The following is a 144179-nucleotide window of genomic DNA, read 5'->3' on the forward strand; positions in this document are numbered from 1 at the left end:
AGTGCACAGGAGTGTCTTCTACTTATTGTCCAGGTCAATTCCTATCCCTCATCCAAACTATTAATACGAATTATCCATTTACTTAATTATCATGTTGCCTGAGTTGAAATAGTACGTACAATTCAACAATACTTTCATGGTTGTAAAGTACTTTGTATCATTCTGAAGACAGGCACAAATTATTTTATAGCTATCAAAAGGGTTAAAATCACAGTGTGCAATATTAATAACACATGTCTAAAATATTTGTGTGAAATTCCTGTGCCTAGTATTTCAAAGGAAGTATTAGAGGAATGAACCTTTAGAAAGGGCCAACAAAGAAAGAGGTCCATGTCTTTGAAAAGAACGGTCTCAAGAGAGATCAGAGAGACTTGTAACAGGATGGAGAAGATAAACCTGGAACACTTTCTGAAATAGCAAGGTATGCTTAAGTGTTGTGTGAAGTAAGGTTAGCACATATACTGGGAAATATTTCTTCATGCAATAGTTGAGCAGTAGTCAGAGGGATCCAGTCAAGCCAAGAGCACTTGTCATCTTGGGTGGATTACTGATTGGGTTGGTCATCTGGTTACATGAGATTAAACTGGGGCATTACCTCTAGAGGTTGTAGGTCAGGATTCAAGCCAGGTCATACCTCTCTGATATAACACAGTGATATTGGTCAGCAACACTCAATGCAACTCTCAACCGGAAAATGAAGATTAAATGAAAAATAAAAATACTTCCTTTGTTACCTGTTTGGATGATTCAAGATTACTTGTCACTTAACCAACATTGAAATGTTGATACAACCATGCTGATTCTTTTCAGCTCAGATCTCTCAAAACAGCATAATCCAACAGAGTTCTGAGCAAATTATTTTCTGCCCAGAACAAATAATCACCATCATTAACACTGAAACTTGGCAAAGCCAGCAAAGTGAATAATGTACCCAGAATGAATTAATCCTCTCCAATTTAACAACTTTGATTTGTTAGCATCTTTAACATGGTGTCTTTGAAGGAATAACTTAAAGACGAGACTGATGGCAGAAGCACACCATGTGAAGATCAGGATGATGACAAACTTGATCAAAGAGGTAAGTTTAGAGTCTGTCTGAAGGATGGAGGCAGATAAATTTATGGTTCAGCTCAAGTCGCAGCTCAGCTGTAGCTATAGCCTCTCTATAGGAAGGATGTTGAGGCCTTGGAGAGGGTGCAGAAGAGGTTTACTAGGATGCTGTCTGTTTTAGAAGGCATGTGCTATCACGAGAGGCTGGATAAACTTTGGTTGTTTCCTCTGGAGTGGTGGAGGCTGAGGGGAGGTCCGATAGATGTTATTAGATTATGAGAGGAATAGATGGTGTAAAGAGGGAAAATCTGTTTCCCTCTTGTCTAATACCAGAGTGCGTGTATTGAAGGTGAGAGGGGTAGGTTCAAAGGGGATGTGATGGGTAAATATTTTACTCAGAGATTGATGAACCAGATCCCCAGTATGGGAAAACAGTCCCACTGCCTTGTGTGCAGCCTCAAGAGGATTAACCCCAAACAGAAAATCCAGAGTGGAGCCCCCAAGGCAGATGGACATCACTGAACATCTTTCCAGCAGCTCTTTGTAGCTAAGCTAGTGCCAAACATATTGTTTTTCTTTCCTTTGGACTACACTGGTGAGGCTGATGGGGAGATCTTGACTACTGGGCATCCCTGGATCTTCATACCTTCTGTTCAGGCTTTTGTCCTGGTGAGAACACTAACTTCATTGTCCTTGGAGGCAGAGAGGTGCAATCATCATCATCATCATGTATGAATGCCTGCAATGCGCTGTCTGGTATGGTGGTAGAGGTACTTGAATAGACAAGTGGACGTAAGGAAGATGGAGCATTATGGACATGGTGTAGGTAAGAGAGATTATTGTTTGGCAGTTTATGATTTGCTTTTTATCTGGTTTGCCACAACAGTGTTGGCCAACTAGCCTGTTCTTCTGCTGTACTGTTCTATGTTTTATGTTTTAAGTACATGGTGCAACATCAGACAAGTGGCACAGGGCATCTAGTAAACTTGCTGCCTACAGATCTAATCCTGACCGTAAATGTTATTGGTGTGGAAATTGCACTTTCTCGCTGTAACTATTTGGATTTCCTCTGGGTGCTCTGGTTTCTTTCTATATCCCGAAGTCTTAAGGTTTGGTAGGCTAATTGGCCACTTCCTGTTGTCCCTAGTGTGCAGATGAGTGGTCAAATCAGGGGAGAGTTAATGGAAATTTGGGGAGAATATGGAGAAATTAGTGGGGGATAGAATTGTTCTGTGCATCGGCATAAACGTAATGGGTTGAAGGGCCTGTTCTATGTTGCAAGGAAATTTAGAAAAATACAGAAGGAACGAAAGCAAATAAAACTAGGCAGAAGAGATTCTGCAGGTGATGGAAATCTTACGCAACAAACACAAAATGCAGGAAGAAATCAGCAGGTCAGGCAGCATCTGTGGAGGGAAATGAATGGTCAGTATTTCGGGCTGAGATCCTTCTTCAGGATTCTTGAAGTGAGGGTGATGCATAGAATCTTGTGGGAAAAGTGACTGGAGAAGCAGTGAATGGAATACAGATAGCTGGGATCCTCATTGGGCCAAAACTGGGAGACCTGGAACTGCAGCCAGAAGCCATGTGGCACAAGATGATGATGGGAAGTTCCCAGGAATAACACATGGCTGCGTTAGTGAGTTTTCGTGAGCGCATGGTTGAAACGGCAGAGATAGCAGAGGGGGAGCATTGAGAGAGTGTCTCACTGAACTCCTGTCAAAGAGAGGATTAAAACTTCTTCAAAGTAGGTCGTGATGAAGGGCCTCAGCCAAAACTTCAGCTGTTTATTTCCCTCTATAAATGCTGCCTGACCAGCTAAGTTTCTTCAGCATTTTGTGTGTGTTACAAAGAAAACCAGGGTTGCTAAAGTGACCAGTATTAGGAAAGCACAGTGGAAGGTTACAGGAATATTTCAGAGCTGGGGAAGGATGAAGCCATGGAAGATTTGAAAATAGTAAGCAGAATCTTAAGAGTGAGGTATTGCCTGACCTGGTGTCAATTTAAGCCACTTAATATTTGTTTGGTTTAGAGAGAATTACAGCCAGGAATCCAGTGAAATCAAATTGAAACTCTACTGCAGCATGAAATATTAAAAATATCTTTTCTCTGAAAATGCTTTTTGTTTCTTAAGTGTTTAAAGTAGCTGTAAAGACATTGATATGCACTTTTAAAATTTTTTCAATCACTTAAAATAATAAATGTACAAAAACCAGCTCCCAAATGAAACATAAAAATCATTTTTCAGAGATTTTTGCCAATGTCGGTTATTTGCAATTGGGTTACTCCTATATGGTGTACTTATCACTGCTTTAAAATGGATCATAACTCATCTTACATTCTATTAATAAAGCAATCAATAATATACCAAATTATTGTTGTACCACAAATAAATAAGTCCAGCATTACCAATTACTCCTCGTGAAGTTGTGCAATTTCAATGGCTTGTAAAAAAATTTACACCTTATGAAATGCAAAGGTATTTCAGTAACAGTTTGAGCAAAGCATCTAATTCATAAAATATTTAAACACAATTTGTACCCAGATTCCTGATTTCACCCAGAGCTGAAGTTCACTCTGTTACTGTTAATGCTACTGTAAGTTTATTTCTCTAGACTTTTCTCACACTATTATTAAATCCTGGAGACTCAAGTCCAGGACAATCAAGGACACTTGCTTAGAATACAGCACATGGAAAGAAATCCATTCCTGTTGCCATTTTCTCAATCACAGGCCATCCCGGGCAGTGAAGTACTTTAAAGATGTAGTCACAGCTGCTACAATGGGAAATGCAGCTGCCGATCTGTGAACAGCTGTTTTGTTGATGATGCTTGAGGGGTAAGTGTGCATCACCTGGGAGAATATCACCACTCTTAAATGAAATAGAGACTAGAAACCTGGGGCAGCATGAGAACCTCAACTTCTCACCTGGAAGATATTCTTCCTGGCGGTTCCTCTCAAAGTCCTTTTCCAAAACTGATTTTGGAGTATTGGCATAAGTCTTTGGGCTGAAATCACCAGCCACCCATCAAGCTAAGCCAAACCTCTGATTTAATTTTAATTACAGAACACTAGGGCAAGAGGACAAATGATCAGAAGGTAACTGCTAACAATTTATTCTCTCAGAATATAGACCTTTATTTGTAGGATAAGAGAATGGTCTTAGTACAAACAGAGGCCTTTCTGCGCCTCCTGTCCATGCTAGTGTTCTACTAGGGCATCTCTCTAGTTCCACCCACTGGGCCTTTTTCTGTGGCTTTACCAATTTTTCCTCCTTCATACGTTGTCCAGTTCCCTCTTGGAAGGCCATAATCTGTTGAAAGATTGGAGCGACTGGGCTAGTATACTCTGGAATTTAGAAGGATGAGAGGGGATCTGATTGAAACATGTAAGATTATTAAGGGATTGGACACACTGGAGGCAGGAAGCATGTTCCCGCTGATGGGTGAGTCCAGAACTAGAGGCCACAGTTTAAGAACAAGGGGTAGGCCACTTAGAACAGAGATGCGGAAAAACTTTTTCACCCAGAGAGTGGTGGATATGTGGAATGCTCTGCCCCAGAAGGCAGTGGAGGCCAAGTCTCTGGATGCATTCAAGAGAGAGTTAGATAGAGCTCTTATAGATAGCGGGGTCAAGGGATATGGGGAGAGGGCAGGAACGGGGTACTGATTGTGTATGATCAGCCATGATCACAGTGAATAGCGGTGCTGGCTAGAAGGGCCGAATGGCCTACTCCTGCACCTACTGTCTATTGTCTATTGTCTATCAACCCTGTTCCCACCATATCTGCAGACACCACTGATGAACCATCAATAACTCTGAGACGGGAGGCGAGATATCGGCTTTTATTGACTGGAAGAAAGAACAAGCAGCAATTGACCACCATGCTACATCCTGGAGACTGAGAGGCAGGGCTCAGGCCTCAATTGCCTTTATACCGGGGTCTGTGGGAGGAGCCACAGGAGCAGTCAGCAGGGGGGCGTGTCCAGACAGGTATATGTAGTTCACCACATTCACCCCCCCTTTGTTTGAAAAGAGAGTCCCCATGGGGCGAAGTTTCTTACAAGTATATTTACAGGTTAAGTCTATCAGGTGGTCGAATCTGTCGCTGCGATCTACGTAGCACCGGCTGTGATTGCACAGGTGCCGGTGGTGATTGCACCGGAGACGGAGGTTGTGCTGGTTCCGGCCTAACTGGAGGTGTCAGCCCACTAGGCGTCAGTGATCCCTCATGCATGTGCGAGGCGCCTGGTATATGCGCGTGCAAGACGCCCGGTATAGGAATGTCGTGAGGAGTCTGTGTAGGGCTCGGTGTGCACGGTGTCACCTCGGGTACAGAGTTCATAGTTACCGTGGAGTGTTCGGGGTAGTGGTCTGCTGCTCCTGCGGGCGCCAGGTTGTGGATGGAGACCGTGTCCTCCCGCCCATCAGGTAAGACCACGTAGGCATACTGGGGGTTCGCATGTAGAAGGTGAACCCTCTCGACCAGCGGGGAGTATTTAATGCTCCTCGCATGTTTCCGGAGCAGCACTGGCCCTGGGGATGTCAGCCAAGCCGGTAGGGTGGTCCCAGTGGCAGACTTCCTGGGAAAAGAGAATAGGCGCTCGTGAGGGGTGGCATTGGTGGACGTACAGAACAGGGAGTGGATAGAGTGGAGTGCCTCGGGGAGGACCTCCTGCCATCGAGAGACCGGCAACCCTTTCGACTTAAGGGCTAAAAGTGTGGCCTTCCACACTGTGGCATTCTCCCTCTCCACCTGTCCATTTCCTCGGGGATTATAGCTCGTGGTCCTACTAGTAGCAATGCCCCTAGCCAGCAGGTACTGGCGCAGCTCGTCACTCATAAAGGAGGACCCTCTATCACTGTGGATATAGCAGGGATATCCGAACAGAGTGAAGAGCTGGCGCAGGGCTTTTATGATGGACGTAAAATACTTTCCATGTTTTAAAACTTACAGTCAATAAAATTGATGCACCATCAGTAACTCTGAGACGTGATGCGAGATATCGGCTTTTATTGACTGGAAGAAAGAACAAGCAGCAATTGACCACCATGCTACATCCTGGAGACTAAGAGGCAGGGCTCAGGCCCCAATCGCCTTTATACCGGGGTCTGTGGGAGGAGCCACAGTCAGTGGGAGGAGCCACAGGAGCAGTCAGTGGGGGGGGGGGGGGCGTGTCACCACAACCACATTCCAGATTCCAAAACCACATGCTGTGTTAAAAAGCTTCCCCCATGTCATTTTCCATTTTCTTGCCCTTTATTTTATACCAGTGACCTCTGTGCCTCAACTTCTGCACCAAAGGGAGCAGCCTCCCACAATCTAATTTGTCCATCTGTGAGCAGTCTCACACAATCCAATCTGTCCATACTTCTACCAAATCTATCCTAGGACTTCTCTTCAAAGAGTTCCAGCCTCTCTAATTTATATGAGGGGTGATTGATATGTTCATGGCCTAAGATAGAAGGAGTCAATTTTAGAAAACCTAGCACATTTATTTTTCAACATAGTCCCCTCCTACATTTACACACTTAGTCCAACGGTCGTGGAGCATACGGATCTTGGACGTCCAGAAAGTGTCCACAGATGGGTGATTGATAAATTTGTGGCCTAAGGTTAAAGGAGATGAGTTATACAGCTGTCATTACATGCACATGCAGGTCAGCTCTTCGAGTGATTATGCAGGAAGTTTAAATTTAATAACCCATCTCCTTCTACCTTAGGCCACAAACATATCAATCACCCCTGATGAGTTATTAACTTCAAACTTTCTGCATAATCAAAGAGTTGAACTGCATGTGCATGTAACAAGAGCTGTATAACTCATCTCCTTCTACCTTAGGCCACGAACTTATCAATCACCCATCTGTGGACACTTTCTGGACGTCCAAGATCCATATGCTCCATGACCGCTGGACTAAGTGTGTAAATGTAGGAGGGGACTATGTTTAAAAATAAATTGGCTGGCTTTTCTAAAATTGACTCCTTCTACCTTAGGCCACAAACTTATCAATCACCCTTCATACCTATAATCGCACTCTCTCATACCATTCTAATAAATCTTTTCTGGGCCCTCTCTAATTCCTTAACATCAGTCATACAATATACCAATCAGCATTGATTTCAGTACTCCAGATGAGGCCAGTTCAATAGTTTATAACATATATCTGTCTTCCCTTTATAATGTAAGCTTTCATTGATAAGACCTGGAATAGTGTCAGCCTTTAGAAACCACTTTCTCGATCTTCTCTGTCACTTTCAATAATTAGTGCACAACTACCCTGGGTCCCTCCCCCCTTTCCTGTACCTGCTTTAGTGCAGAACTCCACATTCTTCATAAATTCTTCAGTTCTTCCTTCCAAATGCATCACTCATGTTACTCTAAACTAAATCACATCCACTGTGCACCTGCCCACGTCACCTGCCTGTTTATATCCTGCTGCAATCTATCACTTCCCTCTTTTCAGCTGATAATAGAACCAAGTTTTGTGTCATCCATAAATTTAAGCTTGTACTTCAAGAATAGATCATTATCAAAGATAAAAGAAGTAATAGTCCTAACACTGAATCCTGTGGAACGATACTGTTCACCCTCCTCCGATCACCACAACCCTCTGTTGCCTGTTACTCATCCAACTTCACATTCATGCTATCAATATTCCTCATACATGATATGATTTATCTTTACCAATAAAGCTAATACATGGTATCTTATCAAAAGTCCATATACATTTCATCAACTCCATCTACAATATTACTTCATCAAAGAATTCTATTTGGTTTAGCATAATTTGTTCTTAAATCACTTTTGGCTTGCCTTAATACATTTTTCACCAGGGAACTATCAATACTAACCTAGATCAATGTTTCTTAATGTTTCCCACTATTGGGGTTAAAATGGCTGGCTTATGTATGCTGGGCATATTCTTTGATTCTTTTTCTGAACATGAAAGTAATGTTTCCTTCCTTAGTACTGTTCCTGTGCCCAAACCGACTTGGAAGAGTATGTTCAGTGCTTCTTAATTTCCTCCTGTACTTCCCTCAAAAACCAAGAATGCATTCCTTCCAGTTTGAAGGACTTAAACTACTTTAAGATTAGCAAATTTCTCTAATACCTCTGTGCTATCAATTTTTAACTCCAGAATTTCAATCATCTCTTCCTCAACTATAACTCTGAAAACACCCTCATCCTTTTTTTTTGTAATTTATTTTTTTATTGAAGTTCATTATCAAACAAACATTTCCATAAGATGTATTTCAGACATTGAACATATATATCATATAATCATATAAATCACAAATCTCCACAAAGTATTTATCTGAGGTACACACTTGTAGAAAAGAGTAGAAAGAAAAAACAAGCAAAAGGAAAGAACTATGTACAAGTAGGGAGTGATTTTTTTTTACCACAGATTCATTGATTGGTGAGAATAAAATCAGGCCTATAAGGCATTATGTAGTTAAACCATTTTTCCCAGTATGAATCAAATTATTTCAGCTTATGATTAACAGATGCTGTTACCTTCTCCATTTTGTAAATGTCCATTGTAATTTCCATCCATGTATTTAAAGTTGGGCTCTCCTGTGATAACCATTTCCTAGTAAGAGTCTTTTTACCAGCCACCAACAGTATATTCATTAAATATTTATCTCTTTTCAACCATTCTTGAAGTATATATCCAAAATATATAGTCTTACTCTCTAAAGGTATTTCACATTTAAAGATGTCTTGTAGGGCATTGTGTATCCCCCTCCAATAGTTTTTGATAACAGGGCAGTCCCAAAAAATATGATAATGATTTGCATTTTGATTTCCACAATTTCTCCAGCAAACAGGGAGGTTACTATCATAATGGGATTTCTGAGAGGGTGTAATAAAATATCTTATCAAGTTTTTCCATCCAAACTCCCTCCATTTCTGTGAACTGGTACACTTCCATTGGTATCTCCATATTGTTGTCCATCCTTCCTCAGATATAATTATCCCTCCTTCCTTCTCCCATTTTGTTTTAATGTATGAAGTCGAATGTGTTTTAAGATTTGACAACCCCTTATACATGCTTGAAATGATTCTAATACCATTATCTGAATTATATGCTTTTCTAAAGAGCTCTATCAAGCACCGATAAGGACATAAGCAAGACTTTCATTTAGTACCCTGACACTGCTTTGGACTTGTTTGCCCTTCTTATGCTTTTCTCGTGAATGTGCCTCAACTGTTCTTGAATCACCATACTTAAAAGGGCCCCATTGTTCTGAACAATTTAAATGTTAATATTTGGTTCCTTTACCTGCACCAGAGCCACTCTCATTCTGTTGGAAACTTACATTCTGTGGTATCATTGTTGTCTCTAAAATATTTCCCTACCAATATTTAGTGCTCCACTCCCTCATTGCCCAGAACTAGATCTCTGATGGGCTTGTTGAAGCAGATCAGAAAATTTATCCTAGACACATTTTAAAAACTATTGACTTTGGGACCATTAACACTATTCCAGTTTATATTTAGATAATTCAAGTCCGCTGTTATAATTATCTCTAGTTTTTGCACTTCTCTGTATTTTAATTACATATTACACACTTGTTGCTGACTTTTGGCAAACACCTGACAGCCTAATGTTTCCTCTACTGTTTTCCAGCACCAATAAAGCAGATTCTATCATTGACCCCTCTGGTCCATTCTCTCCACAGAACATAAAATCCTCCTTAATCAATACTGCTAGCCTCTTTCCTTCCCTAACCTTCCTGAACACAGTGCATCCAGTGATATTAAATGGACACTTTCTCCTTGGAGCAACAGAGGATGAGAAGTAACCTCACAGAGGTGTATAAGATGATGAGGGGCATTGATCGTGTGGATAGCCAGGGGCTTTTTCCCAGGGCTGAAATGGCTAACATGAGGGGGCATAGTTTAAAAGTGCTTGTAAATAGGTACCAAGGGGATGTCAGGGGTAAGTTTTTCAAACAGAGAGTGGTGGGTGCGTGGAATGCAGTGGTGGAAGCGGATACAATAGCGTCTTTTAAGAGCCTCTTAGATAGGTACATGGAACTTAGAAAAATAGAGGGTATGTGCTAGGGAAATTCTAGACAGTTTCTAGAGTGGGTTACATGGTCGGCACAACATTGTGGGCCGAAGGACCTGTAATGTGCTGTGGGTTTCTGTGTTCTATGTTCTATGTGCTTGGACATTTAGTTCCAATTAATTAAGTTCTACTTTGACTTTCCGTCTATCCCTAATAATATTTCTGTCCATAATTTTACCAAATTTTCTAAATAAAATCTTTTAAACACCACAATTGTATCTGCATCCAAAACCTGGCAATGGATATTTTCAGATCCCTTTATATGAAATATTTTTGCCTTCAGTACTTAATCAGCTTTGGTTTAATTTTAATATTGCCCATTGACGAGAAGAGATACATGTGAACTTGAAAGAAAAATGAAAGGCGTTCAGTAGCATCTCTTGAGCTCAAGACGTCCAAAAAACACATTAACTAATGAAGTGTACTCATTATTATAACAGAGGAAATGCATCAGGCAATTTATACACAGAAAGCTTCTGTAAAAGGCATCATGGTTATTTTTGATGATTGTTGTTTGAAAGTTATGCCCTTGCTCAGGATAGCTGGGGAAACCACCCTGCTCTCCTTTGAATTTGTGGCATGAGATCTTTCAGCTGAGGGAGTGGACAAGGCCTTGGTTTAGTCTGAAACACAGCATGCCCAACAGTGCAGCACTCCTTCAGCACTTGAGATTTACCCCAGATGAGTAGAATAGTCTAACTCATACCTGACCAGATTGTCATTGTGAGTCTGGTTCGTGTGGAAGGTGCCTTCTCTGCATTATCTCCAGAGGGAATTGGAGACGTTTTCTATAACAGGGTCAGTTTACATTGTTTAGAAGGTAAGTTGCCTTGTAGAGAACCTAGATCTACAGTATATGACCAGTTGAAATGTTTCTGATTTGCTAAGGTGATTAGAGAGGAATTTACCAGACATTCATAGTCACAGAGACATAAAATGATATAAGGAAACAGGTCCTTTACCCCATTGAATCCAGGCTAACCATCAACTACTCATTTTACACCATTATTTCATTAATCCCTTTTTGTATTCTCCACTCACACTCATCAAATCCCCCATTCGTATGTTCAAATGCTATTCATAGACTTCAGTTCAACATTCAACACAATCATTCCTCAGAAACTGATTGTAAAGATGAGCCTACTGGACCTGAACACCTCCCTCTGCAACTGGATACTGGATTTCCTGACTGGTAGACTTCAGCCAGTCCGGATCGGAGGCAGCATCTCCAACATCATCACACTGAGCACAGGGACTCCCAAGGGCTGTGTGCTCAGTCCACTGCTGTTTACTCTGCTGACCCATGACTGTGCTGCAACACACAGCTCAAACCATATCATCAAGTTCGCCAATGGCACAACCGTGGTGGGTCTCATCAGCAAGAATGATGAGTCAGCATGCAAAGAGGAGGTGCAGCAGCTAACAGACTGGTGCAGAGCCAACAACCTCTCTCTGAATGTGAACAAAACAAAAGAGATGGTTGTTGACTTCAGGAGAGCACGGAGCAACCATTCTCTGCTGAACATCGATGGCTCCTTGGTAGAGATAGTTAAGAACACCAAATTTCTTGGTGTTCACCTGGCAGAGAATCTCACCTGGTCCCACAACACCAGCTCCATAGCAAAGAAAGCCTAGCAGTGTCTCTACTTTCTGTGAAGGCTGAGGAAAGTCCATCTCCCACCCCCTCATCCTCATTACATTCTACATGGGTTGTATTGAGAGCATCCTGAGCAGCTGCATCACTGCCTGGTTCAGAAATTGCACCATCTCGGATCGCAAGACCTGCAGCAGATAGTGAGGTCAGCTTAGAAGATCATCGGGGTCTCTCTCCCCGCCATTACAGACGTTTACACCACACATTGCATCTGCAAAACAAACAGCATTATGAAGGACCCCACACACCCCTCATACAAACTCTTCTCCCTCCTGCCAAAGGAGGCACCAAAGCATTTGGGCTCTGACGACCAGACTATGTAACAGTTTCTTCCTCCAAGCCATCAGACTCCTCAATACCCAGAGCCTAGACTGACACCAAATTACTGTCCTCTACTGTGCCTATTGTCTTGTTTACTATTTATTGTAATGCCTGCACGGTTTTGTGCACATTATGCAGTCCTGGCTAGGGCTGTAGTCTAGTGTAGTTTTTTTCTGTGTTGTTTTTACGTAGTTCAGTGTAGTTTTTGTACTGTTTCATGTAGCACCATGGTCCTGAAAAACGTCGTCTCATTTTTACTGTGTCCTGTGCCAGTAGTTATGGCTGAAATGATAATAAAAAGTGACTTGACTTGACTTGACTTGAGATTCTACACTTGCCTCCACATGAGGGGAAAGTTACAGTGGTCAACTAATCTGCCAACCTGCACGTCCTTGCGATTTGGGAGGAAACCAGAACACCTAGAGAAAACCCACATGCTCACAGGGAGAGCATGAAAACTCCACACATACAGCACCTGGAGATAGGATTGAACCCAGATCTCCGCCACTGAGAGACAGCTGCTCCACTAGCTGTGCTGATATGCCTCCCTCACGGGCTCTCAGTTTTTTTCCGTATCTTTGTCTGCCTTGGGATGTGAATGTCTGTGTTGGGGGGTGTGGTGGGAGGAGGGAAGTGGAGATGGAGGCAGGGGAGATTTAGGTCATGGGTTGAAGAGGCTAAAACTGAGCTTCAATGTCCTGATCACTGTGGCATAAGGCAAGCTTGGTGGATCAGTTGACTCCCAGTCTTTAATATTCAGCATCACTACGGTATTGTTTCCCTTAATATAGATCCTGTAGTAATCCACAAAAGTAGACTATTTTGTACTGCGATTCACACTGATTCACCATCTTTTAAATGGCATCACATGAAAAAAGAATTAGTGTAGACATCAGCATTCGATACAGAATAGAAAGCTGTACCAAATGAAACAAATCACTAAGCAGGAAGCTGAACTTTATACTTCCTGTCTACTTAGTTGCTATTTTCCATCTCCACTTCTTAGCATTGCTGTCTCATGAGTAATGGTCTTCATACTCTACTCAACTGGAGTAACAGAAAGTCAATGGCACTTGTAGTAGATCAGGGTATTGCACAATGTTTGAAAACACATGTGCTGAAATTACAGGACCAACTAAAATATTAATGTAAGATTCTGTTGCCTATTCTACACATCACCAAGCATAGTCTCCATCCAGAATGTCAGTCAGCGTACCCAGTGGAACACAAATATAAACACAAGAGGTTTGGCAGATATTGGAAATCTGGATCAACACACACAAAATGCTGGAGGAAATCAGAAAGTCAGGTAGCTTCTATAAAAATGATTAAACAGTCACCATTTCAGGCTGAGGTTCTTCATCGGGACTGGAAAGGCAGGGGAAAGATGCCAGAATAAAATGTTGGGGAGAGGAGAAGGAGGACAAGCTAGAAGGTGACTGATGAAACTAGGTGGGTGGGAAAAGTAAAGGACTGGAGAAGAAGGAATCTATTAAGAGACAAGAGTGGACCAAGGGAGAAAGAAAGAAGGAGGGGCACCAGGGGAAGGTGATAGGCAGGTGTGGAAAAGAGGTAAAGGGCCATATTGAGAATCGAATAAGAGGGAAGGGGAGGGGTAAAGAAAAAAGGAGAATAAAAAATTACCAGAAAGAGACATTTATGTTCACGCCATCAGGTTGGAGGCTACCTGTGCGGAATATGAAGTGTTATTCTTCCATCCAACGGCATCATGGCAGAAGATGAGTTTTCAGGATAGTATGGCCGCAGGCAAACTGGATTGGGTCTGTACTCGCCGGAATTCAGAACGAGGAGGGGGATCTCATTGAAACCTTTTGAATATTGAAAGGCCTAGACAGAGTGGATGTGGAAAGGATGTTTCCCACGGTGGGAGAGTCTAGGGCAAGAGGGCATAGCCTTGGGATAGAGGAGTGCCCTGTCAAAACAGAGATATGGAGAAATTTCTTTAGCCAAACAGTGGTGAATATGTGGAATTTGTTGCCACAAGCAGCTGTGGAGGCCAGGTCATTGGGTGTGTTTAAGGCAGAGATTGATAGGTTCTTGACTGGACATGGCATCGAGGTTACAGGGTGAAGGCTGGGAAATGGAGGTGCAGAGGAGTAAAAAAAAAGAATCAGCCACGATTGAATGGTGGAGCAGACTCAATGGGCCAGACGGCCTAATTCTGTTCCTAAGTCTTATGGTCTTAAGATGAGGCCATGGACCGACATGTCGGAATATGAATGGGGAAAGGAACTAAAATGGTTGGCCACTAGGAAATTCTGCTTTTGGTGGCTGGAGCAGAGGTGCTCGACAAAGCAGTCCTCCAATTTACGCTGGGTCTCATCAATGTAAAGGAGGATGCATTGGGGAGATCAATATCAACATACCGTATTTCTGTTGCTGGATTGGAACTAGTGTTCAGAGATGAGTGGTGATATTACGCAGTGTTTCCCAATTAGCAGAAGTGTTGTTGCTTAACAAGCGATTACATAACCAGCAATATGCAAGAATATGAATTTTATGTAACATCTGTGATAGGGAACTACACTGCAAATATTAATCCATGTGGACTATATCAGTGACATATTGTATTTAATTTCATTGTACTGTAAGTGCTAGGGAAATTCTATGCAGTCTTGAGAGTGGGTTATATGGTCGGCACAACGTTGTGGGCTGAAGGTCCTGTAATGTGCTGTAAATTTCTATGTCCTATGTTCTATATGTTCTATGGACACCTGGCCCAGTTCCTTGATATAGCCACATTTTCACACAGTTATTTGTACCTGTATTTCACCAACTTTATGACCAGATTCTGCAAATCGAAGTTCAAGGTTAAAAGCACATTTATTATCTAATATGTACACATTATTCAGCCTTGAGCTTTGTCTCCTTACAGGCGACCACAAAACAAAGAAACCCTAAGAGGACCCATTAAAAAGATCACAGGCAAGTCCCCAATGTGCAGAAAGGAAACAAATCATGCATACAATAAAAGTAAGCAAATAGCATTCAGAACTGAAGTTTTACGGAAGATACGAAGCCAGGCATCACGGCAGCCTGATCAGGGCACAGCCTCAGTTCATCGCAGAGCTGGGTAAATGTCACAGAGCAGCGAGCAGAACTGGGCAGAACTGACCCTTGCCTCATTTCCGGTCCTGACATTGACCTTTTCAATCCTGTCCGGCGCTTAATTCATCCAAAAGTTGGATTGTTCTTCACCCTTGAACTACTCCGGGGCCTGTGCCCCAACATATACGTGCAAATTAAACAATAACTCTTTTGGGTTCTGCTGCCAACTGCTGTACTGCAGTTAAGCGTGTTGTTTGCAGCAGATATCCCCTTGAATAATACTTTAAGGATTACAATGCCATCAGATCCATTCAGCTGTGACACAGGCAGCCAGCTATTATTGTCAATGCAATTTGTTGATCTTGCTGTTTTGCTAAAATTATTTGATTTTGCCACTGTGAATTACATCTCTGAATGGTAACAGTTGATACCAAAGAGAAACCAGATTTAATGATAAACAAATTAATGTCAAATGAGGTAGGTTTAACTTGTTTATAAATGTCTGACACAACCAATTTAAAAATAACTCTTATCCTTAACGGCAACAGTAATTATTTACATACGACTGTTGATGTAAAACACCCAAAGGTCCCTCCCAGGAGCATTATCAAAGAAAGCATTGATGAGGAATCATGAAAAGAGGAATTAGTGGGGCTAGCCAAAGTCTTAGTCAAAGTTAAGTTTTATGGAGTCTTTAAAGGAAGAAAAGGAGTGGGTGGAATTCTGAGTTAAAACTGAGGAAGCTGATGATGCAGATCCCAGTGAAGTAATGAGAAGTCAAGGGGCACAGAGATCTCAGAAGATTTTAGGACTATGTGGTAAGAGCTGTGCAGCCGAGACACAGTCCCTTTGTTCTATCAGGCCTGCACTAGCCATCAAACACCCATTTTCACTAATCTCATCTTGTTCCCTCCACTTCCCTAATGACTTCCTCCCCACACACACACACACATTTTAGCACTCACCTGCACACAACCTACCAATCTACATGTTTTTGGAATCTGGGAAACCCAAATGGTCATGGGGGAAATGCAGACACGGCAACTCTGAAGGCTGGGATTGAACTAGGTCACCACAGCTGTGATGCCGAGACTTTACTGGCTGTGCCTCTATGAGCAGACAATGACCGGGAGAGGGACAGTCACCGGTACAATGGCTGCAGCATGAATAGAAAATTACAGCAATTACCCTTTTCTTCTGGTTACTTATTCTGCTCACACTGTAAACAGTCTTCTTGTGTAATCTTTCAAAATCATTCACAATTTTGAACATACCTACTAAATCGGACTTTATTCCCTGGAACATAGGCAAATGAGGGGAGTTTTGAGAATTATGAGTAGTACAGATAGGGTAAATGCCAGCAGACTTTGTCCACTGAGGTCTGGAGAGATTAGAACTAGAGGTCATGAGTTAAGGGTGAAAGGTGAAATTATTAAGGGGAACATGAGGGAGAATTTCTTCACTTAGGGGATGGTGAGAGTGTGTAACAAGCTGCCAGCGGAAGTGGTGGATGTAGGTTCGACTTCAACATTTAAGAGCAGTTTGGATAAGCACATGGATCGGAGGGACACAGAGGGCTATGGTCCTGGTGCAGGCCGATAGGACTATGGAGAATAATAGTTTGGCATGGACTAATGGGCTGAAGGGAATGTTTCTATGCTGTTGTGCTCTATGAGTCCAAATCATGTCCTAAATAAAACAATCTCAGATTCTCTCACTTAAACACCAGCAGCAGTCTATTAGATCTTCTATGTACCCTCTCCAAGAGTAACCGGGATGAGGCCTGCACTTGGGTCAGTGAGAAGATGAGATGCAAAGTCTCAGGTTCCAAAGCCGAGGCCAGTGCTGAGCTGGCTAATCTCATCTGCTATTTGTGGGGGTGCTATAAATAGCCTTTTTATTCATGAGTTATGGATTGGAAAATATGATGAAGTTCCCAAATGTTATTGCTAGGCAATATTTCTTGCTGGAAACGTGCCATGCTGATGGGTGACAGTAGGATCTAGTTAACCTACGATGTCCAATACACTTAAATAGCTTTACACTATTCTGGAGACATGGATCACAAAGGAGTCCAAATCATATTTCAATTGTATAAACTTCTGGTTAAATCATACTTATAGAATAAATTAGTTTGGTTTTTAGCATTACACTTCAGTAACTTATGTGGTGCCTCCTCTGAAACATTAGAACATAAGAAATAGAAGCAGCAGCTTTATGTATGCCCTACCATTTAATGTCTGACCTTTGACTTTCTAGTCCTAACCTCAATTCCCTTAATATCCATGAATCTGAACATTCACAGACTTCCAATAGAGAACAGCAAAGGCTCACTCATCTCTGGGCAAAGGAGTTTCTTCACCTCCCTATCCTGATTAGCCAACCTTTCACTTTGAAACTGCAGCCCCTGGATCAAGACACCTCTGCCTGGGGAAATATCATCATTGCACTTGACCTCTCAAATATGTTTCCCTGTCTGATCAATGCAATGAACCTTTACTGCACTCCATCTATTACAAATATATCTTTCCTTAGGTAGGGAGACCAGACCTGTACACAGTATTCCAAGTGAGGGTTCAGTGCAATATCTTCAGTCCTTTTGATTAAAAACCTTCTGCATTATATATCAGTACACTATTTGCCTTAATATCTGTTTTCTGTTCTTGCAGATTAATTTTTAGGGATTGCTGTACAAACCTCTTTGGAGACCTGCACCTTTCAATCCCTACCTATTGAAAAGATACTTTTCATTGTATCCACCAAGTGGACGATCTTATATTTTTCCACACTACATTCCATTTGCCATGTCCTTTCTCATTTATTTAGCCTCTCTATATTCACCTTTGGTCTCTACATCCTCTTCATGATACATGCTATCATCCATCCTTGCAACAACAGCAAACAATATTACACTTGATCCGTCATAAATTGCGAGTCCTCTTCATCGAACACCTCTGCTCCATCCACCAAAAGCGGAACATCCCAACATCCCAGTGGCCAAACATTTTAATTCTGATTTCTATTCCAACATAGCAATCCATTGCCTCCTCTTGTGCCACAATGAGGCCACCCTCAAGGTAGAGGAGCAACACCTTATATTCCATCTGGGTTGCCTCCAACCTGATGGCATGAATATCAATTTCTCCTTCCGGTGAAAAATAAATTCCCTCCACTTCCCCTCTTCTTCTATTGCCCTCTCTGGCCTCTTATTTCTTTTCATTTGTCTGTCAGCTCCCCCTTCCCTTTCTCCTATGGCCCACTTTATTCTTCTATCACATTCCTTCCTCTCCAGTCCTTTATCTTTCCTACTCTCCTGGCTTCACCCATCATCTTCTATTCTTCCTACCCCTTTACCTCACCTTTTCATTCTGGTATCTTCCCCCTTCCTTTCCAGTCTTTAACAAGGGTCTCAGCACAAAACAGTAACTGTTTATTCATTTCCGGAGATGCGGCCTGACTTGCTGAGTTTCTCCAGCTTTTTTGCTGGAATTTCCAGCATCTACAGAATTTCTGGTGTTTATAAAAAAAAATCTTAATCCCTTTAGACATGTTAAACCAAATAAAACATGAAGTTGCACAAGAGCTGGAAAGAAACCACCCTAAAGACCACAACAATGTGAAACCCGGATGTCTCTAGACTGGTTAGCCCCTCACCTTTCTCAAACTCCGTATGTCTATGGTCAATATGACTTGGGTCCCACGAGACTGGGGGAGCCAGGATGTTTCAGCCACCTGCACCCCAATCTGAGCAAATACTGTGTAAGTGCTGCCCACTTGCAATTACCTGTCAGCATGAAATAACAGATCGTACACCACATACAATTATAAAGAAAGCAGATTTATAAATTTCAGCTTTATTAAACAGTTAGTAGGAAAAAGAAAAGAAAAAATAAATAAAAAGGGCTCATTACAGTTAACCCAGTTCAAATGTGCACATAGGGAGCTCATCTTGAAGTTATCTTTAACTCACACACTGGACCCATGGTTTGCATGAAAGCACACACCACCTTCCGAAGGTCGCTCGAAATCCATCTCAAATAAACAGGCTCCTTCACGGGAGTATTGGTCCTTCCTTTCTTCCTTGAAGCCATTCATCTGCACAAAGCACCTTGTGCAACAGGGACAGCATCCTCATCTATCTTCTCTCCTGTCTTCTTGCAGTTCCTGCCAAAAAGACCTTGACCCACACCAGAGTCCGTCACCAAAACCTCTCCACCCAATATTCTCCCAATTTCGCCATTCTGATTGGCTGACACAACATTCCTAAGTTGAACTACATAGCCTCTTATCTTTAGCTCAAACCCAAGCATGCTAAAAACAGAACAGCCTGCTCTTACAGAAATGCTAAAATGAAATACCAAGAGCATAACTGTAAAAATCTTAACTAGGGCGTAACAAGAGATATACAAGAAAGTAATGAAGATGTCACCCCTGAAGCACTGATGAAAACAGAACATGTGTTCCTAATCTTATTTATGCCATAGATCAGTACCATTAAGCAAGGAGTCTGTTAACCCTAGGTTGGGAACCCATGAAATAGAATTAACTGCAACAAGTGCTACACAAACTGATGGTAATACCAATTACATAGATGGAGAGTCTCCACCAAATGCTAATCATGAAGCTGTGCTTACAGACAAAATTATCCTAACATTTAATATTCAACTAACAGAATATATGGGCACTGACCTAACAGAAAGACCCTACATACCAAAACAAAACACGTCATCAAAATTTGAAAAAATTGTTAAAAGGCTCAACAATTTTATATTACCACAACATATAGGAAAACTTGAAATATTTGAAGAACTACACACAATAACATACTGTGCAGCATTAACAGCAAAATAGAGGCACTCATTAATAGAAACTGAGTAATGACATGGGAACACCAAAATGGTAGAGGATATTAAAAAAAACAAAATTGAAATGTTAAGAGCAGAAGTAGCCCACTTAATGGAGCAGAAAATGGATAATCTGAGCAAGCAAGAAAGTTAAGAGAAAAGCTAAGGAAATATAAGGTCCATACAAGATATGATCAACCTAACAAACACATTGCAGAATTTAAAGATACACTAAAACAAAAGCTTGGTGCATACAAAGTCAGATTAAATAGATAAATGAAATGCAACAATGGAAAAAATGCTTATACAGGACAGTGAAACTAAACTTGATGCACCAGAATATCACAAACACTAGCACAGAATTACTGACAAACACAGAGACAACGAACCTTTGGTCTAATATCTGGCTAGAATGGGTGAAACATAATCAAGATGCAAGCTGTATTAAGGAGGAAATAGAGCACACTCATACAATTGAAGATATGCAAACAGCTGAAGCTACATTGGATATATTAAAAGTGGTTAAGAAACATACCCACAATTGGAAAAGTACTGGCAGTGATAATATTCATAATTATTGGTATAAAAAATTACGACTTTATCCATACTATTCATACGTATTAACAATTTTCTTAAAAATCCTGAAAAATCCTGAAAATCCTGAAGAATTTTTGACAGAAGGTAAAACATTGCTCTTACATAAAGGAGAAATCACAAATGACCCATCAAAATATCATCCTATAACTTGTTCACAAACTATATATAGAATTGTAACATCATGTATCTCACAACTAACATCAGTCACTTGGATAACCAAAATATACTTACAGAAGAGCAGAAATGGTGCTGTAAGGGTATGAAAGGATGTAAAGGACAACTGATAATAGATACAGTAATTCTAAATCAAGCCTGGTGGAAAAGTAGAAATCATTTAAGTTGCTATATTGACTACTAAAACGCATTTGATTCTGTCCCACACTTATGGTTATTAGAAATTCATACTATGTATACTACACCCAACACTGTGAAATTCCTACAGAATCTGATGAAGCATTAGCATACTATAATCACTCTATCTTTTAACAACCAAAAAAGAACCACCGTTATTAAGACAAACCGAGGCATTTTCCAGGACGACTCTCTAAGCTCACTGTGGTTCAGTCTAGCTCTAAACCCACTCTCTAATTTACTGAATCAGATGAAAATAGAGTATCAAATTAGAGACAACCAAATGAATTATACCTTGACAAATCTACACATGGGTGATTTGAAATTATACGCTCCTTCATCAATAAAGCTAAAGCAATTAATTCAAATAGTAGAAATATTTTCTAAAGATATAAACATGAACTTTGGACCAGATAGTGCAAAACATTAAATATAAAGAAAGGTCTATTAGAGCTAATAGAATATAAAACAGGACAGCAGGATACAATACAACTTAAGAATGAATATGAAACATATTAGTATCTGGGATATCAATAAGCAAAGAAAATGGATCATAGCATGATAAAGGGAAAACTTATGACAGAATTTACTTCAGGATTTAAGAAAATCTGGCAAACTGGGCTCAATAGTTAAAATATAATAAAGGCAATAAATATTTTCACTTTACCCATAATAATGTATTATTTTAGCATAATATCCTGGTCTGAAACCAATTTGAAAAATTTACAAAGAAAAATAAGAAATGAAATGACAAATTTTAGAAAACATTATGAACATTCGAAAGCACTTAGATTAACACTACCTAAGACTGAAGGAGGAAGGGGAATAACAGACATTTAAAAAACTTACACAACAAACAGATAAAACCACTAAGGATATGCTTTCATCAACAAAAACAGAATTCAGTACTCCATGTGAGCATATGCAAGTCTGATAAGAAATACACACCACCAAACTTAAACAAAAGCATAGCCCATAAAAGTGAAGAAATTATCACTATCGAAGAAAAAGTTAACCAATGACCTCACCCCCATGGAATACAGCCCCATGATCTGAGCAGACAGGACTTTGACAAGGAAACATCGAACACCTGTCTCAGATTTGGACACCTCTTCCCAGAAACAGAGAGGTTCCCTGTGCCAATGCAGGACCAGGTGTTTAACACAAAAAAATTATCAAAAATACATGATAAAAGAACAATGTATTCAAGATGATAAATGCAGATGATGCCAAGAGAAATCAGAAACAATCCAACACACTACAGGATCCTGCAGCAGTTTAACTCAGTGCGATTACTTACACAGGTTCAATCAAGTAGTAAACATCATTCACCAACATCTTGCTTTAAATACAAACTCATAAAAGAAATCAGACCTTATTATAAATACAAGTTTGATCCAGTTTTAGAGTCAGAGTCCTACAAATTATATTACATCTGATCTATTATTACAGATAGAACAATCCATAATAACCATCCAGATATATCATTACAGGAAAAACTAACAAGAACAACTTACTTAATAGATATAGCCATTCCAAACACACATAAAACACGGAAATCATTAAGGGGAAAACATTAGAAATATGCTGAATTAAAAGAGAAAATTAGAAGACAATGGAACACGAACAGAGTATATATTGCTCCAAAGGTAATATCATATAACTGGTATCATCCTAAAGTCACTACACAATAACATTAAACAATTAGGCCAGCACAGCAATAATTATTTAAATCTTCAGACAGCCAAAATACTAAACAGCACTAGAATAATCCTAAAGTTCCTTGCAATTGAGAAATAAGTGTGCTTGGCTATGTTCATTCCTCAGGTTTTACCAGTTTAAGCTGAGAAATAAAATAAAAATAATAGTAATAACAAATAAACAAGCCATAGATATTGAGAGCATGAGATGAAGGGTCATTGTAAGTGAGTCCATAGGTTGTGGGAACAATGCAATGATGGGGCAAGTGAAGGTGAGTGATATTATCCCCTCTAGTTCAAGAGCCTGATGGTTCAGGTATAATAACTGTTCCTGAACTTGGTGGTGTGAGTCCTGGGACTCCTGTACCTTCTTTCTGAAGGCAGCAGCAAGAATAGGTCATGACCTGTGTGATGGGATTCCCTGCAGATGGATGCTGCTTCTCTCTGTGTTGATGTGCCAACGTTGTAGAGGGCTTTACCCATGATAGACTGGGCTGTATTCACTACTTTTTGTAGGATTTTCTGTTCAAATGCATTAGTATTTCTATACCAGGCTGTAGTGTAACCAGACAATATACTCTGCACCACACACCTATAGCGGTTTGTCAAAGTTTTTGATGTCATACCAAATCTCCACAAACTTCAAAAGAAGTAGAGGCACTTCTGCACTTGCTTCATAATTACACTTACATGCTGGGCTCAGGACAGGTCCACTGAAATTATATTAGTGAGGAATTTTGAATTGTAGACCCTCTCCACCACTGACCTCCCAATGAAGAGTAGCTGATGGACCTCCGGTTTCTTCCCCCTGAGGTCAATAATCAACTCATTGGTCATTGGCAGGAGGTTGTTGTCGTAGCAGCACTATGCAGCCTGATTTTCAATCCCCGCCTCCTATTTGCTGATTCATCACCACATCGGATCCGGCCAATGGCAGGCATGTCACCAGCAAACATAAATATGGCACTGGAGCTGTGCTTAGCCACACAACCATAAGTGTAAAGTGAGTTGAACAGGGAGCTACGCATACAGCCTTGTGGTGCAACTGTATTGATGGAGATTGTTGAGGAGATTTTGTTGCCAATCCAAACCGACTGGGGTCTGCAAGTGAGGAAATCAAGGACCTAATTGCACAAGGAGGTATTGAAACCAAGATCTTGAAGCTTATTGATTAGTTTTGAGAGGATGATAGTATTGAATGCCGAGCTGTATTCCTGATGTATGTATCTTTGCTGTCCAGATGTTCCAGGTTTGTATGAAGAGCCAATAAAATGACATCTACTATGGATCTGCTAAAGATAGAGCCAGAAGTTTTTGTGGACCTGTGTAACTTCTTCTAGTATGTCCATGAAACAGTTTAATTTCTACTCTAGTAATGTTTCTTTTTTCCTTTTCAAGGTGACTGGGGTCCATTTGGAGTTCATGATCTACATCTGCTCTCAAACCACAGTTCCTGATGGTGTGGGTTCTTGTTCTTGGAACTCACAGAGCAGTGTGCATCTCAGGATCTCCGAGTGAAACCTGGATGACATTCTCCTTCATGGTGCAGCCTTGTGGATGACCCAGTTCCTCGCCAGGGTCGCCGACTGTAGTGTCACGTTAGATTGCAGTGTACACTGTTGTCAAAAGAAGGCCTTTGAGTCATAGGAACTCAAATAAGCGACGCTACAGATTGTAACACCAAAACAGTGAACTGTTGGTCTCCCTCTCGTCTGTTGCAGGAGTGATACCTCTTTCTCTCCCTCATTAGTGAGAGACAGCCTGTTTGAGATGTCAAAGTGTTGGAATGGACTGTAGTTTTTGATGGACTCTAGATCATGGTCTTTGGGGGCTTTGCTATTGCTTGCATGGCAGGTAGTGGGAGTTGATGCTTTTGCTGGAGCAGGAGGGAGGGGGAGGGGGCTTTGAGATTCCAACATTTTCTGTCATTCATTCTTTGAGGTTTTTTCCCTTCTGTTTTGGAGATGTCTGTGAAGTGTAAGAATTTCACGTTGTATACTGTATACATTCTCTGATATCAAATTGACCAATTGAACCATTGTGCTGGTAGGCAAATGGGAGCAGATCCAACTTGCTTCTTAGGCTGGAGTTGATATGTTTCACCACCAACCTCTCAAAACCCTTCATCACAGTGGATGTAAGTACAATTGGACGGTAACCTTTGAGGCAGGTGTTCTTCTTAGGTACTGGTATAATTGAAGCCTGCTTGAAGCATGTGGGTACCTCAGACTGCTGAAGCAAGACGTTAGAGATCTCAGCGAACACTCCAGCTGGTTCATCAGCACATGTCTCTACTACTCAGCCAGGTACCTCATCCGGGCTGGATGCTTTCCTTATGATCACCCTCCTAAAGCAAGCTCTCTCGTCAGCCTCAAAGACTGAAAACATAAGATCATCATGGGCTATGGGAGTTTGCGATGGTTCTTCCATGTTTTGATGGTCAAAGCAAGCATAGACTGCATTGAACTCATCTGGAAGTGAAGCCCTGTTGCCACCTATGTCATTTGATTTCACTTTATGAGATGTTAGCATTCAAGCCTGCCACAGCTGTTCATCATCCTTTATTGATTCAAGTTTAGTCCAGAATTTCCATTTTGCCCATGAGATGGCTTTCCAGCGATCGTACCTGTACCTCTTGTAACTTTCTTGGTAGCCAGACTTGAATCCCTCTGACTTGGCCTTCAACAGGTTGCAGATTTCACGCTTCATCCATGGCTCTGGTTAGGGAAGAAACTGAATGATTTTGTGGGAACACGCTCATCTGTAACTGTTTTTATTAAGTCCATGACCACTGTGGTGTATTCTTTCAGTTCCACAGATGAACCCTTGAACACAGCCAAGTCCACCAATTCGAAGAAATCCTCGGCCTCCCACAACCACCTCTTTATTATTCTATTCTCTGTAATCTTGCTCTTTAGTCTCTGCCCATATGCACGTAGGAGAAGGACAGCCAAGTGATCAGATATCCTGAAATGTTGTCTTGCGTGGAACAGCAGGCATTCCTTATCTTTGTATAGCAGTGGTATAGTGTGTAGGGACCTCAGGTGCTACAGGTTATCTGCTGATGGAAATTAGACAGGGATTTCTTCAAACTAACCTGATTGAAATCCCTGATATGAAATGAGTCAGAGTAGACTGTTTCGTGTTTGGTGATGGCATTATGCAGTATCTAAAGTGCCTGAGTATAGTCGGCCAATGGAGATATGTAAATTGCAGTCAGAATCATGGAGATGAACTCTTTTGGGAAATAGAATGGTTGGCATTTGATTGTTAGGTATTTAAGGTTGGGGGATTGGGGGATCACAAGCATGTCAAAACCTCCACATCAGAGCACAACGGACAGTTTATCATGAAACACACACCTCTACCTTTTGCTTTTTCCAAATCAGTTCAGTCCATCCTTTGTATCGAGAAGCCTTCTGTTCTGATTGCCATATCTGGTGTACTCTGAGTAAGCCAAGTCTCGGTTAAGCAAAGAACACAACAATTTCTCATTTCCATGCTATGCAGCAACATTGCCCTCAAATCCACAATTTTGTTCTTTAGCAACTGAATATGTGTTATTGTTTCTTCATTGTTACTGAGTCAAATAACTGGTATACCTAACTGAACAGCATTGTAGAAGTAACACATACAGTAAATGACTGGAAGAACTAACAGGTTGAGCAACATCTGGGGGTTAATGGAATTGTTGAAATTTCAGGTTGAATCTCTGCATCAGGATTCTTGTGTCAGCTTTGACAGAGTACCTTCACCACACAGGCATATTCAAAAAGATGGCTTTTAAGGCTTTCCTTGGGTGCTAGCTCCACTTTGTGGGCAGCTCCATCCCTGAAGCAGAAGATTGTGTTCAAGTTGCATTATATAGAAAAATACAGGTTAGCAATGTGATGCTGTAGAAGTGCTGCACCATAGGAACTACCACCTTGTGAGTGATTTCTTAAACTCTCTCAGATAAATGACGCTAATACAAAATAAAGCATGGGACTTAATGTCTCCGTCCTTTGTCCTTTATTTGTCATCTCAAATGCAGATTCTCTGACGCTTAGCATTTTCCTGTTAGTTAGCAAACTGGGATCCATGACCTACAGCGACATGACTCCAAAAGTATTTCATTGGCTGTAAGGAAGTTGTGGGTATCCTAAAAAACACTGTGAAAATTGCCACACAAATTCCTTTCTTTCTAGGGAGATTGAGTAATGGAACAAATTTGCTGGCCCAGCTAGCAATGTCTATATCCATGGAATGAATTTTACCAAAACAGCAGTTAGTCATTATTCTTGTGATCCAGTTAATTCCTTCTACATCTCCCTGGCACTACACTCATCTCTGCTGTACCTGGACAGTAAAGACATTGGACTATTGTTTGCTACCTTCAGTACTATTATTCCAAGCAAACACATCAACAAACTCCAGACCCTGGGAGTTGATGACTCCCTATGCAACTAGATTCTTGACTTGTAAACACAAAGTGCACTGTAGATGCTGTGGTCAAAGCAACACATACAACAAGCTGTAGGAACTCAGCAGGTCGGGCAGCATCCATGGAAACGAACAGTCAACGTTTCGGGCTGAGACCCTTCATCCTGACAAAGGATCTCGGACCAAAACGTTGACTGCTCGTTTCCATGGACGCTACCCGACCTGCTGAGCTCCTCAAATGTGTTGTATATGTTGCTTTGACCCCAGCATCTGCAGTGTACTTTATGTTTACTTTATCATTTACCTGCACTGCACTTTTGCGGTCACTTTTACCTTTACTCTGCAATGTTATTGTTTTATCTTATTCTACCTCAATGCATCGTGTAATGATTTGATCGGTATGATCAATATGCAAGACAAGTTTTTCACTGTATCTTGTACATGTGATGATAATCAACCAATACCAATATATGCTTTTTTTATTTAAGAAAGGAAGCATATTTTCAAAGATGTTCTCAACGTAAGGCATGCAAGACTGAAGTGACCAGAGCAAAAATAGTGAAATTGTTGTGGTGTTGAAGTGTTTTATGATTGCAGTTATTCTTTTTAAAATGTTAACAATTAAATATTATTTTATAAAAATAATGTTAATATATTGTATTCATATATAATATTGAAACTGTACTCTTCCAATTGAATTAATTTGCATACACATAATTGTGAGCAGCTTTGTAGGTTGTTCATGTCATAATGATAAATCAAAGCCTTGGAATATAATGAATGTGATGCCACCCACAGGCATACTTGGAAAAGGACTCAAAGCACATTCACATTAATCCCTATTAGGATCTTGTAATGTAATATCTCTGGCAGACTTTTAAGCAAGGGAGCAGAGTTTGCACTTGGGTTCAATCTGGATATTGCTCCCAAAACAGCTAGAAACTTCACTTATTAGATTACTGCTCATATTTCCTTGTGCAAGTACAAAAGAGCTAGGTATTTTTTGTGCCATTAAGAATGCACTAAAGGATAACTGAGCAGCATTCCAAAAGCTCTTTCAGTCATGGGCTGCTGCAAAATTCACTTGCAGCACGCTTTTCCTACTACCTGGTAGAGAATGCACAGAAAATGTGGCTCGTCTCAGATGCTGGAATGCCAAATGCAGAGAGAGAGTATCAAATAGCATCTCAAATGAAGGGTGGTGGGTGGTGCTGGCTGAAGATCAGGGACTTTAGCTACCTGAAGATTGCAGCTTTGGGGGCACTGGGGGAAGGTAGGATGGCTAGCAATAAAGGTGTGAAGTGAGGTCAGATTTCAAAGTCAGGGTTCAAGGCAAAGTCTGATGATCAGGACCTGAGTGAATATAAAGCAGGGTGTAAGTTTATAAAATTCAAAATCTGACTTGTTAGGGTGGAGCAGGGAGAGCTATGGTAGTGGAATGCTGGAGGTTGAGATCTGGGTTCGGGGGTTTATCAGAGTCATGGCTGGGATTTGTTTGAATGTCTTGCAGCATCACAGAGTGTGAATGCCCATGGAGAGCAAATACTTTTAAGAGGATTTTTACAGATGATCATTGTGTCTTGGTTTCTTAGCACCATGCTGGGACCTGTTCCAGAAAGCCCCATATAGTGCTTCTTTACAGACAACACTCTACTTCAAATTCCATTCCTTAGAAAGAAGCACAACAATCCCAGCTGATAGACTTTCTAAACATAAGAGTACTTCTGCTGTGTGTCAGGGATTTAGTCACCCCTTATTAGAAAGATGCCAAGGTTTTGGAGAAGGTGCAGAAAAAGTTCTCCAGCATTAGAGGACATGTGCTATAAGGGGAGAACGTACATGTTTATTTTTCTGGAGTGTGGGGGCAGAAGGGAGTTCTAATAGATATTTTTAAGATTATGAGAGGCATATGCTCAGTGGCTACTTTATTAAGTATACCTGCTCGTTAATGTAAATACCTAATCAGCCAATCATGTGGCAGCAAGTTAATGCATAAAAGCACATGTAAGTGCTCAAAAGGTTCAGTTGTTGTTCAGACCAAACATCATAATGGGGAGGAAATGTGATCTAAGTGATGTTGCTCATGCTCATCTCCTTGGATTTTCATGCACAACAGTTTCTAAAGGAGCACCTCTGAATGTATAACACGTGAAACCCTGAAATAGATGAGCAACAGAAGTCCATGAACATACACTCAGTACATGAGGTACCTAATAAAGTGGCCACTGAATGTAGATAGACAGCCAGCATCTTTGTCATAGGGTTGAAATGTCTAATGCCATTTAAGGTCCAAGAGGGAGGTTCAAAGGGCATGTATTGCATAAGTGCTTATCTACAAAGAGAGAGGTGGATGCATTGCCTGGGATGGCAGTGGAGGCAAATTTGATAGGGACTTTCAAGAGGCTCTTAGATAGGCAGATGAGTGTGAAGGAAATGGAAGGATACAGACATTGCATAGGCAGAAGGAATTTGCTTTGTTGGGCATTTGAATATAAATGTAATTAGGTCAGCACAACATTGTGGGTTGAAGTGCCTATTTCTGTGTTGTACTGTTCTTCTTCCCCTCTTCCATCCTTTTTCTAAATGGACATTGAACCCATGAACACCATCTCACTTTAATATATATTTGTTTATTGCATGATTTCTAATCTAGTCAATATATGTATACTGTAATTTATTTATTTATTATTATATTATTCTTTTCTTCTTCTTCTAGATTATGTATTGCATTGAACTGCTGCTACTAAGTTAACAAATTTCACAACACATGCCGGTGATAATAAACCTGATTCTGATTCTAATTCTGTTTTATGTTCTTTAACCATTGGGGTCTGCCTGTTCTGGAGTAGAGGCAACCTGTACAAGAGGGATGTCTTGCTCTTGAACCAGAAAGGGATCAATAACCTTGCAGGGAAATTTGCTCATGCTACAGAAATGGGTTTAAACTAAATTGGTGGAGATAGGGAGTGGGACTCCGAGTAGAGCAAGTCATAGATAAAGTAGTAGCCAGTAAGAGCAAGTCTAGTAATCAGATAGCCAGTGGCATAGTTAAGGTAGCAAAAGTAATATTCACTTAAACTGTATTTTTGCGGAAACACGACTCCAGGAGAACATCCCATGAACCACCAATCTACAGGCCCATGACACTCAGGACTTGGGCTATATTATATTTTTTGTGACTGTATGTTTTTGTCTGCTATCATAATTACAATATGTGGGCTATATGTGCTGTGGGTGACTGTTGGTACTATGTTTTGCATCCTGGTCCTGGAGGAACACAGCACAAAAAGACAAAATAAGATAAAGAAAATAATAATAAAAAACAATAAATATGCAAAATAGCTATATCATAGATTGATGTATGTTCATGAAGTGACACTAGGCACTTTGTACATAAGGTGATTCTGAAAAGAACTGATAAAGCAGTGGTGGTTTAAGGAGGGCACGGAGCGACCACTCCCTGCTGAACATCGACAGCTCCTTGGTAGAGATCGTTAAGAGCAACAAATTTCTTGGTGTTCACCTGGCGGAGAATCTCACCTGGTCCCTCAACACCGGCTCCATAGCAAAGAAAGCCCAGTGGCATCTCTATGTTCTGCGAAGGCTGAGGAAAGTCCATCTCCCACCCCCCATCCTCATCACATTCTACAGGGGTTGTATTGAGAGCATCCTGAGCAGCTGCATCACTGCCTGGTTCAGAAATTGCACCATCTCGGATTGCAAGACCCTGCAGCAGATAGTGAGATCAGCTGAGAAGATCATTGGGATCTCTCTCCCCGCCATTACGGACATTTAAATTACATGCTGCATCTGCAAAGCAAACAGCATTATGAAGGACCCCACGCACCCTTCATACAAATTCTTCTCCCTCCTGCCTTCTGGGAAAAGACACCAAAGCATTCGGACTCTCACGACCAGACTGTGTAACAGTTTCTTCCCCCAAGCCATCAGACTCCTCAATACCCAGAGCCTGGACTGACACCTTACTGCCCTATTGTCTTGTTTATTATTTATTGTAATGCCTGCACTGTTTTGTGCACTTTATGCAGTCCTGGGTAGGTCTGTAGTCTAGTGTAGTTTTTTTTTCTGTGTTGTTTTTTACATAGCTCAGTCTAGATTTTGTACTGTGTCATGTAACACCATGGCCCTGACAAAATGTTGTCTCATTTTTACTATGTACTGTACCAGCAGTTATGGTCGAAATGACAATAAAAAGTGACTAGACTTGGTGGGGTGGTTAGTGGGTGGAGGTGTTGGCCAGCCTTATTCCTTGGTGAAAATAACTGTTTTTGAGTCTGGTGGTCCTGACGTGGATGCTACATAACCTGCTCACTGATGGGAGTGGGACAAACAGTTATATTACAGAGCACAAAGGAGAGTAATGGAAGAGGGGCTTAGAGCACAAGTGCATAGTTTGTTGAAAGGTGAGTCACAGGCAGACAGAGTGGTGAAAGAGGCATTTAGCACACTGGCCTTCATCAGTCAGGGAGTTGAGGTTCTTAGTGAGGTTACATTTGGAGTACAATGTACAGTTTTGATCACCCTGCTATATGAAAGGTGTGCTTAAACTGGAAAGAGCGCAGAAAAGACTTACTACCAGGACTAGAGGGCTTGAGTTACAGGGAGAGGTTGGCCAGGCTAGGTCTTTATTCCTTCGAACATAGGAGGAGGGGTTAGAAATGTTATAAACTCTTATAGAAATGTTTAAGATTATGATGGGCATAGATAAGGCAGATAATAACAATCTTTCCCAAGATTAGGGGATTCCAAAACTGGGAAATAGATTTAGGGTGAGAGATAAAAAGATTTAAAATAGACCTGAGGGGCAACTTTTTCCACTCAGAGGGTGATAAGAATACGGAACAAGCTGCCAGAGGAAGTGATTAAGGTGGGTAGAATAGTATCACTTATGGAGCACTTGGATACGTACATGGAGGGGTGGGAGCTTAGAGGGATATGGGACAAACGCAGAAAGTTGTGACTATCTGGGTTGGTATTGTGGTCGGCTATGGACTCATTAGGCTGAAAGACCTGTATCCATACTGTATTCTATGACTCCAAGATATTAATCCATAGACCTATCAATTTTCTTTAATAAATCTAAGAGATCCCGACGTATGATAGTGGAGAGGAGTACAGAAAATATCCTGACCAATAGTCTTCCCTGGAGTTCAGGAGAATGAGGGGGGAATCTCACAGAAACACTCTGAATGTTAAAAGGCCTGAACAGATTAGATATGGCAAAGTTATTTCCCATGGTAGGGGGATTCTAGGACAAGAGGGCACAAATTCAGGATTGAAGGACGTGCTTTTAGAACTGAGATGTAGAAAGATTACTTTCGTCAGAGGGTGGTGAATCTGTGGAATTTGTTGCCATGAGCAGCTGTGGAGGTCAAGCCATTGGGTGTATTTAAGGCAGAGATAGATAGATTCTTGATTAGCCAGGGCATCAAAGGGTAGGAGGTGAAAGCAGGGGAGTGGGGATGACTGGAAGAATTGGATCAACCCATGATTGAATGGCGGAGCAGACTTGATAGGTCAAATGGCTTACTTCTGCTCCTATATTTTATGGTCTTCCACCAACCAAGATCATTAAAATAGCACCATCTTACTATTTGTGGAAGTTTGTTGTGTGCAAATTAGCTGTGGTATACAGAAAAGCAACCTTTCTTTCTTTTGTGCTTAGATCCAGCCAATTACATATATTTCTTTCAAAAGTAGGATAAAATATCAAACTCTTCAAGCAGGATAGAACCAGACTACAGCGCACAGTGAGGACTGCCGAGCACATCATTGGAGTCTCCCTGCCCTCTACTGTGGACCTGTACTCTTCCAGGTTGAAGAAGAGGGCGGGGAACATCATAAAGGACTCCTCCCATCCTGCGCATGGACTGTTTGATCTGCTTCCGTCTGGTAGGCGCTTCAGATCCCTCCAGACTAAGACTAATAGGCATTGGAGAAGTTTTTTCCCTACTGCGGTCACTTTGCTGAACAGTTAACTGCCGGTTAACTGTCGGCTAACTATTACTTGGATTGCACTACCTGTATGTATAATCTATATTTTCATTTATATTTATCATTATTGTTGTTATGAGCAGAGAGACAACATCTGCCGGAAGTAAATTCCTTGTATGTGCATAGGCACTTGGCGATTAAAGTCTGATTCTGATTCTGATTCTGATACTGCACATGCACATGGTACTGGTACTTGACTGAGGATACAGATAGGATCCGTGGTGTGAACAATGCTTATCAAGTCTTCAATGTAGGTGGCATCTTGCTATGCACAGATTAACGGCTACAAATATTAATGGTTCCTATATTATATAAACAATGACAGTATCTTTTAATTGTGCTTAATTGGCTACAAGAATTGTTTTGGGATAGTCAGAGTCATGGAAATCACAATGTAAATACACGTTTGTTCTTCATGTTTTTCCTGTAACTGTTGATATCAATTTCACTCAATAGAAAATTTCCCAAGGGAAATCAAGAGTGGAAACTCATCCTCCCTTCTCAACATGGAGGTTTCGCTTGAACAATATCAAGGCTGTTGATTCTCTATTGAAGTACCAAAGATTTAAAATTAAGGTTTTAAAATATTCTCGCATGCTCAGTGGGATCAGCTGGGAATTTTCATGTCACACTGGTTACAGATGTAGTACAGCTGGTGCAAAGTCAAAACATGTTGAGAGATTATGCCTTCAGGTCAAATCACACCCTGTGCCTAAATTTGATTTGGACAACCTTATAATAGAATTGCATTACATTTGCCAAAACACCTGAAAGCCAAAAAAAGAGCAACAATACAAATTAAGAGTTACTACTTTATGCAGTAATACCATTTCACCTAGAAGAGGGAAACAACCATCTACTCAGACAGGAATTTGGAACTACTTAACTGATGAAATTCAGAATATATACTGTAAATTAGTCATAATAAAATATTTTTAAAATATCAAATAAAAATATATTAAGGGTATGAAATTTGATTTTACTTAAGTCTGTTGCTGAAATATTATTTTAAATAAAAACAAATGAACACATAAAAGCAGGGACATTCTCATGAAGTGGTCAAATTTGGGTTTGCAGTTAGCATTTTCTTGCATGGATTTTAGCCATAAAGATTCAAGATTGTTTAATGTAATAATGTAAGTACAAGGAGAACAAAATAATTGTTATTCCAGATCCAATGCAGCACAAAAAAACTCCCACAAAAGATAAATAAAATAACAAAAAAACACAATAAATATAAATATACAAGATAGCTTATATACATAGATTGATTGTATGTCCATAAAGTGATGCTAGGCTGTTCATAAGGTAACTGATGGGATATAATACAGTAGTGGTGGAGTTAGTGGGTGAAGGCGTTGACAGCCTTATTGTTTGAGGGAAGTAAAGTGTATGTATACATATCCTTGATTGCGGGTAGGCTGATGCCAATAATGTTAAAACAGGTAGTTTTAACTACCTGCTTATAGAACCTTCCTATCCACCACAGTGCAGTTTCCATACCAAGCAACAATGAATCTTAAAACAGATTATCAACATTGTTTATATCCATTTCATGGCAAGTAATGAAATTCGGCCAATCCTTTCTGGGATGGGTCTGTTTATTTGTGGATCAAATAAAGTTCTGAACTATGCTAATGAACTTGACAAAAATAGAAGGATGAGTTTTATAATATGCATTGGAACAGTTTTCTGGAGCAATAAATCAAAAGAACTAACTACTGGCAAGTTTTTTGGATCTTGCATCTGAAGAGAGAAAAATGGAGCTAATGTTTCACGTCAATAGCTTTTCATCAGATAAGGGAATAAGTAGCAATACATAGGCTTCAAGTCATAGAGAAAAAACTTTTAGTGTGGCTGAGAAGTTAGTGCAGGCAGCAGGACTACAGGTTCTTGAATAATTGGGATCTCTTCTGGGGGAGGTATGACCTGTTCAAAAGTGATGGGTTGCACCTGAACCTGAGAGGGCCAATATTCTTATTGGCATGTTTGTTAGAGCTGTTGGGGAGGGTTTAAACAAATTAGGCAGGGGAGTGGAAACTGGAGTGAAGGACTCAGGATAGGACAGATGGTTAAAAAGATAGCATAGTCAGCGTTAAGAAGGTAGGACAAAATTACAGCCAGCAGGGTGAATATTAATGCATTAGGGATGCAGAATCAAAAGTGGTAGCAAATACAGTATTCCAAGTGTTATATTTCAATGCACAGAGTATAAGAAATAAGGTGGATGCACCTTGTTGCACTATTACAGATTGTCAGGTATGATGTTATGGCCATTACTGAATCATGGCTGAAGAATAGTTGTAATTGGGAGCTGAATGTCCAAGGTTACACGTTACAGAAGGATATGTAGATAGGCAGAGGGGATGGTGTGACTCTGCTTGAAAAGAATGGCATTAAATCAGTAGAAAGATGTGACATAGGATAGAAAGATGTTGAACCCTTGTGGGGTGAAATAAGAAACTGCAATGGCAAAAAGACCCTGATGGCTGTTATATACAGGCCTCCCAACAGTAGCTGAAATGTGGACCACAGATCACAATAGGAAATAGAAATGCTGCATCGAAAGGGCAGTGTTATGATAGTCATGGGAAATTTCAACATGCAAGTCAGTTGGGAAAACCTGGTTGGTAATGGATCTTAAGAGAGTGAGTTTGTTGAATGCCTATGAGATGGCCTTATAGAGCAATTTGTCGTTGAGCCTAGTAGGAGATCAGTAGGAGATCAGCTATACTAGATTGGGTGTTATGTAAGGAACCGGAGGTGATTAGGGAGTTGAAGATAAAAGAACCCTTTGGAGGCAGTGATTACAATACAATTGAGTTGTCCAAGGTAAATTGGAAGGAGCTGATGGCAGGGATGACAGCACAGCAGCAATGGCATGAGCTTCTGGGAAAAATGAGGAAGGTGCAGGATAGATGTATTCCAAAAGCAAAGAAATACTCGACTGGCAAAATAGTACAACCGTGGCTGAAAATGGAAGTCAAAAATAATATACATGCAAAAGAGAGGGCATACAACAACATAATAATTAGTGGTAAGACAGAGGATTGGGAAGCTTTTAAAAACCTACAGTGAGCAACTAAAAGAATCATTAAAAGGGAAAAGATGAAATAAGAAAGTAATCTAGCTAGCAAACAATACCAAAGTGAATAGTAAAAGCTTTTTCAAGTACATAAAAAATAAGAGAGATGAGAGTGGATATAAAACTGCTAGAAAATGAAGCTGGAGAAATAATAACAGGGGACAAGGAGATGGCAGATGAACTAAATGAGTATTTTGCATCATCAGTCTTCACTGTGGAGCACACTAGCAGTGTGCCAGAAGTAAGCCTGTTGTAATAAATAGGTCTGATGTTGTAGTGTGTGAAGAAAGAGAAGTGTGTGCAGTTACTATTACAAGGGAGTAGGTGCTTAAAAAGCTAAAAGACCTAATGGTACATAAGTCACCTGGACCAGAGAAACTGCACGCTATGGTTCTGAAACAGGTAGTGGTAGAGATAGTGGAGGCAATAGTAATTTCAAAAATCACTGGACTCTGGCATGGTGCCAGAGGACTGGAAAATCGCAAATATCACTCCATTCTTTAAGAAAGGAGGAAGGACGCAGAGAGGAAATTATAGACCAATTAGCCTGGCCTCAATGGTTGGGAAGATGTTAGAGTCAATTGTTATGGAGTTCTTGGTGACACAGGACAAGATAGTATGGTTTCTTGTATAGTATCTTTGGACAAGATAGTACAAAGTCAGTATGGTTTCCTTAAGGGAAAATCCTGCCTGACGAACCTGTTGGAATTCTTTGAGGAGATTACAAGTAAGATAGATAAAGGGGATCAGTGGATGTTGTACATTTGGACTTTCAGAAGGCCTTGGACAAGGTGCCACACATAAGGCTGCTTACCAAGTTAAGAGCCTATGGTATTACAGGAAAGTTACTGGCATGGTTAGAGCACTGGCTGATTGGTAGGAGGCAGCAAGTGGGAATAAAAGGATCCTTTTCTGGTTGGCTGCCAGTGACTAGTGGTGTTCCGCAGGGGTTGGTGTTGGGACAGCTTCTTTTTATGCTGTATATCAATGATTTAGATAATGGAATAGATGGCTTTGTTGCCAAGTTTACAGATGATACCATGGTGGAGGGGCAGGTAGTATTGAGGAAACAGGTAGGATGCAGACAGATTAGGAGAATGGGCAAGAAAGTGGCAAATGAAATACAATGTTGCAAAATGCATGGTCATGCACTTTGATACAAGAAATAAATGTGCAGACTATTTTCTAAATGGGAAGAAAATCCAGGAATCTGAGATGCAAAGGGACTTGTAGATCCTTGTGCAGAACACCCTGAAGGTTAACTTGCAGGTATAGTTGGTGGTGAGAGAGGCAAATGCAATGTTAGCATTCATTTCAAGAGGTCTAGAATACAAGAGCAAGGATGTGATGCTAAGGCTTTATAACACACTGGTGAGGCCTCACCTTCAGCAGTGTGAACAGTTCTGGGGTCCTTGACTAAGAAAAGATGTGTTGGTATCAGAGAGGGCTCAGAGGAGGTTCACAAGGATGATCCTGGGAATTAAAGGTTCATCATGAGGAACATTTGCTAGCTCTGGGTCTGTACTCGCTGGAATGTAGAAGGATGAGGGGGATCTTATTGATATCTTTTAAATATTGAAAGACCTAGACTGACTAAATGTGGAAAGGATGTTTCCCATGGTGGGAGAGACTAGGACAAGAGGGCACAGCCTCAGGATAGAAGAGTGTCCATTTAAAACAGAGGTGTGGAGAAATTTCTTTAGCCAGGTGTTGGTGAATTTGTGGAATTTATTGCCACAGGCAGCTGTGGAGGTCAGGTTGTTGGGTGTATTTAAGGCAGAGTTTAATAGGTTCTTGATTGGACATGGCATCAAAAGTTATGGGGAGAATGCCGAGGTGAGAAAAAAAAGGATCAGTCATGATTAAATGGTGGAGCAGACATGATGGGCCAAATAACCTAATTCTACTCCTATGTCTTATGGTCTAATATCAAACACTACATTAACTGGCTTTTGCCTGTACATGATCCATATCCCTCTAAACCCTACAGGTTCATGTGTCTGAACGCCTTTTAACTGCCATTATCATATCTGCTTCCACCACTTCCCTAGCTTCCTGTTCTAGGCACCTACAACTCTGTACAAAACTCTGCCCCACACATTTCCCTTAATCTTTCACCCCCTCAGTTTAAACACATTCCCTCTAGTATTTGATATTTCTACCCTCGGAAAACATTCTGACTGTACTCTGTGCTTCTCAAGATCTTGTAAATTTCCATCAAGTTTTCCCTCAGCCTACAACCCTTCAACAAAACAACACAATTTTGTCTAAGCTCTTCTTATAGCTCATGGTCTCTCATCCATACAGCATCCTGGTAAATCTCTTACACACCCTTTCCAAACACGTCATACACATCTGTAATGGAATAAGCAGAATTGTACCTCAATAGTCTACATGTGGCCCAATAGTATTTTGCCTATATGCTGTTGTAGATATTTCACAATTAGTCTCACAGTAAAGGATCGTTTTACAGATAGAACTGTATGAATTATTAAATTTGAAAAGTATATAATTCAGTGGAAAAATGAAATATGAATATATTATCAATTACATATCTACGAGAACCAACTAGCTAAATTAGATTAAATGGTTTGACATTAGATAACAGCATATTTGAAGACGCATTTTATAATTCCAAATGAATGTTTATTCCATTGAGAAAGAAAAATCACACATGAAAATTAATCCATTTATGGCTAACTAGAATTAATGATAGTGCAATAAAGCTCTTTTAATACTATCGAGAAGAATGGCAAGCCTGAGGAGTGAGCTTTCAGCACGGGAGAATAAAAAAATGAGCAATTCAGCAAGAAACATTGTTTCTCAAGTTTTTAAAGTATGTAATGACAGTACATTACCTTTTTTAAAACAAAAAAGAGTATGCTGGAAGTACACAGCAGGCCCAAACAAATGTATGGAACTGCAAAATAGTTGTAGGCTATTTAGTAGAGTGATTTGTAAAATAGGCCAGGAAACCCACAATCAAAGTCACAAGAGGTTAAAAAAATGGGTTTCTACTCCCATTTAAGCAAATAACGTAAGTAAATTTGTACAATTTGTTTAAAGCGGATTGCCTGAAAAAATTGATTTTGTTTTAAAACTACAGAGTCCAGAATAAATCTGGACACAAAACAGTAATGATGCAAAGGAAATTTAAGCAGTACTAATTACTGTTATTAAAGGAATACAGAGAACCAAGGGATTAAAACACAACAAATCAACTGACTGTCATGATGTGTAAAGTTGCTAAGGAAGATAATGTATGAGATGATCTTCTGGATGACCCAGAAGATTGGAAAATAGCAAATACATTACTACTGAAATGAATTAGGCGTAGGTAAACAGGTGTACCTGTTAGCCAATGGCATTAAAAGGCAAATGTTATAATCCATTAGTTGAGATATGGCAATATGGACACTTACAAAATTCATATTACAAATATGCAGAATTGATAAAAACACAATAGTACATGACAAATTTTTCTTTGATGATACAACAGGATAAATGAAGGGGAGAGAAAGATTACAAATGGACTTACAAAAAACAAAATCATAAAACCACTGTGGTTGACAGGATTTATGGCAATGTATTTGCAAGAATAACAACTTAGTTAAAGGACCCAAATGGAGAACGGACAAATTATTTTCAGGCTGTTTTTGCAAGGTACTATAAGCATCATTGCAAGACCCTCAGCTTTTTGCAATCTATAGTTGACAAAAGGACAGATCATGGATCATCCAAAATCGCTGACAACCAGGGATTCCAAACTGGGTCCATAGGCCCTCTGCTTCATGGAATTGGTCCATGGAATAAGGTAGGGAACCCCTGGAAGGTAGAAAAGAGTTGGATAACAACTACCAAAGCACACTGACAGGTTAAGCAGATGGACACAAAGGAAGCAGTTAAGTACAAACCCCATTTCCAGAAAAGTTGGGATATTTTCCAAAATGCAATAAAAACAAAAATCTGTGATATGTTAATTCACGTGAACCTTTTTTTAACTGACAAACGTACAAAGAAAAGATTTTCAATAGTTTTACTGACCAACTTAATTGTATTTTGTAAATATACACAAATTTAGAATTTGACGGCTGTAACACACTCAACAAAAGTTGGGACAGAGGCATGTTTACCATTGTGTTACATCACCTTTCCTTTCAATAACACTTTTTAATCGTTTTGGAACTGAGGATACTAATTGTAGTAGATTTGCAATTGGAAATTTTGTCCATTCTTGCTTGATATAAGACTTCAGCTGCTCAACAGTCCATTGTCTCCGTTGTCTGATTCTCCTCTTCATGATGCGCCATACATTTTCAATAGGAGATAGATCTGGACTGGCAGCAGGCCAGTCAAGCACACGCACTCTGTGTCTACAAAGCCACACTGTTGTAGCCCGTGCACAATGTGGTCTGGCATTGTCGTGCTGAAATAAGCATGGATGTCCCAGGAAGAGACGTCGCCTTGATGGCAACATATGTCTCTCTAAAGCCCTAATATATGCCTCAGAGTCAATGGTACCTTCACATACATGCAACTCACCCATGCCGTGGGCACTGATGCACCCCCATACCATCACAGATGCTTGGTTTTGCACCTTTCGCTGATAACAATCAGGATGGTCATTTTCATCTTTGGCATGGAGAACTCGACGCCCGTTTTTTTCCGAAAACTAGCTGAAATGTGGACTCATCTGACCACAGCACACGGTTCCACAGTCTTTCGGTCCATCTGAGATAAGCTTGGGCCTAGAGAACTCGCCGGCGTTTCTGCATAGAGTTGATGTATGGCTTCCTCCTTGCGTAATACAGTTTCAAGTTGCATTTCTGGATGCCACGATGGACTGTGTTAAGTGACAATGGTTTTCCGAAGTACTCCCAATCCCAGGTGGCTATAATTGTCACAGTAGCATGACGGTTTCTTAGGCAGTGCCACCTCAGGGCTCAAAGATAACGCGCATTCAACAGTGGTTTCCGACCTTGCCCTTTACGCACTGAGATATCTCTGAATTCTCTGAATCTTTTCACAATATTATGTACTGTAAATTTTAAAATCCTAAATTCTCTGCAATCTTGCGTTGGGAAATGTTCCTTTTGAACTGACTAACAATTCTCTCACGAATTTTGGCACAAGGGGGTGAGCCACAACCCATCCTTGCTTGCAAAGACTGAGCCTTTGATGGATGCTACTTTTATACCCAGTCATGATACTTCACCTGCTACCAATTAGCCTGCTTAATATGGAGTCTTCCAAACCGGTGTTACTTGAATATTCTGTGCACTTTTCAATCTTATTTTAACTCTGTCCCAACTTTTGTTGAGTGTGTTGCAGCCATCAAATTCTAAATTTGTGTATATTTACAAAATACAATTAAGTTGGTCAGTAAAACTACTGAAAATCTTTTCTTTGTACTTTTGTCAGTTAAATAAAGGTTCACGTGAATTAACATATCACAGATTGTTGTTTTTATTGCATTTTGGAAAATATCCCAACTTTTCTGGAAATGGGGTTTGTATATGCAAGCCTATGCAACTTGGTAAAAATAGAAAAAAAACATTATTTTTTAATGTTTAGTAACCAATAAAGGTTGCTGTACCAGGAGGATTTTAGTTGCTATTTCATGAAAAACAGAAAGTAAACAGCAATGTGGTTGAATTACAAGTCTTGCCCTGATTGCCCAAGACCACACCCAAAATATTATATGGAATTTTGGTCTTCATATTTATCAAGGATGGATTGCATTCAGGGTAGGGTATTAGTTTGCAAGTAGTGATTAAGTTATCTTTCTTGTGTTTATTGATCTTGTTACTAGAGATTCAGTATCACTGGACCTGCTATTGGCCTATGCCTTCATTAACCAGGTCCAACTTCACTTGCCTTTTTTGGGATCTACGTCTATTTATCATCCATCTTATTAATAGTGAGTGAGTGGGGTAGGGGTCTTGTTTAGGATTATATGTGGGATTAAAGTGAAAGAAGTTGAGAATCAAGGGGTGTTTAGTGGTAGTCCTTAGGGTTAACAGAGGTGTTGCTTAGTTATGGGACGTGGCCTATGGTTAGTTAGGGTGTTACTTAAGGGTAGGATTAAGATTAGTGTTTTTTCTCATGGACTGATTAAATTAGATTGACCTAACATCGCTAAGACATACAAGATTATTAAAGGAGTGTATTTTCAAGCAGAGAGGTTGTTTCCTTAGGAGATTGAGAATGTAGAATAAAGAGTATTTTATTTTATACATAATCACTCTGGGAACCAGAGTGTTAGAGCAGATAGTAAGGTGGAGGAGGATAAAGGTCATGCAAGAACTGCAAATATAGTGCACAGAGTAAAGCTAGATCTAACATATAAAGAGGCTTTGAGGAAAGAGAAGCAGAAAAAAGGGTGTAAAGGTAGTAGGGCTAAAGTGCATGTACTACAATGCAAGAAGCATTAGGAAAAAAGGTGATGAACTGAGAACTTGGACACATACTTGGAATTATGATGTAGTGGCCATTACAGAGACTTGGCTGGCACCAGGGCAGGAATGGATTCTCAATATTCCTGGATTTCAGTGTTTTAAAAGGGATAGAGAGGGGGGAAAAGTGGGAGGAGGGGTGGCATTACTGGTCAGGGATACTATTACAGCTACAGAAAGGGTGGGTAATATAGCAGGATCCTCTTTTGAGTCAGAATGGGTGGAAGTCAGGAACAGGAAAGGAGCAATTACTCTATTGGGAATATTCTATGGGCCCCCTGCAGAGATACCAAGGAGCAAATTGGGAGGCAGATTTTGGAAAGGTGCAAAAATAACAGTGTTGTTATCATGGGTGATATTAACTTCCCTAATATTGATTGGCACCTGAATAGTTCCAATGTTTTAGATGGGGCACAGTTTGTTAAGTGTGTACAGGACGGATTCCTGTCACAGTATGTTGACAGGATGACTACGGGAATTGCCATACTAGATCTAGTATTAGGTAACGAACTGGGTCAGGTCACTGATCTGTCAGTGGGTGAGCATCTGGGGGACAGTTACCACTGCTCCCTGGCCTTTAGCATTATCATGGAAAAGGACAGAATCAGTAAGGACAGGAAAATTTTTAATTGGGGAAGGGCAAATTATGAGGCTATAAGGCTAGAACTTTCAGGTGTAAATTGGGATGATGTTTTTGCAGGGAAATGTACAATGGACATGTGGTTGATGTTTAGGGATCTCTTGCAGGATGTTAGGGATAAATTTGTCCCGGTGAGGAAGATAAAGAATGGTAGGGTGAAGGAACCATAAGGCGGCAGCATACATGAGGTTTAGGAAGGGATCAGATGGGGCTATTGAGGAATATAGGGTAGCAAAAAAGGAGCTTAAGGAGGGGCTCAGGAGATCAAGAAGAGGGCATGAGAAGGCCTTGGTGAGTAGAGTAAAGGAAAACCCCAAGGCATTCCTCAATTATGTGAAGAACAGAAGGATGACAGGAGTGAAGATAGGACTGATTAGAGATAACGGTGGGAACATGTGCCTGGAGGCTGTGGAAGTGAGCGAGGTCCTCAATGAATACTTCTCTTTGGTATTCACCAAAGAGAGGGAACTTGATGACGGTGAGGACAATATGAGTGAGGTTGAAGTTCTGGAGCATGTTGATATTAAGGGAGAGGCATTGTTGGAGTTGTTAAAATACATTAGGATGGATAAGTCCCCAGGGACTGATGGAATATTCCCCAGGCTGCTCCACGAGGCGAGGGAAGAGATGGCTGAGCCTCTGGCTAGGATCTTTATGTCCTTGTTGTCCACGGGAATGTTACCAGAGGATTGGAGGGAGGCAAATGTTGTCCCCTTGTTCAAAAAAGGTAGTAGGTATAGTCCGGGTAATTATAGACCAGTGAGCCATACGTCTGTATTGGGAAAGCTGTTGGAAAAGTTTCTTAAAGATACCATCTATGGGCAGTTAGAGAATCATGGTCTGATCAGGGATAGTCAGCACGGCTTTGTGAAGGGCAGATCGTGTCTAATAAGGCTGTTAAGAGTTCTTTTGAGGTGGTGACCAGGCATATAGATGAGGGTAGTACAGTGATTTTAGTAAGGCATTTGACAAGGTTCCACATGGCAGGCTTATTCAGAAAGTCAGAAAGCATGGGATCCAGGGAAGTTTGGCCAGGTGGATTCAGAATTGGCTTGCCTGCAGAAAGCAGAGGGTTGTGGTGGAGGGAGTACTTTCAGATTGGAGGGTTGTGACTAGTGGTGTCCCACAAGGTTCAGTTCTTGGACTCCTACTTTTCGTGATTTTTATTAACGACCTGGATGTGGGGGTAGAAGGGTGGGTTGGCACATTTGCAGACGACACAAAGGTTGGTGGTGTTGTGGATAGTGTAGAGGATTGTCAAAGATTGCAGAGAGACATTGATAGGATGCAGAAGTGGGCTGAGAAGTGGCAGATGGAGTTCAACCCAGAGAAGTGTGAGGTGGTACACTTTGGAAGGACAAACTCCAAGGCAGAGTACAAAGTAAATGGCAGGATACTTGGTAGTGTGGAGGAGCAGAGGGATCTGGGGGAACATGTCCACAGATCCCTGAAAGTTGCCTCACAGGTAGATAGGGTAGTTAAGAAAGCTTATGGGGTGTTAGCTTTCATAAGTCGAGGGATAGAGTTTAAGAGACATGATGTAATGATGCAGCTCTATAAAACTCTGGTTAAGCCATACTTGGAGTACTGTCACACACACAAAATGCTGGTAGAACGCAGCAGGTCAGGCAGCATCTATAGGGAGAAGCGCTGTCGACGTTTCAGGCCCAGACACTTCTTGGATCTTGGCCTGAAACGTCGACAGCGCTTCTCCCTATAGATGCTGCCTGACCTGCTGCGTTCCACCAACATTTTGTGTGTGTTGCTTGAATTTCCAGCATCTGCAGATTTCCTTGTGTTTAACTTGGAGTACTGTGTCCAGTTCTGGTCGCCTCACTATATGAAGGATGTGGATGCATTGGAAAGGGTATAGAGGAGATTTACCAGGATGCTGCCTGGTTTAGAGAGTATGCATTATGATCACAGATTAAGGGAGCTAGGGCTTTACTCTTTGGAGAGGAGGAGAACGAGAGGAGACATGATAGAGGTATACAAGATATTAAGAGGAATAGATAGAATGGATAGCCAGCGCCTCTTCCCCAGGGCACCACTGCTCAATACAAGAGGACCTGGCTTTTAGGTAAGGGGTGGAAAGTTCAAGGGGGATATTAGAGGAAGGTTTTTTTTTACTGGAATGCACTGCCTGAGTCTGTGGTGAAGGCAAAAACACTAGCGAAATTTGAGAGACTACTAGACAGGTATACGGAGGAATTTAAGGTGGGGGTGGGGAAATATATGGAAGGCAGGGTTTAAGGGCTTAAGGGCCTGTACTGTGCTGCACTATTCTATGTTCTATGTTATTTCTGGATAAGAACTGGCCACTTAGGTCTAGATGAAGTGGAATAACCTTACATCTTTGGCTTTCACTGTACATGCTCAGTCATTGAATATACTCAAAACTGTAATCAGTTTTAAAGAATAAGAATCTCAAAGAATAAATGGAATCAAGAAACAAAATGAACTATGCACAAGGCTGGCCACATACTTATTAAAAAGCAGAACAGAATCGCACAACTCACTTCTGTTTCAATTTCATATGTCCTTGCTCCAGCATTTTGTAAAACTTATTCATAGGATGTGGACATCAATGTTTCAGTTAGGCCATCCTTCATTAACCTCTAGGTGGCAGCTTAGGGCCTTCATAAACTGGCCCAACACATCCTTAAATTATTCTTTACGTAGAGCTCAAGGTTCTTGCATTTTGAAACAGAGGCAACAAAGAAATGCAAACTCCAGGCACAAAAGTCCACTATTAACCTTTCCAATAAGGGCAACATGAATCAATAAATCACCTAAAACTTCATTATTGAAGAAAAGACATGACCTAGAGCTCCAAAAGGGAATAGAGTTATCTTTTTACAACTGTTGCTTGAGCATTAGTGCTCTCTGGAGACAATGAAAGTAGACAAGGATGAAAGCAAAATTCTAACTGAAGCAGAAACCCAAATTTTAAAAGAGTTATTTTATTCATTAGTGATATGTTGGAGGCCAATGGTCCTATTAAGCTCACCTTCCAGAATAAACAGATCCCGTCAAGCAAGTACTCATGCTTTACAGATCAGTACTGTCGCCAAGTTTGTCCTACTTTACATTACCACTAAGTTCAGAAACATTAGAAACATAAAGCACATCTTCAATAGGCAGCAGTGTATCTCTGGCCAGAATAATAAAGATTCTTCAACACAATTAATAGAACAAATTGTATTTTTTAAAATTTATCTTCTGCTCCCTACAAGACAGACTGATAAGCAGTCCAGTGAAAATAGGGAAGACAAAAATGTCAAGAGTAAAAAGAGAACAAAGGAAAAGGAAAATCTCTTTTTAAAAAAACACCATTAAATACATAGCTGGCGAAAGGAAATTTGAATTTTATTTGCATATTCATCAGTGAATCTGCACTTCAAGTTGTTACATTGCACATCACTATTAACCCAGAAATGACAAAAGTTATCAGTCTGTAGAATGCTGATAGTATGTTCCTTCACCAATGAGTGCCAATACTTGATCAAATTCATCACTCATTATCTTGTTTAATAAGGCAAGATGGTTCCTGAAAACATTTTCATTGTGCATTTAAGTCTTATCTTGAACAACAACTTGGTATGTTTTACATTAGAACAGATAATCAAATTTCAAGAATAAATCTAGACATAAGAACAGAATGTGGAAATGCTCAGCATGCCAGGCAACATTTTGTAAAGAAAAACAAACCCAAATTATTTCAAATCAAAGATCTTTCAAGAGTTTTAGTGTAAGGATATCAACTTGAAATGCTACATCATACTTGCTACCTATCCTGCTGAGTATTCCAGAACTTTGTTTTTATTCAAGATTTCCAGCATCTGCAGATTTTTTTTTGCACTTTAAAATATTAAGACAATCTCTTGTGTCAGAGGTTTTTGGACAAATTCCATACTATATTGTACGAAAATACACTACACAGCAATTTTTCTACCTCATATTGCTGTCATACCTACTGGCTTACAAAATGTTTTGTAAATTGGTATATTTAAAAAAACAGCAAACAAGAACTGCACCACAAAAATATGTGCTTTGTATCATTTGTACAAAAATGGTTAACTAACAATGGTCAAAGAGGATAAATTCACTTTGCATATGAACAAAATAATAATTGCATAGTGCAGGGAACATACATTTCTCATATAAACAAATCCCAAGTTCACAGTTAATTAAATGACAAAATTGAAAGTTATCATCTATAACTGAAGAACTCAAATTGTAAATTTCAACATTTTGGCTATGCCATATATCTTATTACTGAACAAATTTTGTTTACTATTAAATTACTGATGGGATGAATAGCCAAAAACTGGAATACAAATGTTGACAGTTCCTTTTGAACACAATGAACAAACCAGAAGAGAAAACACATTAAATATATTATCTAAATCCAAATATACAAATTGAAATAACACCTGTATTTGTTTGAGTTATCCATTTCTTCCTACATTACCCAGCAACAGCTTCTCTGTCAAAAATCACTGAATAGCACGTTGAAAAATAGCCTCAAGCAATATAGAAGTTCAGGCGTAGCATATACTCTTACATTCACAGAAATCTAGTTGGGTCTGTCAAAATGCAACAATGGAGCCAGTTTTCAGATAAAGGTGACTAGGTTAAGAGTAGGCAGCAATTTTAATTTCCAGGCGTTTAAAAACTTTGTTTTAGCAAATTGTCTTAAAGTGTTAGCTTTTATAGAATGTACAATTTCAGTGTTTGCTATCACTTGTAAAATTTATAAACAGAATTCCCTGCACAAGACTTCCATGAATTCAGTAAACTTTAAACAATATTTTAATCTTGGCATAAATATAAAATTGCAGCAATATTTTATTTGCACAAAGGGCACTTCAAAATTGTTCACAGGTATCAAATATACTTCCTACTTAAACCCATAGTAAAATGAAAAAAACACCAACAGGAGTCAACTTTATTAAAACAAACTTTAGTCTATTTTCTTTCAATAGTTTTCTACCTGAATTTTATGGTACCTCTTCTCATTCATATCCAAGACCATTTTACTTTGCAGATGATTATTACTACTCCCCATATTACTTCCGCTATGGAAGGCTTTCTTAATTTTACGACATCACAGAAAAAGCTTTCAACAGAACAAAAGTCCAACAAAAAAAATATCCTGAATTTTCAAGTTGAAGAGTTTCTCATTCAGACTTCTTTGTCTTCCTTCTTTTGATATTTTCAGCTTCCTCAGAAGAAAAACCTGGGGGAGCAGGGCAGCTTTTCCCCTGCAATTCTTCTTTGTTTGAAGCTTCTGTCTTAAAATTGTTTTCAGGGCAACTGGATTGCCAACTAAAAGCCATATGGTACAAAGCAACTTCCATTGGTGCAAAAGGTGAAAGATGAATATTAAAGAGCACCATTGCAACCTGAAATACAAAGTGATATATTGGCCAAATTGTACAGGACTATTCAAAGCCAATATGACAAGCTGCAGAAGGATGCAATATAATATTAGTGCCGTCCAGCAGCTGTAACAGTATTCTATTTACTGGCAATATCTTGTTCTTCAGTGAAAGACAATTCAAAAGGCAATTATGATGTAAATAAGAGGTTCATGCAAAATTAGTACAAACATTGCTTTTAAACTCTTCCCCAAGCAATCAATATTAAGAATTTGATTTTTACTTATCAGCGCTTAATGTGCTGACCAGCACCAGATAATTGAAGAATCCTGCTCATTACCTGGGTAATGAACAGTACAGCCCTCAAAGAGCTGGGTTTTGTTGAGAGCAACTTCAGTTAACTTTCTGGGATTGCTATCCAATTTAACAATCACGCATGAGAAGGCATATTTAAACCACATTTCTTTACCAAAATTATCCACAAAAAATGCAAAGACATACAATTTATACTTAATGCATGACATTAAAGGCCAGTAGAATTTTTTAAAAAACTTGGAGAAACATTGCCAAGGGCTCATTAAAGTAACTTTGCTTTCATCATCAAAAGCCCCACTAACAAACAAAATTTGGTCACACTGTCCTGATCACACCATGCTTTTTACAGGCTAGCTTTACTTAATGTAACATTGTACTGAGAAAATAAATTTACTCATTTATATTAAATCCTAGATTTGTTATCGAGTTCAGTGTTTCAAACCTTCTTTCCATTCCTTCAGCAGAAATGTGTACTGCCACCAATGCAACAGCAAAAAGTTCACATTTTAATTAACAAGAGGTTTCAACTAAAAAAAATTCTTGCCATAAATCTGAAACAAAAACAGACCATAATAGGCTATGCAACTGTACATATAAAAATAGCAGGTAAAATAGAAGGAAATAGAAAAATAGAAGCAAATAAAAAATGTAATGCACTAAAAATTCTTATTTTCTTCACTGGATGTATTTGTTGCAGTTAGGGAAAATGCACTCATTATTTGTTGTATAATACTTTCAACATTTACACATCATGTCAAAAATTTTCAAGATTTGAAATGCTTAAATCATATCGATGGGTATTTAAGAGTAATACACACCACACACACAATGTTGGAGGAAGTCAGTTGGCCAAGCAGCATCTACAGAGAGGAATCAGGTCAACACCCTTCATCAGGCCTCATCAAGTACTAATGAAAGGTATTGACCTAAAAAATCATCTCTTTATTCCTCTCCATAGATGCTGCTTGCTCTGAGTTTCTCCAGTATTTTGTGTATGTTACTCCGGATTGCCAGCATCTGCAGAATCTCTTGTATTTACGATCTGTCAGATATTCAATCTTCCAATCATAATCCCTCATCACAAAAGATCGTCCACGAACAACAGAAAATCTGCCGATGCTGGCCATCTAAGCAACATACGCACACAAAATGCCGGAGGTCAGGCAGCATTTATGAAAAAGAGTACAATCAATGTTCTGTACTTGGCTGAGACCCTTCATAAGGACAGGAGGGGGTGTGGAAGGAGTCAGAGTAAGGTGGTGGGTGGGGTGGGGGGAAGAAACACAAGGTGATACAGGTTTCCCCCGCTATTCGAAAGTACAGCGTTCCTATGAAATGGTTCGTAAGCCGAAATGTCGTAAAGTGTAGAAGCAGTTACACTTTATGAAGAAGCAATTACTGCACCATTTATTTATATGGGAAAAATTTGTGAGCGTTCGCAGACTCAAAAAGTAACCTACCAAATCATGCCAAATAACAAATAAAACCTAAAAAGCAGGAATGATCTGATAAATACACAGACTATATAAAGTAGGAATGCTTTTCTACAATTATTGCAGCACTGTCCACCATAGTGAAAATCTCACACAAGCGCTCTCGTGCAAAGACTTGGTGCAAGTGCTCTTGGCAGAAGCACTCTTTCCAGTAACTTTTAAGCTATGAGGCTGCCAAATCGTATCAAATAACACATAAAAATACACAGCCTATATAAAGTAGAAATAATGTACGTCCAGTGTAGTTTCACTTACTGGAATTGGGAAGACAGTGAGCACATTGATGATGGTCTTAGGCTGAGTTGTCGGAGGTTGGGATGGTGGGAGACTGGGGTGTCATCTCATCGTCATCTGTTTCCATCAGGGCAGGTAGGTCACCTTCTTCTGTGTCTGCCTGCCTCGATGTCAAAGGTCGAGTTTCGTCATCTGCTGTGGCTGATGTGGAAGGCGTGAAAAACGATAGTACGCTTGACTGCTTAGCCTCGCACATTTTTCTATCATACAGTTCTTTGTAAGCACTCAAACCATCCTGCAAATATGCCCTAAACCTACGTAACCTTTCAAAATTAAAGTCATACTTTTCTGCAATCATTGCAGCGTTGTCAATTGCTTTACGTTCAGTTCCTGGATGACTTCACTTCCGGGCAGTTTGCTACTGCGTTCGGTTTCAATTGTTATCCTTTCCTCTTCATCAGCTCTTCATCTATCAGTTCTTGGTCATGGGATGCCAAAGCCTCTTCAACATCATCTTCGTCAACTTCCACAAACCCTTAGCTAAACTCACTATATCCTTACTTCGTTCATCATGATCGAAACGCTTTATTATGTCTAGTTTAGTACAAACATGTTTATAAGTGTAACACCCTAACGTGCTCTTTTAGGCTTTTCCAATACCTTAGAACTCACCTTGCTAACAGATGCCCAAAATAAATCGACATAAAGCACAGATGCTCACAGGCACTTGTTTAAGCAATGCCGGCTAGAATGTAGTTCCAGGGGAGGAGCTTGGCTGCTTGGGGCGCGTGCTGCCTTTTTCGTAACAGTGAAAACACCTTCTGTTAGCGAAAACAGGTAACTAATGTAGGTCTTTCATAACAGCGAGGTGTTGTAAAGTGAACGTTCGAAAAACAGCGGACACCTGCAGGTGAAACCAGGAGTGCAGGGAAGGTGTGAAGTAAAGAGCTGGGAAGTTATTTGATGGGCAGGAGAAAGGGGCATCTGATAGGACAGGGTTTCCAATGTAAATTGGGCATGTTTGCCAAGCACCTACGCTCCATCCGCCAGAAAAAGCGGGATCTCCCAATGGTCACCCATTTTAAATTTTGCTTTCTATTCCCATTCCAACATGTCAGCCCATGGCCTCCTCTACTGCCTCAGTGAAGTAACACTCTGGATAGCCTACAACTTCGTGGCATGAACATCAATATCTCGAAATTCCAGTAACACCCCCCTACCTCCTTCACCAATTCCCATTCCCATCTTTCACCTCATCTCCTTACCTGCGCCCCCCCGCCCATCACTCTCTCTGCTGCTCCTCCCACTTTTCTTTCATCCATGGCCTTCTGTCCTCTCCTATCAAATTCCCCCTTCTCCAGTCCTGTGTCTCTTTAGTCAATTAACTTCACAGCTCTTTACTTCACCCCTCCCCACTTAACCTATAACCTTGTGTTTCTTCCTCCCCTCCCCCACCTTCTTACTGACTCATCTTTTTCTCTTCAATTCTGATGAAGGGTCTCGGCCCGAAACATCAACTGTACTCTTTTTCATAGCCTGGCCTGCTGAGTTCTTCCAGCATTTTGTGTGTGTTGCTCACAAAAGACCACGTTGTACATGAGGATAAACAAAATTAAGTAGTGTTAGTTAAATTTTAATTTGCTACCTATCTTGTAGAAACATTATTTATTGTGCCTGGAATCATGGTGTGATCACTGCAAAGTTTTATTTCTAACACTATACAAAATTACAATACACCAAAACATGTAAATGTATAGGTGATTGGACATTGATCAAATGTGTAAATTGACACAATCATATTTAGTTTTCACCTCAGTTGCTTGGATCATTCCTGAAAACCTTGCATTCAAATCAGCTTGAAAAAATGTTTCTGGAATGTACAAAAAACTAACAGTTCAAATAGAATGCCTCGCACCCTAGCTATGCCAAGATAGTTTGAGTTACTACTGTTTTTAAAACTTTGATTGGTTACTTAATCTCATAAGCTTATATCCTATTTTCACTGCACTCACATTATCAAGAGAAGACTTTGTTAAGGAAGTAAATTTGACTTCCTTCAAACCATCTTAAACATGCAATCAATTTTGATTAAAAAAATTCATTAAAAAAATTAGTCATTTATAGTCTTAACCCAATAACATTTGAACTAAATTCTTGAAAGCCAATGTAATCAGCTAAATATGAAAGAAGGTTCAAATGTTCTTTTTGTATTCACATTTTGTCCTTCTGAAGCACCACTGTATTTACAGGGAAATAAACACAATGACACCACAGCATAAAAATAATGGAAAAGCTGATAGCAACAAAATCGTAGTAGCAGAGCTTAAGTAAGTTGACCCAGTTATTCATTCAGCACTTCAGTGTAATGTTTTGAGACAGAATGAAAAACTCATGGATCTAAAATAGGATATGCTTCCTCTTTTAAAAATCGTAAGTCAAGCAAATTCAACATTAATTTGAACTTAAAAGCAGAATTTTCTTGATCATAAAAGATCAAAGTACTACTTGGAATCTTTTTTTCTCCCCACATATTTTATTTTTTGTCCTTGAGAGAGGTTACTAATAAACAGAATCTCAGCATTTATTGCTTTTGAACCATGTAATTGAAGTTAGGTAAACAGACTGCAAAAAAATAACAAAGAATCTTAAATATGTGCCCAGGCTAATACAGTGGTCAAACTTTATGCATGTCACCACAGAAATACCATTATACTATTTTGCTTGAGCAGCCGTACAAATAAGGTTCTCTTAAGTATAATACTACTTGAGGCATGCATATCCAACAATGTAAACCACTTCTGCAATTAATCTAATATTCCTGACTCTTTTATAAAAGGGTTTCTTGCTTGGCATATTATAAATCACGTGCAATAGTACACAGACTTGGGAACAGAAGGAGAAAGCACACAGATGACCCAACCCATTTCAGTAGGACTCCACTAATCCACTATCCAACTATTTTGAAATCACAATATTTGGGCAGCTAACTCACTCACTAATTTTGCTGAGTCCCCGTCAGGCTTGTTCAAGCCCCAGTTTACATGATGCAGTTCAACTCACTGGAGTAAAGTTCAAAATCTTCCCTTTCAAATTGTCTTGACTGCATTTCTCTAGTCCCTGGACCAACTGAGATTGCTGCCCCACTGAATGTACCTTCAGGCAGAGCTATGGTGACATCACACCCTTTACTGATAGCAGTGGTTTGACTTAAAACAATAGGAATTGACTGTGGTCATTAATCTGTAACAAAGATTGCAGAAGCAGACTAAATGAAAAAGTGTAGCCAGTATAGCAGAGTCTCTGAAATACAGATTTCTACCAGCACTAAGCAGCCAATGTGCCTGTTGTGTGAAAAATTTTTTCCCCCAAACGAGGCAATGAAACTGCCCAGGCTCCTCGAACATTGGACATGAAAGCACTTTGATAAAGCAAACAAGAACTTGACTTATTTTCAGTCACTTCATAAAAACCTTTAGAACTAGAAAACACTTTAAAACATGTTTGCCAGACCTTCACAACGAATGTCTGTGTGCTTCATACAACACTTCATTGCTAAATCTGAAAAGCTTCATACTATTGGAGAAGAACTGATTCTGCTAGCAGTAAAGGGAGGCTCTGAGTATGGTTTTGTATAAGTCACAAGAAAAAATAATTAAAGTGATTCCACTCAGCAACAACTCTGTTCAAAGATGAATAGATGAAATTCCCGAGAATGTGGAAGGCACATTATGTAACATACTTAGGATGACAGTATTTGCTCTGCAGTTGGATAAGACAACTTTGCCAAACAACCAATTTTTTGCCTTTTGGTTACGTTCACTTCATAAAAGATGAAAGCATGGTTGAAGTGTTGTTATATGTAAGGGAACTAGAAAGAGACGTGAAGGGAAAGTCAAAATTTCAGGATTTAGAGGAATTTTTCAAAGAGAAGGATATCCAGTCACCAACATCCTTGCTTGTACAATAGATGCAGCACCATCAATGACAGAACGCCATCGTCCGCTTATTACTTCCTTGAAAAAGCTGTACCTAACATATTTACTATTCACTATGTAATTCACAGACAACATCTTGTTGCAACAACTTAAGTGATTAGGTGCACAAATTATTAAATATTTTCATTACAGCTGTAAATAAAATCAAGCCCCATGCTCTAAAATTTTGACTATTTCAAGAGCTTTGTATTGAGAATAAACAGTCTAAATGCTTGCTGTTGCACACAGAAGACAGACGGTTCTTAAAAGGAAACTGCCCAAGATGCTTTTATGCACTTTTTGAAACTGTGATAAAATTCTTTGAAGACTTGATGCTTCATTCAATAATCAACTCAAGAATATTCAACAGGACATTGCTTATTTGTCAGAATTATTGTTGTCTGATTGCAACATATAAGATTATTAAGGGACTGGACAAGACAGAGGCAGGAAATATGTTCCAGATGCTGAGAGAGTCCAGTACCAGAGGGCATGGTTTGAGAATAAGTGGTAGGTCATTTAGGACAGAGTTAAGGAAAAACTTCTTCTCCTAGAGAGTTGCGAGGGTCTGGAATGCACTGCCTCGGAAGGCAGTGGAGGCCAATTCTCTGGTTGCTTTCAAGAAGGAGCCAGATAGGTATCTTATGGATAGGGGAATCAAGGGACATGGGGACAAAGCAGGAACCGGGTATTGATAGTAGATGATCAGCCATGATCTCAGAATGGCGGTGCAGGCTTGAGGGGCCGAATGGTCTACTTCTGCACCTATTGTCTATAATTATTCACAAAGTTTAATAAATCAATAGTCAATGGCAAGGAAATGGTGTGAATCTTATCAAAGTCAAATCAGTTGTCTCCACTTCTCTATTCAACTTAATCCTATTTAAGTGCAACATTGGCTGCCATGATCTTTTCCAATTTCTGAACCTCTGTGAGCTGATACAGAAAGAAAGAATACCAGATGATGAGCTTCAAGTATTCTGTGCCCAGCTGGGTGAGCTACATAAAGTAACTTAAGAAAGATTTCAGGATATTGTCTCAATCCAAATTCCACATTGGGTAATAAATCAATTCCTGAACACTTATAAAGAGAAATTAACAGGAAGCATGGAGAAAGAACTGATCTCACTACAAAATAACTAAGCTGAAGAAGCGGGTCAAAAAAAAATCATATCAAGACTTATGGTTGCAGAAAGAGATCTCTGAATGCTATCCTGAACTGTGGAAGAAGTTGTTCTTTATTGCCTTTACAACATCATATTTAGTGGAGCATGGTTTCAGTGCAGTTGTCCAACTTCATTCAAAGTAACGACACAGACTGCAAATTCCTGAACATGGGGATCTGAGACTTCTTCTGCGTGACATTAATCACAATGTTGAGAAGCTGATGTCACTGCACCAAGCCCATCCATCATATTGAAAGGCGAAAAAGCAATTAAGTATGAATAGTTGGACTACTGAGAGACACTCTAAAATTAATAAAATTGATATATTTTGCTGTAATTAATAAATAAATATATTTCTAGCTTTAAATTGATTTTAGATTTGAATAATTTTTGCAATTATTTGTCTCAGCTTTGAATTGGCAGTTCCTATTGTATTTCACTGTGGATCGCAAATCAAAATTCGTTATAGTTTTCATGTAGTAACTGGAAACGGAGAGGGGGGCACTGGGGATGTGGTCAGGGAGCCAAGGGGGTGGTAATCCAAAAAAAGTTTGGGAACCACTGCCCTACACAAAACAGAGCAAAGTAAAAATTGTTGGATATGAATAGGATTAAATCAACAGTGAGGGCAATCTGCTTGTCCAGTATCACCAAAGTTACAATTGCAACAAGCAATCAAGAATTTTACTCTATATCACATCCAACTTAAAAGCACACCAAAGGTGCCTTGGAAAGAAATATCTTGTTATACTGAAGATTTTCCAAGACTAGAAAATGACTGATTTATTCCATTTAAATCATATTCATGAAATAATGTTTTTATACCAACTTTAAGTTCCAGATTCTCTCATTGTTCTAGGCAAAGAAAAAATTCAGTCCAATGTTCCCACATTTGCCAAGTACTATTCACAGAGCAATTCAAAACATTCAGCACCAGTCTGACATCACATTTAAATTGTTTGTTTCTTACCCACAGTCTCAAAATAGAAAATGTATAAATGAAAGTAGTGCAGACAAAAAAATGACGAATTGTCTCACACAAGTTAATATGAGGAATCAGCAGCAATTCTATTACCATATCTTTATTCTGCAAAAGGAAAATAATACATCTGCTAGCATTCACATACCTTTGTTGAAACTACAAACATTGTATACAAAAAGATCAGGTTGTGTCTGGTAATAGGCAGATAATTCATCTGTTGCAAAGTAAAGAGCACAGCGCCTATCAGAGTTACTTTTGTTCCACTGAAATAGAAACAGGATAATTAATATACAAATTAAAAACATTTATTCTTCCATTATATAGTCTATACACAGAAAAAAAGTCAAATTTTCAACTAATTTTGTTACGCAGTAGCAATATTTTGAAAAAAAAATAGCAGAACTAGGTCTCATTCTTCACCAAAGTCCATAAGCATTTTTTTTCTCTAGCAGCAGCAAACCACAGCTAATTTTGCATAAATCCATGTATAACCTAAGGCTATCGACTGCCCATGACTTTCGTCATTGTTGGATTAGCTTTGAGATTTAATGGGAAGTGGAAATGTTCAAAGTTTCTTTTAAAAATGTCATGTGAGTATCTAGACATTTTTTAACTGTACTGTACATAATATTGGAATATGCCCTTAACCCCCAGAAGAGTATAATGCATAGGACCAGAATCACAAAAAGCCATGGATGACAGGGTCTCTATAAATGAATGCTCAACAGGGATCAGAGGATAGCAGCGATCATTTTATAAAACATTTAACATTATTTTGTAAAAAGGTAGCAAATACACAAAATCTAAAGAAATATATTTTGAGAGCATCTTTGAATACAGTATTTCTAATATGCTATTGTGAAGTATTACTCCAGGATGAATCATCTCTGCATTGGTCTAATTAGTAAAGTGAACTCAGGTTTGCAATACTGCAGAATGGTTTAAGTAGTGCAGAATATTTTAAGCTCTTATTCAGTAGTAATCTTACCCAAGTCTTGTTCACAAAAGAAATGACAATTTACGTTTTCACAACTGATCAGCCTATTGATTTCAATGAAAGAAATATTCAGAATTTTATCAACTTCTAAATTACATCAGGTTCATGTGCTCAGATGCAAGAATTAAACTGCATCAAGTGAATGGATCAAAGGGACAGTGAAGATTTAGAAATTGCTATTTCAGCAATGGGCAACTGCAAAGGGGGTAATGTCTATTCAGCTACAATAGCAATAGAAGGAAGATTTTAAGACAGCAGCAGTAACAAAAAAAACTTCTGAACTTCGTAATATGAAATAACATGCTACAATGGCATTTATCAGATCTTGTGTTACATTCAGAACTACTTCTTTCATAGTACTGCACTTTGGAAGGAAAACCCAAGGTAGAACATACAAGGTAAATGGTAGTGCACTGAAGAGTGCAGTAGAACGGAGGGATCTAGGAATACAGATACAAAATTCCCTTAAAGTGACGTCACAGGCAGATAGGGTAGTAAAGAGTTTTTGATAAAATAAAGAAAGCAAAGTCTGACTAGGTTTTGCTCATTTACTGCCTTTATGGCAGAAAATAACTTCTTCATATTCAAAGGGAAGGGGTGGAAGGATGAGGGCCAAAGCAGTGATTAATTTAAAAAATTATGTTCAACTTCTTTCTCCCTATACAGATGACAAGATATTCTACTTACACCAGGATGAAGAAAAATAGACAAGAATATATTCTTTTCCTTTCCCGGAGAGCAGAAGAAATAATTGCAAAGAAAGATCTTTAATCACATTACAAGTATAGGTATTGATCATCTGGCTTTTTGATTAATTTACGTTTTTTTCACAAGCACATTAATTTTTACTCTAATAATTGTGAAATCCCATAAGCAACGATATTTCCAATATACTCTGCTGCCACGATTTACACTTTATTTTCATTTCTGAAAACAATTATGTTATCTTGAAGGAAGAAAATTAAATGGGGCATTAAAATTTAAAGCAATTTTTTTTTTTAAAGAGGACAGCCAAAAAATTGGAAATGGCTCAGTACTTTCATTTTTACTTCAGTTTAAAACAAATCTAACACAATTTTGAAACCATTACATACTAGGACATTTTCAGCAACTCATTTCTCTCAGGGATCCAGACACCACGCACGAGTTGTTCGAAATTGGATATCAAGCCAGAACCAGCACCTGTGGACAGACACTGCAAAAAATTAATATTTACAATAGTGTAATAAACTAATATCACAGTTTCCAAGACAACATGGGTGAGACACAAAGACATTCTGCGAGCAGCTAACAAAACTGCTAACTATTCTACAAAATAATATTTTATGAACTACAATCACTGCAATCTGCGACCTGTAATTTCCATTTGACAGCTGTACTTCTGAACCATCTGAATGACCTGTAGTTTTTGCAGTATCCTGAAGGATTCCGTGAAATGGACTCTTGAGAATGCAGGTAATGCCACAGCGTACATTGGTGGAACGGACTTCAGACTGGATTGAAGCAGTGCGGCCCAGGCCCGAGAGCGAAAAACAAACCAATGGTTAGCTGAATTAAGCACTGAGCCAGAATAAAAACATTAAAGCATTGAGCCGAGGGTGAAGGATGAACCAGTGTTCAGCTCACTGATCTGTAAGAGTTTACTTGCCTCAGCGATGAACTGTCTCCAAGGCTGTGGACTCACTTTTGGCAACTTTGCAGTTCCTGTTCTGTGTATTATTTATTTACTTTTTTATCTTTTGCATGATTTGTTCTTTTTTCCACACATTGGATATTTGACTGTCTTTGTGGTGTGGGTTTTTTTTGTGGATTCTATTGTGTTTATTTGTTTTGTGGCTGCTTGCAAGACGAATCCCAAAGTTGTACATGGTATACCTACTTTGATAATAAATGTATTTTGAACTTTGAAAAGGAAGATAAATAATTGTACTCCATAATTGTATTTTGTATTGAAGAAATTGTATACCCCTCTCTGCCGTCCAACCTTATTCAATTATGCGATGATGGTACAGTCGGAAAAGCACAAGAGGTAATCAAATTCCTTCTTCTAATTGTTACCCAGTAGCAGAAGTCAGGGAACACGAATGGAAGAGCATGACAACACGTTTTAGCATTTTTCGTAACTAGGAGGCAAGAATAAAAGAAATGGCAAAAAGAAAAACACATGTACAATATGAATGAAACTGCCTCTTACCTTTAGCCCATCCAACAGCAATTACAGCAAGCCATCCATTTCTGTAGCGGTTGTGTGCATCCACTACTCCTCCAACAATTTTGCGGGCTCTTGTTACCTCCTTCATACCAGCTATAAATAATTTAGTTGGTAAAAAGTTGCAGCATTTGTAGAACTTGTCATATGGACAGTAGAATATTAAATACCTAAAAATATCAAGAAAATAAAAGAGGGCTGACCTTTAGAGAAAGCAGTATTATATATGAATCTAAAGTGTCTTGACAAGGAAAATTGCTTCACTGCAAAGATCAAAGTTAATATAATTACATATTTCTGGGTTCTCCTCCCATTTCATTCATGAAGATGTAAAATCCATGTTTTATCTAAGCCAACTGTCAGAGAACATTGAATAAGTCTAGATTATTTCACTTACAAGAAATATATGCACTTCCATACAAAAGGCACCATGGAACAAGCTACAATAAAATTGCTGCAAAGGTATATTATGCCTACTCCTACCATCACTCCACACCCCTTTACCAACTTTGCACACTAATATCAGTAAAGTTTGCACAGAAGAAACTTTTGGTCTGAACAACAAGTTTGGCTACTGACTCTTTAAAATGTCAGCTCCCATCTGAGAAAAGGGATAATACCATGAAGGCATCAACATATCCAGTTTCTACAGAAATTGCAAATACTCTATCAATACTCATTTGGATTATTCACCAAGTCAAAACATCACTATCTGTTTAATATTCCCTCTTTACCAAACAATAGCAGGGAACGTATTCTCAACAGGCATTAATGACAAACTTCAAATGTGAGCAACTGCGTTCCCAGAAAATACTAAAGCCTTTACTTTTAATACAATGGCTAAATTCATATTTTATAGGTCATTTCTTGAATGATAAAATGAAAGTTTGCCCCTAGAACATAGAATGATGCAAAGGAAAAAACCTATAATTTGTGTAAAAAAAAAGGTTGTAAAGTAACAATTGAAAATCAGACAAAACCCATTATATGTAAAAGGAGACGATGTCCCATGTATTTCCCACAAAATGTAAAGAGGGGTTAACAAAATGGGAATTAATTGGTTTAGTATATCTTAATATACTAATATACTTAGTATATCTTTGGGCTTAATAACATGAAAGAAAGAGAGAAATATGGAACCAAAAGCAATACAAAGCTACTTGCAATTAATGAAGCATTCTGAAACATAGTTATCAAGGATGTTTGTAACAGGGCAAATAATGCACATCATTTGTCAGTACTGCAAAAATTAACTGTAAAGTTTCCATTTAAACTCATTTCTATTTGGGGGAGCACAGCAAATTCTATATTGGAGCTGTATCTTGTTAACATCCTTCATTTGTGAACTATTCCCATTAATTTCATAATTAGATTCACAAACAGAAATTAAAGAGCTATGAGGAAATATGCATAATCAAAAATGGCTGCAAGTTCATAATGCTTGGAGATGTTGATACAAATAAATACAGTAAATAACACTGAGGCCAATACAGCTATCGTAAGTCATGAGAACTGCATTAAAACGCAATAGGAAAACAAAATGTAGAAATTAAGCTTAGAAAAGGAAGGAACAGCAACAATACTAAATTGGGTATTTGCTGATTTTCTTTTTATATTAAAATAATGTAAAAAAAAAGAGCAAACACAGATGGAACACCAAGATCAATTGAGAAAAAAGGCATAAGCATCTGAAAGAGAGCCTAAGCAAATACACAACAGGTAGAGGAAGAAACAAGGCTATTACCATACTTTTTGAAGCATCCTTTGATATAGAAGTTGTGCCAAAGGACTGACGAGTTCCCAATGTGATGCATTTATTCACAAATAATGAGGTTAATCCACCCAATTTAGTCACTTAAGACTTATACTGGTACCGAATTAACTTATTGAGTAGGATAATATTAAAAATCAACTTCAAGGAAATAGGCTAAATAAGTTGTCTGATAATGCTTTGTCAAACTTAAGGATAACCTGATCTCCTTTTCACTAAATGGAATATTTTTAAAGTTACAAATATCTGAGTAACACGCAAAAATGCTGGAAGAATCCTGCAGGCCAGGCAGCATCAAAGGAAGGGACTAAACCGTTGATGTTTTCAGCTAAGGTTAATGGTGTCTGTCCAAAATGTCAGCCATTTATTCCCCTCCATAGATACTGCCTGCCCTGTTGAGGTCAACAGCATTTTGTGTGTGTTGATTTGGACTTCCAACATCTGCAGAAAACCTCATGTTTACAAATATATGCATGATTGATTGATAGATTTATTTATTGCGCAAAAGGCCAGGGACTGGGATCACAGGCCTCTGAGAAGTTAATCTGATTTCCTTATTTAATATAGTGTTGAAATTACAGGGGCCCTGGCAGAAATATTTAAAATGTCGATATCCATGGGTCAGGTGCCAGAGGATTGGAGGATAGCTCATGTAGTTCCGTTGTTTAAAAAAGGCTCAAAAAGTAAGCCAGGAAATTATAGGCTGGTAAGTTTAACATCGGTAGCAGGTAAATTATTGGAAGGAATACTAAGAGATAGGATCTACAAGTATTTGGATAGACAGGGACTTATTAGAAAAAGTTAGCATGGCTTTGTACGTGGTAGGTCATGTTTAACCAATCTATTAAGAGTTTTCGAGGAAGTTATCAGGAAAGTGGATGAAGAGAAGGCAGTGGATGTTGTATACATGGACTTCAGTAAAGCCTTTGACAAGGTACCAAATGGGAGGTTAGTTAGGAAGATTCAGTCGCTAGGTATACATGGAGAGGTAGTAAATTGGATTAGATATTGACTCAATGGAAAAAGCCAGAGAGTGGTAGTGGAGGATTGCTACTCTGAGTGGAGGCCTGTGACTAGTGGTGTGACACAGTGCTGGGTCCATTGTTATTTGTCATCTATATCAATGATCTGGAAGATAATGTGGCAAATTGGATTGTCAAATTGGATCAGCAAATTTGCTGATGTTACAAAGATTGGAGGTGTAGTGGACAGTGAGGAAGGTTTTCAAAGCTTGCAGAGGGATTTGGACCAGTTGGAGGAATGAGCTGAAAAATGGTAGATGGAGTTTAATGCGGACAAGTGTGAAGTATTGCACTTCGGAAGGTCAAACCAAGGTAGAACATACAAGGTAAATGGTAGGACACTGAGGAGTGCAGTAGAACAGAGGGATCTGAGAGTACAGATACATAATTCCTTAAAGGTGGCATCACAAGTAGATAGGGTTGTAAAGAGAGCTTTTGGTACATTGGCCTTTATAAATCAAAGTATTGAGTATAAGAGTTGGAATGTAATGGTGAGGTTGTATAAGACATTGGTGAGACCAAATTTGGAGTATTGTGTGAAGTTTTGGTCACCTAATTACAGGAAGGTTATTAATAAGGATGAAAGAGTGCAGAGAAGGTTTACAAGGATGTTGCCGGGACTTGAGAAACTGAGTTACAGAGAAAGATTGAATAGGTTAGGACTTTATTCCCTGGAGTGTAGAAGAATGAGGGGTGATTTGATAAAGGTGTCTAAAATTATGATAGGTATAGATAGAGTGAATGCAAGCAGGCTTTTTCCACTGAGGCCAGGGGAGGAAAAAACCAGAGGTCATGGGTTAAGGGTGAAGGGGGAAAAGTTTAAAGGGAACATTGAGGGGTCTTCTTCACACAGAGTGGTGGGAGTGTGGAATAAGCTGCCAGATGAAGTGGTGAATGCGGGCTCACTTTTAACATTTAAGAAAAACTTGGACAGATACATGGATGAGAGGGGTTTGGAGGGATATGGCCCAGGTGCAGGTCAGTGGGACTAGGCAGAAAAATGGTTTGGCACAGCCAAGAAGGGCCAAAAGGCCTGTTTCTGTGTTGTAATGTTCTATGGTTCTATGCATCAAGGGACATCACAATAAATTGATAAATCACTCATGCTCATGGTTTTGTAGCCATTTGATCTCAGTGACAGGCTTTGGCTCAGTGTAATGCGTCTGTTAACGTTTCCTTTTCGGTTATTTCCCCTCTGTTACTGTACTATTTAAATGGTTGTGGTGCACTCTTCATGCTGGATATTGGAGAACTGGGAGACCCAGAGTCTCCCGGGGAACCACATCTGCATAAAGTGCATCCGGCTGCAGCTCCTTGAAGACTGTGTTAGGGATCTAGAGCAGCAACTGATTGACCTTCGGCTTGTATGGGAGAGCGAGGATAGAATTGATCAAAGTTACAGGGAAGTAGTCACCCCAAAGTTGCAGGAGTCGAGTAGACGGGTGACTGTCAGGGGAAATGGAAATAGGCAGATAGAGCAGAGCATCCCTGTGGCCATAGCCCTCAAAAACAAGGATAATGCTTTGGATACTTTTGTGGGGGGTGATCTTCTAGGAGAATGCCACGGCGGCCCAGTTACAGGTATTAAGCATGGGTCCATGGTGCAGAAGGGAAAGAGAAGGGAGCAGTAGTAACAGGGGACTCAATAGTGAGGGGTATAGACAGGAGATTCTGTGGACATGAATGGGACACCCGAATGGTATGCTGCCTCCCAGGTGCCAGGGTCAGGTATGTCTCAAATTGAGTCCACAACATTTTGTAGAGGGAGGGGGAGCAGCCAGGTGTCTTGGTACACATTGCTACCAATAACTTCGGAAGGAAAAGCAATGAGATCCTGAAAAGAGAATTTAGAGAGCTAGATAGAAAACTGAGAAGCAGGACCTCCTGGGTAGTAATTTCTGGATTGCTGCCTATGCCATGCGCCAGTGAGGATAGAAACAAGATAATCTGGCACATAAATGTGTGGTTGAGAAGCTGGTGTGGGGGGGCAGGGCTTCATGTTTTGAATAATTGGGATCTCTTCTGGGGAGGTATGGCCTGTTCAAAAGTGACAGATTGCACCTGAACCCGAGGGGGACCAATATTCTCATGGGCAGGTTTAATATGGCTAAATGATGGTTGCAGTTGGGAGCTGAATGTCCAAGGTTACACATTATATCAGAGGGATAAGAAGGTAGGCAGAGGGGGTGGTGTGGCTCTACTGGTAAAGAATGGCATCAAATCAGTAGAAAAATGTGACATAGGATCAGAAGATGTTGAACCCTTGTGGGTTGAGTTAACAAACTGCGAGGGTAAAAGGATATTGATGGCAGTTATATACAGGCCTCCCAACAGTGGCTGGGAAGTGGACAAAAGGTTACAACAGGAAATAGAAAAGGCGAGTCAAAAGGGCAATGTTATGGCAGTCATGGGAGATCTTAACATGCAAGTCGATTGGGAAAATCAGGTTGGTAATGGATCTCAAAAGAGTGAGTTCGTTGAATGCCCAAGAGGTAGCTTTTTAGAGCAGTTTGTCATTGAGTCTACTAGGGGATCAGCTATACTGGATTGGGTGTTATCTAATGAACCGAAGGTGATTAGGGGGCTTAAGGTAAAAGAAACTTTAGGAACCAGTGATCACAATATGATTGCGTTCAACTTGAAATTTGATATAGGGAGAAAGTAAAGTCTGATGTAGTAGTATTCCAGTAAGAGTAAGGGAAATTACAGTGGAATGAGAGAGGAGTTGGCCAAAGTAAACTGGAAGAAGCTGTTGGCAGGGATGCCAGCAGAGCAGCAATGGTATGCGTTTCTGGGGAAAATCAGGATGGTACAGGACATGTGTATTCCAAAAATGAAGAAATACTCAAATTGGTAAAATAGTACAGCCGTGGCTGACAAAGGAAGTCAAAGCTATTGTAAAAGCAAAAGAAAGGGCATACAACAAAGCAAAAATTAGTGGGAAGATAGAGGATTAGAAAGTTTTTAAAAACGTACAGAGAGCAACTAAAAATCATTAGAAGGGAAATATGAAAGCAAGCTAGTAAACAATATCAAAGTGGATAGTGAAAGTTTTTTCAAATATGTTAAAAAAAGAGAAATGAGAGTGGATATAGAACCACTAGAAAATGAGGCAGGAGAAATAGTAATGGGGGACAAGGAGATGGTTGATGAACTAAATGAGTATTTTGCGTCATTCTTCACTGTGGAAGACACTAGCAGTATGCCTGATCAGAATCAGAATCAGGTTTATCATCACCGGCATGTGATGTGAAATTTGTTAAATAGCAGCAGCAATTCAATGCAACATATAATATAGAAGAGAAAAAAAACCAGTAAATAAGATAAAAATAATAATAACAAACAAATAAACAAGCCTGAAGTAAGCCTGTTGTAATAAATAAGCCTGATGTTGTAGTGTGTGAAGGAAGACTAGTGGGTGCAGTTACTGCTACAAGAGAGAAGGTGCTCAAAAAGTTGAAAGACCTCAAGGTACACAAGTCATCCGGACCAGAGGAACTGCATCCTAGGGCTCTGGAAGAGGTAGAGTTAGAGATTGTGGTGGCATTAGAAATGATCTTTCAAAAATCATTGGACTCTGGCATGGTGCCAGAGGACTGGAAAATTGCAAATGTTACTCCACTCTTTAAGAAAGGAAGAAGGCAGCAGAAAGGAAATTATAAACCAATTAGCCTGACCTCAGTGGTCGGGAAAATGTTAAGAGTCAATTGTTAAGGATGAGGTGATGGAGTACTTAATGACACAGGACAAGATAGTACAAAGTCAGCATGGTCTCCTGCAGGGGAAATCCTGCCTGACGAACCTGCTGGAATTCTTTGAGGAGATTATAAGTAGGATAGATAAAGGGAAATGCAGTGGATGGTGTATATTTGGACTTTCAGAAGGCCTTTGTTCCATACATTAGGCTGTTCACCAAGTTAAGAGCCCATGGTATTACAGGAAAATTACTAACATGGTTAGAGCATTGGCTGATTTGTAGGAGGTAGCGATTGGGATAAAAGGATCCTTTTCTGGTGGGCTGCCAGTGACTAGTGGTGTTCCATAGGGGTTGGTTTTGGGACCACTTCTTTTTATGCTGTATATAAATGATTTAAATGATGGAATAGATAGCTTTGTTGCCAGGTTTGCAGATGATACAAAGACTGGTGGAGGGGCAGGTAGTGTTTAGGAAAAAGGTAGGATGCAGACAGATTAGGAGAATGGGCAAGAAAGTGGCAAATGAAATACAATGTTGGAAAATGCAAGTTCATGCACTTTGGTACAAGAAATAAATGTGTGGACTATTTTCTAAACAGGGAGAAAATCCAGGAATCTGAGATACAGAGGGACTTGGAAGTCCTTGTACAGAACACCCTGAAGGTTAATTTGCAGGTTGAGTCAGCAGTGAAGAAGGCAAATGCCATGTTAACATTCATTTCAAGAGGTCTAGAATACAAGAGCCAGGATGTGATGCTGTGGCCTTATAAGGCACTGGTGAGGCCTCACCTTGAGTATTGTGAACAGTTTTGGGCCTCATCTTAGAAAGGATGTGCTGGCATAGGAGAGGGTTCAGAGGAGATTCACAAGGATGATTCCAGGAATGAAAGGGTTATCATACGAGGGACATTTGATGGCTCTGGGTCTGCACTTGCTGGAATTCAGAAGGATGAGGGGGGATCTTATTAAAACCTTTTGTATGTTGAAAGGCCTAGACAGAGTAGATGTGGAAAAGATGTTTCCCATGGTGGGAGAGTCTAGGACAAGAGGACATAGCCTCAGGAGAAAGAGGCGCCCTTTCAAAACAAAGATGCGGAGAAATTTCTTTAGCCAAAGGGTGGTGAATTTGTGGAATTTGTTGCCACATGCAGCTGTGGAGGCCAGGTTGTTGGGTGTACTTATGGCAGAAATTGATAGGTTCTTGATTGGACATGGCATCAAAGGTTACAGGGAGAAGGCTGGGAACTGGGGTTGAGGAGGAGATAGAAATAAAAAGAATCAGCCATGATTGCATGGAGGAGCAGATTCAATGGGCCAGATGGCCTAATTCTGCTCCTTTGTCTTATGGTCTAAATGATCTGAAAGTCAGGACATGAGCATAAACATGCCTAGGCTCAATGTTCACTCTAATTTATTTTTACAGCTGCACAGCCAACCATTCATTGCTCTGAGCAGGAATTAATTAATTTTATTTCATTTATTGATTGGTTTTGTATGTCTATTTTACACATCTGACAACTGCAGCGCTTTAATAAAACATTATATAAAAGAAAATTCCAGCGGCAACAAAGGCTGTGTGTGTAGGAGCATTTCAGTCACTGTGCAGCTCAGAGGGAACAGTAGTTAGGTTGGATTTTAAAAAAGCACAATACTGAAGCAAACCGATGAATAAGAAATGCTAGATAGTTAGCAGAAAGAATTACACAAGTTAGGGGTAATTATCTACTGAAGAGGTTCTAAACTGATATCCCATTTCAAGAAAGGCCGCACTGAAAAGCCTGGAAAGTAGACCTGTGAGCCCAACATCAATAGTAGGGAAGCTATGCAGAAAATTCTGAGAAACAGGATTAATGATCACTTGGTAAGAGTACATCAAAATAGTACACTTAATTAAGACTTCCTATATATAATGATCAGCCAGTACATCCTAAAATTGTACAATGTAACAAAAGTGTAAAAGAATTGAATTATATAATTGAATCTTTTATCTTAAACAATAATAAAAGCCGGCTGGTGCTGTAGTGGCATCAGCACCAGACTTCAAGGTGAATGGTCCCAAGTTCGAATCCGGCCAGCTCCTTGCACGCTTACCATCTGTGTTGGGTTGAGCGTCGAGCTGGCAATCAGTCTGGTAAAAAAGTCAAATGCTACAGAAACAGCAAAAATGCCACTGCAGTGCGCCACAAGGTGCAAAAAGGAACAACAATAATAAAACTGTAAAAAGAAATTCATTTTCTTGTATGTCAATAGAATTCAAAGCTAAGTATAACATTAATCTTGTATAGATCCTGGTTAAGACATATACAGTTATTCAACCACAAGCACAGAAAGAAAACCAAGGCTGTAAGGACGGCAAGAAATGTTTTACCAAAAGTGATAAGGGAATGAAAAAGAACAAGGGAAATCTAATATTGGGTACTCTAAATTACAAACATTTTTGGCATATTTACAACATCAGAACTTATTTTAAGATGTTTGTGAGGATATCTGAACAGTACAAGTTTACTAACAAAAGGAATGAAAAGTTATCATCACAGTATCTTAAAAGCACGCTGGTCCACAGCTAACATGAACTATACCATTGGAGAGACTTATGGAAGCACAACCCATAGTTATGAAATTAATCTACTTTTCATATCAGAAGAGCAGGCAATAGGACTTAAATAGCAATAGTGACACACTTGAGAAGGGCAAACAGCCCTTTAAAAGAGACTGGATGTTGCCCAAAGTCACTAAAATATTTATCTTTCACACTTACCAAATTACAGAAGCTAGTATTATATTTCTGTTGTTTGTAAAAGGCTCAATGGGAGGTTCACCTAGAAGCAAAGATGCCAGAATTGCTCCACCAAAACAGGAAAGCATACCGCTGAACCAACATGCAATTGGACTGCGATGTGCAACATCTATTACACCTGCAACATGGAAGATTAAAACATTGGTTTTAGGAAAACAAAGCAAGCACATTTCATTCAAGTAAGTATATCACTAATGATTACAGACCACAAACTAATTATATTACTTTTATTCACTAAATTAAGAAATGCAATAAAAATTCGACAAGTATACTAACTGTATTAGGAATTACAAAGGAATTGCAATTTGTCTGAATGAATGAATAAAATTATTTTCACTTCTGTCACCAAGCTTCAAAATCTACTCTCTTTACCGTCCCTCAGTAACACTCAAGCTTTGCACTAGAAAGCACAAACAAGATTTACATTTCCCAACAGCTAACATGCCTGATTAGGTAAGAATATTTTGGGGAAATACGTGTAGTAAGCACACCAAAGATTATTTCACTTCACAATTTTACAGGTAATAAAATTCTCAAAAGAAGCCAACCATCAAAATGAGAAAATTCAAAGAAAAAACAAGAAGACTGAATGAAATTTGCACCTTCCCACTGTTGATCATCTTCTTTATTAATCTTCTTCATCACCTAGAAGGATCAGCTTGCTTCTCTTCAAGTCAAGTAATTTTGATTTGGAAATACCAGGCTTCTGCTGACCTACCCTTGGAACCTACCCTTGATTCTGATTCTGAACATGCACTTGTGGGCTCAATCCTGCAAAGATTAGCAAAAAATGGTACAGGACAAAAATTGTCATAAGTGGCCACTTCTAGCCCCAAATGGCCATGATAGACAGAGCCCCATCCCCAAAAGATATGAAATGGTCAGTATCATCTATCATTTTGAGAAAAGGCTACTGTAATGGATTGTTAATAGAGTTTTAAAATGTAATCTGTGCTAAAGGACTGAGGGAAACGCTCACTGAGGTAATATTAAAAATAAACACCAAAAATGCAGGAACTTTAAAAACATCACCGATTTATCTACTTTTGATTCTCAGTAAGTGCCATTCCTGCCAACCACACAGCCTTTTCTGGTTCCACACTTACCCAAAGGGTGAATTTCTGATTTCTATTTAAAGGAATGGAATAAACTAACAAATAACAAGCTGCTAGTGATGTAAACCTGATGCCTCATTTAAGTGGAAACTTCATTTGATACCAGTCATTACAAGATAGACGTTGATGGCATCAACATCTAGTCCTGCTCCTTATTGTACATGCACATGCATGTACCATAAGTGGCTGATGTTTGGGCAATCTAAATGCTGAGTCAGACGGGATTGAAAATGCAGTGGTTGGGATCAGAGGTGAGGGTCAGGCTAGTTCTGCTCGCTACTCTGCAATATCGACTCTGCTCTTTGCTGCAGTAAGGGGCAGTGGCTGTGGGCCTGCTCCAGCTGCTCCAGGCTTCATGTCTGTGGGCTCTGTGACACTTACTCCACAATGTGCTGAGCTGAGGCTGAGGCGGTGGCCTGCTCTGGGCTTCACACCTGAGGACTCACTTTTATTCTAAATGCTATTTGTTTACATTAATTGTTTGCACGACTTGCTTTTTTTCTCCCTGCCAAATGGGTGGTGGTTGTTCTTTTTTTTTAAAAAAAAAATGGGCCCTTTTGGGTTTTTGTTTTGTGACCACATGTAAAGAAATGAATCGGTTGTATAATGTATACATAAGTACTTTGATAACAAAGTGCTTTGATCTTTAATATTCTCATTCTGCTTGAATCACTTAGATACAATCACTTAGATGCCCTGAAAGATTGGAAGAACTAGATTGACTATGCCAAGGTGCAAAGGGTAGTACTTTGCATTGTGATGCAGTCGTACAAAGTTGAATATCACAGCCAGAGATTCCTAGATTGATGACTAAAGATCGTGAAGATCAGCTGTACAACCCAGGTACAATAACTTCATAAACTCTGGCAATTATAGGTACACTGCTAGTAGGCTTTGAAATCTCTGCACTGTTGTTAATTGCCCTGGTGTCAAGAACATGAAACCTCCTACCTAGCAACACCATGAGAATGGATTGCAGCAATTTAAGACACCACCAGCTTCTCATGAACAAGACCTCTCATAAAATAAAATCATTTTTATCATGGATTTAGAAGACCTGTAGTCTGTGAGTGTTCTTAGAGGAAGTGAAGCGAGCTCCTTTACAGCACAGTCAACAACAAAGCTAATTCTGGGGTAAAACTAAAAATTAAATGACATAGTGGTGTGGCTACTGCCACTGAGTTCAAAGAGAGGATGTTGGTAACTACTGCTGTATCCTTGTTTTTGGGCCTCCATTCAGAGCATTTAAATACCACAAGTTGCTACATTATGACAATCCTGCTGGTGCCACTGTTGAGCTTGGTTAAACATCACTCATTGCTGCTAATTGGCATAGATAGCTTCCACTGTATTGTGAAGATAGCAGTTCAAATAAAAAGTCCAATTTAATAATTGGAAAATGAGAAATTTAGTCTTTAATCATTTTTGAGAATCTTAATATCACCAGTAGGGAGAAAACCACCATCCATAGTTAAAGGAAAACATTAAACATGACATTTAAGAAAAAGTTTATAATTGCAAAGAAGTGGTCAAAGGTTGAAAAGAACATAAAAGACAACAAATGGGTAAGGAATCAAAAAAAAAATCAAATTAGACTATACTTATGGCCAACTTATTTGTATAAAAACAATAGTAAGAGATTCTAAAGAGTTTTTAAACTGATAAAAGTGCTGGTCCTATTAGTGAGTCTGAGGAATTAATGATGAGAATAAGGAGAAGGGAAATGAATTGAAAAGGTATTTTTACTATAGTGGATAAAAATTACATCAAATGGGAAAAAGTCAGGAAAATTACAACTACCAGGAAACATATAAAACTTTGCAATGGATAGTCCCAAGCTCAGCTGTGAAAAGAACAGGGTTAGATATGGGGCTAGTAACCCCATCCCATGAAACCCAGTGCTACAGAAATACCAACAGAAGCTCCCAAGTCCTCATCCCTGGGAGAGGAAGGTTAACAAGAAGATTGGCTACCCCTGGGGACAACTTGAAAGACTGGCCTAAGAAAGAGGACATTGGCGCCAAAGCCCCAGTACAGATGATAGGCTGAAGATGGAAACATTTAAACAAATTGTTGGAACTACCAGTCAACAACTCTCCAGGTTATGATACATTTCATTTAGTGGTTAATTTGGCTAGTGAGAAAACCGATAAATTTTAATTTTCCAAGACTCTTCCGATTCATAGAGGTTCTACCAGCTTGGAAAGTAGCAACTGTAACAGCTTTATTCAAAACAGGACACAGAAAGCTACAGGTTAGCTAGCTTAATAGGGCTAGCTTGTGGGGGTGGGGGGGGGGGGGGAATCAAGAAATCAGCCAAAATCAATGTGGTTTTGTCAAAGAAATCATATTTGACTGAAAACTTTGAAATCTTTGAAAAAAGATGTGCTATGGATAATCAACTACAGCTCAACATTCAATACCATCATCCCCTCAAAATTAATCAATAAGCTCAAAGACCTTGGCCTCAATACCTGCCACTGGATCCTGGACTTCCTCATTTACAGACCCCAGTTAGTTCAAATTGGCAACATCTCTTCCATAATCTCCAACAGCATAGGTGCACCACAAGACTGTGTCTTTGCCCCCCTGGTCTGCTTACTTGACATTTATGACTGTGTAGCTAAGCACAGCTCCAATGCCATATTCAAGTTTGCTGATGACACTACTGTCGTAGGCCAAATCAAAGGTGATGATGAATAGGCACATAGGAGGGAAATTGAAAATCTGGCTGAGTAGTGTCATAACAACAACAGCCAATTATAGATTACAGAAAAAGGAAACTAGAGGTCGATGAGCCAATTCTCATCAAAGGATTAGAGGTGGAAAGGGTTGGCAAATTTAAATTACTAGGTGTTACTATTTCAGTGGACCTGTCCTGGGCCCAGCACATAAGTGCAATTACAAAGAAAGCACAGCAGCACTTGTACTTTCCTTTGAAGTCTGTCAAGATTCGGTAAGATATCTAAAGCTTTGACAAACTTCTATGACTGTGTGATGAAGAGTAAATTGAATGGCTGCATCACACCCTGGTATGCAAACACCAAAGCCCTTTAATGGAACACAAGAATGTAAGACATAGGAGCATTGGTAGGCCATCCGCCCATCAAGCCTGCTCCATCATTCAACAAGATCACGGCTAATCTGACCATCTCCACCTACCTGTCTTTTCCCCATAACCCTCAATTCCCCTACTATGCAAAAATCTATCCAACCTAGCCTCCACTGCTTCACTGGGCAGAGAATTCCACAGATTCACCACTCTTTGGGAAAAGCAATACCTCCTCATCTCCATCCTAAATTTACACCCGCGAATCTTAAGGCTATGTCCCCTAACTCTAGAAAAATCCTACAAAAGCAATGGATATGGCCCAGTCAATCACAGGTAAAGCCTTCCCAACCACTGAGCACATCTATATAAAATGCTGTCACAAAAAAATCAGCATCTATCATCGGGGTCACCCCCTCCCCCCACACCACCCACAACATACTCACTTCTTGCTGCTACCATCAGGAAGAATGTACAAGAGCCTTAGGACTCACAACACCAGGTTCAGGAACACTTACTTACTACCCTCAACCATTTGAACCAAATGGGATAACTTCACTCAACTTCACTTGCCCGTAATTGAAATGTTCCCATAACCAATGGACTTGCATTCAAGGACTCTTCATCTCATGCTCTCAATATTTATTACTTAATTTATTATTATTATTTCTTCTTTTTGTATTTGCACGGTTTGTTGCCTTTTGCACTCTGGTTGAACACCCTAGCTGGACAGTCTTTCACTGATTCTGTTATGGTTATTATTCTACAGACTTATTGAGTATGCCCACAAGAAAATGAATCTCCAGGTTGTATATGGTGACGTACATGTACTTTGATACTAAAATTTACTTTGAACTTTGAAGAAACAGGTACTGTAGCACAGTGATTGGTGTCTTACCATTTTGTAATTTATATAAAAGGCACTGAAAGAATGTTTGTTACATTTTCTGAGGATACAGAGTAGTAAGATGTTAAGTTAATGGTCGCGCAAGCTTGAGGAACAAAGTAGCCTCTTTCTACTCCTAAAAACACATTTTTTAAAAATTCAGTATCAGGTTCAAATTTCAACAGTGATGGAAGAATGGAAGTTTTATTTCAAGTCAGGATGATGTGCGACAAGGAGAGACAATACGCAGGTGGCTTGTGCCTTTCACCTGAATCTTATCCTTGGTGTAGAGATTCTGAGTGATTGGGTTAAACTTTCAAGTCAGAAGTGAGTAACTTAAATTTATTTTATTAATGTTGTATGTTTCAGTCACTGAATGCTAACAGTAGAAACATTTAGGAAGATAGAATTTCATTGCCCTAATTGAGTGCAGTTTCAACTACTCAAGAAACTCAACATCATCCAGAACAACCGATCACCTTAATGATATCAATCAACCACTTTAAAATATTCATTCCTACGACCACAGCCACATCATTACAACAGTGAGCCTACAATATGCATTGCCTTTGTTATTTCAACAGAACCTCCCAAACCCCTGTGTACTATCTTGCTTTGAAATTAATATTGCCATTCCTCCTTCATCTCTAGATCTAAATCCTGGAACTTCCTAACCAATATCCAAAAGGATTTCAGCAATTCAAGATGGATCAACACCATCATTTCAAAGAAAATTAGGAATGGGCAATAAATGCTGGCCTTGCCAAATTGTGAAGTGAATGAAAGAAAAATGATCTATCATAAAACTCTTATTCCAACAAACATAGTACATTGAAGGTGCTCAACCAGCAGATTTTCCACTATTAGATACCTTCAATTTTATTTTTAAGGTTTTTACAGTAGGGTAACATATTTCTCACTGAAACTGGTAAGCAAAGAGAGGCACAGAAAACAACACTGGCAATTGAAAAGGGAACATGGGAACTAGGACTGTTAGCTTTCTCTCAAAATATTATGGATGTAATATTTAAAATGCCACGCTGGTCTGTCCTTAAAAGGTATCAAGTCTCTTGAGCCTTATTGGAGTTGCATTCACCCTTACAAATTGAAAATATTCCATTACATTTCTGACTTCTCCTTTGTAAATAGTAGTAAAGCTTCTGGGTTTCAGGAAGCAAGCCTGTCAATCACTACAAGATAGTTATACTACAGGCCTCCCAATAACTAACAGAATATAGAGGGATATAAACATATCCACAATATGGAATAACGTAAAATGTAAAAGTAACACGATTGTTATAGTGGGCAATTTTAACTTCCCCAACATTGCCAACTAGTGGAATGGTGCCGCAGCAACAACCTGGCACTCAACATCATCTTTGTCAACTTCCACAAACCCAGCCTCCTTAGCAAAACTCACTATATCCTTACTTCGTTCACCACAATTGAAACACTTAATTATGTCTAGTTTTACACTAAGTGTAACACCCTTACGCACTCTTTTAGGCTTTTCCGATACCTTAGAACTCATCTTGCTAACAGATGCACAAAATAAATCAACATAAAGCAGAGATGCTCACAGGCACGTGTTTAAGTAATGAATGCTAGCTAGAATGCAGTTCTGGAGGAGGAGCTTGGCTGCTCGACACACGCTGCCTTTTTTTGTACCAGTGAAAACACTTTCTGTTAGCGAAAAGAGGTAACTAATGTAGGTCTTTTGTAACAGCGAGGTGTCGTAAAATGAACATTCGGAAAACGGGGGACACCTGTACTTTATTATGAGTTTGAAGAGATTTGACATGTCAACAAATACACTCAAAAACTTCTATAGTTGTACTGCGGAGAGCATTTTGACAGGCTGCATCTCTGTCTGGTATGGAGGGGCTACTGCACAGGACTGAAAGAATCTGCAGAAGGTTGTAAATCTAATCAGCTCCATCTTGGGTACTAGCTCACAAAGTACCCAGGACATCTTTAGGGAACGGTGTCTGAGAAAGGCAGCGTCCATTATTAAGGACCTCCAGCACCCAAGGCATGCCCTTTTCTCACTGTTACCATCAGGTAGGAGACACAGAAGCCTGAAGGCACACACTCAGTGATTCAGGAACAGCTTCTTCCCCTCTGCCATCCGATTCCTAAATGGATATTGATGCTTTGGATACCATCTCACTTTTAAATATACAGTATTTCTGTTTTTGCACATTCTTTTAAATCTATTCAATATATGTAATTGATTTACTTGTTTATGATTGTTTTATTTTATTTATTATTATTTTTCTTTTCTCTGCTAATTATGTATTGCATTGAACTGCTGCTGCTAAGTTAACAAATTTTACATCACAGATAATAAACCTGATTCTGATATTGACAGCAATTTCCTTACTGCAAGAGGCTTAGATGAGGCAGTATCATTTCAGTGCAGTCAAGAGGCTTTCTTGAAACAATCTGTAGATAGTCCAAGACAAGGGGCCATATTGGACCTTATTTTGGGATTGTGCCTGGACAGGTCTTTAAATAACAAAGCATTTTGGGAATAGTGACGACAACTCCTTGAGTTTTAAAGATAGTTATGAGTAAGGGTATGTCTGGACCTTGTGGAAAAATACTAAATTTGGAAAGAAAAATTACAGTAACTACTAGTAATTATTACTTCTGTCTAAGCTCAAATGATTACCTTACAGCCTAAAAGCAAGTAATCGTCTTGGTCGCTTTTCTTGTGATCACAAGACCCTGTTGTATATTGTTAATGTAGAATACTGCAAGTCCAATTCACTGGTTTATTGGCAGACGGCAGGGGCACAGCATGGCCTCAGTCATAACGAGGACTAGCCTCAAGCCACAGTGTTGCCTGTTGACAGCTGCCCAGGAGAGAGGTATCAAAGTCAGTATGCTCCATCAGAGCGCCAGAGGCAGTGTGGCACAGTTTCCAATCTGGAGTTGGTGGTGCCCACCAGTGTTCACTTGGCAGAAGACAAGCTGTACTGTGTTCAAATGCAGACTGCTGCAACATCATGGACTCAGAGATTTTGAATATTTTTTTTCGTGTGACTGTATTTTATTGCTATCTTATATATGCTATACATGCCTTGTGCTGTGTATGAATGTTGGTACTGTTTTGCTGTTTGATTTGGTTGAATTCATTGGTTGAATAACAATAAAACCTGAATTTGAAATATATTATTATACAGGAGGTAGCAGGAGTTTTTCCATAAGAAGTTGTTATCAGACAAAACCACATCTGACACATGGCAGCAATTGAAAACATTGTTGCAGATAGCTAACTTGGTGAAAATGGCATTCAGCACATTGGCCTTCATCAGACAGGCACTGAATACAGTAATTGGGACTTCATGCTCCATATGTAAATGTTGCTGGTGAGGCCACTCTTTGGATACTATGTGGAGTTTTGGTCACCCTATTATAGGAAAAGTATGTTTAAACTGGACAAAGTGCAAAACCAGGGCTGGAGCTTCTGAGTACATGCTTTTAAGGTACGAGGCAAGAAACTTACAGAAGACCTAGAAACAGAAACATAGAAAGCCTACAGCACAATACAGGCCCTTCAGCCCACAAAGCTGTGCTAAACATGTCCTTACCTTAGAACTACCTAGGCTTACCCATAGCCCTCTATTTTTCTAAGCTCCATGTACCCATCCAGGAGTCTCTTAAAAGACCCTATCGTTTCTGCCTCCACCACCGCCACCGGCAGCCCATTCCACACACTCACCACTCTCTGTGTAAAAAAACTTACTCCTGACATCTCCTCTGTACCTACTTCCAAGCACCTTAAAACTATGTCCTCTCATGCTAGCTATTTCAGCCCTGGGAAAAAGCCTCTGACTATCCACATGATCAATGCCTCTCATTATCTTGTACACCTCTATCAGGTCACCTCTCATCCTCCGTCGCTCCAAGGAGAAAAGGCCGAGTTCACTCAACCTATTCTCATAAGGCATGCTCCCCAATCCAGGCAACATCCTTGTAAATCTCCTCTGCACCCTTTCTATGGTTTCCACATCCTTCCTGGTGTGAAGTGACCAGAATTGAGCACAGTACTCCAAATGGGGTCTTGCCAGGGTCCTATATAGCCTATATATCTGCAGGGCTAGTTTTTTAAAAAAACAATTTACAGTGAGCGGTGAGTGCCTAGAACAGGACGCCATAAATAGAGGCCAAATGATGGGGCGAGGTTGGCCAGGCTAGGTCTCTATTCCTTTGAACACAGGAGAATTGTGGGGGGGGGGGGGGGCACCTTATAGAATATAATGTTTAAAACTCGGACAGGTATAGGTAAGGTGGATGGAAACATTATTTTCCCCCGAGGGTAGAAGTCCAAAACTTGGGGGCATAGGTTTAGGGTGAGAGGGCAAAGGGACATTGGTGGTAACTTTTTCAATGCAGCGGTTGGCAAGAAAATGGAATAAGCTGCCATAGGAAGTGGTTAAGACAGGTGCAATAATACCATTTAAGCACATAGATAGATACATGGAGACACAGGGATTAGAGGGACACGGCTGAATGCAGAAAATTGAAACTAGCTAGGTAAGCATCATGGTTGGCATAGACTGACTGAGCCAAGGTGTCTGTACAATGCTGTATTGCCCTATTAATCAGTGTGAGGTATTGCACCCTGAGGTGAAATGTAAGGGAAATGTATACAGTTAATGGAAGGACCCTTATCAGAAATGATGTACAAGAGGCAGCTGGAGGTCTAAGTCCATTGCTCCCTGAAAGTGGCAATGACGTAGTTATGGTGGTAAAGGTGCTTTGGTTAGGCTGCACTCGGAGCATTAAGTGCAATTCTAACTCCCATTACAGAAAGGATGTGGGGACTTATAAAGGGGTGAGGAAGAGGTTTATCAGGATGCTATATGGATTAGGAAGAAAGAGCTATTAGGAGAGGTTGAACAAACGGGTTGTTTATTCTAGAATGTTAGACGCCGACGTGAGATCTGATAGAAGTTCATAAAGTGGAGAGGCATAGATAGGGTAGATGGCCAGAATCTTTTCCCCATGGCTTAAGTGTCAAGTATTAGAGGATATATATTTAAAGTGTAAGGCAGAAAATTTACAGAGAGTGGTAAGTACCTAGAACAGGTTGCCAAGGATAGTGGTGGAAAAAGACATGGTGTTTAAGAGGCTGCTAGATACAGGTATGGTATGGTATGGTGCATTAGGCATGCAGATGCCAAGATGGCGGCGTGACACAGCTTGCAGTGGCCACTCCGGAGATGATATCTGTTATTTGTTAAGTGGGGTGCCGTGCGCAATCCTAATCTGATGAAAAATGGATGTGCGAGCACGGAGGAACATCTGGAAATCTCCAGGAAGGCCCTCTTCGTTGCTGCTGCTGCTGTGAGGTCCAGGTCTCTGCTGAGAAGAACAGGCCCTCAGTCCGCAGGGTCGTGTTGCCAGTGGCGTCTTAATACGCTCGGCAGAGGATGGTGCTCGGAGAAGCTGTGCCGGAGGGGATGGTCGGAGGCTTGGAGGTTCGACGGACTCAGAGTCCGCTGCGGTCGGGGCACTTTCACTGTGTGTTGTATCTGTGAGGCTGAGTCCGACGGCGCCGTGGAAGTCCATAGCGGGGGTATTCCCTTCTGCCGCCTGTGTGGGATGACGAGTCTATCGGGACCCTGAGGACTTGTGGAAACTGTGTGGTGGTTTCTTTCGAACTTATAGTTTTTCAACATCTTTGGACTATTTTTACTGTGCCCATGGTCTGTTTTTATCAATTATGTTATTGTTTGCACTGTTGTAACTATATGTTGTATCTATGTGGTTTTGAGCAGGTCTTGTAGCTTTAGTTTTTGGTCTTGTTTTGTCTGGTGGATTTGGAGCTCCTTTCCGGGGAACGTGCTCGACCGTAGCGCGATATTAATACGCAGCAGCCTCTCCGGACTCTGGATTGGGGATTGCCAAACGTTATGTAGATTTTCTGGTGTAGTCTGTTTTATTACGTGCTTTTGTGGTATCATTCTGAAGGAACATTGTCTCATTTTTTAGCTGCATTGCATTTGTAGTTTCTAAATGACAATAAACTGAAACACTGCTTTACAGTGCAAGTGAACAGTGATCTGGATCCAATTCCCACCAGTGTCCATAAGGAGTCTGTACATTCTCCCCATAACCACATTTCCTCCGAGTGCTCTGGTTTCTTTCCACATTCCAAAGACATATAGTTAGGGTTGGTGAGCTGAGGGCATGCTATACTGACACCAAAAGTAAAAACATAAAACTAATTTTAGAAAGAAGCATATCATTAATCACAGTCCTGTTGATCTCACAACTTTTGTTAAGATTTAGTGTAGCTGCATAAAACAAATGCACAAATTCCTAATTAGCTTCAGATGGAATGAGATGAAGCTACTTGTGAACCTCTTTCAAATATCAGTAGCCTTTTATAATTTGCTGTGCTGTCTTAAAATATAATTTGAAAATGCTAAGTGTCAATCCCAAGAAGCAACAAATGTGAGCACATGCCAGAAAGAAATAGTTCAGTCTAGTCTTCTATTGTGCCATCGAAACTAGCTTTGCCTTTTACATTTTCTTTAGAAGGTGGAAATCAAACTGTGGACGTAAAATACACACAGCAGGACATATTTCTGAACAACTAAGAAACAAGGGAAGGATGATTACAACCACTGATTTCATGCTACACATCAGCCAATCACCTGAACTTCCAAAGGGCTGCACCAGTTTGAGCATTAGATGCAAGCATAATAAAGCTTTTAACTTCCTAATATGTCAAAATAGATATATTTGGGTTGCTTTCTCTTGAGCACGAGAGACTGAAGTAAGGTCTGACAGAAGCTCATATAAATGTAAAAGGCATAGATAAGGTAGACAGTCCACATCTTCCCCCACCCCCCAAACTCCAGGTAGAAATGTAAAATATTATAGAACATGCATTTAAGGTGAGGGGAGAATTTAAGTATGACATGTGAGGCAAGCTCCCCCCTCCATGTTTTTTCCCCCAAACACACAGAATAGCAGGTGCATGGAGTGGGCTGCCAGGGGTAGCAATGGGGTAGTGGTCAAAGCAGAAATGATTGTGGCATTTAAAAGGCTTTTAGATAAGCCCATACAGAAGCCTATACAAAGTAGATGTGGAAAAGATGTTTGCCATGGTGAAGGAGTCTAAGACAAGAGAACACAGCCTCAGGATAGAGGGGCGACCATTTAAAACAGAGAAATGTAGAGAAATTTCTTTAGCCAGAGGATGGTGAAGTTGTGGAATTTGAAACCACAGGCAGCCATGGAGGCCAGGTCATTGGGTATAGTTAAGGCAGAGATTAATAGGTTCTTGACTGGACGCGACATCAAAGGTTACAGGGAGAAGGCTGGGGAATGGGAATCAGGAGGGGGATAAAGGATCAGCCATGATTGAATGGTGCAGCAGACTCGATGGGCTAAATGGCCTAATTCTGCTCCTATGTTTTATGGTCTTACATGGAATGGAGGAATACAGATCAAGTGCTGGCACTTTAGTTCAATTTAGTTTGGCATTGTCTTTGGCACAGACGGACTTAAGGGTTACTCAGCAAGAAATGCCTACAAGACCCCAACAAGAGGAGAAATAGTCTACAGTCTGTCCCACTATTAAATATAACCATTAAGCAAAAAGAAACTGCTGGAGGAACTTACTTTTAGAAAGGAACATTCAATTGCCCAATATCAGATAACACCCCCTCTCTTTTCTCTCTCCTCGTGATCTGATGTTTCAGCCACCTTCTGTGGGAAGTTGTTCCATGCACCCAGTTTTATATGATTACCCTATAATCTTATAAATGCATCAATTTGTTGAAGATTCTCTCCTGAGTAGAAATATCTCAATAACTACCTTAACACACTCCTTTTATAAGATCACCTCTCATTCTTCTATACCACAAATATAGAACTTATTTCCTTAGCCACTCATAATAAGAAAATCCTCTCATCCCAGAAATGAGACTAGTTAATCTATTTTAACCTGTCTTCATTGCTAGTATATCCTTTATTTAATGAGGGGATCAAATTTGTACACAATACCCAATACCTAACTGGAACAATAATTTATCATTCTAAACTTCAACCCTCTTTGCAAGAAAGGCCAAGATGCCTTCTGTCTTCTCAACCACATCAAGCTCCACAAACATTAATTTAATAGCATCCAGATGAACTCCTTCAGTGGTGTTCATTGGGGAAAAAATTTGGACATAAAAGAACATAAGAAATAATAACAGGTATACACCTTAAGAAACATAGAAACCCTGCAGCACAATACAGGCCCTTGTGCCCACAAAGTTGTGCCGAACATGCCCCTACCTTAGAAATTACTAGGCTTACCTATAGCCCTCTATTTTATTAAGCTCCATGTACCTATTGATTCCACCTCCACCATTGCTGGCAGCCCATTCCACGCACTCACCTTAAGGCCCCTAAAATAGCAATAGGGGACTCAATTGTAAGGAATATAATAAGAAGCACTTCTGTGGCCATAATCAAGTCTTCAGGATGGTTCGATGCTTCCCTTGTGCCAGGGTAAAGGATCTTTCACAGTGACTACAGGACATTCTTACAGTGAACAACCAGGGATTGTGGTCCATAAAGGTACCAATGATGGACAGGAGCATAAATGTGGTCCACAAAATGATTTTAGGATGTTAGGTAGAAAGTTAAAAAGCAGGACTTTCAGAATTGGAATGTCAGGATTACATATGCCATGTGCTAGTAAGATAAGAAGTGTAGTTTAATATGTGGTAAGGAGCTGATACAAAAAGGAGGGCTTCAGGTTTATCAACCATTGGGCTACTTTCTGGGCAGGTTGAACATGTACAAACAAAATAGTTTGTATAAAACACAAAAAGTGCTGGAAATCAGCAGGTCAGGCAGCATCTGTGGAGGGGAAGAAACAATGGACATTTTCAACTCTTCTTAGGGACTGATCTCCATCCAAAAGTCAACTCTTTACTCTCTTCCATAGATGCTGCCCAACCTGCTCAGTTCCTCCAGCATCTGTAGAATCTCCTAAGGCAGTTTGTACCTCAACTGGTGGGGAACCAATATCCACACTGGGCGGTTTGCTGGTGCTACTCAAGAGGATTTAAACTAGAATGTCAGAGAGATGGGAACTACAGCAGTAGGGCATTATGTGGTGGGTTCAAGGGCAAGTAAGATGATATGACAAGACTGAAAGTTAGGACATCAAGAGACAGGCATAGTGGGACTGATGAGGCACAATGGGTTTATTTCAAAGCTAGGAATATTCCGGGTAAGGAGGATGAATTTACTAACTGCATCAGGACATGGAATTACAATGTTGTTGCCACTACAAAGACCTGGATGCCTGAGGGACAAGACTGGCTGTTCAATGTTCCTGGGTTTTATTGATTTAGACATGATTAAGGGGAATAAAAGAGGTGGAGGGGTTGCACTACTGATAAGGGAAAATGTCACAGCAGTGATCAAAGAGGACATACTAGATTTAGTTGGAACTCAGAAATAGGTAGGTGCAATTACACTGATGAGATTATACTGCTGACCTCCAAATAGTGACTGCGAGGTGAAGAACAGGTATGTGAACAGGTTATGAAAAGATGCAGAAACAACAGGGTTATCACAGTGAGGGTCTTTAATTTCCCCAGTATTGATTGGAACTTCCTTAATACAATTTTAGCTGAGGCGGGATTTCTTCAGTGCAAGATGGGTTCTTGAAACAGTATTTGACGTCCCACTAAAGGAGGGAAAATACTGGAACTAGTTTTGTGAAATGAGCAGACCAGGTGACAGTCCTGATAGTGGGCAAATATTCTGAGAATAGTGACAGACAGACATACTTTATTGATCCCGAGGGAAATTGGGTTTCGTTACATCCGCACCAACCAAGAATAGTGAAGAAATATAGCACTAAAAAACCATAAATAATTAAATAATAAGTTAATCATGCCAAGTGGAAATAAGTCCAGGACCAGCCTATTGACTCAGGGTGTCTGACACTCCGAGGGAGGAGTTGTAAAGTTTGATGGCCACAGGTAGGAATTACTTCCTATGACGCTCAGTGTTACATCTCGGTGGAATAAGTCTCTGGCTGAATATACTCCTGTGCCTAACCAGTACATTATGGAGTGGATGGGAGACATTGTCCAAGATGGCATGCAACTTGGACAGCATCCTCTTTTCAGACACCACTGTCAGAGTCCAGTTCCACCTCACAACTTCAGTGGCCTTACGAATGAGTTTGTTGATTCTGTTGGTGTCTGCTACCCTCAGCCTGCTGCCCCAGCACACAACAGCAAACATGATAGCACAGGCCACCACAGCCTTGTAGAACATCCATCGCATCGCCCAGCAGATGTTAAAGGACCTCAGTCTCCTCAGGAAATAGAGACGGCTCTGACCCTTCTTGTAGACAGCCTCAGTGTTCTTTGACCAGTCCAGTTTATTGTCAATTCATATCCCCAGGTATTTGTAATCCTCCACCATGTCCACACTGACCCCTTGGATGGAAACAGGGGTCACCGGTGCCTTAGCCCTCCTCAGGTCCACTACCAGCTCCTTAGTCTTTTTCACATTAAGCTGCAGATGATTCTGCTCACACCATGTTACAAAGTTTCCCACTGTCGCCCTGTACTCAGCCTCATCTCCCTTGCTGATGCATCCAAATATGGCAGAGTCATCAGAAAACTTCTAAAGATGGCAAGTCTCTGTGTTGTAGCTGAAGCCCGAGGTGTAGAAGGTAAAGAGAAAGGGAGACAGGACAGTCCCCTGTGGAGCCCCAGTGCTGCTGACCACTCTGTCTGACACACAGTGTTGCAAGCGCACGTACTGTGGTCTGCCAGTCAGGTAATCAATAATCCATGACACCAGGGAAGCATCCACCTGCATCACTGTCAGCTTCTCACCCAGCACAGCAGGACAGATGGTGTTGAACACAGTGGAGAAGTCAAAAAAACATGACCCTCACAGTGCTCGCCAGCTTGTCCGGGTGGGTGTAGACACAGTTCAGCAGGTAGACGATGGCATCCTCAACTCCTAGTCGGGGCTGATAGGCGAACTGGAGGGGGTCTAAGTGTGGCCTAACGATAGGCCGGAGCTGCTCTAGAATAAGTCTCTCCAGGGTCTTCATGATGTGGGAGGTCAATGCCACAACTCATTGTTTTAAAATTGCCATAGGTAAAGAATAAACTTGGATATTGCAGGAGAGTACAAGACTGGTAGGGGGCAAATTATGACAGGATAACAAAGAATCCAAAGGCCACTGATTAAGACCAATGGCTGTCAAACAAGTCCACACTTGTCACCTGGGAGCATCCCCAACACCACAACCACTCCAGTCATACTGGCCGTGCTCCCACTACCCTCCCCCACCCTGTTCCCCTGGACATTACCCTACCCCCACACCTGTCACCCTGGCTGTTCCCTACTATCCCCCCTCCCCACTCCTGTCCCCCTAACTGTTCTCCCACCTTTAACCTGCTGACCATACTCCCACCACCACACCCTCGGCCCACTGGCCAACCTACCACCAGTTCCTGCGCCGCAGGCCACGGTCCCACCACTCCTCTCCCTCCTTCTCCTCCCCCTCCCCCATCAACAGGAGGCTCATCAAGCAGCTCCGCCACCCTCCTCCACTCCTGTAGCGGCACCTGACATCGAATTCTCCAACTTGCGGTAATTCCCCCCGCCTCCCTTTCCCCATCTCAGTTTCACTCTGCCTCCTCCTCCAGCTGCCTATCACCTCCCTCATGATTCCGCCTCCTTCTACTACCCATAGTGCTTTCCCCTTCCATTCCTTTTTTTCATCTTTCCTGCCTATCCCCTCCCCCACCCCTTGATCTTTTCCCCTGGCACCTACCAGCCTTCTCCTTCCCACCTTCTTTACAGGGCCCTGTCCCCTCCCTCTTCAGTCCTGACGAAGGGTATCGGCCCGAAACGTTGACTGCTCGTTTCCACGGATGGTGCCCAACCTGTTGAGTTCCTCCAGCGTGTTGCGGCACTTACCTGGCTGCTCCTTCAGGTTCATGATCGAGATCGTGTAATGTGCCATGTCGAAAAACGGGTACATGGAAATCCGTGAGAACTGCAATACGAAATTGCTCAACCCCAACGATGAAACGATATCCATCTCTCGGCCGTTGACTCCCGACGGGTGAAGATTCTCTGGCGGCAGTCTGCGGACGGGCCGTCGAATAAAGCAAGCAAGGCGGCCTCCGGGTGTAGGGTTACGGGCGATATTCGCTGAGTTGACACAAGCGGGGTGTCAGCTGTCGGCTGAGCGGCCGCGGTCCAGCAGTTGAGGTAAACATTCAGCGCGGGGGCGCGGCGGCGCGCGCACCCCAACCCCGAAACGGAAGAGCAGGGAGGCAGGGCGCGCGCATGCGTGCCAGCCGCCCGCACCGTTACCACGGTTACCAGATTGGCCTTTTCGGAGCCCAATTCAAGAAATATGGCTTTTTTTTTCAATTTGGTTGGCTTCAGAAATCAAACTACAACTTGATCCAACATCAGCGAATGCGAGAAGGAGCATACAACTTCACCTGTCCTCTACATATCACAACAATCTGTCCCCAGCATGAGAAATAAAACACTGATAAGATTATACTACAGCCCTGGGAAAAAGCCTTTGACTATCTACTGCAGTGCCGCTAAAGTAACGAGGAGTGAGTGGTGCGAGTTCTCCTGAAGTCAGTAACTATCTCCCTTGTCATGTTGACATTGTTGAACAGGTTATTTGTGTCTTCCTCAATGTCAACACCAAAACCAGACTATAGCTTGCTGAAACGTCAGAGAATACAGGCATAAGTGCATACAATTCTTGAATATTGCAACAGATCCACCAACCACAACGTGATCCAACATCAGAGTAGGAACAATTTGCTCTGTCACTTGAATATCACAACTTTTTAAATTGTTTATTGAGATATAGTACAAGTAGGCCCTTTTAGCAATCTCTCAATTTAATTTTAACCTAATCACAGGACAATTTCATAATCAGGTGCCATGCTTGAGCTTTGATTGCCATGGCCCACACACTCCTGTTTCTGGTCAAGTGGATCAATTCATTGGTATTCATTTCCAGTTCTCTGGCTGCTGTCTCCACCATCATTTGTCATTGCTTTCCTCTTGCTTTCTTCCCTGCAATCTTGCCCATAATTACCATGCATTCTAATTCCTCTTTCCTCATCACATGTGCAATGAAGCAATGTTGCCTTTTCATGATCTCATACATTATTTTTCTTTTTGTGCTTGCTCTGTTCATGACATCCTCGTTAGATATTCATTTGGGCCATAATATTCTTTGCATCCTCCTCAAAAACCACATCTCTGCTGCTTTAATTAATTTCCTCATGTTACTAGATATTGTCCAACATTCTGAACCATATAACATAACTGGATAAACGTAACATTTCAGTACTCTGAGGTGGGTTGTCATGTCTAGTTTAGTGTTGGTCAGTATATTCTTCATTCTCGTAAAGGTGTCTTTTACCATCCCTATTCTTCTTTTGATGTCCGTGTCGCACCTGCCATTTGATGTCACCCAGCTTCCTAAGTAGCAAAAGTTCTGTACTTGTTTTATGGCTTCCCTGTTTATTCTCAGCCTGCAGATAGGATTCTCCTTCTTTTTGGATATCACCATACATTCTGTCTTTTTGCTATTGATAGATAGCACTTTCTTCAACAACTATATCAATTAAGTTTTGTAGTTCTTCCTCCGTACTTGCAATTAACACAATGTCATCCACATATCTGAAACTATTGATGTTTTCACCGCCAACTTTGATTCCCAAGACGTCTCTTTTTTTTGTAATATTTCACTGTACACATTAAACAAATCAGGGGAGAAAACACACCCTTGTCTAACACCTCTCTTGATTTTCGCAAACTGACTCACTTCTCCATCTATTCTTACAGTGACAGGACAATTTACAATGACAATTACCTACCAACTGGCATGTCTTTGGACTGTGGAGGGAAACTGGAGCATCCAGAGGAAACCCAAAAGGTCACAGGGAGAACATACCAACTCCTTACAGGCAGCAGCAGGAATTGAATCGACATCATTGGTACTATAGAGTGTTGTGCTAACTACTACGCTACCCTGCCACTGTTTGAACCATCACCAGAAGTGCAAGAATTTGACACCAGCACCAATATAAATATGATCCAGCATCACAGAATACAAGAACAATTTGACCCAACACCTGAATATCACAACTGTTTGCCTACATTATCAGGCATGCAACAACTTGGCCCAACACCAAACTACAGCTTGCTTAAATATCACAATAACCTCTCAATTCGGCAGTCTGATGTACTCACCTTTTTCAAGCAGGCTTTAGTCATACTGGGGCCAAAGAAGAACATGGCAACCTGCTTCAATGATTATCGTCCATTGATGATAAAATACCTTGGGAGGTTGGTAACAAAACTTAGCATCACCTGCCTGAGGAATGACTTGGATCCACTCCAATTTGCCCACCACCACGAGTCATCAACAGCAGATAGCATTTTGTTGGCTCTTCACCCAGCTCTGGGACGTCTGAACAGTGAGATATATATATTGGGATGCTCTCCATTGACTATAGTTCCACATTCAGCACTGTAATCCCATCAAAACCAGTCAATAATCTTCAAGACCTTGGCCTCGATACCTTCTTGTACAACTGAATCCTCCATTTCCTCACTTGTAGACCCCAGTCACTCTGAATTGGCAACAATATCTCCACAATCCCCATCAGCTCAGGTGCACCACAACGGTGTATGTTTAGCCACTATTCTATTCACGTTATACTTACGGCTGGGAAGCTATGTACAGCTCCAATGCCATATTTAAATTTGCTGACAATACCTTGAACATAAAGCTATCAACCTTCTTGACCTCAGAACCTTGTCTTAAACAAGAGGTTATAAACTATCCACCCCCCACCACACCCACCTACCACCAGGACTGAAATCAATGACCAGCACTTCTGTTTTCCTGACAGTGAAGTAAAGAATGTTGTTATGACAGCATGTGACTGGGCTGTCTATCTCTATGCTATCCATTGTGGACCTGTTGCAGCAGTAGGGATATTGCAGTGGGTCAAGGCTTTCTGGGAGGCTGAAATTAATGTGTGCCATGAGGTGGATGTCAGAGCCATTAGGCAGTAGCATTCAAATCATGTTACCTTATTTTTCTAAAGTTCCAGGATGATAGAGATCTTCTAGAAGCAGGTGGGAACCTCACATTGAAAGTGGGGAGGGTAAAATTGTCTGAAAGTATCCCCCACCAACTGATCTGTGCAGGATATGAAGGAATGGCCTGGGACTCCATCCAGGCCAAAAGCTTTTCATGGGTTCACTATCTGATAGACTGATATGACATCTACAATAGTAACTGTGGGTTCAGCTACATTAGAGTTATTTGTTGCAGATGGTGACATTCCATGCCCCTTCTGTTCAAAATGTGCTCATAATGAGTTAAGCTCATCAGGAAGGGATGCACTGTTGTTGGCAATGCTGCTGACTTTGATTTTTTAGCCCCTTATAGAATTGGACTACTGCTGTACCACAAGAATGATTTGGTTCTGAATGTAGAAGGTATTGTGTTTGCCGGTGACACAAACGTAGGTGGTGTGTCCTGGACAACAAGGAAGCTTATCTAAGTTCCGGTTTAAGATGGTGCTACCGACATGCAACAGATTACTGGTAGTTTGAAAGCAAAGGAATTTGATTAAAAACTATTAATAACATATTTTGAGGTAAATTGTGGTAAACTATCACTGCAAACAATGAAAAGGTGAATGAGGGCAAAGCAAACTTGAGAGATGTGCCCTGCTGGTGCGCTGCAAAACCGACACATTTGGACTTGGAACCGTGCTGACTGGAGTGGACGATTGGGAGAGGAGACTAAACAGAGGAGCTCCGATGCCCATTCAGCTGGCCCGAGTGCAAGGGTAGATTGCCCTTTGCACTGAGCCAACTTGGAGAGGTCGAGAATGAATTCTCTGGCAGCGAAATCTAGGCCCTGAGCGAATCGCTGGGCAGTGTGTTCTAGACCCAGAGAAATTCGCTGCAGCAAGACCTGGGTCCTAATGCGAGGTACAATACGCTGTTTGGACAATCTAAACACCAGTCCAGATAGACTGGAAGGCAGGATGTCAGGCAAGGTTGGATTGCTCTGGGTGGCAAGCTGATTTGGAGAGGTCAAGAACAGCTTTTCTGGTTGTGAAATCCATCATGGCGGGGTCAGGTTCAAGTTTGAGTTTCTGACAATTTAAATGCCAGCCCAGATTGGGGGCTCCTCTCTCCATGACACTAAGGCTGTAAGACTGCCCCTACCTGCTGTGCTTCATGCTGCGAACTTGGCAGCAATTTTCCCTGTTAATATGGTGAACTGAATACCCAGACGTTGGACGTACTCTGGGCTGCTCCGGGGATTTGGAGCTAAGGACTCAGTTTGGTTCAGAATGCTGTTATTGTTGCTTACTTCTATTGTTTGTATGATTTGCTTTGTTTTCTCTTTCTCTGTGGGCACTGGGCATTGGTCTTTTTTAAAATTGGGTTCTTTCAGGTTCCTTGCTTTGCAACTGCCTGTAAGCAAATAAACCTCAAGGTTATATAATTTATATGTTCTTTGATAATAAATACACTTTGAAAGTTTGAATCTAAGGCTATAATAATGCATACACCAAATGGAAAACTGGATGGAGATTTGGCATTTGCAGTTTAATTACAATGTGCAAAGTGATACATTTTGGGAAATCAAATAGGGGTGGAGTATGTACAGCAAGAACCAGGGCAAAAGAAGGTTAATGAACAAACAGACCTTGAGGTTGAAGTCTAAATGTGGCCACACAAGTTGATAGTTTGATAAATAAGGCATACGCCATTCTTGCCTTCATGGGACAGAGCAAAGAATATAGCAGTTGAAATGTCATGGATAGGGTTATAAACATGTACAATGCAGAAATGGGCCCTTCAACGTACTACGTTCCATGCCAATTCTTTTACCCATCCCATTTGCCTACATTAGCATGGTAATCTTTCTTGCCTGGCCTAATTAAGTGTCTATCTAAATGCCTCTTAACAATAGTAATTGTAATTGATTCCATCACTTTTACTGGCAGCATATCCCAGATATCATCCACCCTCTTCTTAAAAGAACTCATCTGTCAGATCCTCTCTAAAACTCCAACTTCTTACCTTAAACCCATGTCCTCTTGTTTTTGACCACTACTATGGAAAAACAATTTTGATTATCTGTTCCTCTCAGTCTAATGTATTTCTGTCATGTTCCCTCAGCCTCCTTTGCCCAGGGAATCAAGCCTAGCTTCTTGTTGTAACTCTTATATTCTATGCCTGACACATGAAAGAAAACATGTCTTATGCCTTCTTCACCATTCTTTCCACTGTCAGGGAACTATGGACTTGAATCCCTGGGTTTCTCTCTTCATTGGTTTAGTGCCCTGCCATTTTCTATATATGTCCTGCCCCTGTTTGACAGGATTAAATTCTTTACTGATCATGCCTCCTACATTCACATCCAAGTTGTCGACATATTTCACAAAAGCAAATATCTCAACACTGATCCATATGATACACCACTAGTCACAGGCTTCCAATTAGAAAAACATCCTTCCACCACTACCCCCAGCCTCGTATTACCATGCCAGTTTTTCATCCAGTTTCCACACAACAGGAACGCTGCAATGGCACTGAAGAGAATGCAGAAGAGATTCACATGAATGTTTTCTAGAGTGGAGGACATTAGTCATGAAGAGAGCTTGGATAGACTAGCCTTCTTTTCCCTAATGATGCTGAGAGATGACCTGACAAAGATTTATAAAATTATGAGTGCCATAGAAAGGATAGTCAGAATGATGTTCCCATGGTAGGGATGTCTAATACAGGGTGTGGATTTAAGGTGAAAGGGAGGAGTTTTAAAGGGGATCTAAGGGGAAAGCTCTTTACATGAGTGCGGTTGATATCTGAAATGTGCAGTCAGAGAAGGTGATGGAATTAGATACAATGTTTAAGAGGCATTTACACAAGCAATTGAATAGACAAGGCATACAGTAGAAGGTTACAGACATAAAAGTGTCGAGACCTTATTTGTGTTGGTCAGATCCCATGTGGAATATTGTGAGCAATTTTGGGCCCCATATCTCTGGAAAGATGTGCTGGCTTTGGAGAGAGTCCAGAGGAGGTTCACAAGAATGTTCTCAGGAATAAAAGGCTTAATGTATGAGGAGCATTTTATTTCTCTATGAAGGAGTTCAGAAAGATCAGGAGGAAATCTCATTGAGGTATTCTATAGAAATCCCCTGCCCCGCCCCCCATATGCCCAATAGGAACAGAGACACTGAGGAGCAGATTGGGAGGCAGAAACAACAAGGTTGTTCTTATGGGTGACTTCAACCATGGGTGACCTAATATTGAGTGGCACGTCCTTAATGCAAAATTTTTAGATAGGGTGGAATTTGCTAGGCGTGTCCAAAAAGGATTCCTGACACCATTTGTGGACAGGCCAACTAGAGGAGAGGCCATATTGCATGTATTTTTAGGCAATACACCTTGGTAGGTGACAGATTTCCCAGTGGGTGAGCATTTTGGAGATAATAAACACAACTCGCTGACCTTGGATAGGATAAAAGCAGACAGTATTGGAGAAGTATTTAATAGGGGGAGGGCAAATTATGATGCTATACAGCAGGTATTTGCAAGCGTAAATTGGGAGCGGATGTACTCAGGGAAATGCAGAACAGAAATGTGGTGGTTAATTGTGGAGCATATGCATGGTGTTCTGGAATGGTTTGTCCATTCAGGCAGGAAAAGGATGGTGGGGTGAAGGAACCATGGTTGATAAGAGATGTGGAACATCTAGTCAAGAGGAAGAAAGAAACATACTCAAGGTTTAGGAAGCGAGGATCGGACAGGATTCTAGAGAATCATAATGTATGCAGGAAGAAGATTAAGAAGGGAAGATGAGAATGCTTTGACAAGCAGGAGTAATGAAAACCCCAAGACATTCTACATGTATATGAAGAACAAGAGGATGATGAGAGCAAGGGGAGGACTGATCAGGGATAAAAAAGGAAACATATGCCTAGAGTCAGAGAAGGTAGGGGAGGTCCTTAATGAATACTTTGCTTCAATATTCATCAGTGAGAGGGATCCTCATGAATATCAGGACAGCATAAAACAGGCAGATATGCTGGAACATGTCAACGTTAGGAAAGAAGATGTGCTAGAACTTCTGAAAGACATTCTAAAAAGCAAGTCCCCAAGGTCAAACTGAGTTACTATGGGAAGTGAGGGAAGAGTTTGCTGCAAATTGGGTGATGAACTTTGTGTCCTCATTGGCCTCTAGGAGATTGGAGGGTGGCAAATGTTATTCCTTTGTTTAAGAAAGGTAATAGGGATAATCCTGAGAATTATAGGCAAGTGAGTTTTAGGTCAATGGTGAACAAACTATTAGAGAAAATTCTTAGAAAAAAGATTTATAAGCATTTAGAGAAGCATGGTCTGATTAGGGATAGTCAGGATGGCTTTGGAGGAGCAGGTCATGCCTCATTAGCCAGATTGAATTCTTTTGAATATGTGACAAAGGACATTACAGCTTTAAAAAGGATGCAGAGTGGATTTACCAAGATGCGGCCTGGATTAGAGAGCATCTTTTATGAGGATAGGTTGAATGAGCTTGGGCTTTTCTCTTCGGAGTGACTTGACAGAAGGTTATAAGATGATACGAGGTAGGCAGCCAGAAAGTATTTCCCAGGGTAGAAATGGGTAATAGGAGGAGCATAATTTTAAAGTGATTGGATAAAACTTTGGGGGGAGGGAATGTCAGAGGTAAATATGTTACATAGAGAGGGATAAATGTATGAAATGAGCTGCCCGTGGTAGTGATAGAGGTAGATACATTAGAGACTCCTAGATAGGCACATGGATGAAAGAAAAATCGAGGGCGAAGGGTTGGATTGATCTTGGAGTATGTTAAAATGTTGCCACAACATAATAGACCAAAGGGTTTGTATGGTGTTGTACTGTTCTATGAAACCTACAAGATACTGAAAGGCCTTAATGGAGTAGACGTGGAGAAGATGGTTCCCTTAGTATTGCCCAGCTACAAAATACAATGCATCAACTCGGTCCACTATTCTCATAATGCAACTATCTGCCTATCCAATACAGTGCAACAAGATCCATGCCCCACAGAATGTAGCAAAACTCATTCCTTGATCACACAGAATACAACCTCCTCCTGTACATGTACTGTATACTGTTTTCGACTCTGTCTTTGGGGAGATGACCTCTTAGGGGAGTGCAGTAAGAGGCAAATTTATGGCAGCAGCCAAAGGAGAAGGGATAAGAGTAATGAAAAAAGGTTCCATTGCAACAAGAACCAAAAAGTGTTTTTGCGATCATAGGTACAACAGCCAGGATGGTATGTTGCTCTTAAACACAAAACTCAGCAGATGCTGGGGTCAGAGCAACATGCACAACATGCTGGAGGAACTCAGCAGATCAGGCAGCATCCATTGGAAACGAACAGTTCAACGTTTCAGACTAAGACCCTTCGTCAGGTCTGAAGAGGGAGGGGGCAGGGGCCCTACAAAGAAGGTGGGGGGAGGGTGGGAAGGAGAAGGCTAGTAGGTGCCAGGTGAAAAACCAGTAAGGGGAAAGATCAAGGGGTGGCGGAGGGGATAGGCAGGAAAGGTGAAGAAGGAATGTAAGGGGAAAGCCCTATGGGTAGTAGAAGGAGGTGGAACCATGAGGGGGGTGATAGGCAGCTGGAGGAGGAAGCAGATTGAGACTGGGATGGAGAAAGGGAGGGGGAGGGAATTACCGGAAGTTGGAGAATTCAATGTGCATTCCAAGGGGCTGGAGACTACCCAGACAGTATATGAGGTGTTACTCTTCCAACCTGAGTTTGGACTCATCATGGCAGTAGAAGAGGCTGTGTATGGACATATCCGAATGGGAATGTGAAGCAGAGTTGAAGTGGGTGGCAACTGGGAGATCCTGTCTGGTGTGGCAGACAGAGCGGAGGTGCTTGACAAAGTGATCCCCCAATCTGTGTTGGGTTTCACCTATGTAGAGGAGGCTGCACTGGGAGCACTGGATGCAATAGATAACCCCAACAGACTCACAAGTGAAGTGTTGCCTCACCTGGAAGGACTGTTTGGAGCCCTGAATGGTGGTAAGAGAGGAGATGCAGAGACAGGTGTAGTACTTAAGCTTGCAGGGATGTGCCAGGTGGGAGATCCGTGGGGAGGGATGTGTGAACCAGGGAATCACGGAGGGAACGATCCCTACAGAAAGCGGAGAGGCGTAGAGAGGGAAGATGTGCTTAGTGGTGGGGTCCTGTTGAAGTTGGTGTAAGTTGAGGAGGATAATGTGCTGGATCCGGAGGCTGGTGGGGTGGTAGGTGAGGACAAGGGGAATTCTGTCCCTGTTGTGGTGACGGGAGGATGGGGTGAGGGCTGGAGTGCAGGAAATGGAGGAGATGCAGGAGAGGGCATCATTGATGACGGCAGAAGGGAAACCACGATCCTTAAAGAAAGAGGACATTTGAGATGTCCTGGAACAGAAAGCCTCATCCTGGGAGCAGATGCGGCGGAGACAGAGGAACTGGGAATAGGGAATAGCATTTTTGCACATGGCAGGGTGGGAAGAGGTATGTTGCTCCCTTGGTGCTGAAGTCATAAATGTCACAGAATGGCTGCAGAGCTTGCTGGAAGTAGAGAATGAACAGTCAGGGTGATGTTACACATTAGTGTTGACTATATAGGTAAAAATAGTGATATAATCCTGCATTTTAATTTAAGGAGCCAGGAGATAAATTAAAAAGCACTAAAATCCCAGTACCAAAGAGAATATAGTAATGCCTTAACAACTACCACCCAGTGTCTCTGACACCTACCGTCATGAATTGCTTCAAGAGGCTTGTCATAGCTTGATTAAACTCCAGCCTTCCAAGCAACCTTGGATCACTGCAAATCCCATTCTCCTGAAACACAACTATGGTGGACACCATCTCCCTGGTCCTACACTCATCTCTGGATCATCCGGACAGTAAAATTACCTACATCAAACTATTGTTCATTGACTACAGCTCTGCCTTCAATACTATAATTTCATTCAAAACTCTAGAACCTGGGAGAGTCAATGTCTCCCTCTTCATGTGGATCCTTGACTTCCTGATAAACAGACTGCAATCAGTAAGGATAGATAGCAACACCTTGCCACAATCATTCCAAACAATGGTGCTCCACAAGGTTGTGTCCACAGCCCCTACCCTCCTGCTTGTACATTCATGACTGGAAGGCCATATTCTTCTCTAGCTCCACCTATAATTTTGCAGAGATTCCAGCAGGCCGTATCTCAAATAATCATGGGTTGGATTACAGGAAGAAGAAAGAGAGCTTAGTAACATGGTGTTATGACAGCAACTTTTCCCTCAATGTTAATAAAACAAAGAGTCATTAACTTCAGGGGGGGGGGGGGTGAGGGGAATGCAATGCACAAGCTCATGTCTACATCAACAGTGTTGAGGTAGAGAGAGCTGAGAGTTTCAAGTTCCTATACTCCTGATGCCTTAACAGGGATAGGGTCCTCTTGTCATTACCTAGCATCCCATGAGTCACCATATTTCATAACTTCTGCCATCTTCAACCAGATCATCTTTCTAAACACATCCTTCCCTCCTCTCCCACCTCCACCACTTTTCATAGGGATTGCTCTTTATATGAATCCCTTGTCCATTTGTCCCTCCCCGCTGATCTCCCTCTTTACTTATCCTTGCAAGAGGAACAAGTGCCATACTTGCTCCTACACCTCCCCCCTCACCACCAGTCACAGCCACCAACAGTCCTTCCAACGCTTCACCTGTGAGTCTGTCAGGATCATCTATTGTAACCGGTGCTCCCGGTGCAGCCTCTTCTATGTTGGTGAGACCCAGTGCAGATTGTTGGGACCGCTTTGTCGAGCACCTTCACCCTATCCACTGTAGAAGGCAGGATCTCCCAGTGATTGTCCATTTCAATTCAACTTCCCATTCCCATTCTGACATGTCTGTGCACAGCCTTCTTTACTGCCATAATATGGTCAAACTCAGCTTCTCCACATGTTCCGCTGGGCAGCCTCCAGTCCGATGGTATGAACAACAATTTCTCCAACTTCCAGTAATTTCAACCCCCTTCTTTTTCCAATTCCCATTCAAGTTACCCTCTCACCCCTTCTTTTCTCACATCCCTCTGGTTACCCTCTTCCTTCCCTTTCTTCCATGATCCACTGGCCTTTCCTATCTACCTTCTTCTTCAGTCCTTTATCTCTTCCTCCAATCCCCTCCCAGTTTTTCACTTCACCCTGCCTCCCCCACCCACCCACCTGCCCCCTCATCTGCTCTCATCTATCACTTGCCAACTTGTACTCCCTTCCCTCCCACCACCTTTTTTTCTAGCTTCTGCCCCTTCCTTTTCAGTCTTGATGCAGGGTTTTGGCCCAAATGTTGATTGTTTATTTCCATCTATCGATGATACCTGACTTGCTGAGTTCCTCCAGCATCTTGTGTGTGTTGCTCAAGATTTTCAGCATCTGCAGAATCTCCTGTGAGCAATAATTGTAGGAAGCTTCAATCTTCATGAAGACTGGGTTACTCAAGTTTGAAAAGGTAGCTCTGAGAATGAATTCAGAGTGCATTTGGGAGCAATACTTTATGGAACCAGTTGGAAAAGAGGCTATCTTGGGACTGGTAATGGCTAATGAAGCAGATTTACTAAATTACCTCAGAGTAAAAGATCTCCAAGGAACTATTGTTTGTAGTATGACAATTCTGTATTGAATTGAGAGGAAGAAACTTGGGTTGAAGACGACTGGGTTTAACTTAAAGAAAATTAAAATAGAATGGGGGCAGAGTTGAATAAAGTGTACAAAGCAGATAGATTCAGGGATAACTAATGACATTCAGCAAAAAATTATATTCTAATAAGGAGGGAATATTTTAAGGGATAGTTGATCAAAACTTGGCTAACCAAGAAGGCAAAGGTGGGTATTATAGTAGCCTATCCCACCCATTACACAGAATACAATAACTTACCCTATCCATTGCATCAATTTATCCATTTATCCATCACAGAGTAAAGTGGCCAACGCAGTTACAGAATGCAACCAGCTCATGCCTACCTATAATTAATGAGAAATAACCCTGACGTTGACCTTCACAAGAATAAAAATGTCAATACCACAAAGTTGGATATTCATCCAACTAATTGATTCGTATGATTCATCCCCTAATACCCAAGAACTTTCCACCTTCTCTGAGGCACAAAACAAAGGTATGAAACAATGCTCTGCACTATCATTGCTTAAGCATCCCCCTACAATTTGCCTACTGACACAACTGATCAACAGATGATACATTAGCCACAGCTCTACACACCATCCTTACAGATCTGGAGAAGACGGATGCTTATGTGAGAATGCTATTCTTGGGCTACAGATCAGTATTCAACACTATAATTCCCTCCAGGCTCAACAAGAAGCTCAGAGACCTCTGCCTTCACCCTGCCTTGTGTAGTTGGATCTTGGACTTGCTGTCAGATCGCCGGCAAGTGGTAAGAGTGGGCTCCCTCACCTCTGCCTCTCTGACCTTCAATACAGGTGCCCTTGAGGGCTGTGTACTAAGCCCCCTCCTTTACTCTCTGTATAGCCATGGCTGTGTCGCCAGGCTGTGTCGCCACCCACAACTCCAATCTGTTAGTTAAATTTGCTGATGACACTACACTGATTGGCCTTATCTCAAATAATCTCAACCTACAGAGAAGGCATCAGCCTGACACAGTGGTGTCAAGAAAACAACCTCTCCCTCAATATCACAAAAACAAGGGAGCTTGTTGTGGACTACAGGAGGAATGGAGACTGGCTAGCCCCAATTGATATCAATGGAGCTGAGGTTGAGAGGGTGAGCAGCTTTAAGTTCTTCAGCATAAACATCACCAAGGACCTCACGTGGTCTGTACACACCAGCTGTGCAATGAAAAAAGCACAACAGTGCCTCTTTCACCTCAGACGGTTAAAGGAGTTTGGCGTAGGCCCCCAAATCCTGAGAGCATTCTGATATGCGGACTGTACTTCCCTGAATCGCAGGACTCTGCAGAGAGTGGTGCGGACAGCCCAGTGCATTTGTAGATGTGAACTTCCCACTATTCAGGACACTTACAAAGACAAGTGTGTAAAAAGGGCCCGAAGGATCATTGGGGGCCTGAGTCACCCCAACTACAAACTGTTCCAGCTGCTACCATCCGGGAAACGGTACCACAGCATAAAAGCCAGGACCAACAGGCTCCCAGACAGCTTCTTCCACCAGGGCATCAGACTGCTTAACTCACGCTGGCACATCTGTATTTCTATGCTATATTGTCTTTCCAATTGTACATAGTATTTATTACAAATTACTTTAAATTGCACATCGCACATTTAGACGGAGATGTAACGTAAAGATTTTTATTCCTCATGTATATGAAGGATGTCAGTTAAATTCAATTCAATTCATTAGTACTTCATCAATCAACTTTAAACATATATTCCCCCACCACTGGTGCACAATGCCTGCAATCTGTTCTATCTAAACACACATTTCACTCACTCATCCAAGTTATTTCAACAGCATCTTCCAATCCAACAAGCTCTAGCTCCAAGAAGGGAAAGGGCAACTGCAGGAGCATGAGAACTCTGCCACCCAGAGGTTTCTCTCCAAGGCACATAAATCTTGAATCTTATGAGTCCTTCATCATCACTGGATTTAAACCCTGGAACTCCACACCTGAAAGCCCTGTAGGAGTACCTTCACCAGAAGAACTGCAGTTGCTTAAGAAGGTAACTCACAAGCAATTTTACAAGCAAAAACGGTGATAGGAAATAACTACTGCTAGATCCACATTCACAAAATGAATTTAAAAAATAAAAATCACAGTTGAACACAGGTGTGTATGTCCCTAGGGTTTGAGATCACTCTGAGATCATGAGAATATGACAATGCAGTTCTCCAAAGGAAACAATGGATCCCGTACACTGTTAGAGAAAAAAAGTTACCACATAGGTAAGGAAATGCTCAACTACCTCCTTCTGGTAAATTCTTGAAGATAATAAATCTTAAACTTCAATGCTAGGCTGTAAGCTATGTAGGGATACTTGACTCTTAACTCTCAAAGTATAAGTTATATTTCCAGTTCAGCTCCTGCCAGAGATCCCCTGGTGGTCAATGGAAATTGTAAAAAGACAAACTGAAGGCATATCTCAAGAAAAATGGCAAAGACCGCACAGCCAACAGGAGCTGGTCACTATTTGATCTTGGCATCCATCGGGAGATACACTGCCTCAAAGAAAATGTCTTCCCTCAAAGATTAAAATGGAGAATGCCGAAAAAGAAAGGGAAAGGAACCTTAGCCAACAGGCAGTGCTTGTTCATGGAAACATTTGCAATTTATGTAGACAAATCTGTGCCTCTAGGATCAGATTGCTGGGTTCCCTCAGTGTTCATTAGCAAATGTATAATTAAAGGATTGCTGACAACTGTGATGACATACAGTATATCAAAATTCTGCATATCTTCCTTTATATTTTGTCACAAAAATAACTATTTGATGTACATCTCTCAGTGCTTTCTCAATGCTAAGACTCATTTCAGTGATGTCTAAAGCAAAATACTTAGTTATGTGATCTTCCAGCATGCTTTATTGCTTTGTGTCTTGGCAGTCTTGACTATGCTGCTACTGTTGCTGCATCCTGTAATTGTACTTTTTCTATTTTCTCACATCTTTCATTTTTGGATCCTTGAAATCCCTATCTATTTTGACCCATTCTGTCCCCTCACCATGTAATGCACTTCAATTTTGTTTTAATAGTTATCCACATCTTGTTTAAAGCATTGGAGATTTTATTCACTTCCATATCCCAGGAGTGGATATGCTACTTCCCTAAGCTCACTCGTCTGAAAGTTTCAGTGGTTGAATATAGAGAGTATGAAGTGTTTAACAAGATGAGCTAAGTGAAGGCATCAAGCAGTGAAATGACAGCAATGTGGTGCAGAAGCAGGGCCTGTTGGGCTTAGTAGACAAAGAAAATAGAATGAAGCAGTTTTTGTGATAAATCAAGTAAATGAATTCAAAGTATTGTTGGTGGTGAAGGTAAAAGAAGCAGTGATGAAAGGTTTAAGGGCATGATAAGTGCAAGATAAAAGAAAGCAGCTGTGATCTTTATTCCCAGGGTGAACCTAAGCATTGAATGTTTCAGCAGTATCTAGTGAAGCTCAATAGCATTTGATGTGGTCTAGCCAGTTTGGGTGATGGATGGTTAAACTGGGTGCATAGCAAATACAAAAGACTCATTTTCCATTACCTTTTATGTCAAAGTGTCCTTCTTGCTCCTGAACTGCATGCCTCTGATTTTAAAGTTATGCCCTTCTGTTCTTGATTTAACCTCCAGACAAAATAGTGTATGTGAACCTATGATTATCAAATTGTGAACATTTAAAAACTGGGATCATATCACCATTCTGTATTTTCAGGATTTAAACCAACATTTATATATCCTTTTCTTATAACTTAGCTCACCAAAGCCATTATTATTCAGATGAACCTGTACTGCAGCTTCTTGAAGCTAATATGTCTTTCCCAAAATGACTGGCTCTAAATTAAATACAATACTCCAGATGGACTCCAAACAGCACTCTGCACAACTGGAATTCCTCTTCCTCTCTATTGTATGCCACCACCCTTCAGACAAAGAATAACTTGACATTAGTCCTTTGATTGCTTTTGGTATGTGCCACTAACTTTTAATTAGTTCTATAAACAAACACTCAAAATCTCTTTACTCCTTATAGTTCCTAGTTTCTTCTTATTTAGAAGATATTACTGTATCTTTTATGGATCAAAGTCAATGAAGTCACACTTAGCAAGATTACATTCTACTTGATGCTTTTTCATAGAAACATAGAAAGCCTACAGCACAATACAGGCCCTTCAGCCCACAAAGCTGTGCTAAACATGTCCTTACCTTAGAACTACCTAGGCTTACCCATAGCCCTCTATTTTTCTAAGCTCCATGTACCCATCCAGGAGTCTCTTAAAAGACCCTATCGTTTCTGCCCCCACCACCGCCACCGGCAGCCCATTCCACACACTCACCACTTTCTGCATAATAACTTACCCCTGACATCTCCTCTGTACCTACTTCCAAGCACCTTAAAACTATGCCCTCTCATGCTAGCTATTTCAGCCCCGGGAAAAAGCCTCTGACTATCCACATGATCAATGCCTCTCATTATCTTGTACACTTCTATCAGGTCACCTCTCATCCTCCGTCGCTCCAAGGAGAAAAGGCCAAGTTCACTCAACCTATTCTCATAAGGCATGCTCCCCAATCCAGGCAACATCCTTGTAAATCTCCTCTGCACCCTTTCTATGGTTTCCACGTCCTTCCTAAAGTATCTAGCGGTCATGTGATGTTAAATGGAATTATTTATGGAAGTAAACAATATAGATTAGATTTTGAGTAATGGAGCACAAACAGTTTCTGAGAGCCTATATTCTTTTACAAAAGTAGATAATGTGTGATGAAATACTAATCTTGTGCTTCAATGAATATAAAATGCACTCATTGTAAGAAAGCTTCCAAAACCATAATTTGTTAAAATATTTTGTCCCTGTGGTTATTAACTAGATCTCATGTCTAAGCAAATATGTAAAAGTATCTATTTTCTGTAAAGTTCTATATAGCACTAGTAAAATTGAGTAGAAGCTATTGACAAAAATATTTTTGGCACATCATGCTTCCTGTCAATGGACTGAAATAATCTTGATTATTTGCTTCTTAGATATGGTTCCCAACCAGTCAACAAGTTGGTATAAAAGTTTAATTTCACACATTTCATAGATTCTTTTTAATAATTTAAACATGTCACATGCTAATGGTGTACAAGACTAGATGCAAGTTAAAGGTCACAAGATGCTCCTGTGCCAAGAGAGTAGTAGGTCAAAGGAACAAACTGTTATCTGAAGACCTAGAAACCACTGATTGAGTTCCTTCAGACAAGAGCTTGACTAATTTCTCACTGGGGCAGATAGCAATCCTTTGTTTAGAATTCAGTGTTACTAAACTGATCAGCTGGATCAGGTTTGATTATCCAGATAGCAATAGGTCTTATCAGAAACCTTACATGTAATTTGTATGTTTTTGCAAGTTATGGCTCACACTGAGCTAGTGTGATTCCAGTACAAAGATGGCAGCACGGTTTTAACTCATGAGATATATTGTAAAACAATTAAGATTTAACAATAACATCCACCTCATTATAATCCACTAAGGCAGAGATAACACTGGTGTGTTACTGGAGAGGCAAATATAGTACTTGACCTTAAGTACATTATAAAATAAATTTAAATACATGTGGTGAACTACATATACCTGTCTGGACTGCTCCTGTGGCTCCTCCCACAGACCCCTGTATAAAGGCGATTGAGGCCTGAGCCCGGCCTCATTCTCCAAGATGTAGTGTTGTTCATTCTTCCAGTCAATAAAAGCCGATATCTCGTTTCTTACGTCTCAGAGTGAGTTATTGATGGTGCATCAATACATTTTTAAATAAGTCTTGAAATAAGTTAACAAATTTCACAACACTTGCTAGTGAAAATAAACCTGATTCTGATTCTGATTTTAAAATGACACGAAGAATAAAACATAGCCTAATATGAGTTTACAATACTGCCAAACTTATTTCACACCTTTAGTTTTCAGAGGAGCTCTAATAATGGTGCTGTTTGGGTGATTAAGAGACATTGAAGGAAAATATCAGCCTGGGTGACTTGACCAGGCTGTTACCACTGCAGCAAGGGACCCTGGGATTTCAGGTGAGGTCTCCAGGAAAAGAGTACTGAATCAGCATTAGGCCAGTAAATTTGGAGAGAACTATTCTATAAACTACTTTTTCTTACTAGAAACTGTTCTGTATAAAATGCATTCCCAATTCTTCTTTTGTGACTGGTGATGTCTTTAACATAATGGGAACAAAACATATTTGAACTTTGACCATCTAAATGGATTTAACACAATTATATCTGTTTTCCAACAGTAAAAAACAGTTACTTAGCCAAGTTTTAGGAGCATATCTAACTTTTAGTTATATTTTAAAGTGCTTACACCACCCAGTGGTAAAATAATAATCCAACCAGACTGAATAACTATCTGAATAATCCAGTGCATTCAATTCCACAGTAAACTGGGCAATAGTTAAAAAAAAGATATCTTAAATTGTTAATTCTAAAGTTTCCTTAAGTTTTATATGTATGAATACGTATTCGAAAGAAATTTAACTCCTGCCTCTCTGTTTTGCACCCATTAAGTTTAGTGTTTGTCGTCATATTTTGCACAGTAAACTCTTTCCCCTTATTTACAGTGGTGCATTGCTTCAGGCAATTTCCGTTCATCCAAGACACCTACCTGAAACTGTGAATTAATGTGACAGAAAATAAGTCTTGCACCTAATCACGTATATTCTTATGAAATTAAATTTATTGAGTTCTTTCTAAAACTTCTTGTGTATCATAGTTGTAAAGTGGGTTGCTTGAACAAGCTGTCAACTCCATTTACTTAAATGTCTTGTCACTTGCTTTGGACTGCTGATGGACTTTATGGTTATCTCTGGCTGTGTTATTTGATTTCAATGAGGAGCCAAGAAGTGTCTGCTTAGCATGCAAACTTGAACATCATAGCGACATTGAGAGATATGAAGTAGTAAGCTGTTCAATCCTTTGTGACTCTCTGCCATTCAATAAGATCAGGCAGGGTGAGTTTATGAAATTAATAGTCTGCAACCACTGGAAATCTAAACTAAAGACAGAAAATGTAGGAAATACTCAGCAGGTCAGGGTGCATCTGCGGGAAGAGAAATAAAGTTAATGTTTTGGATCCAAAGCTCTTTATCAGAACATTTGTCTGACAAAAAGTCTTCAACCTGAATTGTTAACTACTTCTTTCTTCCCACAGATGCAATCTGACTTGTGGAGTATTTTCAGTATTTTCTGTTTTTCTATTAGGGCTGATCTAATTGTAATGTCACCTCCACATTTCTGGCATATCCCCAGTAATCTTCCATCCTTCTGTTTATGAAGAGCCTGCAGTATGTACCTCCGTGTTAAAAATATTCAAACCTTCTGCTTCCACTGACGAAGGGATTGAAGTAAATTTATTATGAAAATACATATGTATCACCATATACCACCTTGAGATTAATTTCCTTGTGGGTATTCATAGCAGAACAAGGAAATACGATAGAATCAATGAAAAACTACACTCAAAGACTGACAAACAACCGATGTGCCAAAGAAGACAAACTGTGGCAATACAAAAAATGCACCAAAAACTCAATTTTTTCTCAGAGAAAAAAAATCCTCATTTCTCTCTTAAATGGATCACTCTTTGTTTTAGACTGTCACCCTTGGTTACAAATTCTCTTACAACATGGAACATCCCCTCCATCTGCACCTTGTTAACACCCTTCAGGCTAGTATTTAGATTCCCATGAGTCTGGAGAGTGAGAGAAAGGAAAACTGTAGAGATCTCTGTTCACAATAAGCAATGGGTAAAGGAGGTTCAGACCCAAAAGGCCTCAAGTTATGCAGATCCAAATCATTATTCTTCCAATTAATTGAGGAGCAGACAATAAAGATACTCCTATTCAATTATGTCAGAGGTGTTGGCTGAGGTTCTGAGGGTTAATTCTGTCACTCTTAGTCAGAAGAGAATATGTTCAAGTCCCATAATACAAGGGGTGATTGATAAGTTCGTGGCCTAGGGTAAAAGGAGTCAATTTTAAAAAACCTAGCACATTTATTTTTCAACATAGTCCCCTCCTATGTTTACACACCTAGTCCTGTGGTCATGGAGCATATGGATCTCAGACCTCTAGAAAGTTTCCATAGCACTTAAATAACTCATCAGTTAATAACTCATTGGGGTGATTGATAAGTTTGTGGCCTAAGGTAGACGGAGATGAGTTATTAACTTCAAACTTTCTGTATAATCACTCAAAGAGTTGACCTGCATGTGCATGTAACAAGAGCTGTATAACTCATCTCCTTCTACAAAGTTTATACATTCGGCCACAAACTTATCAATCACCCCTGCAGTGGACACTTTCTGGTGGTCCAAGATCCTTATGCTCCACGACCGCTGGACTAAGTGTGTAAATGTATTATGTTAGGTTTTCTAAAATTGACTCCTTCTACATTAGGCTACGAACTTATCAATCACCCCTCATAAATGTTTGAGCAGACACACCCAGTGCAGCAATTATAAAATGAAGCCTTAAACCAATATCCATCTGTTCTCTCAAGAGAAATCGAAATATCTCAGACCGCAATACTGAAGAGCAGAGGAGATTTCTCCTGTCAATTTATATCGCTCGAGTAACAACGCCAAAACGGATTATTTGGCTAATATCACATGACTGTTTGTGAGAACTTGCCATGCTCAAATTGGCTGTTGTGTTTCCTGCATTTCCAAAAGTGCTTAATTGCCTGTAATGTGGAGTGGGATATCATGTGGAAACTCAAATAAATGCAGGTCTTCATATCTATTTATCTGTTTCAGATGGCCTATGTTTGCAAAAGCTCCGAGGCAGATTTCATCATGTAGTTTCAAGGTCACCCTATAAATTCCAGACTCAATTAGGGCAGTCAGCACCGCTATGTGGTAGTGGGAGTATGGTATACATATCTTTGGGGAGATGATATCAGACCATATGTTAAATATTATAGTATAAGGTTTGTGGAGAGAACTCTGGAACAACTTCTAAAGTACAAAAGGTTAAAGTAACTGAAGTCAGCACTATTTCTGCCAACAGTAATGTTTGCTTAGATCTCTTGTCAGCACTGCCTGTACTTTGTTTCCTTGTGGCCTATTCTTATAATGATCTTCAAGAGTAGTCTTTCTGCCCCAAGATAAAACTATTTGATGCTGAATAAACTGGGCAAAATTTAGTTTTAAAAGTTAGCAGCAAGATAAATATTTTGTGTAAAGCAACTGTCCTTTGATGTTGGAGACAATGGATATTTGGAAACCCTAAATTTGATGATGGAAAAATTAAAGATTTATCCATTGTATATCTATTTATTGGGTTAAACTTGTTTCTGGAAAATTCAGATCACTTGTGCAAATGTGATCATAGCTAATGAACAGTGATAAAGAAACATTTATTACAGTTAGCTTATTGAACCATTTAAACCAACTTAACTATGATGATTTTTTTACACATATTTGTACTTGCCCCTTTTTCAAACCAGTTGGGCCAATGTCATCTTCCTATTCCTGGCACTAAAATCTCTCCCTCAGAGATACTTTATTAGAGATACACCATCTTTATTGCAAAGCATCAAGCAGAAAACTCAATGGTACAGAGCACAGTATCTCCTCTTGAAGAAACAGAACTCAAAGCCCTAAAAGAATGCTGGTAGTTTCTAGAAGAAGAAGGCATGTGCAACTTAACGAAGCTTCTGCTAAATTCAGCTCTGCTGGAAACCTGTGTTACAAGGAAATGAACAATCTACACACACAAAGTGCTGGAGGAACACAACAGGTTCTGGCAGCATTTATGGAAATGAATAAACAATTATCATTTCGGCTCATGACCCTTCTTCAGGACTGAAAAGGAAGGGGGAAGATGCCAGAATAAAATGGTGAGGGGAAGGGAAAGAAGACTAGCTAGAAGGTGATAGGGGAAGCTAGCTGGGTAGGAAAGGTAAAGGGTTGGTGAAGAAGGAGAGTGGGCCATAGGGAAAGGATAAAAGGAAGGGCACCAGGGGAAGGTGATTGGCAGGTGAGAAAAGTGGTAAGGATGAGGGGAAAAGAAAAAGTGAGAGAGAAATATCACCAGATGGAATAATCAATATTCATGCCATCAGGTAGTGGCTGCCTACATGGAATATGAAGTGTTGCTCCTCCACCCTGAGAGTGGTGTCATTATGGCAGGAGAGGAGGCCATGGACCGACATGTCTGAATGGGATGGGATAGGAATTAAAATTGTTGACCATTGCAAAGTTTTGCTTCTGGTGGATGGAGTGGAGGTGATCAACAAAGCGGTCCCCCAATTTATGTCTGGTATCACCAATGCAGAGGAGTCACACAAGACAGTGATAATAAATCTGAATTTATTTCTAGAGGATGGAAATGAATCAAGAAAGAGCGTAAAATAGAAGAATACAAAATACAGAATACAAAAAAGGAAAATGAGGAAAATGTAATAATTTTGATTAATTTTCTATGTGCTTTTTGCATCTTTTTGAATGTTCCAGGGTGCTTCATGGTCAATTTGGAATGTTTGAAATGCAATCACTTTGTAATTAGGATTGCAGCAGCCAACTTGCTCACATGCAGCAATGTGATAAAGCAAAATTACTTCCTTTAAGTGTTCCTTCTGACAAGATAGTTCCTTCAACAGTACAGCACTCTTTCAGTCATGAAGTTTAGTGTCATCTTGGAAGTCTATGATCAAGTTCTGAAGTGGAATATGAACCCACAACTCTGGGGTGCAACCAAATGGTTTAGAGTGATTTTAATTTGTTCCATGGATCTCCAGTGTTGCAGACTTTCTGGTTTTGATCTCCAAAAGCAGCCTGTAGGGCTGGGCTGAGAATTACAATTCTTTTTCTATTCCCCGGCTTTAAATAACTTGCAAGACATCTTCAACATAATACACCTCAGTTCAATAGATCAAACAGTATTTGAAGGAGATATTAGGGCATGTGATTGAAAGTTTGGCCAAAGAGGTAGGTTTTAACAAGGACCATAAAAGAAGCACAGGTAGAGGAGAAAGGGATTGGATTCCAGAGCATGTAGTCAAGACTACTATAAGCACAGGCACCAATGAAAATTGGAATGAGCAAGACATCAAAGGTGGAGGAGTATTGAGATCCTTGAGTGGGGTGTAGAACTGGGGGAGGTTATAGAGAATGGGAAGAATAAAATAGTAGTAGAATCATCTTGAATTATTCTGAGGGACTCAGTTTCAGTGCTACCATCGGATGCTCCCTATGCTGAGTTTGCATGTTCTGTTCCTGACCATGCAGATGTTCTCCGAGTGCTCCAGTTTACTCCCACAAACCAACAACAACCGGTAAATAAATTCACTACTATAAATTATTCCTTAGTGTAGGAAATGGCAATAAAGAATCAAGAGAGATGTATAGAGGAGGATAAGGTGGAACTAGATAAGAATCTGAATATTACCGGTATATATTGTGAAATTTGTTAAGTTTACAGCAGCAGTACAAAGAAATACATGATAAATAAATAGAGAGAAAAAATCCTGAATTACAGTAAGTACAAATACATCTCCTAAATAGTTAAGTTAAAATAAGCAGGGTAAAAATAACAGAAGTAAAAAAGTAGAGAGGATTCAATGTCCATTTAGAAATCGATGTCAGAGGGTAAGAAGTTGTTCCCAAATCGCTGAGTATGTGCCTTCAGGATTCTGTACCTGTTCCTGACAGTAACAATGAGAAGAGGGCATATCCAGGGTGGTGGGGGTCCTTAATGATAGACACCACCTTCCTAAAGCACCACTTCTTGAGGATGTCTTGGATACTTTGGGGACTAGTACCCATGATGGGGCTGGCTAATTTTACAAATTTCTGCAACATACTTCGATCTTGTGCAATAGCCCACTCACCACACCCCCCCTCCATACCAGACAATGATGCAGCCAGTCAGAATGCTCTCCACAGTACATTTGTAGAAGTTTTCAAATGCTTTAGCTGACAAATCAAATCTCCTCAAACTCCTAATGAAATACAGCAGCTGTCTTGTGTTCCTTATAGCTGCATCAATATGTTGTGTCAGGTCAGGCCTCAGAGATATTGACACCCAAGGACTTGACGTTGCTCACTCTCTCCACTTCTAATCCACTCTACTTCTGAAGGAGAGGCTGAGTTAATGGAATTAATGGTTTTGCTCTGTTAGGAGCCAGAGTCAATCGGGCTGAATGGCCTCTTTCTGCACCATTGTGAGTATAGAGTCTTGCAATTCATGACACTCATTGTTCATTTTCAAACTGAAATAGCTATGTAATAACATCAGAAATAGAAGATAAGATTCTAGCACAGGAAGTTGTGAACTCAGCCAGCTCCATTATGGGCACTAGCCTCCCCAGCATCAAGGACACCTTCAAAAGCCAGCATCCATCATTAAGGACTCCCATCACCCAGTACACACCCTCTTCTCGTTGCCACCATCAAGAGAAGGTCCAGGAGCCTGAAGACACACACTCAGAAGCAGCTTCTTTCCCTCCGCTATCAGATTTCTGCATGGACAATGAACCTATGTACACTACTTCAATATTTTTTCTCTGTTTTTGCACTACTTATTTAATATAAAATATATTTCTCATTGTAATTTATAGTTTTTTATATCAGGTTTTCCAATGTACTGCTACTACAAAACAACAAATTTCATGACATATGCCCATGATACTAAGCCTAATTCTGATTCTAATATGGGGCGTCATGGTAGCTAGCACAACGTTTTACAATACAGATGACCTAAGTCCAATTCCCACCTACTGCCTGTAAGGAGTTTGTGCGTTCTCCCCATAACTGCGAGGTGGCGAGGGGCTCCTCTGGGTGCTCCGGTTTCCTCGCACAGTGCGAAGATGTACAGGTTAATAGGTTAATTAGTCATTGTAAATTATCCCATGATTGGGCTAGGGTTAAATCAGGGGTTGCTGAGTGACGTGGCCCAAAGGCCCTGTTCCACACGGGGCGGTATTAAAAAAAATAAAATAGAAAGTCATGCATGCAACTATAGTACCAAAATGCAGGGCCACCCTTGACAATATTCTTCATAATGAATGCATCCATTTGCTTGTTTTCAAAAAAGAACTACAGACCTTTTTTGCTCTTCAGCTAATTGCATGGAGCTAAAGAAAAAGGATTTAAGGTGATCCCTCCACTGTTTCTCATCTTTTTAATTTTTTCAAAAACATCAGATTGCTCATTGCAGAAGTTGGCAAGGAAAGTGATGAATGCTACCCTTGTTTATCTCTGATAAATCATGGATATCATCACTCCTGTTGTTCATCCTCAACTTAATATGAAGGTTGAGAGTAAGCTGCTGATCTGACTTATGGAATGTTTGTATTGACAGATACTTGACATCCCCAATATAGAGAATGAATGAGTGCTGAGGAAAGGGAAACCTCATTTCTAAGTGAGGTTTTTTTGGTGTGAGTAGATGTCTACCTTGTAGGTGTTAGAGCATTCTCTGTATACAGTGATGACATAATGAAGTTTACATGAGGTAATATGTAATACCTTCTATGTATTACATAATGTAAACTACATTATGTCATCACTGGACTGCAGTCAAGGTTCTGTGTTTTACCTGAGGTAGAAATGGAGTAGTCCACTTTATGCTGAGAGAGGAAAGATATTCTTAGAGCCATGACCTACAGAGAGAAGTACAAACCCCATTTCCAGAAAAGTTGGGATATTTTCCAAAATGCAATAAAAACAAATATCTGTGATATGTTAATTCACGTGAACCTTTATTTAACTGACAAAAGTACAAAGAAAAGATTTTCAATAGTTTTACTGACCAACTTAATTGTATTTTGTAAATATACACAAATTTAGAATTTGATGGCTACAGCACACTCAACAAAAGTTGGGGCAGAGTTAAAATAAGATTGAAAAGTGCACAGAATATTCAAGTAACACCGGTTTGGAAGACTCCACATTAAGCAGGCTAATTGGTAGCAGGTGAAGTATCATGACTGGGTGTAAAAGTAGCATCCATCAAAGGCTCAGTCTTTGCAAGCAAGGATGGGTCGTGGCTCACCCCTTTGTGCCAAAATTCATGAGACAATTGCTTGTCAGTTCAAAAGGAACATTTCCCAATGCAAGATTGCAGAGAATTTAGGTCTTTCAACATCTACAATACATAATATTGTGAAAAGATTCAGAGAATTCAGAGACATCTCAGTGCATAAAGGGCAAGGTCGGAAACCACTGTTGAATGCGCGTGATCTTCGAGCCCTGAGGTGGCACTGCCTAAGAAACCGTCATGCTACTGTGACAATTGTTACGAATGTGGAGCAACTCTGAGGGGCCGAAGGGTGCAAAGTCGCCCCCCTCCTTTTTGAGAATCGCAAGATCGCTAGTATTTCTGGTATGAGACCCAGGAAATGAGAGAGATACACAGTATGCCAGGAAATGAGAGAGATACACAGCATGTCAGGAAATGAGAGAGAGAGACGCAGAATACACAACCAGGTGGAATGTCTCCTGACATAAGCGGAACGGAACCACTGATTACTGCTATTGTCTCTTGGAGAAGGAATTGTGTATTGAGTACTGTACTATTCATTGAAACCCCTCAGGGGACAACCAGAGTGGTCTGGTTGAGGGATTGCATCATCCCAACCTGATTGACATCTGAGACCCCATGAGTGAGGATAAAAGACGGGTCTGGGGAACACCCCTTAGACACACCAGGAGAAACGCTAGAAATCCAGTATCAGCATTTTATAGCAAAAGCTGGTGAGAGCTCGTGTATGTCCTCCCTTGCCTGGGTGGCGGGCTCATCACGGAAGAACAGTTTAGCTAAAGGAGAGGTCATACTTGAACGGCCACAGCAACGAGACACCAACGGATCAAAATCATAAAGGAAGGTTGGCAAAACACTTAGTGGTAACTGTTCCCATTCTCCTATCTCTCTCTCTCTCCAACAATTGCAACACAGCGACAAACAAACGACGGCAGCCTGTGTGAACTGAAACGAACTGTATATTTCCATCGGACAATTCATTATCCCCTAGACAACGATAGAGCTTGTTTCTTATTGATTATTATTATACCCGCACTTTTAGGTTTCGTATTGACGACGTATATTATCTGTATATTTGCATTGATATTATTTTTGTGTATTTTTACTAATAAATACCGTTAAAAATAGTATCATCAGACTTCAACGGACGTCTCTATCTTTGCTGGTAAGTAACCCAGTTATGGGGTTCGTAACACAATTATAGCCACCTGGGCTTGGGAGTACTTCGGAAAACCATTGTCACTTAACACAGTCCATCGCGGCATCCAGAAATGCAACTTGAAACTGTATTACACAAGGAGGAAGCCATACATCAACTCTATGCAGAAACGGCGGTGAGTTCTCTGGGCCCGAGCTCATCTCAGATGGACCGAAAGACTGTGGAACCATGTGCTGTGGTCAGATGAGTCCACATTTCAGCTAGTTTTCAGAAAAAACGGGCATCGAGTTCTCCATGCCAAAGATAAAAACGACCATCCTGATTGTTATCAGCAAAAAGTGCAAAAGCCAGCATCTCTGATGGTATGGGGGTGCATCAGTGCCCACGGCATGGGTGAGTTGCATGTATGTGAAGGTGCCATTGACTCTGAGGCGTATATTAGGATTTTAGAGAGACATATGTTGCCATCAAGGTGACGTCTCTTCCCGGGACGTCCATGCTTATTTCAGCAGGACAATGCCAGACCACATTCTGCACGGGCTACAACAGTGTGGCTTTGTAGACACAGAGTGCGTGTGCTTGACTGGCCTGCTGCCAGTCCAGATCTAACTCCTATTGAAAATGTATGGCACATCATGAAGAGGAGAATCAGACAACGGAGATCACGGACTGTTGAGCAGCTGAAGTCTTATATCAAGCAAGAATGGACAAAATTTCCAATTGCAAATCTACTACAATTAGTATCCTCAGTTCCAAAACGATTAAAAAGTGTTATTAAAAGGAAAGGTGATGTAACACAATGGTAAACATGCCTCTGTCCCAACTTTTGTTGAGTGTGTTGCAGCCATCAAATTCTAAATTTGTGTATATTTACAAAATACAATTAAGTTGGTCAGTAAAACTATTGAAAATCTTTTCTTTGTACTTTTGTCAGTTAAATAAAGGTTCACGTGAATTAACATATCACAGATTTTTGTTTTTATTGCATTTTGGAAAATATCCCAACTTTTCTGGAAATGGGGTTTGTAGAAACAGTTATTTTCTGTCCTCTCTCAAAAGCCTGGATTGTACTTTATAGATAGTAGAATGGCATCACATAGGAAAGACCTGACTCCCTCACTACAATATACGCAGCCTCTGGCAGGCTCATGCAGCTACAGACATCAGGTGCTTAGACTAAGTCGTTATGGTCAATGGTGATTCCTGGGATGTTGGTGGAAGAATAAGCAATAAGATGCACAATCCAAGTCAGTGAAAGCGCTAAGCTTTTCATTTGCTGCAGGTGGCCATTTCCAGGCACCAGTGTGGCACAACAGTTGTTTGTTTTTTTTTTATCATTCTATGTCCATCGGTGGCTTGACTCTTATCACTCGAAGTTCAGCTGATGGCATACCCAAGAGATGCCTTTTGCCTTCCTCCTCCTCATCCTCCTCTACCTCCTTGTCATCCTCTTCTTCTTCCTCCTCTTCATCCTCCTCCCCGTCCTCAGCATCCTCATCCTCCTTTTGCTGCTGTGTTGTAGGCAAGGATTCTATCCTTAAAATTGCCATGTTATAGCTGATGCAGCAAGAATGATTAAGCATTAAATTACTGAAAGGAAGCATTGAGCCCTCCAGGTGGCTGTATCATTCCTTGTGGTTAAGCTGCTGTTGCAGCTGCACTCATTAGTGTAATTTGTGGTCCAGAACTGAAGAGAGGACACAAGGACAAAGGTGAGAACCTTTGGTCCAACAGGACCTTCCGTGTATCCAGCATAGCTTGTGATCCAGAACTGAAGAGAGAAGACATGGATGGAGATGAGAATATTTGGTCAGATAGATCTACCACTAGCTCCATTTTAGAAACATCAATATAGTAGGCACAGTAGACTGTCTTAGGATGAATAAGCCATGCAAACTTCCTGCGAGTATGGTGCTGGACCACAAGTATCTTTTGCCTGAGGTCACAGGCAATCTGAACTTTCAAAGTCATGAAGATCTCTGGCTCAATGTGGAGCAATGGGGGCTAACTGGCTTCAACTTATAGCACCATGCATCATCAGGAAAGCCACAACCTGGGAACTCTCCTTGCTCACTGATATATTCTATACTAGGAGGAAGAAATGAAACTCCATTTCCTTCAGTCAAGTACATCTTGCACTTGTATGCAGTGTTCTTCTGCAAATCAGAATATTAAAAAACTGTACCTCAGGAGTTTGACAGAAGTTGTGTTTCTGCATGGAGCTGTTTAACAAATAAAGGATCTGGAAGGTAAGGTTTCCAAGTCACAGCTACTATTAACCTCCAGCAAACAAACCTCTAGCCAAGTATGGATGACTAACATCCTGTCTGTAGTAAGCCTGGGCTATGTATGACTCCAGATCCAAAGCAATGAGGTTGATTCTTATCAGCCCTTTGAAATATGTTAGCAAGCCACTCAGATCAATGGCAACTATAGATGGGCACTAAAGGCTGAGCCAAGCTAGAGCCATTACCTGAAGTGCTTGTGCAGGATTCCCTAAAGGTAAAATTGCAGGTTGAGTCTGTGGTGAGGGAGGCAAATGTGATGATAACATTAGGGTTGGAGGACTAGAATATAAAAGAAAGGATGTAATGTTGAGACTTTAAAAAAGGCACTGGCGAGGCCTCACTTGGAATATCATATGTAGTTTTGGGCCGCTTATCTTAGAAAGGATGTGCTGGAACTGGAGAGGGTTCAAGGGAGGCTCATGAAAATGATTCCAAGTTCTAACAGTGATCATATGAAGAGTGTTTGATGGCTCTGGGCCTCCATTCACTGGAATTCAAAAGAATGAGGGGTGACCTCATTGAAACCTATCGAATGGTGAAAGGCCTTGATAGAGTGGATGTGGAGAGGATGTTTCCTAGGGTGTCTCTTTAGAACAGAGATGAACAGGAATTTCTTTAGCAAGAGAGTGGTGAATCTGTGGAATTCATTGCCACAGACAGCTGTGAAGGCCTAGACTGTATGAATATTTAAGGTAGAAGTTGATAAATTCTTGGTCAGGGCAGGAAGAAATACAGGGAGAAGGCAGGAGAATGAGGTTGAGAGGAAAAATGGATCTCCCATGATGAAATGGCGGAGCAGACTTGATAGGCCAAATGGCCTAATTCTGTTCCTATGTCTTATGGTCTCATGGTCATTACATCAAGTGAATGTAGAAAGAGCCATTTTGTAGGCGCTGGTGCTAATTGGAATGATACCATTGCTAATTTGTTCAAGATATCTGGATTTCTATCTGTAGCTAGTCCATCAAATTTATCATCTCTGACTTAGACACTCGGTTAACTAATGGGTCCCTTTCAGAACACAAACACAGGGCTTGTCCCTTTGGCTCAGACCCAATGTCCTGGTTGTGGTATGCACTATGTGGCATTCACAAATACGTGGATCAATTTCACAAGGGAGATGTGAACTGTGCATTGCCTGAGAATCAATAACACCCTTGAGTTCTCAGCATGTGTTATGTGTGCACATGATGTGTTTAAAATTACATAATGGAATGCCTCATTATGTGATATCAACCCAGTTCGATATCAGTCTTATCTTACAACAATGCCTTGGTGTTATAGAATGAGTATGTTTCTGGACTCTTGTTACTAATGACCTAATTTCTTGATATGAGAGCCCAAGTCTATAAACATCTAACAGGCATGCATGAGTTCACAGATGAAGGGGACAAAGAATCGTGACCTTTGAGCCCTCTTATAATTGGAGTTTAACCTTTATTTCCTTTGAAGGAGTGGTTCCATTTTATTTCTGTAGCTGGCAATTCCTGTTATGACCTATGATATTGTTTCTAAATCAGCTACAGCAAGTCAAAAATACCTACCTTTCATTTGTTTGACCTTGATCTATAATTCATCTGAGATAGCTAGACTGTGAGGCCAGGAATGCAAAACCTATAATTTTACCTCCTGTAATTGCTTTTGTTCCTTGCTAACTCATTTGAGTGATATAACTTTGAAGGCTTTTCCTATTTTAAGTTCAGATTCTCCCTTTATTTTAATAAATATTTGTGAAGATACTTGATGGTCAGTGGATTGAAGGTCTTATTTCCAGGCTATTTGTCATATTCTATCATTAACTGAAATTTACAATGAATAATTCCCTTAAAAGTCTGCATTTCAGACTATATTTAAGTTTCTACAGAATTTTAATTGTACCTCACACTACTGTGTTCAAGTCTGTTGCCATAAATTAACATGTACCTTCTAGTAGGACAAATATAAATTGTGCCCCAGTAAAAGGAAATGTGAGAGATATGAGCAATGCCAGAGGAAATGTGATCTTCAGATGATTACTACATGTTGGCTGCCATTTGCTAGATCGTTGCTCCTAAGAGCACTGTTCCCTTAAATGGCTGGGCAAAATTTGTTTATGCTTGCTATTATTGTACAGCCATTTGTTTGCTGAGCCTGATGTATTTATGGAACAAGAAAATATACTCTTACAAAAAAACAGAGTGGCACATTGAGATAGGAACATGTGCACCTGAATCTTCTGTGAAACAATAGTTATCTTTCAGAATGATGTGAAAAGATAATTCATTGTGAATGTATAAAGTGGATTGTGGTGCCCTTAGGTTTCACCACCCAAATGAGTTCATTTCAGCCTTTGTTAAATAAATCAGGTAACTGCAACATGCTTTGGTGCTATTCTATGAAAGATCACTCTGTGATTTATCTATTTTGTGGCTTTTCATCTCAAGAACATACAGTATTTATTATAAATATTAAATATTTATAATGATAGAACAGTTTGTTTTTTTGCTCCGAATCTGTAGAATATGCTCATTTTTATCCCATTCCCCCAGTACTACTATTTCAACTGTGACTATTTTTCATGAGTGATCTGCAAATTTGAAATTCCCCCACCTTGTATTTAATTGTTTCCATTGTATCATCTCTTCCAAACACTGTAACCCCTTCTGGGTCTATAACACACTGAGAGTCCTGCATTAATCCAGTTCTGACCTCTTGCCAATCCTGATTCTCTTTCACTTCAGCATTAGCAACTCTGTCTCCTAAATCTCTCCACTTCTCTCTCCTGCTTTACAACTGTCTGTAAATGACAAGTTCCAAATGGCATTCAGGGTGATTGTGGCAAAATTAACTCATTACTCTTTGTCCTTCTTAACGTACATGCATGGATCAGTACAATAGAGGAATAAGCCCTTAAGCCCATGGTTCTATGTTGAGCATGATGCAAAATTAAATAAATCCCTTCTGCCTGTCATATCCTCCATTCTCTGCCTATCTAAAAAGCTTCTTGAATGCCAATATATATCTGCTTCTTCCATGGCAACATGTTCCATGCACCCTCCACTTTGTGTAAAAACTTGCCTGCGCATAACCTATAAACTTCACCCCCCCCCCCATCCCCCACCCCCGCAAATTTTGCCTTAAACCTGTTCCCTCTATATTCAACATTTCTACTCTGAGAAAAAGATTCTGGTTATCTACTCCATCAATGCCTCTCACAAATTTATAAACTTCTGTCTGGTTTCCCCTCAGCTGACAACACTCCAAAGTAAACAATCCAAGGTTGTCCAAACACCCCTGATAGCTCATCCTGTCTAATCTAGGCAGCATCCTGGTAATCTTCTTCTGTATCCTTTCCAAAGCCTTTACATCTTTCCTGCATTGGATGACCAGAACTGCACACAATATTCCAAATGAGGCCTAACCAAAGTTTTCTACAACCGCATCATGATCTCTTGACATGTATGCCCTATGACCCTAGTGATGAAGGCAAACATGCCTTCTCTACTACTCTACCTACTTGCCTTGCCACTTTAGGAGAAGTATAGACTTGGATCCAGGATCTACCTATACATCAATGCTATTATGGGTCATGTCATTATATGTACATTTTCCCTTTAAACTTGCCTGAATTAAACTCTATATCTGTAACTGATCTCTGGCTGGTGATTCTTTTGAGAACCTTCTTCATTGTCCATAACTCCAGCAATTTCTATGTCATCTGCAACTTACTACACTTACAAGCCATCTGTACTTTTGTTCAAGTCATTTATACATTACAAACAACAAAGGTCCCAGCCCTGATCCCTGTAGAGCACATCTGGTCACAGACCTGCAGCCAGAATATTAGTCTTCCACAATTACTCTCTGCCTTCCATGGGCAGGCTAGTTCTGAATCCAAACTAAAAGGTCACCATGGATCCCATTCATCTTAATCTTCCTGATCAACATACCATGAGAGACTTTGTCAACAACCTTACTAAAATCCATGTGGACAACATCCACTGCCATACCCTTGGTCATCTCCTCAAAAAACTCAATCATTAGTAAGCTGTAACCTGCCCCACACAAAATCATGCTGATTGTCATTGATTAGCCCACGTTCTTCCAAATGTGAGTAAATATGGCCTTTGACAGATTTGTTCCGGTGGATGAGCCCATTCCTGGCCTGTGTCACTGACTGAAGCATTGCAGTTGAAAGCAGAATATTGAGAACAGCGGATCCACTTTTGGAGGTTTCTGTACTTAGTGAAATGTTCTCTCTGTCTCTTTCTCTCATTGGTGGGGGAGAGTTTGCTGCCGATTCTCAAGTCAGGGAACTTGAAAAAAGTGATGCGGCAGACTTTAACATCGTAATCAACAAGTTGTTTTACTTTTTGTTTGTTAGTCTCCCCTCTACTCCCCTCTAACTGTGTGTGACACCTCTCTGCCCCTTTATTAGGGGCAGAGAGCCTGTGGCAAGTTGACCTGTTGGGTGAACGATTAGTATTCGTTGTATTACAGATGTCTTTGGGGGTTTGCTGGTGCTTGCTTGGTGGGTGGTGGGTGCTGATGCTTTTTGCTATAGTAAGTGGGGGAGGGGAGGGTTGTTGCTTGCTGCTGCTTGTGCGCAGGAGGAGAAAGTAGGAGGCTTTGGAGTTCTAACATTTTTACTGTCGCTCATTCTGTTTTTGTGGATCTCTGCGAAGAGTGAGAATTTCATGTTGTACATTCTCTGATATTAAATAGAAGTATTGAACTATTTGATCATGCCATTTCCCTACATCACAGCACTGTTAGCTTGATGAGACCACAATCACCTCCCCTTATTCAATTTTCATCTATCTTTTCCCGTACTTATACCATTGCCTCTGGTACTCCTCAAAAGTCCATTCTTGGTTCCCTCCTGTTTCTCGTCTGTTTGCCCTCCTCTGAAGTGTCATTCAAAATTAAAACATCAGTTTACACATGTAAATCGATGACAGCAGTAAAAAGTCACCACCATCTCACTTGAGATCTCCACCTTCACATGATGTCAGACAAGCAGTATTGGATAGTAGAAATTTTCCCCAACTATAAAATTTCTCTCTCCGTTTTCCTCTACCAACTCCAAACTTATCTCTTGTTTGTTATGGATTCAACCAACATTTTCAAAGTTGATGTTATTTATGACTTTGAGATGATCTTCAAAGTTCAAAGTAAATTTATTATCAAACTACATACAGTATATGTCACATATATTACCCTGAAATTAATTTTCTTGCAGGCATTCACTGTAGGACAAAGAAATACAATAGAGTCTATGAAAACCTACACACAAAAACTGACAACCAATGTGTAAAAGAAGATAAACTGTGCAAATAAAGTAAACAAATAATAAGACCAATAAATAAATAATACTGGAAACATGGGTTGTAGAGTCTTTGAAAGTGAGTCCTTAGGTTGAGGAATCAGTTCAGTGTTGAAGTGAGTGAAGTTATCCACCACATATTGTATTTACACCATTACATGGACAAACCTGGCTCCCCTTTGTAACTACAAGAAGAATGTCACTAAGCTAGAGAAAGTGTCAAAAAGATTTACAAGGATGTTGCCTAAATTGAAGGACTTAAGATATAAGGAGGGATTGGATAAGCTTGGAATAGTTTTCCCTAGAGCAAAGAAGGCTGAGAGGTGACATGATAAAGCATGTACTCTATGATAATGAAAGGTATACAGTGCATAGGCCAGACAGTCAGAGTCACTTTCCCACGATAGGAGTGTCTAAAGCTAGAGGGTCAAGCTAAAGGTGAGTGACAAAAGGAGGAGGTTTTGGGTATGTAAGGGGTAAATTTTCTCCATAAATAGTAGTTGGTGTCTGGAATGAGCTGCCAGAGGAGTTGGTGGAGGCTGGCAGAGTAACAACATTTGAGTGGCATCTTGATGGATGGGTACATTAATGAGTAAGACTTAGAGGAATATGGTTACAAGATGGATTAATATGGACATGAGTGAAGGTTGGCAGAGACATGGAGGGCTGAAAGGCCTACTATTATGGTGTAGACTCTGACGCTAACATTACTCTGTTTCTGTCTCAGCTCACCCATTTGCAAAGCTCTCAAACAAGCTTCTGAAATTTATAAATCCAATATTCCAGAGAATTTCCCAAGATTATTGTGCATTTATTTTCTGTCATACTAGAATAACACAATGGGCAATTTTGCACATTATTCTTCCTGACAGTTTCCTTGAGCCTTCAAAATATTAATCTTCCACTGTAATCTAATAGCTGTATGCTTTCTAGATGGATTAATGGTGGGATTTGCAACTCTTTGACTTATACAATATCATACTCTAACAGTCATACAACCTTTGACTCATTTTCAGTTTTTCTTGTAACAACAGGGCAAAAGAATTTTAAGGTTTTTTAACTGGCATTTTGATATTTTATGAGTTACAAAGAACTGAACTTTGAATTTGTAAGTCTCCATCAGTACCCATAGTAAGTTGTGATACTATATTGAGTCAATGGCAGAACGGTCCCCTGTTTACAAAATCATCGAACCAGAATCATAGGACAGTACCACGCTGGAGGCTATTCAACCCTTGAATGTGTGCTTTTTTTTCATAGACCAGGATACCAGAGATGACAACCTTGCTCTTCTTTAAAATTGTGCCATGGGATCTTCTACAATCTACAGTCACCTCTGAGAGCAGAGGCAGCTTCTCTTTAATGTCTTGTACAAGAAGCAGCTCCTTAACGAGTTCAGCATTCCCTCAGTACTTCAGTGCTAAAGTATCTGGAATTAGATTTGAGTCTAGAATGCTCTGAGCCAGAGGCAGGAGTACTTAGCACAGGTCAATGTACGGTATCCAAAGTGACAGAGGGAGTGGCTTTGGATGAGAACTTATTGCCAGCAATGAGCCACCAATGCTCAACAGTTGGGAATGTTTATTTTCTCCTAGATGGCATTGACCATTTCAATTGTTGTACAGAATATGCCATCACGCTCTAACCTAAGGATTGTAGGCGTAATTTCATTTGGTTCTCTCCATTACTCAACTCTTCAGAACACACATATGCTTAGGATCTTCATGGTGCAGAGCATGTATTAATTGAATGAGCACAGGGTCTTTATCCTTTTAGCCAAAGCATTGAGTTACTGCCAGAGCTTAAATGCATCATATGAAACTAATCAGGCTTTTTCATGTGTGTCTGAATTATGCTAGCAGAGGTCGGTTGTTTACATCTGATTCTGCACTACACTGTACACTGTACATAGTATATGAGGCTGATGATTAACTCCAAGTATGAGTCATTGGGAGAAACACTGTAAAATTGTGCAGCCGTAAAATAGAATATACATGTGCCACATCCTGGTCAATTTATCTGGGGTCAGCAGCTGATTTTTAAACTTGGCAAAGCAAAGTTTATGAAATTTTTCCTTTGTCATCATTGAATAATAGGGGAAAACAGCATTGAACCTCTAAGGGCACCATGACCTTGTCATAGGGTTTAGAGATTTGTGTGCCTCAGTGACCTGGAGAGCTACATTGACTGCAGTCAGGGTTCTTGGTAGCATCACCCATGCCAAACAGGTCAAAGGGTAGAGGTCAGATTAAGTGTCACAACCATGGACTCTGCTGCAGGGTCTACTCGCCCCAGCAGACAGTTTGCAGAACAGGTTCAGCAATTGCGCTCATGAATATGCATGCTCCAGCTAATTAGTGTTTCTTTATGGTAGCATTTAACTCCCTTCTTTTTGTTGAGTCTTGATCAAAAGCACAGCAACATCTACGCTCCTCGCTTACCCTTGTCCTTGTCCAGGAAAGATGATTACTGTTTCAATTGACGCTGGAAAGCAGTGGTATTCATTTAGTATTTAGTCATTGCTTCCAGCCGCATGGTTGGCATTAACTTTCAGTTTGAGAATTTTAATTAATGGCCCTGTTGACCTGGTGTTTATTGCTTTTCTATTCCTTTAAATTCTGGAACAGTTCTCATTACAAGTCAGTGAACTGTTGACCTGCTTCAATCAATCTCTCTCTCTCTCTCTCTCCCCCCACCCCACTCGGGCCATATCTGAACGTTTTGGCCCTACAAGTCGTCCACTGGTCCTCCAGGTTCGGGGGTTCAGCTCAGGACTAACAACCCTGACTGGTCAAAAAAAATTGTTACAGAAGCAGCAATGAAGAATCCTTTGACACCTGTGTGTGATGGTATGGACAGACAGATATGGAGGGCCTTCATTGCTGCCCTAAATGCCAGCGGCATAACAGGCAGTCAATACAGCACAGAAACAGGCTCTTACTGACCAGCAAGCACTGTTTTTATATTAATCCTAGTCTGTCCATTGTATTTTCCCCACACTTCCAAACACTAAGTGTCCAACATACATAAGAACATAAGAAATATAATTAGCAGTAGGACGAAAACCAACGAGGTAGAATGTAAGTCAACATGAAACCAAGATTGATGGTAGGTAGGAATAGGTAAAAGGAATTGAATTTACTGAGGAGGGTGGAATGCTGTTGAGAGGCTGACCATGTGGTCTTGGTGTCACAGGAATGAAATCACCTGGCACTCATAACAGATGCCCATTCTCCAACTCAGCCGCGGACAGCTGCAGATCCTCTTTCGGAGCAATTTAGAACCCCAGCATAACCCATGGTAGATGTTCATTCCAACACTCATCAGTCAGGGAAGTCAGCCTTTAAGAAGTGGTGAAATCACTCGTTTAGGCCATTGGACTGCGGGTGATATACTGTGATATACTGTGGTAACGCCAAGGTTCTTGGCCAACACAACCCAAAGGTCTGAAGTAAAGTGGGGACCGCGGTCAGAGGAAATATCAGATGGGGTGCCAAACTGAGCAACCCAGGTGCTGATAAACGCCTAAGCCACGTCTGCTGCCATTGTAGATGCTAGAGGCCACCTGGTGGTATGGTCCACCAAGGTAAGAAGGTGCATGAAACCACGTGAGGGGGGAAGAGAACCAACAAGGTCCACATTGACATGTTCAAACCGTCCCTCAGGGACCTCAAAAGGTGCCTGAACATGATGGTTAATTTTTGCCCACTGACACTCCACACAGGCTACACTCCAATCACTCAGGTCCTTTCTGAGGCCATTCCAAACAAACTTTAGTGCGACCAGTTTCTGTGAGGACTTCCAGCACGGATGTGAGAGACCAGGTATGGAGTCGAAAACAGTTCAATTCCAGTTTCTGGGCACAATGGGACGAAGGCGACCGGTTGAGACATCGCACAGGAGAGAAACCCCAGCTTCCCCAAGCTTAATGTCAGCCAACCACAGGCCCGTGACTGCTGTTCAGTTCAGTAAGCCTGGGCCTCTGGGTCAGTAACTTGGTCAGCAGCTATGCTGGCATAGTCAGCCCCTATGTGTATGACCTCAATGGCTGGCTGTGAGAGCTAATCAGCCACTGCATTATTTTTCCCTTCAAAATGTTTAATATCAGTTGAAAACTCTGATATGTAGGCCAGGTGGTGTTGATCAAGGGTCTGATATTTTGGCCATTGCGTGCACAAGGGATTTGTGATCAATGAACGCTGTGAATGGTGACCCTCTAGAAGAAAACAAAAATAGTGGACAGCCAGATAGAGACCGAAAAGCTCACAGTCTAACGTGCTGTACTTTCTTTTGGGTGGATGGAACTGCCGCGTGCCTCCCACCAACTGTTCATGAACAGCACCCACAGCATAGTCTGAGCTGTCAGTATTGATAGCTATAAGTACTTTGGGGAGCAGGTGCACCAGCAGAGTCGCTTTAGAAAGAGCTTGTTTGGTATCATTAAATGCCCTGATCATGTGAACTGACCAGTCAAGCATTTGATGAGGTGTATTGCCTTTAAGCACACTCTCCAGGAGTTCAGCAGCTCCTGGAATGAGACAACGTTAGAAATTTACCATACCTAAATACTTCTGTAGTTTTTATTGTAGTGCAGGACAGTGGGAAATCCATAATAGCGACTACCTTTGATAGGAGGAGTTTTGTACTTTCTGCGGAGATGCGAGGGCTGAGAAAGTCAATGGTTGACAACCCAAACTGGCATTTAGCAGGGTTAATATCAGTGGTGGTAGAGGCAGGTTCGATTTTGACATTTAAAAAAAAATTGGATAGGTATATGGACAGGAAAGGAATGGAGGGTTATGGGCTGAGTGCAGGTAGGTGGGACTAGGTGAGAGTAAGCGTTCGGCACGGACTAGAAGGGCCGAGATGGCCTGTTTCTGTGCTGTAATTGTTATACGGTTATATAATAATCAACCTGTGTTGGTTTAAGTGCTCAAAAAGAGTGCAGAGATGAGATACATGTTTGGATTTGGATGCACTGGCAACATAATGTCATCCGGGTCTTTTAATACAGAGTCAATCAGTCATTGGAAAGTGTGTGTTGCATTTTTCAGGCAAAACGTCATGCACAGAAACTCAAAAAGGCCAAATGGGGTTATTACAGCCATTCTGGGAATGTCCTCCAAGCACCCAGGCACCTGATGTTAGCCCCTAACTAGATAGGCTTTGGAGAAAATTAACTTTCCGGCTAAATGTCCTGAACAGTCTTGAATGTGTGGGACTGGGTAACAATCAGGGGTGCTGGCCTTGTTAAGGTATCAGTAATCAACACATGGGTGGCAACCACCATCGGACTTTGGGACCATATGGAGGAGTGGAGCCCAGGGACTATTCGACCGGCATTCAATGCCATCTTTCTATGTTGGCACACTCAGCCTTTGCGGTTGCCAGCTTTTCAAGGTCCAGTCCATATGTGCGGGCATGGACTGGCGGGCCGTTTGTAGAAATGTGGTGCTCCACCCATGTTTTGTGACTGTAATGGAGAATGCGGGCTTGGCACATTTGGGAACTCGTCCAGCAGTTGAGTAAACTCACATGTGGCAGTGCATGCGCTAAACAGAGTCGTTGAAGATTGACTAACAGTCCTTGGGCACAGAGGAAATCTGCACCAAGCAGAGGTATTGTTACATGGGGGTGACGGGGGAGAACCCAAATGCAGGACACTGGCACGTCGACTTAGTTGGGGAGGCTGGCGTAGACCTGAACGTAGAGCAGGAAACCAGAGGGATCTTAACAAGGAGACAGGATTCACAGGGACTCTCTAGAAACTAGAGCGGAACTTAGAACTACCGGTCCTAATCGGAACAGGGAACGAAGTATCACACGAGAATTGACCAACGAACTGGCAACCTGTGATAGAGTCATCATCGTATTTATTTCCCAGTCTCTGATGAAAGCCAGATGTACGGTAATTGGGTAACTAGCAGCAATTGACTGAAATTGGGGCATAATCCGGGAGAAAGAAGTATTAAAGGGGAACGGCCAACCGGAACCATGACAGGTCTATCCACTTTAACCAGGACAAAGTACCATATGTAATGTCACCCACTGTAGCAGAGTGTCTCCTGTCATGTCCCATAGGTCTGGATCCCGCTGCCATTGGCAGCCTCCAGCAAGGTTTCGTCACTCTTTACCTTCTCATCAATAGCCAATGCTGGCAGCACACTCACCTGAGCACCTGTGTCATACAGGTAGCGCCACCTTGAAAGGGTGTCCACAATGCACAGTAGATACCCTGGCAGCCGGAACCCACAGTGTTCACAGACCTCTGATGTCCTGATGGCTTGGCACTGTCGAAGCTACAAGACAATTGGTGTTATGTTACTTCTATTTAAACATACTGTGGGTTAACAATAAAGAATCATATTCTGGAAGAAATAAAGAACTTTTATTTACAGAAATAAACAAACACGTCTTAACCCAGCCACATACTGAATCATTCTGGCAAACTCCACGCATGCACAGTGCTCTCCACTCAGGAACTGGCACGTCATTGCACATGATATCACCACAATCGGCGCTTCCTAGCATTCGTACCAAAGCCAGTATGGTAAAAACATCACCTGTTTCGCAGCCGTGGGCGTCCTTATATTGCGGGCCTTGCTGACCGGGCTTATTGAGGTACAGAAAGGAGGAGAAATGATACACCGCTGCCTAGCTGAGTGTAGACTATCAGCCATTTTAGCAAGCTCCCTATAGTCCTTCACGAGTGCATTAGCGAGGGCTATGCAAACTTGATCAGTCAATTGCTGCATGAAGAGTTCTTTAAAAATGAAAGAAGGATGGTGATTTCCCAGGAGAGACAGTATTATTACAGTCCATTAGCTCCGAAGCCATACCTGCATGTCAACTTTGTAACTTATTGGTATTGAGTTCTACTTTCAAAATTCTTTTCTGCAATGGAACTGAATTCAGAAGTGCGGTTTAACATGCATGTTTTGTTACATCACTTGTCTAAGATTTTTCAGCGGAGGGTCAACATCTATTGTCAAATTAAATGGCCAAGGTTCTTATGGATTATTGTTGCTTGAAATAATAAAAGGAATCCAGGGTGAGGTTGGATGGTAAAATGTTAGAACAGGGGAAGTGTAATCTCGCACTTTCTAAATCATTGTCTATTTCAGTAAATCATTGCACACTGCCGTGCATAAGGAATCTTTGATACAAAGGAAATTAATGTTATACAAATTAGTAGAACAGCAGATGAAACATGCAAAACAGCAATGAAATTGTTTGCTTGTGATATTCACTAGAAAAATCAAAGAAATGAATTGGAACTGTTACAAATAATACTAAAGCTAGGTATTTTGCTGAAACACATTGGTCAACTAAGAGATTATACCTCCTTATTGATTATAAACTATTGCCAGGATTTTACTCTGTGTGAAAGCTACATAAGGTAACAAATAGAGAAGACAGTTAAATTTCTCTGAAGCATCGTTTCATCAAATAAAGAGTAAGTTAAAAACAGTTAAGTGAAAAACTTTTGTTTAAATATTGTGCTATTCTGGGGTTAAAATGTTTGAGTCGCGGTGTGAAGCAGAGGATATCATTTCTGTGGTGTCCCCCTTGTTTGAACACTATCATTTATACAAGGGCCTTTAACAATGAAGACATTGGTAAGCCATGTATTGAATGAGTGTGCCCCAACAGACATGCTAAGAATCTGAAAACTGGTACTTGAAAGGCCAAGCTGTGAAAAATGGATGCACAATTTGGTCTGTGGTAAAAGATAAAATTAAATCAACTTGTTTGACAAGGGCAAGTGGTATTATTTTCATTAGCATATTAATGCCTTCTTTCCTAAAGGTTCAGTAAATTTAAGTCCCTTTGACTGTCTTGCTGTGACTGTACAGTCTTTGGAATGCAAGATTCAACAATTAACATCAAAGCACTTTTGCAGTTGGCCACAGAGATAATTGACCTATTTTTTTCTTTCCAACTATCTGTGAAGCAATGCTTTGTCCTCTCTGCATATTCAGCACATAAAGCCAGCTGCAGAAACATATTAACAAGGCAAAATATTGAATAATCAAAGGCAAATATAGGGAGTTTATCAAAATTTCCGTAATCTTTTCTTTCCATCTATCCTTGGGTCTCCACATTTAGACTTTTGTATTTTGAGTGCTTTTTCAAAGTGAAGTCCTGCTCCAGTGTTTCTCTTTGTGGGACAGGAATTACCATAATCTTCTTAGTAGGAATCGTGTGGCTGCAAAACTGCCTCCGTTGAAATCCTTGCTATTGATTGGAGTTTCTGTCGTCTACGGGGACTGCACCTGCAAACCCACGCCAGGCACTTTAGGAGCTTTTTATATGCATGCTGCTAATTGATTCATCTAGATTATTTTTTAAAGGAACCTGAGAGTTTGCACCATTTAATGTATGTTGATCTTAAAATATTTTCTGATTCTGTCCTAGTATTTATTATTTCTCACATTTGCTGTATAGTGGCCTGAGATATCATCTTTGCACTGGGTATCTGTGGTAAGTGTAAAGGAAAGCAAGGGCTCTCCCACTGAGTATTTCATCATCTCTAGTTCCATAACGTACCCAGAACAAGACTGGCAGTGATGTTTCCGATGAGACCCAATATATCACAACTCCAAATGAGTAGAGTCAGCTGCAGCTCCAGATTAAACTCTGGACCTAAGACACAGGGTAGATTTCATTTTTATTGATGGCATTTCTTACTTCCACATCTATAACTACAACCAATTCAACACATCAGCAATTGAAATCCTCCTGGTCTTTAATCTTGAGGAAATCTAAAATTTTCTTGTTGGGTGTTCTAACTTGCTCCTATCACCTCCCACCAGCTATTTTCTGACTTCAGTTAGTTCCTGGCTATCTTATGGTCTGTCCCCATTTCTCTTTCACTGTTTGTCTTTTCCAGCATTAGAACTTTACAAGATACTTGGTCCTCTTATTGTTCTGACCATATTTATTTGCTGCACTCTGATAACACTAAACCTCTGGAATTTCTTCCAAGAGTTTTTATTTCGTCCTTTAAGACTGTAACCAAAGTGTAGCAAGTTGAGCAAGATTCTGTTCTTCTGCACTTATTAGATTTAACTATAATATTTACTTAATGGAGCTTCTGTGATGCATCTTGTTTTGTTTTTGTAACATTGAAAGTGCTACATAAATGAAAGATGTTCTGACCAAAGCTGTGAAGTTGTTGCAAAGGACTACAAGCAAAATGTTGCAGATGCTAGAAACCTGTAATAAAAGCAGATACTGGAAATACTCGATAGGTCAGAGAACATCTGTGAACTGAGAAAACATGAGTGTATCTAGTCTGAAATGTTGACTCCACTTCTTCTTCCACTAATTCTTTATGACCTTTTGAAACATTTCTATATTTTTATTCCATTTACAGAAGAGTTCAGTAGGTCATTTGTGGTACTGGACGAGAACCCCTAACACGTCTACTCATGGCAGTATGTTGCAATTCATCTTGTCCTATACAGGTGACCACAGACACTCATAGAAAATGGGCCCTGTCACAATTTTCCATAATTCAAAGCTGCAACTTCTATGCATATTTCAAGAAACCTATTTTAAAAATATAATTTTTATGGGATTTTTTTTTACATAAGTTCCTTGGGAAAAATTCTTATCTCGTGCCTCAAATGCTGGGTAGCAACTTGTGAATCATCCAAGTGTAAATTCCATTACCCAAATGGCTGTAAAAAGAGGGTTATCTGTACTGGCAAAGAAGTGCCCATATATTTGGAAGAGAAAACTGGCCAGATGCTTCTCTAATAGTCTGCTATCCACCATTCTCAGACGGATTAAGGAAGCCACCACTAAATACTATCATGGTAGCCATAAGGTAGAATTTTATAAAGAGCCAAGAATCATGAATGGGTTGTAATGTCATTTCTCAATGCACAATAAATGTGGTCGAGAATGCCATCATCTCCTTTGCTATAATAGGATAGAAGAATACAAGTGCCAGGTTTTGAAATGGAGTTTCAGAATGGGGCATTAAGTTGTTAGTGAGACTACACTTGGAGTACTGTGTGCTGTTCTAGTCACCCAGCTGCAGGAAGGATATCGTTAAGTTGGAAAGAGTGCAGAAAAGATTCACACGGATGTAACTATGACTGGAGTGTTACAGAGGCTGCATACGCAGGGACTATTCTCCTGGAGTGTGATAGGCTGAGAGGTCATTTATTTATTTATCGGGCTACAGCGTGGAATAGGCCCATTGAGCCACACTGCACAGCAATCCTCTGATTTAACCCTAGCCTAATCACAGGACAACTTACAATGTCCAATTAACCTACCAACTGGTACATCTTTGGATCATGGGAAGATATCAGAGCACCTGGAGGAAACCCATACGGTCACAGGAAGAATGTACAAACTCCTTATGGGCAGTGGCTGGAATTGAACCCAGGTCACCTGCACTGTAAAGCATTGTGCTAACCATTACGCTACCATGCCAATCTAATAGAGGTTTACAAAATCATGTGTTGCATTGATATTTTCATTTCCCTGAATGGAGGAGACTAAAACTAAAGAGCATAGATGTAAAGTGAGAGGGAAAGGAACTGAGGTGAAACGTTTTCAGTGATTCTTGTGGGTACTTGGAACGAGCTGCCAGAGCAAATGCAAGAGGTGGGAACAATTACATTTAAAAAGTAGACTGGTACATGGACAGAGAAGGTCTTGAGAGATATGAGCCAATTGCAGGTGAATGGGATGAGCTTGGATAGACCTCGTGATTAGCATGGGCAAGTTCGGTCAAAGGGCATGTTTCTCTGCTGTCTGACACTGTAACTCCATGGTTCGATCCCACATCCATGAACTGCTGAGCACCATGGAGAGCTGTGGTTCTTCACATTTGTCAGAGCTGAAGGGTGTTCACTCATTTGTCATTGGGAATGGGAAGCCTATCACTCCAGTAACTCCATCAGTGGGGATAAGAACTTCTCAATCTCTGTAAGGACATGATAAGAAAAACAGTAAATTATTAAAAGAAAAGACAATTTGTTAAATCTGTCTGAGGAGACAGCAGAGCATAATGCTGTTTGAACTACAAGACTTCAAACATACTTTGATCACAATGTATACAAATTAATTAATTATAGTTCTTTTCCATTATGCAATAACATGTAAACTAGCTTTAATCACATGTTCTGTTGCTGTAGAAGATACAAAATTGCCCAGAAAGAAAGAAACTTTACTAAATTTAATGCCAACCTGACATTTTGAATAAAAAAGGACTGACCTATCACATGAGGCTCTATTTCACATATTTTGGTCTTAGCTTTGGCTTGGTGACAGCACTCTTGCTTCTCAAGGTGGAAGACTATAGATTAGTCTTACTTCAGATTCTGGTGCACCTACTGGCTGAGACCCTTGGTGTTGCATTGGTTAAGGTCCCATTGATTGGAAACAAGGGGAACTTTAAGTTCATCTGGATGAGTAATGAAAGATGGTTTAGAAAATGCAAAAACTATAGTGAACAATGTTCAAGGGAGGATCTGGTATAGGCACAAGCGTAGTGCATGAGAAGTTTCACTTCATTTATGATTCTGATCTGCAAACAAGGAACAAAATTCATGCTGTCAGCATGGTCTTCATCAGGGCAAGTTGGTAGAGTGGGAAACTGGTAACCACCCATGTACTGTATCCTTGCTGCATCCTCCCTCAAATTTTGCCACCTTATTAACCCATATTGATTAAGTTCTCTCAATCACTAGTGATAGTGTCACATTGAGTCAACCCTTCAGGATCTTTAACACAACCTCATAAAGAACCTTTTAACATAAACTGCTGAAATTACCCAAGGTTTCACAGATCAAATATTGAATGGCCTAGTTATAAAGTGGATGTGGAGAGGGTGTTTCCTGTAGTGGGGGAGTTTAGGACAAAAGAGCTCAGCCCCAGAATAGAGGAATGTCCCTTAGAACAGAAATGAAGAGGAATTTCCTTAGCCAGAGTGTGGCTAGGTAAAGCTCCAATGCCATATAAAAGTTTGCTGATGACACCACTGTTGTGGGCTGAATCAAAGGGGGTGATGAATCAGCATAAAGGAGGGAGATTACAAACTTGACCAAGTGGTGTAATAACAACGTCTCCTTCAATGTCAATAAGTCCAAGGAACTGACTGTAGACTTCAGGAGAGGGAAACCAAAGGTCCACGAGCCAGTAATCATTGGAGGATCAGAGGTGGAGACGGTCAGTAATTTTAAATTCCTGGGTGTCATTATCTCAGAGGACCTGTCCTGGACCCATCATATGAATATTATTGCAAAGAAAGCACAACAGCGCCTCTACTTCCTCAGGACTCTGCAGAGGTTCAGAATGGCATCACAAACCTTCAAGTTCCTTTATAGATGTGTGGTAGAAAATGTGCTGACTGGCTCCATTAAAGCCTGGTATGCGACCGCCAAAGTGTTTGAGCAGAAAATCCTACAAAAGGTAGTGGATTCGGCCCGGTATATCACAGGTAAAACCCTCCCAACCATTGAGCACATCTACATGAAACGCTACCAAAGAAACACAGCATCCATCATCAAAGACCCTCACCACCCAGGCCATGCTCTTTTCTCATTGCTGCCATCAGGTAGAAGGTACAGGTATCTCAGGACTCACACCACCAGGTTCAAGAACAGTTACTATCCCTCAACCATCAGGATCTTGAACACTCATTTAAGGACTTTGTTATCTTGTTATTTCATGCTCATTATTTATTGCTATTTATTTATATCTGCATTTGCACAGTTTGTTTACAGTTCCTGATGTTTAGAGTTACTGTTCTATAGATTCGCTAAGAATGCCAGAAGAAAAGGAATCTCAGGTTTGTATGTGGTGACATGTATGTAGTCTGATAATAAATTTTACTTTGAACTTTGAATCCGTCAAATTCATTGCTACAGATAGCTGTGGAGAGCAAGTCATTAAAGCGGAGGTTGATGGGTACTTGATTTAATGACGTTAAAGGTTACGAGAACAAGGCAGAAGAATGGGGTTGAGAGGGATAGTATATCAGCCATGATAGAATGGTGGAGCAGACCTGATGAGCTAATTGGCCTAATTCTGCTCCTATGACTTGAAGTCTTGTGTCTCTGACTCTACTGCCAGTCTTCTCCTTCTCACACATCATCATGCTCCTGTGCTCTGTGCCCTCCATCCAACCCCCCTTCCATTGCAGGAAAGCTACAGAAAATGTTTCAGTGAAAAAGTCAATGGAAAAGGCAGAAGGCTTTGTCATTGATCCTGTGGGAGACACCCAGCTACATAATATTAATTGAAGTCCTTGAGGAAGCCAGCAGCCAACAGAGAAGTTACTGGAGTTAAGTGAATGAAATGGATCTACTGGCATACTTAACATTGTGTTTAATGGTATACAAGGATAATAAAATAGAAATGGGAATACTCAGTGGTACTTGTTGCAAATGTAAGGAGAGCATCAAGTTTTCCTCTATCAGAATGTTGAGGGAGAGGTCTGCCTACCACTGGCACAACACCACCTCCAGCCCCATTACCCTTAGAGGCTTTCAAGTTCAATCACCATTCCCTGTACAACAATGGACAACCATTGTTGGCAGAATCTCAAATGGTGACAAGAGGGTGTACAGGAGTGAGCTATACCAGCTGGCTGAGTGGTTTGGCAGCAACAACCTTGTACTCAATGTCAGCAAGACCAAAGAGCTGATGTGCCTTCAGGAAGGATAAGATGAGGGAACACACACCAGTTCTAATAGAGGGATCAGAAGGGGAAAGAGTGAGCAACTTTAATTTCCTGGGTGTCAATATCCCTTGAGGATCTCACTTTGTTCCAACATATCAATGCGACTATAAAGAAGGCAAAACGGTGGTTATATTTCATTAGGACTTTGAGGAGATTCGGAATGTCAACTGAAACACAAACAAATTTTGACAGATGTACTGTGGAGAGCCTTCTAACTGGCTGCCTCACTATCTGGTACATGAGGTGGGGGGAAGCTACTGCACAGGATCAAAGCAAGCTGCAGAGAGTAGTAAAATTAGTCAGCTCCATCATGCGCAGGAGCCTCTGTAGTATCTAGGACATCTTCAAGGAGCGGTGCCTCAGAAAAGCAGTGTCCATCATTAAGGACCCCCACCACCCAGGACCTGCCCTCTTACTGTTACCATCAGGAAGGAGGTACAAGAATGTGAAGCCACACACTCAGGAACAGCTTCTTCCTCTCTGCTGTCCGATTTTTGAATGGACATTGAGCCCATGAACACTACCTCACTGCTTTTTTTTAATACTGTTTTTGCACTACTTATTTAATATATATATATATATATATATATATATATATATATATATAATACTTTAATTCGGTTTTTCTTCTACATTTATCATGTATTGCATCGTGATTCTGTCGCAAAGTTAACTAACTTCTCGACATATGCCAGTGATATTAAACCTGATTCTGTTGAGAAGAAAGGAAAAAGGATGCGCTGAAAATACTCAACAAGTCCAACAGCAACTTTGGAAAGCGAAACTGGATCAATGATCTCAGACGGAGTGAATTGATATTATTGTGGGAGGTATTGGGACTGTTGGCTTTTGCCTCTTTATGGAATTGCAGGTAGTGCTGCTGCCTCACAACACAGGTGCTTTAGGAACACGGATGTAATCCTGACCTCCAGTGCTGTTTCCCTCAGGTGCTTTAGATTCCCAAACATTGCTAGTTGGCAGGTTAACTGGATACTGTAAATTACTCCTTGTGTAAGTGGGTTGGGAGGAGTTCATTAAGGAGCATAGATTACAGGGATATAAATCAGAGAATGGAATTGATTTAAAAGCTGAGCGAATTCTCTTGGGCCAAGTAACCTTAGTTCTGTATCATAGAAAATGTGAATATGAAAATCCAACATGGTTCGTGCTTCAAAAGGTAAGAAGATGGACAGTGAGCAAGAGAAAGTATGCAGATGCTGGAAATCCAAGCAACACACAGCAAATGCTGGAAGAACTCAGCAGACCAGGCAACAGCTATGGAAAAGAATAAGCAGATGACATTTGGGGCTGAGATCCTTCAGCAAGACTGGAGAAAAAAAGATGCATACAGTTAAAAGGTGGGGGGAGGGAGGGAGAAACTCAAGGTGATAGGTGAAATTGGGAAGGGGGGGAATGAAGTAAAGAGCTGAGAAGTTGATTGGTGAATGAGCTATAGGGCTGGAGAAGGGGGAATCCAATCAGGGTGGACAGAAAGCCATGGAAACAGAAAAGGGGGGGAGGAGCACCAGCGGGAGGTGATGGGCGGGTAAGCAGATAAGGTGAGAGAGGGAAAAGGAGATGAGGAATGGTGGTGGATGGGCATTACCGGAAGTTTGAGAAATCGATGACCGTGCCATCAGGTTGGAGGCCACACAGATGGAATATAAGGTGTTGCTCCTCTGATCTGATTGTGGCCTCATCACCACAGTAGAGGAGGTTAAGGAGAGAAACACAGTTACCTTTTGAGGTCCCTGGCCTTTCATTAGAACTGCCAATGTGGCAGTATGGATGCCAAGTGAGTACATGATCAGACAGGGCTACAAAACACCGACTGTGTGTTTGCCTACTGACATTCATTTCCCAGGCTGACAAATTTCTGCTTCTTGAGTATGAATCCTCTCCCTGAATCAGGAGAGTGAGAAGTCTGATAGAAAAGCAAACTCCAGATGGATCAGTATAAAATTCACCTTGTCTGTACAAAGAGAAATTTGATCCCTTAGATAACAAGCAAAGAAGTCACAGCAGGACAGAGGAGCTATTGCTGTTTCTTGTGATATGGACTAGTTAGACCTCTGTAGACTAGGAAATACATAATCATTTTGTTTGTCATTAAGATTGGTTCAGTGAGACACGGCATGGTATAAATCGCCATAAATCTCCAGGTCGTAGTAAACCTATTCTGCTGTAGATTGAGTATTTGCAGGTTATCAGAAGCATCTGGTAATTCCCACAGGCTCGTGTACACATGGTATTACCACTACTTCCAGCTGCTGGACATCTCCCATCCGCTGGGTTGTTTGCTGCCCAGCTCTACTAGCTGAGGCACAACGGCTGTGTCCATGGAAGCACTGTTATTTACTTTGCAGCTAATCACATTCTGATGGTTGCTAATAGAAATGTCATACAGCTGCAACAAATAATCCTGACGGTCCTCTTACCCTGTGTATTCCTATCAGCAATGCTTGCTTTTACATCGATGCTGAAATAAATGTTTGGGATCAATTAAATTCACTAAAAAACTTTTTTTTTAATCTGCCATTTTCCTTCCAACGTTTAATTCTGTGCTTGATTAGGAAATGGAGAGCGACGTCCAAAACACGCAGGGAGCAAGAAAAGTTGGATTATAGTTAATGCATTTCATAACCTGTTCTTGACGTCCTTTCCATTTGCACAATTTGTTTTTCTGTGTGGGGGAGGGTTTGATGTTCTTGTTGCCATTTGCACAATTTTTTTTCATGAGGGTGATAATTGTGTTGCTGTTTGAGTGATTTTTTTCTGTGTTCTGGGCGATGTGGGTTGATGTTTTTCTTTGAATGACCTCCATGGTTTTCTTTGTTTCATGGCTATCTGGAGAAGACAAATCTCTGAGCTGTTCACAGTATAGGTACTTCGATAATAAATGAACCTTTGAATTTAAGTGCACATCATACTGAATTGCAGTCAAATGATATACACCAGCATCTCACAAATAGAGACAGGTGCACTCTTACAGTGTATGTAAAGACTTACTCAGATTTGTCCTTTTCTATTGCTCTAAACATAACTCCAAACAAACTTTTTCCTTGAGGCAAGCATCACTCCTGCAAAATGTGAAAGAAACAGCTTTGGTTGAAATGAAACTCAATCAAGTTTGTGACGATTGCCTAACTGATGCACCATCAATAACTCTCGGAGACGGGAGGCGAATGATAGGCTTTTATTAGCTGCAAGAGATCATGATTAGCAGCAAGAGACCACCACAAAACATCCTGGAGACTGAGGGAGGAGCAGTGCTTCCAATCGCCTTTATACAGGGGTCTGTGGGAGGAGCCACAGGAGCAGTCAGCAGAGGGGCGTGTCCAGACAGGTATATGTAGTTCACCACACTAACCTACTCTGAGAGGTTATTGCAATCTTTGGGCAATATCAGCCAGCATACAGCCGACAGCTGTTTACAGGGATTCATTCTGCCCACACCTAACAAGACTTCTGGAATATTGCTCCAGAATCTGGAGCAATCTGGAATATTGCTCCACTTTGAGTTCATGGGTCATTTAGGACTCCATTGTAACTATCATATAGAATGAAAGCCCTCAGCCAAGGGAGCCCAGTGTTCCCATTTAAATGTTCAACCTTGTGATTCTGAGGGTGAACTATAGTGAACGTCCATTTTCTGATCTTAAAATTACTCTCCAATTTAGTCAGTGCCTTTAACAGAGTTAAGTGTCCAAGGCTGCTTCATAGGAGCATTACCAAACAATATGACTGAGTTACATTAGGAAGTATTAGGCCAAAGGTTTGGTCAATGAGGGAAGTTTTAAAATGGTCTTAAAAGAGTTTAAAGATGAGGTTAATTTGTCACATGAACATTGAAACATACAGTGAAATGCATCATTGTCATCAAATCAGCGAAGATTGTGCTGAACTTGCCCGCAGGTGTCCACATGCTTCCAGCATCAAGATAGCACGCCCACAACTCGCTAACCCTAACCGTATGTCTTTGGAATGTGGGTGGAAACCAGAATGCCCGGAGTAAACCCAGGCAGTCACAGGGCAAACATGCAAGCTACTTACAGACAGTGGTGGAATTGAACCCCAATTAGTGATTGCTGGTGCAGTAATAGTCTTATGTTCGCTGTGTAGAGACAGATAGATGGAAATGTTTGGGAAGACAATTTGCCTGCTTGCCTATCATGCCACCAATGACAGAACAATGGAAATTAGGAATTACTCAAAAAGTTGTACTTTTAGAAGGGCTGCCTCAGATTGATAGGCGTGGAGGAGGTTAAAGAGGTACAGAGGGCTGAGACCACAGAGTCACAGGCTTACCTTGAAGCTGAAACTTGTTTTCAACTTCTGCTACAACCTCGGGGCCACAACTTAATTTCAGGCTACAAAGCTTAAAAATAAGGGCTGCAAAGATGCTCAACTGTGTAAGATTATTTTGTTTTTTTGCTTACTTGACAAGGTAGCTGATTTACTATCAGTATAATACCTTTTGTCTATTCAACAAGTGTTTAAAATTATTTGTCAAATTAATCGACAAAGACCATGAACAGATATTGTATTATGACATGTTGCCTTGATGTTGACTGAATCATTTGGGGGGGGGGGGGAGGAGGAGGTCACAAATATTTTTGGTGTTTAAATCAAGTTACGGAAAAGGTAGCAAAATCCTATGGCCAAAAGTCTCACACAATAAACTCCAAACCCACCAAATACTCCCAGTCTGATTCCACTCTAAATGCATTTGAATTAAATTAACCAACAACATTGTCAGAACAGTATAAGTTTGCAGGTCTGAACCTCTCTCTCAGGTTCTTCAGACTTCATGGGAGAATGATCTCTTCTTTTGCTGCTGTACTCTACAGTTGAATACCTTAATTAATTAAGTAACTGTGTGTGGTCAACCATTGAGTTTAATGGATAGAATGTGGTTGGCAATGGGCACCCAGTTCATGAGTCAGTGAGCATCGCTCCGTTTTGGATAGTGGAATCTAACCTTAATGCAATAATTTCAAAATAATTTTCAAAATTTAACAAGTACAAAAGGAGTCCGTGCATGCCATTGCATGTCGCCTGGTGTTAGCTACTCCATTCCCAAGACCCTATTCTTTTAGCATTCTTTTAGGAGAGCATTAAAAGGAGATTCACAAAAAATATTCCAGGATTGAATAGCTAGTAGTATGAAGAGTGTTTGATGGCTCTGCACCTGTACTTGCTGTTCAACAGAATGAGGAGGGATCTTAATGAAACCTATCGAATTGAGAAAGGCTTCAATAGAGTGGATTTGAGAGGATGTTTCCTTTAGTGGGGGAGTCTAAGACTAGCGGATGGGGCCTCAGAATAGAGGGATGTCCATTTAGAATGGAGAAGAGGAAGAATTTCTTTAGCCAGAGAGTGGTGAATCTGGAATTCATTGCCACAGGGGGCTGTGAAGGCCAAGTCATTGGGTATATTTAAGGCAGAGATTAATGGATTCTCAATTAGTCAACGCATGAAGGGATATGGGGAGAAGGCAAGAGATTGGGGCTGAGAGGAAAATGGATCAGCCATGATGAAATGGAAGAGCAGTCTTGATGGGCCAAATGGCCTAATTCTGCTCCTAATCTTATGGTCTTATAACCACAGTGCCATGACCTTTGCAAGGAGCTTAAAAATGCAGCCCCACGATGAATAAGGTTGGACAGACCTGGTGTATTGTATCCAGTTCTGATCTGGTTAAATGGCATGCGGAAGCACTGGGTTCTGTCTTCATCTCCATGTTGCAAAGGCACTTGAGAAATGTAAAAAGAAGAATTAATTGGATAGTTAACCATGTGTCTTTTCCCTCGAAAGGGAAAAACTGAGAGCTGACTTGACAGGGGTCCTTAAAATTATGAAGCTACTTGATAGCAGTTTGAGAAGGATTTACTAGTACTAGAAATAAGTGGGATCATCTATATGTTGAGAATGTGCAACCTTCTCCACTAACTGGATGGAAAGACTGAAATGCATTTGAGGAAGTAAGGAATAGAGAGATATGACAAAGGGTTGAGAAGATGAGCAGAACGCTTGTGAGGAACATGAACACAGGTACGAACCAATTGGCCAAATGCCCTCCACAGATGTATATATCAACATGAATCTATGCAAACACGAGGAAATCTGCAGATGCTGGAAATTCAAACAACAACACACACAAAATGCTGCCTGGCCTGCTGTGTTCCACCAGCATTTTGTGTGTGTTGTTGTTTGAATCTATGCAGGTCACCCTGTGACCTCCATCAATACAGCCAGATCTGGTTGACCATTATCAATTAGTTGTTACCGTGCATTATTACACTGGAGTGTTCTTGTATCTAGTCTATTCATTTGATCAGCTAATAATAATTATTACAGCATTTTGGTATTGTGCTTTTGGCATTCTAATATTTGAGAAAGTGGAAAAGGACATATGATTAGCTCTGTGTTAATTATGGCCATTTTCACAAACCAGGTAATGTTTACAAAGCTCAAAATGCTGGATAATAAAATAATGATTCTGCTTAATGTGCAAAGATGCTCATAACTTTTGCAGTTAACTATTCAAATCAGATTATTATCCATGAGAAAACAATTTCATGGTAGAACCAGATATAAGTTAAAATGAAATGACAGGAAAATAAACACAAATTAGTTTATTCCATGGTTGTCAATCAATGCAGAAGGACACACAGCAAATAGTTCATTTAAATTCACATGTTAAGACCCACTAAAACTTTGACATTTCTGTTATCTTCTGTAATTCATCTGTTTTAATCTGATTTTACCATGGTTCAATATATAAAAGCTAAATCAATTACTGATGTCATTTTCTTCCAATCACACTTTTCCATTCTGGGTCATAATGCACCATCAAATCTCTCTGGGACAGGGTCAAAGTACTGTTCTCAACATAGTCCTTGCCAAAGGATGAAAGGGAAAACAGCCTGCAGCAATCAGGAAAATCTGCTTTGTAGAAATGTCTTCCTTTTAGTCTATCTTTTCATTTTCATGTCTGCCTTTTCCTTATTTTGGTGACTCACCCCACCCCTGTCAGTCTTGTCCACATTGACCAGCTGGTCTGACAAGTGGGCAGCAGTCCAGACCTGCCACTCTGCCTTTCTGCATTCTGTGATGCAGAAATTGTTTAGCCTCTTACTTTGCCCCAGTTTTGTCTATTTATTTGTAACTCAGAATAGGCCTTTCTGGCCCTTCGAGCTATGTTACCAGCAACACACTGATTCACAGGACAGATGAAGATAGCCTACTAATCAGGCATCTTTGGACAGTGGAAGGAAACTGGAGCACTCAGAGAAAACTCATGTGTTCACAAGGAGAACGTACAAACTCCTTACAGATGATGTTGGAAGTGAACTCCGAACTCTGACATCCCAAGCTGTAATAGCATCGCACTAACCACTACACTACCAAGGCACCCCATTTTCAATGATCTATACATACAGTTGCCAACTTTGATCAAACATCTTTCTGGAGATTTTAATTACACAGCATCAACTTAACCCTCATCCTGCCAAACTCCCTTGTATGTCCCCTGATTTTTATCATAAATAAACAAATGTGTTTTAAAAAAACGGTTAGTTTAATGCCCTTATGATTTATCTCCCAGCCATTACTTGTAGGAGTGCCAGAGAGATAATCACCAACTCTCCAGAGACTGCAGAGTAATACTGAATGGTTGGCAAATCAAACCTCAATTAATTATATCAGGCTTAAAAGCCACTGCTTCTGAAATGCACATTGGAGGTAAAATGCTGAGGGGTAAAATGACTCAGACTGTCAACTTACTGTTCTGCTTTTATTACTCCCGAAAGTAAAATATACAGAGATTTTACTCCATTTTGGAAAATTTGCCTGGACTGACACCAACTCATGGAATTAATTCATCATGCAAGCAGACTGCAATTATTGTCAATCCGCTTTACCTAGCAACTGAACAAACAATCTTCATTTGCAGAAGGTGCTCTGTTCAGCTGGATGATACACACAGCTGAAGTAACTGATTCACAGGCTGACTCCTTCCTCAGTTGAAGGCCTCTAATATACGAGGTCCCTGTCTCTTTGAAGCAATGGACCTTCGAGAAAGATAATCAAAGTTCAAAGTAGATTTTATTATCAAAGTACATAGATGTCACCATATACAGTCCTGAGATTCACTTTCCTGTGGGCATACTCAGCAAATCTCTTTTAAAAAACTAACAACAACAGAATCAATGAAAGATCTACCGGAGTGCAGAGGACAATGTACTGTGCAAATGCTAATATAAATAAATAGCAATAAATAACAAGAACATGGGATATTGAGATAAAGAGTCCTTAAAGTGAGAATCATTGGTTGTGGGAGCATTTCAATAATGGGACAATGGATTGACCCCTTTGTTCAAGAGCCTGATGGTTGAGGGGTAGTAACTGTTCTTGAACCTGGTAATGCAAGTCCAAAGGCTCTTTTACCTTCGCCCTGATCATAGCAGTGAGAAAAGAGCATGACGTGGGTGGTTGGGATCTCTGATGGTGGATGCTGTTTTCCATCAGTGGATCTTTGAGAAACATAATCACATTACCTTTCTGAAATGAAAGACTTCTGGTTGACCTTGAAAACAAGAGCTACATGGTACATTTTCCTTTATGTATAAAGTTCATGAAAACTGTAATTGAGTTATGGTTCCTTTTATGGCACTTAAACAATAAAAGCCTCCTTACCTTCACATACCAAATGAGAAGCTGTTTTAGTATTTATGCCAGAGCAACAAGAATCTCATTTGGTTTCATATCATTATTTTGGTCCACAAGAACTACTTCATCTCAGTTTGTCAGTATATCCTTCTGTTTCATTGTCCTGCACAGATTTATCCAAGTTCCCCCTTAAGTTCCTTGCTAATCACCTAGTGGTAACAAGTTCCATGTCCTAACTACACTCTGGGGATTTATTACTGGCTTCCATCCATCTAAGCTTTTTGGCTTCTGGTCTGGCCTTACTAAGTCATGTTCATTATTATATGCACAGGTACAATGAAAACCTTGCAGCACCATCACAGGGAAATAGTATCATATAAGCAGCATTTACAAGGAAAACTTAAATTAAGCATAAATAATGCACATTTTCTAAAAGAAGACTCAATTAGAAGATAACAAAATATCTACTTTGGTGCAATATAGTCATAGTGTTGCTAAACTGTAATGATCAGGGTTTTGCCAGTTGGGGCAAAATCTGAAGTTTGAAGGGAAGCAGCTGTTCCTGAACTTGGTGATGTGGAAACATCCTTGTCCCTTCTCAATTAAACCCTTGCATCAGGAGAGCCCTGAGTTTTCACTTTACTGGAGGACAGAGTCCCATGCTCTTCAGTTATCTCCTGTTGGACAGTCAGCAGGTCAATGAACCATTTAAATGGCTCATGTTGCTTTTCCCTTCTCTGGGAAAATTTCTTGCCCATCTTTTGGTCTTAATTTGTGTCAAGTGGTTCAGTAAAAATTCAATGCTGATCAGTAGTTTAAATGTGCT

At 40.5% G+C, this 144179-nt stretch overlaps 1 protein-coding gene across 1 annotated transcript; it reads right to left on the reverse strand.

The window, feature by feature from the left end:
- Positions 1-46635: 46635 nt before the first annotated feature.
- Positions 46636-86493, reverse strand: LOC140729090 (trimeric intracellular cation channel type B-A-like). Its single transcript, XM_073048455.1, has 6 exons — positions 86357-86493; positions 69289-69445; positions 60027-60211; positions 58927-59014; positions 56981-57098; positions 46636-48695 (listed from the first exon to the last, which is right to left on the reverse strand). The coding sequence occupies exons 1-6, from the start codon at positions 86478-86480 to the stop codon at positions 48471-48473; spliced, it is 897 nt and encodes a 298-aa protein (XP_072904556.1). The 5' UTR covers positions 86481-86493; the 3' UTR covers positions 46636-48470.
- Positions 86494-144179: the final 57686 nt, after the last annotated feature.

This window comes from Hemitrygon akajei, chromosome 6, assembly GCF_048418815.1.
Source record: "Hemitrygon akajei chromosome 6, sHemAka1.3, whole genome shotgun sequence".
Classification (NCBI taxonomy): Eukaryota; Metazoa; Chordata; class Chondrichthyes; order Myliobatiformes; family Dasyatidae; genus Hemitrygon; species Hemitrygon akajei.

What these genes read in the sequence shown, in the direction of transcription:
- LOC140729090 (XM_073048455.1), bottom strand. Translation starts at nt 86,480, where the DNA reads ATGGATATCGTTTCATCGTTGGGGTTGAGCAATTTCGTATTGCAGTTC. An exon ending in GAACCTGAAGGAGCAGCCAG is followed by an intron (nt 69,446 to 86,356) that starts GTAAGTGCCGCA and finishes TCCATGTTGCAG; the next exon opens with GTGTAATAGATGTTGCACAT. An exon ending in ATACTAGCTTCTGTAATTTG is followed by an intron (nt 60,212 to 69,288) that starts GTAAGTGTGAAA and finishes TGATATTTTTAG; the next exon opens with GTATTTAATATTCTACTGTC.